Source organism: Mercenaria mercenaria, chromosome 17 (genome assembly GCF_021730395.1).
Source record: "Mercenaria mercenaria strain notata chromosome 17, MADL_Memer_1, whole genome shotgun sequence".
In the NCBI taxonomy this organism is placed as follows: Eukaryota; Metazoa; Mollusca; class Bivalvia; order Venerida; family Veneridae; genus Mercenaria; species Mercenaria mercenaria.
Window position 1 is genome coordinate 6735707 of NC_069377.1, and position 109415 is coordinate 6845121.

Below are 109415 nucleotides of genomic sequence, written 5' to 3' on the forward strand. Positions count from 1 at the left end.
TTTTTTGAGGTTTGGGAAGTTATGGGAGAAGAGGGTCTTTACTATAATGATAGTGGACTTATCAAATTATATAAAACATGAAAAATGGTGTGATTATAATATCTGCATTTTTGTCTGGTGTATTTGAAACCCTGTTTGGCCAGTTTGGTACACATGTACTTAATATTTAATTAAAAGTTTTGTTTTTCCTGACCGTATATTTTGTGGAATTTTGGCCATATTGGTGTATCTGAGAACTGTTTTGCCAGTATAAATTATCTCTATCTCAATTTACATGTGTGATTATTAGCTCATCTGATTTTTTGAAAAAAAATGATGAGTTATTGTCATCACTTGAGCGGTTGTCGGCGTCGGCGTCGGCGTTGCCTGGTTAAGTTTTATGTTTAGGTCAGCTTTTCTCCTAAACTATCAAAGCTATTGCTTTGAAACTTGGAATACTTGTTCACCATCATAAGCTGACCCTGTATAGCAAGAAACATAACTCCATCTTGCTTTTTGCAAGATTTATGGCCCCTTTTGTACTTAGAAAATATCAGATTTCTTGGTTAAGTTTTATGTTTAGGTCAACTTTTCTCCTAAACTATCAAAGCTTTTGCTTTGAAACTTGGAATACTTGTTCACCATCATAAGCAGACCCTGTACATCAAGAAACATAACTCCATCTTGCTTTTTGCAAGAATTATTGCCCCTTTTGGACTTAGAAAATCAGTTTTCTTGGTTAAGTTTTATGTTTAGGTCAGCTTTTATCCTAAACTATCAAAGCTATTCCTTTAAAACTTGCAACACTTGTTCACCATCATAAGCTGACCCTGTACAGCAAGAAACATAACTCCATCCTGCTTTTTGCAAGATTTATGGCCCCTTTTGGACTTAGAAAATATCAGATTTCTTGGTTAAGTTTTATGTTTAGGTCAACTTTTTCTCTTAAACTATCAAAGCTATTCCTTTAAAACTTGCAACACTTGTTCACCATCATAAGCTGACCCTGTACAGCAAGAAACATAACTCCATCCTCCTTTTTGCAAGATTTATGGCCCCTTTTGGACTTAGAAAATATCAGATTTCTTGGTTAAGTTTTATGTTTAAGTCAACTTTTTCTCTTAAACTATCAAAGCTATTGCTTTAAAACTTGCAACTCTTGTTCACCATCATAAGCTGACCCTGTACAGCAAGCAACATAACTCCATCCTGCTTTTTGCAATAATTATTGCCCCTTTTGGACTTAGAAAAATCATTTTCTTGGTTGAATATTATGTTTAAGTCAACTTTTCTCATAAACTATCAAAGCTATTGCTTTAAAACTTGCAACAGTTTTTCACCATCATAAGTGGACACTGTACATCAAGAAACATAACTCTATCCTGCTTTTTGCAAGAGTGATGGCCCTTTTTAGACTTAGAAAATCATGGGTAGGACAATATTTCTATTATACAAAAAAAATCAGATGAGCGTCAGCACCCGCAAGGCGGTGCTCTTGTTGTAACTTTGTACAATTATACCATAATGAAACTTTACATTTGGCAGAAAAATGATTTTTTCATGACAGTGAAACACTGTTCTCAAAGCAAGGTTTACTCCTACATTGAATGTGGTCCCTGTTGGCTTTCCTTATATTTTCTCCATTTGGTTTGCTTGAAAGATTGAATAACTCAAGCATTTTGCTGATCTCCTTGAGGTTTCAAGAGACTGGCATTTTGCTGATCTCCTTGAAGTTTCAAGAGACTGGCGTTTTGCTGATCTTGAAGTTTCAAGAGACTGGCGTTTTGCTGATCTGGAAGTTTCAAGAGACTGGCATTTTGCTGATCTCCTTGAAGTTTCAAGAGACTGGCGTTTTGCTGATCTCCATGAAGTTTCAAGAGACTGGCGTTTTGCTGATCTCCATGAAGTTTCTGGCATTTTGCTGATCTCCATGAAGTTTCAAGAGACTGGCATTTTGCTGTGTTCAATAGTGATTTCAGAAATTAAACCCAGGAAGAAACTCATTTAATTACAGTGTTCTGTAAGGGCCATCATTGTTACATTTTTTCACCCTGTAGATTGGTTAGGGCAACAATTCGATAAGATGCGATGGCATGATGATATGACGCTGAAAATGCAAAAAACATGATGTAAATATGTAATGTCAATATGGCACTTTCGTGACATTTTCACGTACATTATCACACTATTTACCTAAGGGCGATATAATGATGTGAAAGTGCTATGCAAACACTGTACTATCATACTTCTGTTACATGACCTCGCGATTTAAGAGTCGATAGTACAATGTAAAAACATGATGCTAAAGAGCGATATTAGCATCATACTTTCTTCATTTTGCTCATGTCGAGAGGATGATAGTGTGATATTTCCATGTGAAAACACAAAGCGAAAGTGCAATATAATGACTGTGTTTTAGCATTGTGTTATGGCGTTTTCACGTCATATTATTGTGCCAATGCAAGGCAAGAGTTCTTTGATTTTTCATTTCTTAGCATTCTTCTGCCAAAGTCTCATGAATTTCATGCGAAAAAAAAAGAATTTGCAGACATTTTCAAATGTACTGACCTAAAGATATATGAGCCGCTCCATTAGAAAACCAACATAGTGGCTTTGCGACCAGCATGGATCCAGACCAGACTGCACAGATGTGCAGGCTGGTCTGGATCCATGCTGGTCGCAAATACACTGAGTTGGTTTTCTCATGGCGCGGCTCATATATTGATACATAAGTTAGTTATTAATGAAATGAGTTTATTGAAATATTGTGAGTACATTCTTTGGTAAGGTTTTAGCCTTTACCCTGCTAAATTTCTGAAACAGACTGGTCCATTATTCAGTTTCAGTCGTACCACTTATTATTCACAGACGTGTTCACTGAACATTTACTGACTGAATAGCTAACAGTTCAGACATCCATGCAGGCTGACCTTGGTCTGCACTGTTGGCAAAGGCAGAATTATTTGCCGCCAGCAGGCTAAAGGTTAAAACAGAATGGTTATCATTTTAACAGCATTGTTACATAAATTGTATTGTGGACTTTACATGTATATTGAATATTATTAGATATTATAGTGCTTTTTAGATTATATTGTTACATGTTAAAAAAACTCCTGTTTTACATGTATATAGTTTTGGTTTAGTAATGCTTTATTTTTAGTTTACTGTTAAATGATACATTTTTTGCCGTTTCACTCATTGTGCTGTCATTTTTGGAAATTTCAGATTTGAATTATACATGTATATTTTATTAGAATTTTTCAGTAAGATAAAAAATATTGTTCTTATTGAATAATACTGCTAAATGAATTGCTTGCTTGTACCATTATTATATGTGTGTGTGTAGGTTTTTTTGTAATTTTTTTTTTTTCATAAAATGTTATGAATAATGAGAGCTTACCAGAATGGACAAATTTTCTTTCAGACAAACTGGGTGAGTTAAAGGCGTACACTGGAGCCTCTGTATATAACATGGGTGAAATTTTTCCAAATCATAAAATTTCTTCAAACTTTTGAAATTGAAGGACAATCATCTAAGAAACAAAGATATGCAATAAAAGTGATAGGTCACTGGTATTGAAAAAGAGTTATCTGCCCTTGAAAACGACATTTTTGGGGGAAATTTTCTATTTCGCTGGCCATGTTCCGAGTCATTTCAATTCTGCTGGCAGAAATTTTCATTTAATTAGCATTATAGCATTATATACAAAATATTTACAGCTTTGTAGAGACAGACATGATTTTACCTTTAGATTTATTAAAAATATATTTTTAACATATCATAAATTGATCAAAATTTATATGGTTTTACATAAAGACTGCATCTACAGGAAGTCAAATTTCACCTGCTTTGATAGATAATAATATGCACATATTTTTAACATTTAGCCTGTTGGCGGCAAATGTGCCTTTGCGACCAGTGCAGACCAAGATCAGCCTGCAGATCTGTACAGGTTGATCACGGTCTGCACTGTTCACTATTCAGTCAGTAAATTTTTAGTGAACATCCCTTTGAATAATAAGTGGTACTGCCCAATGTGAATGATAGACCAGTTCATTATAGAAATTTAGCAGGGTAAGGGTTAAGGCGCATTATATTGAAGCTTAAGTTGAACTTATTAACTTCTGGTTAAGCTTAATTGTTCCGGAGATGATGCTGGACAATCTTTATGTTCTAGAGTTAATATCTGTAACTTAACCTTTACCCTGCTAAATTTCTAAAATGGACTTGTCCATCATTCAATTTCGATCGTACCACTTATTATTATAGATGTGTTCACTGAACATTTACTGATTAAATAGCAAACAGTGCAGACCATGGTCAGACTGCATCGATGTGCAGGCTGATCTTGGTCTGCACTGGTTGCAAAGGCAAAATCATTTGCCGCCAACAGGCTTCAGGTTAAGTTGGTTTCTTACTGGGTAACTTAATGCAGATTTTGTTTAGAATTATAAATGATCTTTTCCTCATTTAGGAAATTCACATCAATTATCAAAATTGATTACTTAACTTTCTTAAGTCTGGAAGACTCCTGGGCCTGCCAAGATTCACACTTAGGAATTGGAGAGGCCTAGCACTCTTTTAAGTGCTAATGTTTACATTAAGTTTTGTTAAGGTTGAAAACTTGCCATATAGTTCTTATTGTTTGGGAAGGGCCTATAGTACTTTTACAGTTTCCCTATAGTTTAGTTAATGCTAGAAACTCGCCATATGACTCTTAGTGTTGTTTGACCCAAAAAATAAATATTTGAGGATAGTATTAAATGACTATTGTGTAATGATTCTTTTCCATTTACTTGTGTATAAATTGTTGGCAAATGCATCATGTTTCCATATGATTGTTTTGTGTTAATATTTGTAAAAGACTAAAATAGGAAGTTGTATAGTAAACTTTGTCATTGAAATGGCATACTTCTATTTGTGAGGTGTGTGCTTTGTATTATAAGAATGTTTGGGACCAAGTAACTTACTGAAATGTAACTGATATTTCCCAGTGGAACTGCTTATACCGGTATGTATACTGTGAAATCTGCGTTATTGATTTTGTACTTATTTCAGACAATGTTGTGGATATCAATAAACAACATTTAACACCAGTGAATAATAAAAATCCTGTTTATTGAGGTAGTTCTGCATGATATTTTATTTTTCTATAATGTAGAATTTGATTCAATTCAAAACTTCAAAACAGGGTTGAGGGGCTGAAACCTTAACCGCTAGACCACTGCTCCCCGTTATACATTCTCCCGTTGGTTGCCATGAATTCATTTCCGTATGCAGAGTCCAGGCTTTATTTACGGTTATCCAGATATATAAAGTTGCACTATCACTTTCTCACATTTGGTTTATCAAACATACAGAACTTCCTTAAGTTAAATTGAAATTACAGAAATATTCCACAGTTCAGAACAGCAACTTTGGCCCAAACTAAGAATTGTTTTTTCCCCACAAATTTGAACAATTTCACAGTATACTACAAGTTGGAGTGAATGACATCATTTGAGCCACACCATGAGAAAATCATTCTATGTTTAAAAGTTGTAATCCACAAAATTCATCCATGCAGTTTGGTCAGGATCCATGCTGTTTGCTAACAGTTTCTCTAATTGCAATAGGCTTTAAATGCGAACAGCATGGATCCTGACCAGACTGCCTGGATGCGCAGGCTGGTCTGGATCCATGCTGGTCGCAAATGCACTATATTGGTTTTCTCACAGCGTGGCTCATTTTAAAAAATGTTGTGCCATACAATGACTTCTACCCGGTTACTTAATGTAGGTATACATATACTATTTGTTTAAACAAAAATGCACATGACTTCAGTTATGTTTAACTTTGCATGTGATTGTGTATTCTGTAAGGAATGTGCATTTAAAGCATTTTCTTTGTTGTTTTAACTGTCAAGTAATATTAAAAACTTAATTAAGATTGCATTTAGGTGCACCAGTTTTGTAATTAATCATATATTAAAATTTTGACCTGTCAGAACTATGGAAATAAGTTACAAGTAAATTTGTGAAATGCTTTTAATTCTGAATTTTTGTAAAAAAAAAAAGAATTAAGAAAGATTTAAGAAATAAAGAATTTGTTTTATATGCACATAATTTAGATAAATGTTTTAAAAAGTATCTTAAAGTAAATTGCAAGTGATTTGCTAGTTGCTTTATTTTAACAATAATTTACTTTTACAGGCTATTATTAGCCATTTTATTTAAAAAAAAAAAAATCACTGTTTTCTGATATATGAAATATTCCCCATTTTACTGGCTTTTTACTTTTAGATTTGGAAGTATGTAATTTATCGATTCCATGGCAAGTTTTTGTCAAGATTTTATTAAATTTTAAGACAAATTCAGAATTGAATATTGTGAATCATTTAATTTCGAGGTTGTTTTTTTTTGGTCAAAATTTCTGTTGTGTGGGGATATGAATTTTGTGGATTACAACTTTTAAACATAGAATGAATAGGAACATTCATTGTTCATTGGGATAAAACTTCATGGATTTTTTTTTCAACCACAAAATTCACAAAAAAATATCCGCCACGAATGTTACTAATTTCACAGTACGGTAATTTAGAAGGGAAATTATGAACTAGTAATTTGTCTTTAAGGTACATATTCCATTTATATTGTGCACATGTTTTGATAGGGCATGTAACATAGGTAAGCTTCTGTGATTCTGTTGGTATGTATATTATTATGTTAGACGCTTTTTTTGTTAATTATTGATACATAATTGAAGCATTCTTTTGTTCATTAGATTGTTATAGTAAAATGTGTACGACTTTTGTGGCATATTTTTATCAGAATTATTTTATAAATTCTTCCATATCATGAGAATTGTTATTTCATTTATTATCATCATTAATATTAGAATTCTTACTCGCAAGAAATCTTTATATCAGAGTTAACCATCACTCATTACTTTTACTGTTGAAGGTTTTGGGAGTGTATGCTTTAGAAACGTTTGTGTTGTAAAGTGTCTTTATATTGATAAAGATAGATGTTCAGAGACCTTTATACATATGGAATATGTTCACTGTAGATGATTTTTTGTTTCACTGAATGGTAAAAAAAAGTCGGGGGGAATACTGAGTATTTGTCATTACTGGAGAAAATGGGTCTGAGCAAACATTATACATTTTGAAAGGAGAGATAGAGCTTATATCTACAATAGGGTGAAGGTTACTTCATGGCTTTTGATTGGGTAGTTTTTGTCCAGTAGTTATAACCATCTTTTTCTGATTCATTTAATAGCTCACCAGAGTGCAAGGTACTCAAGATGGGTCATTTTGATGGCCATATATCTGTCCTAAGTGAAATGTCATTGGCTGTCTTACTGTTTATACTGAAACTTATTAAGTAAAGTTGATGGACAAATACAATACAACTGTCTTGAATCAAAAACTAGGAAATAAGGTTAGACAATAGATAAATCTTGTAAACACCCTAGAGGACAGATTTTCAAATTTTATGAAACTTGGCCAAAATCTTCATAAAATATTGGTCAAGTTGGAAATGACACTTCTTGGGGGATCAGGTCACTAGGTCAACTGATACAAAAGCTTGTTAGTACTGATATAGGTGACACTATTTACCTGATCTGCATCAAATGTTATTCGTATATTTTTTGTCTCTATCAAATCTGGTCAAGTTTGAAATGAGGTGACCTTGGGTCAAAAATGAGGTATATAGCACCACTACTTATACAGTTTTAGAACCTGCGTTTTCTACCTGATCTGTATTGAACCTGACCAGAATGTTTATAAAAGTTAAAAACTAGGTCAGTAGGTCAATGATTAGAAAGACATGATTGCACATCAGGGGTCACAGTTTTTACCTGAGCCACCTGAAACTTGGTCATACATTTTCATCCTTTTTAAGTCCAGCTCTGCTGAAAAACTTAAGGTGAAATGAGCGAAACTGGGTCCTTATGACTAACCCTTGGTATTTCTGGTATCAGCATGTTGCTGTCCAAGGGGAGCAACTCTGTCTCCATTTTGGAGGGCCAAAATACTTGAACTGAGTTTTTCTACTGCCTTATGCTACTTGTATATTTAGATGCTTGTCATTTATATAACACATTAAAAAATAAAGTAAAATATAACACCAGTCTGCAAAGCATAGATTTGAAAATTACCTCCCCTTATATATTATTTTAGTACATGTTAAGAGAATAAATGTCACATATGATCTATATGTAATATGCTGATTATCATATGTTATCATTTCTTGATCTGTATTCATTTTGAACTGAAAAAATGGGCTGTGTGTTATAGTATAATTTCATTAATTGTCATCATGGTAGATGTAGTAAAATTGATACATTTCAACCCATTCTTCAAACATCTTGCATTTTACTTTTATCGAAAATAAAGAAAACTAAATAGTGAAAAATGTGTTGTTTTTCGTAGATTACTAGTACTTTGCTCACCTTGTGACTTAAAATAACCAGTCATGTGTTTTATTTGGAGTCAATTATAACAACATTCGAAAGCTCCAGTGCCTACATGCAAGTGGGTTTGCAACAATAAACACTCATACAGAAAACCAGGTAAAAAGAATATGCATGCATTGCACTTTTGTATATATACTTGTTTACTTTTCCAAGTGGACCCTTCTTATACGCCACTTTTGAAAAAATGGACGTATTATGTGATGGCACATGCATCTGTCCCCCATAATTCATGTTAGGAGCAGAACTATTAAGCATTAAAGGTATTTACTTAGCATATAGGTGGTAAATGACGATGTGCAGAGCGTTTAAAACGACACTGTAGGTCAATGGTCAAGGTCACAAATTGAGCTAAATGGTCAAAACTGTCCATTATACTTTGTGTCCATAGTATAACTAAAAATAACCATGCAAGGTACTGACTTCAAACTTGGCATGTAGGTAGTTGGCAATTAGACGATGTGTAGAGTACAAGAACAGGGTCTATAGGTCAAAGGTAAAGATTACAAAATGAGCTCAAAGTACAAAAAAAAGTTACATTAAGCACTTCCAAGATGTAATTACGAGATGTAACGACATGTACAAAACACCCTATTTCCCGCCCCACCATCACCCCCTTTCCCCCACCCAAACACTGCCATTTATTACCTAGTCATTTTTATTCTTCATTAAGTTACAATGGTACCGAAAATTGTCGTTGCATTAATTCTTTTTTTATTTAGTTCAGTATTTCCAATCTTATTCGGTCATAATATTTACATCACATTTATACTTGTATATAGTAAAAAGGTTATTACCTTTGCATCGGAAAATATGCACTCGTTTTCAATGAATAGGGAAGATTCAATGTTGGCGTAAATGTGTGGCATGTTCCAACAGGTAGAAAATTATGCAGAAAGTAGAAACTGATTGTTTATATCGTCCAAATCCTGGCAAATGTGTGTTCTGTGTGATCTAACTAACATTTCTGTTTGTGTATGATTTACGAACGGAAAAATAATTTGTATGGAGATTATAAACAGACAACTTAAATGTTTAATTGTTCTGCATGAGTAGATAAGAATAAGAGATATTTGTGCAAGTCATGGATGTGCCAGGACGTAAAGCTTCTAATTTAGAAGATTCAATGTTAAAAGGTTCTGCAGAGGATTTCGACCACAAATGTGATCCTTGTCTCACAGATGATCAACATGTTGAAGCTCATGGATTTTGTTTGGACTGTCATGAATATCTTTGCAAAAATTGCTTTAAGTTTCACCAGAGGACCAAAGCTCTTAAGCATCATGTGCTGCTGGACAAAGATAGTATGACGAAGGTGGGAATTTCAACCGCTGTTTCAACTTCAGAGGTTTTCACAGAAAGATGTTCAACTCATAAAAACGAAGTCATCAAATTTTACTGTCCGACACATGAGGCGCTAGGCTGTACTGACTGCATTACAATGGATCATAGGGCATGTAAAATTGACTACATTCCTGATAAGTGTGCTGGTATTGGAGACAGTGTGGAATATAGGGACATCCTTAAGAAACTAGACCAGACAATAACAGTTGCACATGATGTTAAGAAAAGAGCGGAAGTCAGAGACAAAGAGATAGACGCACAGTATGAAAATGTTACCGAGAATATAGCTAAATTTCGCAAAGAAATAAATGATCGCTTAGACCAACTTCAAACGAAAGTAAATGAGATGACTAATAAAAGGAGATCCAAAGACAAACACGCAGTTAAGATGGTTCTCGAAAAATGCATTAACATTTCATCTGATGTTAAGACATTTCAGACTAGTCTGCAAAATAGCAAGTCAACAAATCAGAATGGACAACTATACATCACCATTAAACAAGCTAAATCGGAGCTTAAATCAGACGCACTTGAACTGATTGAGCAGTCGTTAGGCGAAGTTAATGTACAGTTCGAATTTGAACGAGGTAAACAACTTGAAAAGATGCTCTTTAAAAGAAGATATTTTTGGAGAGTTAAGATTCACAGCAAACGCTCCAAGAAAAGTGGAACAGTCAAAATGCCTGGTACCCATAGATGACATAAATGTTAGAACAGAGTCCGATAAAGCTTTTTTCAAATGTAATGTTATAGGATGTGCCGCTTTAAGCTCTAACAAGATTGTACTCATTGATCGCGCCCACAACCAGAAGCTGAAAGTGGTGGATACAGAAAGAAAAATTGTAGTGGATGAAAAATTGCTTGACCCAACACCCTCGGGAATCGCTGCGCTATACAATAATCTCATTGCAGCGATCGTACCAGAGCATAGAGAAATTTTGATTTTGACAACATCTCCGAAGTTATCATTCGTTCGCAAGATAAAACTGAAGAAACAATGTCAGAAAATAACTTTTTGCCAAGATCGTCTGTATGTTCTTTGACATGACCCAGATTGTATACTTACATTAGATATCCACGGTAAAGTGCTGAATGAAATAGATCTTAAAAAAGAGGGGTTTGAAGACAAGACATGCATTGCATATAGTAAGAATTCTGATCTTATATACATTAGTTTCTCTCGTAGCAGCAATATTATTGGTGTCACATCGAATGGGGAAATATCTGCCGCGTATCAGGACAGTAACCTAAAAGGACCGCAAGGAATTGTAGTACTGGATGATGGATCATTGCTGGTGTGTACCAACTCATTTCACACAATTCATCGTATCACGGGAGACTTAAAGGAATGTCACACGTTGGATGTAGATGTAAAACAAACATATTCTATCTGTTACAATAACCAACAAAAGAAAGTCTATACAGGCTCGTTCAGCAATGATCTGTTGAAGGTATTCAGTCTGAAGTAATACACCGATTTGCCAAGGAACCAGCGTTATTCTATATGGTTCCGATCCCGCCGATTTTTCTGACTTTTTTATTCACCAAAGGTGACTACCGAAAGATACGACCTTGGATCCTGAAATTTGCCCCCAACAATAAAGGAAAGTAGAATTAAGCTTTCAAATAACACATAAAGTGAGACTTTGCTTTGATATTTAAGTTGCTCTAGCAGTATCAACGTTTAACATTGATTTGCTTTCCATGTCAGCAATCGCAATGTTAACAAGTGGTGGACGGATAGCACAGTGGTTTGCACACTGGCCTTCCAATCCTGAGGTCGGGGTTCGATCCCCGGCAGCTACTCGGGAATTTTCAGAAACGCTTTTCATGCGTTTCTCACCCAACTAGAGGTGTACTGGTCAGGAACCCAGGCAATCCTTGCGTGTATTAGTGCTATACACTGGGCACGTTAAAGAACCAGGCTGTCTATTCGCAACGAGCTGAGTTAGACGGACAAACCTGTTTTCTGATCTGTCTATCGTGGGGGGCTTTGTCTCACTCTGTCCCTCTGGTCAGATCGCTCTGTGGCTGCATTTGAACTATGTAAAGCGCCTTTGAACGTGAAATTGATCATGAAAAGGGCGCTATATAAATCTGGTATAATAATAATAATAATAGATATTTTAAGCTATATTATAAAACACACTACTAATACTTTCGTGCTAGTAGTACTTATAGTAGTATTTATAATAATATAAATAAAGTAAGAAAATCTATTGTGTGCGTGTTTGTTTGTTTGTCTCCCTCTCGCACGAGTTTGAAAAACGGGACTTACTAGGTTTTCCCAGTTAACGGGCTGGGCGGCAGTTGAAATCCGTGTCCTCTCAATAACTGTATATTTCTCAAAACAAAACTTAACCCACACAAAGTGTTATTTCTATAAAATCTAGGTCAATTTGATAGGCAGTTCGAACCAGTATCACCAGAGTTAATGCCGTTGTCTCAGTTGAAATTGCCAAAATTGACAGTGTCCTCCAGATAACTAGAATCTAGGTCAATTTGATAGACAGTTCGAACTAGTATCACCAGAGTAATTGCCATTGAATCACTCGGTTGGAATTGCCAAAATTGTCAGTTTCTGCCTGACAACTAGAACAATATCTTTGATGTCAATCATACTTATACCGAAGATGCATTATTATAAAATCTAGATCAAGTTAGATAACCAGCCAGTTCGGGGTATTTCCTCTAGGATTATGGCCCTTGACTTAGGTAAAATTACAAGAAAAAAAAAGTCAACGGTTGCCCAATAACAACTATATGTTTTCTGAACTAAACCAAACGTATACAAAGTTTGTATTTCTTTAGAAATTAGGTCAAGGATGATACCAAGTCACTTTGGACCAGTATCTCTAGATGTGAATAGGTCAAAATATCTAAGTTGGCTGTGTCCGCTCGATAACTGGCCTATTTTCTTTGATTTCAACAATACTTATACGGAAGATGTATATGACGTTACGCTCATTGTTGGCGTACATTAGCGTAACTGACGTTATCATCGTTTTTAGCCGTTTAGACGTTAAAGGGATTACTTAAGGTGGTTGGACTACAGTTTTCATAAATCATGTCGTTTCGATATTTAAGGAAATATTTGATATAGATGTACTATATAATATTTATTCAATATAATTATTTATCAGACACTGAATTATATTGCGGTGTTCAGATACAATAGACATATGTTTATAGGCAGCATAACAAAAATATCTCGGCTGAGTTTGATAACTAGAGACTTACCCTTAACACTCTTTACTCAGTGGAAACAACCTGTTGATAGAATGTGAATTGGTGAGTGAACAACTCCCGTTCTCAGTGAAATACTATACTCACTGAATACCTTGTTTATTTTGAATTTCATGGCCATGAGGAAAATATGTAATTATATCTATGTTCATCTACCTGGCACAATCGGACAAAGATTGACGATAATGAGCTATTAGTGTTTAATGATTCCGGGTTTTATTGTCAATTTGCACTGCAAAAATTAGAATTGTCAGGATGTTTTTATTTCCGCTATATATGCCCTACAGTAGGTAATAAGATGATTTAAATCATCTGGTATCTTCTTGCCTGGCATTAGATACATTAATGTCTTTGCAGTAAAATAAGTCACCTATTCTAAGCTTCGATCCGAGCCTTAAAACAATAAAATTCAATCACAATTCCCAATATTCATAGAAAAAAGAGAATTGTCTGACATGGAAATTGAACAGGCTATTAATAACATGTAGTATGTACTTTAGAACATTCAGTATACTAATATAAACATTGAATTCCGGAAAAGGCCGTACTAAATGGGCGCGTATTCACAGTAAACACTTTAGAAAGAAACATTTCAAACTGTACACATGATTGTTTGATGCATTTGCAAAGCTGGCGAATGTGTGATTTGAGATAAACATAACATTTTCCTGTTTGTGTATATTTTCACTAAAAATATTCATATTTAATAAGACAACTTTTGATTCTCAATAGATAGATATTTATAGTCATCGAATAAAATTTGTTTACATCTTTGAAATTGAAGGCATTTGTACTTAAAATAATCGGGAACAGTTGTCTCCCTTTGAAAATGAATGCCATATGTAAAGAAATAATGATAAACAATTGCTGAAAACTGTGTTCCACCTTGTTATGCGAAATTTCACCACTCGCACGCTATTGCAAATGCATCAAAACGAACATGTGTAACTGTTCTTTGAAAATGGTGAGTTTTTGAAGCCGTTTAACTGTCCGGAAGTGGAGCCCCTTTAGGCAGCCCTTTTCCGGAATTCAATGTTTATATCAGTATACTGACACTTGTTTCGTAAAGTAATATACATGTTTTACATGCTGTTCAATTTTCATGTCAAACAACTCTTTCTTTCTATGATTTGGTGATGTTTGATTTTTGTTTCTCAAGGCCTCCATCGAAACCTTAAATGTGTGGCGCGTTTTCAACAGGTAAAACATATTCAGGAAGTAGAAAGATTTAACTGAAACTGATTGTCTATATCCATGATATCGTCTAAATCCTGGCAAATGTGTGTTCTGGATGATATAACTAACATTTCTGTTTGTGTATGATTTTCAAACGGGAAAAGAATATGTATGGAGATTATAATAAGACAACATAAATTTTTGATTGATCTGCATGAGTAGATAAGAGATATTTGCACTAGTCATGGCTGTACCGGGACGTAAAACTTCTGATTTAGCAGATTCAATGTTGAAAGGTTCAGGAGAGGATTTCGATCACAAATGTGATCCTTGCTTGACAGATGATCAACATGTTGAAGCTCATGGATTTTGTGTGAACTGTCATGAATATCTTTGCAGAAATTGCTTCAAGTTTCATCAGAGAACTAAAGCTCTAAAGCATCATGAGCTGTTGGACAAAGTTAGTATGGCGAAGAAGGGAGTGTCGACCGCTGTTTCAACTACTGAGGTTTTCACAGAAAGATGTATGACACATGAAAACGAAGTCATCAAGTTTTTCTGTCCTACACATGAGGCGCTTGGCTGTACTGACTGCATAACCATGGATCATAGAGCGTGTAAGATTGACTACATACCCGATAAATGTGCAGATATCGGGGACAGTGAAGAATACAGAGACATTATGAAGAAACTGGACCGAAAAGTAAAAGAGGCAGAGGATGTTAGGAATAAAGCAGAAGTCAGAGAGAAAGAGATAGATGCTCAGTATCAAAGTGTTCTGAATGATATAGCTAAATTTCGTAAAGAAATAAATGATCGTTTAGACCAACTTCAAACCAAAATTACTGAAGTCGCTAATAAAAGGAAATCCCAAGACAAACAGATAGTTAAGGAAGCCGTCGATACATGCACTAACATTTCATCTGATGTTAAGAAACTTCAGACCAGTCTGCAAGATAGCAAGTCGTCAAATCAAAATGGGCAACTATATATTACCATTAAGCGAGCGAAATCGAAGATTAAATCGGATGAAATTAAAATGATGGAGCAGTCTTTAGAGAAAGTTAATGTGCAATACAAATATGAAAAATGTAGAGATCTAGAGAAGATGCTGTCTAAACCAGACGGATTTGGAAAACTGAGCTTTACAGCAAATATAGCTTCTCCAAAGAAAGAGGAGTCTTCAAAAAGTCTAACATTTATAGATGAAATAAATGTAAAAGCAAAGTCGGATAAAACTTTTTTCAAATGCGACGTGTCAGGATGTGCTGCTCTTAGCTCCAACAAAATTGTTCTGATTGATGGTACCAACAACAATAAACTTAAGGTTGTGGATACAGACAGTAAAGCTATTGTCCAAGAAAAAGTAATTGACCCTCCACCCTCAGGGATTGCTGCACTCCCTCATGACCAAATCGCAGTGACCGTGCAAGGTACCAGAGAAATTTTGATGATGACAACAGCTCATAAAATTGCAACTGTCCGCAGGATTAAAGTAAAGGAGCGGTGCCGAGATGTAACTTACTGCCAGGACCGTCTTTATGTCCTTTGCACAGATCCAAACTGTATTCTTACAGTAGATATGCAAGGTAAAGTTGTGGACACAATACCTTTGGAAAATGAGGTCTTTCAAGGATTGGCACATATTATATGCAGTAAGAACGCCGAATTACTGTACGTCAGTGACTCTGGCAGCAATAGTATTGTAAGTGTCACGTTAAAAGGGCAAATAACTGCAATCTACCAAAACACGGAATTGTGTAGTCCGAAGGGGATGGTGATTTTGGATGACGGGTCATTACTGGTTTGTTGCTATATAAACCATACTATCCATCGTATCTCGGGAGATTTACACGAAGGTCAAAAGGTACAAGAAGATGTTAAAAACACATGTTCCATCTGTTACAATCGTGAACAACAAAAATTGTATATAACCTCGATTAACAGTAACCTGTTGAAGGTATTTATTCTGAAATAATGCACTTCTTGGCTACGCTGTCGCCAATGTAACAGTAACCTGTTGGAAGTATTCAGACATTTATTGGCTACGCTGTCAGCAAACGCTTTAAGTGTGTAAGCCACCCATTGTACAGTTGGGTGGACATTCAAGTTAACTATTATCCGAGTAAAAACAGAGAAAGAAGCTAGTGAAAAATACACGTACATATGTATACATCCACATATAAACTGCGAATATATCTTAAAATGACATTTTTTTATTTATCCAAGTATAATACATGTAACGTTGTTCTTATTTTATCCTGTACTGATCCGGACATCCTGTGTAGGAATTATCACACTTGAAAGAAAACTAGCTTCTAATGTCGTACATCATTGTGAAACTCCACTACATTCATATTTTCATGTGCCTTTATAGAACTGAGGAAATTTTGCTACAGATTGTGCAATATGGGTCTTTGTGGCTGAGTGGTTAAGGTTGGTGATTTTGAATTCATGTCGATGCTAGGAGGCCGGGCTTGAGGGGTGTTGCACATTTCAACATGACCGTGGCGACTATTTAGGCAACCGAGGCATTTTCCTCGGTATTTTTTTTTTTTACCTCGGCCATAAATTTTGGTCTCCGTCTTTCGGTTTGACTCAACTGTATGAATTACCAGGATTTCCGGTAGAATTTGATCTCGGTTTAGTAACTATGTCTTCAATTCTCATTTTCGAATAGGTTTGTTATATAAAATAGCGTAAATACACGGTACGATGTTACAACTGTGTGAATTTCAATATCCTACTTCAGTTGGTGAGCGCATTTCAGATCTCTTAATGCAAGTGGTCCTTAAATAGACGTGGTCTCTCAAGCCAGTTTGACTGTATTTAGAATTTAGAATCCGTTTATGGCACTAAAGATTACCTTCCACCCTACTCTCCATCCCCTTTTCTTTAATGAAGTTTATTAGTACAGTGAGGGATTAAACATTTCTGTTGCATACGCATGTATTAGAAACTCTAGGATACGGTCAAAATTTATGTACATAAATATGTAATTGAGATCTGCCTAGCCATAATCAGGCCTAGAAAATATTACACAATTGTCATTCATATAATAACAGTTACTGCAGAGACGAATTTTATTTCACTAAAATGTTCACCAGGCAAATGTAAATGATATCATACATGTTTCTATAAATTATCAACAAATGTTTTTACCACTATTACAATAAACGGATGTCAGGTTAACATATTTTGATATCATTTCATGATTCAGACAAGCAAGTAAATAAATTTTAGTAATCTTCAAAAGATTTTCCGGATTAATACAGAATCAAGTTTTGCAGACAAAAAAATGTTACTCATTAAGTTACACTTGCATCGTAATCTAAACAAGCTAAATGCAAAAAATATTTACAATACTGCGGACAAATGATTTTAAAATGCATGAAGCGTAATGTAAGTATTTATGCCGTTTTAGTTGCTGGGATCACATTACTTGGTAATATGGGCATAAGTTGCAGTGTCATTAAATTTGTAAAATAAAAAGGTATCGAATAACTGACACAGAGAGAAGCCTAATACTGCAAATGTAATGAATTAATGGAAGTTTAACTTTTCTGATATGAAATTCAAAAGATTGCCGGAAGACAGCGTTTTGCAGAAATGGGAGACGCTTTTAGCTACTTTTATACCACGGAACAAGTTTCAAATCAAAATTCTTCGATGGAAATTATAGACTTAAACTACTCAAATTTGAATTTTAAACAAACAATAGCAAAACACTTTCAGTCAGATGTGTTGAATTCAATTATGACTTTTTGTTACACTGTATTGTTTAAGAGTGTACAATTATTTTATACGAGTACAAAATTGTAAATTTATCATACTAGAAAAAGTATATACGCGTATTGCACTTCAGGTTTTAGGCCAAAACAGGCCAAATGTTTCTCATATACTATATTTCGATAAGACAGTTCTATTTTCATACTGTTGCCGTCATTTCAGTGCGTGTCACAGATTATTACATAATGTAATATTTGTGTATGTTTTAGTCTCCTGTATTTGTAAATATGCATTACTTTATTGTTGAAGGGTTTGGGGGTGTATGTTTTTGTAATGTTTCTGTTGTAAAGTGTTTTTACATTGATAAAGCTAGCTGCTTTTCAGAGACCTTAACATATATGAAATATGCTTTTTTGTTTTACTGTAAAATATCGGGGGAATACTGAGCATTTGTCATTACAGGAGAAAATGTGCCCGACATGATACATTTATTTTGAAAGGAAGATAGGGCTTATTAGGTGAAGGTTATTTCATGTCCAGTAGTTATAACCATCTTTTTCTGGTTCAGTTTAGCTCACCAGAGCGCAAGGTACTCGAGATAAGTCATTTTGATGGCCATATGTCTGTCCTAAGTGAAATGCCATTGACATTCTTACTGTTTATACTGAAACTTATTAAGTAAGGGCGATGGACAAGTTCAATACAATTGTCTTGAACCAAAACCTAGGAAATTTAGTCAGATCATAGATAAATCTTGTGAACACCCTAAAGGACAGATTTTCCTATTCAATTTACATGAAACTTGGCCAGAATCTTCTTTAAATTTTGGTCAAGTTGGAAATGACACTTCTGGGATGACAAATCAGGTCACTAGGTCAACTGATACAAAAGCTTGTTAGTACTGATATAGGCAACACTATTTACCTGATCTACATCAAATGTTATTGGTATATTAGTTGTCTCTATCAAATCTGGTCAAGTTTGAAATAGGGTGACCTTGGGTCAAAAAATGAGGTATATAGCACCACTACTTACACAGTTATAGAAGCTGCATATTCTACCTGGTCTATATTGAACCTGAAATGTTAAAAACTATGTCAATAGGTCAGTGATTAGAAAGACTATGATTGCACACCAGTGGTCGCAATTTTTTACCTGATCCCCCTGGAACTTGGCCATACATTTTCATCCTTTTTAAGTATAGCTCTGCTGTAAAACTTCAGGTTAGGTGAGCGAAACTCTGCCTTTATGACTAACTTGTCTATTCTATTAGTATTTATGGTAGGTCAGCATGTTGTTGTTCAAGGGGAACAACTCTGTCTCCATTTATGTGAGCTGGGTTTTTCTACTGCCTTACGCTGCTTGTATATTTAGATTCTTGCAATTTATATAACGTATTAAACAAAGTAATATATGTCATTAAATATCAGTCTGCAAAGCATAGGTTTGAAAATTACTTCCCCGTATGTATCATTTTAGTACATGTTAAGAGAATATATGTCGCATATGATCTATAATATGTAATATGCTGATTATCATATGTAATAGTTTCGTGTTGAACTGAAAAATGGGCTGTATGTTATAGTGTCATTTCATTGATTGGTAGTAAAATTGATACATTTCAACCCATTCTTCAAACATCTGCATTTTACTTTTATCGAAAATAGTGACAAATGTGTTGTTTTTCATAGATTACTATGGTTTGCAGGTCATGTGCATAATTTGATATCAGTTGTAACAGTAAGCTCAAGTGCGTACCTGCAGTTAGATTTGCAATAATAACCAGACAGAAAGAATTTGCTTGCATTAATTATAGCTTTGTATATATATATTTGTACTTGTTTACTTTTCCAATAAGACCCATTCATCTAGACCCATTCATCTTTTTAAAGTATAGATAAGCAATCTCAAAGACATGTTGAATCTTTGTTGCAACCAGCCATTAGCTAAGTACAAATACATAAGATATATATCTACTGAGCCACGCACTGCACATCCAAAATACTTTTTTTTCAGAGTTTCAAAGTTTATTTGAAATTCAAGGCCCATGAGGGCGTCTGACATACAAGACAATAAAAAATATAACACAGATACAAAAATGGCAAAACATAGTACACTGCAATGTATCTAACAAGTGAATAATGAGAAAATACGTGATGAATGAGATAATACATACTACATAATGTACATGCATTCTAACATTATGTTTTTGAAAAAAAAAAAGAAAGCTTCAACAGCGTATCGATCCTTCCTGTCACTATTCATTAGCATAGAAAACTTAATAGAATTTGGGTGCTGAAAATAAAACTTAGCCAAACATTTTCTTCTGAAGACTTTAAAGTGTGTGCAAATAAATAGATAATGGAATTCATCACCCAAAAGAATTGAATTACAAAGCTGACAGTGCCTTAATTAACTGGGAATTACCTTTTACAATAGGTAACTTATGGTTAGTTCACCTGAATCTGAAAAAAAAAATACAATGGCAAGATCAGTAGGAAGAATTCTGAAGTAATTTTAAATGCAAAGTTTTGTTTATCCATTCTATAGTTTAGACATTTAACGTTGGGCCATGTCATTACCCCCAGAAACACTTAACTACCCTAAAAAACATAATGTGAAACACTTTAGCTACTTAATAAAATACCACAATGCTTGTCATACAAGACAGAATCAGGGGCGTACCTGGATGATTTTGAACTGTACACCAGATATGAGCAGCATTGCTACGAACCAAAACAGGGATGCTGCTAGGGTGGGGTAGGTCAGGGAGTGAGTCTCCATCTCCCGGCGGATTGGGTTTTTGGGCCTCCCCTTGAAAATGTTGAACAAATTTCGGCAAGTCTTAGAGATGCGTTCTCTTGCTATATACCTGCCTTAATAGGCCTATATTTTGTTTGTCACATTTGCACTGCATATTACAAAGATAATCATTTAAATTCATAGTTGATCACTCTCTCATGCTTACTGACAGGGTTTGTGACAGTGTCTAAAATTGCAACTGGAGCAGCCCCGGATATTTTGAGGAATATAACCATCTTTCGTATAGAGTCCTATGTAACATTACCCTGGAAAGTGTGTGCTTCAATAGCTCTATCGCTCTGGCACGATACTTGACCCGTACTAGTATTCATTAATAATTTCATCTAGATTTTAAAATGTTTAATATCTGTTTCACAGATCTTTCCTTGAATTACTTCGCTACAACGATAAATAACAAAAGGAATTATACCAGGCTTAGAACGTTGAAAAATCAGAGTTCTTTGAATTGCTCTATACAATACACTCCAGGACACAACAACTTTAAATCAACAGTAACAGTAGATATTTAGTTATGTTTTAAAATGTTGGGTCACTGAAACACTGCACGTCACTCTATGACATATTTTATTGTGCAACTGCCAAGACCCGTGCAGGCATATTGTGTATCGCCAAGAGGACCCAACATTGTGTATCGTCAAAGGGACCTAACAATGTGTCTGTTAGGGTAACTGCATCTAAACTCTTCCCTAATCCCAGCTGCTACACATGTGAACAAATCGCATATTCGAGCCGTGTGCAAAGCTGTTGTTATCATTATTTATTTATTTGTTTATTTAATATCCTCTTTAATGTGACGATTGCATAGGCAACACTCACACATTAAGGATGTACTAGATTTTTGTTGTTATCATTTTTGAAATCTTCGTCAATGTTTAATTTAATGCATGCCTTCTGCATCCGTATTTTAACAGGTTTTTGATAAATGTATCTACCCACACATTGCAAATATTTCACGTTTTCTCAGACACGCGAAACTTATTTTGTTTTTCTAGTTAACGTAAACAACATCTAATACTGGCAAATGCAATTTCAAACTGCTTAAATTGCTAAATGGTATTTCGGTATCCAGATTTGGATATAGATTTAATTGCAACCATTACAAATTTTTCAGTATCATGTCAAGAGTGTTATATTTAGCATACATTTTTTCTTACTCGAGACATTGGCTTGTCATTTTTGCTCTCAAGCTGCTCTCTTGATTTATCAATAAAATACATGTCATTTGAAACTTTAACTGCAGAATGAGACGGATGTTCTGTTTTTGTGCAAACAATTTTTCCGACATGCCCAAATTGAGCACATCGAGGTTCAAGGTTTGTAGAAAACAAGCGCTCGGTCATTGCCATAGAAACTTGCATGCACAATAGACTTGTCGGGTATAACGACGCACCGAAACAAATTTAGGTCATATGGGAACTTTCTAGCTTTGATGGTGGAGGAGGACCCCAGGTGCCCCTCCGTGCATTATTTCCTCGCGGCCGGCCACCTAGATAAAACTATCGACCTCCCGTAAGCCAGCTGGATGGCTTCCTTACATGATATGCATAATAGAATATCATTTTCATTCATTTCATTTTATTGGCATATTCAGCAAAATAGTTTGCCTTTGGCCATTTACAAATGCATACAAGAATGGCAAAGACAACAATCATATATACAAGTACAGCAAAACACATACAGTATTATCATATCAAATATCATAAGAAACAGTCATAGCATCCAGGATAGTTTTACGTAATTCAAAAGCTTCCTTAACAAATTTCGAGACATTACATAACACCTTTTTATTTCTGGTTGACATCAAATTATTGAATTTGTTTACGGAAGGCCACAATATGTGGCCTAGATATGTTTTACGTATATCTGCATACCTATTGCAACACAGAAGAAAATGATATTCCTATTCCGTAACATTTGCATTACATAATTTACAAACTCTTTCAGTTCTATTAATTCTTCTAAATCTACCTACTTCAATTTCTAATGTATGTGAAGATAATCTTAAACAGGTAAAATGTTTTCTAAGTGCATCATTGTCAATCTTGTCTAAATAGTTCTCATAACAAAACAAGGTTTTAAAGTTTCTGTAATAGTCTAATTTAGGACAGTCATTCAATGAGCTATACCAATCTTGAACGTATTGATCCAACAAGCGTTGTTTTATTAAAGGGAAGTAATTTATGTTTTTGTCAAAATTATACAATATATTTGAAAAACCAAGGTGTTCAATAATAGACTTAATACGCTTAGCCCAGCAAGTACCAGTTATACTATTGCATTGATCAGCATACATGTTATATAATTGAGAGTTCCCATTTTTCAGTATTTTCAGCCAAAATTTTAATGATCTTTCTTTTGCTATCACAGATAATGGAAACCTACCCAGTTCACCATATACAGCACTGGTAGGTGTTTGAGTTCGAACCCCTAATATATACTTACAAAATCTTATATGAATTCTGTCTATTTCAGTATAGTTGTAAACACCCCATACCTCGGATCCATATAACAATATAGGTGAAATCATAGAGTCAAATAATTGAAGCTTTGTTTTAACAGTTAGTTTTACACGGTCGAAAAGCGATAATAAACTATTATATGCTCTGAGAGCTTGGTCAGATAAAGTTTTAACAGCTGACAGCAAGTTTCCAGTTTACGAAAACTTAACACCTAGATAAACAAAATTGTCAACAATATATCTTAGAGTGTTGCGACGCGACTTGGAGATTGTGGCAAAATGATTCCCTTAAGCGGTGCGCTATATCTAAAACATCCAATTAGTATACATGTATATTGAATATGAATCATTGGCTAGACTTTTTATACTACTATATATATATAATGTGTTTAGATATGCATGCATTTTGTCTTTTTTTTAACATATTGCATGGTATTTTTAATTGTATGTTTGCATAAACTATATGTTCATATTTTCAAATGTAAAATTCGGATCTAGTATAGCTTTGAGATATGGTCTGTAGCTTGTATCCGCTTGTATTTTTGTATGTTCGAAACCCCGCACGAGGTGTCTGTTTTTTAATAAGAATTCACGGCTTTATCCAGGTACCAGTTCATGTCTAAAGTATGTCCAAAGGAAGCACCCGGTGTCTTCCTCCCAACATTAAACAATGGTTCTTTTAAGACTTTAACCTTTAGCCTGCTGGCGGCAAGTGAATTTGCCTTTGCGACCAGTGCAGACCCAGATCAGGCTGTACATCTGTGCAGGCTGATCATGGTCTTCACTGTTCACTATTCCGTCAGTAATATTGAGTGAATACCCCTTTGAATAATAACTGGTATTGCCCAAATTAATGATGGACCAGTCCATTTTAGAAATTTAGCAGTGTAAACACGAACTTGTAAAATATTGCAAGTTTACTTCAATTGATCATCTTATACTATATATTCTAAACGTTTCAGGGTTTACCTGCATATTTTCCCATGGCAATAATATACTTGTTTTTACTTTCATTGTTCGGATGTTTCTACTTAAGTTTGCCACTTGGGCATTTTGGTTCTTGTGAGACATATCTATGCGAAATTTCTAGAAAACTTTAACCAAGGGATGCCTAATATATACACATGTGTAATCAAGATCATATGACATGGTTGGGAAAACCTTTTCAAGTACGATATTTGAAATAATGAATACAATTTTACCGATAATAGTTGTTATGATCATTTGATCCAAGTTTCATGGAAATCCTTCTAGGGATTTAGGAGTAGTGACCTTGACCTTGAGGCGACATGGCTGACTCATGAGTTCTGCATATTGTCTTGATAAGTTGATTATTTGACCCAAATTTCATGAAAATCCTTCATGGGTTTAGGAGATACAGAGCGGACACAAAATGGAAGCTCAAAACTTTGACCCTGAGTTGTGACCTTGACTTCGAGCAGACATGGCTGACTCATATCAGCACATCGTCTTGATAAGGTTATCATTTGACCCAAGTTTCATGCAAATCCTTCAAGTGGTTTAAGCTATATGGAGCAGACACGATTGATGCGAACGGAAACCATTCCTATAACCCCACCACAAGTGGTTGGGGATTATACAAGAGGGTAATGATGACCATATATCGCTCACCTGTTAAACTTGGCCTTGGAATCAAGATAAACATTCTGTTAAAAAAGTTTCATGAAGATAGTATCATAAATATGGCCTCTAGAGTGACCACAATAGTTTCCTTTGATTTGAGTGGTGACCTAGTTTGTTGCCCCACATGGCCCAGTTTCAAACTTGGCCTAGGACTCATTTAGATAAACATTCTTACCAAGTTTCATGAAGACAGGGTTATAAATATGCCCTCTAAAGTGATAACAAGATTTTCCTTTGATTGAGCGGGTGATCTAGTGTTTGACCCTACATGACCCAGTTTCGAACTTGGCCTAGGAATCATCAAGATAAACATTCTGACCAAGTTTCATGAAGATATGATCATAAATGTGGCCTCTAGGGTGTCAACAAGCTTTCCTTTGATTTGACCTGCATGGAGACCTAGTTTTTGACCCCACATAACCCAGTTTCGAACTTGAGATCATCAAGATAAACATTCTGTGCAAGTTTGTGTCAAATCAAAGCATAAATGAAACCTCTATATGGCTGAAAGGGCCAAAATAGTAAATGTTGCACCTTTAAGAGGCAGTAACTCTAGTACCCATGATGGAACCTAGCCAGTTTTTGTGACTTAAGTTGTGTGTAAGTGTGGTTAAATTCAAATGTAAAATGTCACTTCTATCAAGGTAAAAATCAACAAATTTTGCCTCTTTCTGGGGTCAATTAGGGGCCATAACTCCGGAACCTATGATTGGATCTGATGGTTTCATCAGGGAATCCAAGATCTATTGTTGTTTAAGATATCTTGCAAGTTTGTTTCAAATCAAACCATAAATGTAGTCTCTAAAGGCTGCAAAAGCCAAAATAGCAAATTTTGGCCCTTTAAGGGACCATAACTCTGGAACCCATGATGGGATCTGGCAAGTTTTCAAAAGGAACTGAGATATTATGCCAATACAAGTTGTGTGCAAGTTTGATTAAAATCAATTGCAAAATAGCAAATTTTGGCCCTTAAAAGTGTCATAACTCTGGAGCCCATGATGGGACGTGACAGGTGAGCTAAAACTGGATAAGGTCATCACAAGCCCTCTGGTGTATTGTATTAATTAAACAGTACTTAATAATTTGCAAGATCCATCAGCTGCAACACAACTCTGACTGATAAGAAACTGATCTAAAGAAAAATATATTAGACAGCCAATCAGACAAACATTATTTGCTGGACCAGTCACACACTGCAAACCTAAAGAACATTATACTCTCCAAACTTTGGATACATGACATAGACAACAAAATATTGCAGGCAAACAGTATATTTATATTTTATACTTAAATATTTCACAATAGTAATATGATATGAGGAAAACTTTTAACTTCTTCTAGGAAACTAGTCTTTTTATGTCATCTTTCTAACTATCATAACATAAATAAATCCAGGAAAACGTTTTCAGTACTTCTGCGAAATACATTTGGTTACATCATAATTCCAGGTATCAGAACAAAAATAGTTTGCAGTCAATAGTGTATATTCACATCAAGGGCATTTATTTTTAAGTAAGAAGGAAGTAACTCATTTTAAATCAATAAAATGAATAGAAAAAAGTCTAACCATGTATATAATTATGGGCCTTGGCTAATATACCACGCAAAGTACAAAATGTGACCAAGAAAAGACAAAATGTTAACAAAAAGGTAAAAACAAACAAAAAAATGTCATAATAAGACACAATATTCGGCATAGGGCATATACTGGCCACATTCACACGGGGGAGGAAGTGTTACACGAAGGACGCTGTTCTTCTCATACCCTGTTATGTTTTCTTCTGAAAACTGTTACGGAGACCTGTAAAACACTACAGAGTTCTTCTGATATCTGTATGACAAAACAAGGAATCGGTCGACAAAATGGTAATTATTTAGCCTATATTTAAAAGGAGAGAATGGGGTGTAAAACTAAAGTTTGATGATCAAGGTTGCCTAATGTTTGTGCTATGTGTCAGAAAAAACTGTTTAGTCTAATAATCAGCACCACTTCTTTGAAATCAAGACATTTTGAGTAAAATATCAAAATCGTTTGCTTATTCATACATATTATTGTACTCATTCACGTTCAGTATTCAGCGCATTAAAAATTATATGCATTCTGTAAGATGTTATTCACAATACCAATTAAGTTATATCGCAGTATTTACGCCAGTCACATTTAAATTCACCAAAAACTTTCAGGATGAATATTTACAACATGAGCAACTGCTCCAGACGGTGTCAGGAATTTTTTTTGTGGCAGTATTTACATCTGACTGTCGCATCCTGAAAAAAAGACAATTATCTAAAGCTTTACCTAGCATATTGGCCTTTTCAACCTACCACATATTATCTCAACGTAAAGGTCATAATATGAATATGCATCACAAGACAAGCAATTGAATCGCATGAGATGACAACAGCAGTCATACATAGTGATGCAAATAAACCACTTCAGAAAAAAAAACAGCTTCTGCAAATTCAGCATTTAGAGATTCCCTAAATTAAAGATAAATGATTTGATTTTAATTCAGGATCAATCAAAACGGAATCCACTAAACCGCTGTTCACGAACATTGGCACATTCTGACCAAGTTTCATAAAGATAAGGTAATAAATGTGGCCTCAAGAGTGTTAACAAGCTTTTCCTTTGATTTGAGTGGGTGACCTAGTGTTTGACCCCACATGACTCAGTTTCGAACTTGGCCTAAGAATCATCAAAATAAACATTCTTACCAAGTTTCAAGAAGATAGGATCATAAATTTGGCCTGTAGAGAATTAACAAATTTTTCCTTTGATTTGAGCAGGTGACCTAGTTTTTGACACCACATGGCCCAGTTTCGAACTGGTCTGGAATCATCAAGATAAACATTATGACCAAGTTTCATGGAGATAGGGTCATAAATGTGGCCTAAAAAGTGTTAAGAAGTTTTTCATTTTATTTGAGCAGGTGACCTTGCTTTTGACCCGACATGACTTAGTTTCGAACTTGGCCTAGTGATCATCAAGATAAATATCCTGTGTAAGTTTACATCCAATTAAAGCTTAAATGAAACCTCTATAAGGCTGAAAGGGCCAAAATAGAAGGATTTGCCCCTTTCAGGGACAGTAACTCTAGAACCAATGATGCAATCTAGCCGGTTTTCAAAAGAAATCGAGGTCGGTGACTTAAGTTGTTTGTAGGTGTGGTTAAAATTAGATGTAAAATGCCACTCCAATCATGTTCACAAGGTAAAACGTAACTAATTTTGGCTCTTTCAGAGGTCAATTAAGGGCCGGAACCTTTGATTGGATCTGATCGATTCATCTTGGAATCCAAGATATGCGGTTGTTTAAGACAATTTGCAAGTTTGTATCAAATCAAACCATAAATGAAGTCTATATGGCTGCAAAAGCCGAAATAGCAAATTTTGGCCATCTAAATGGCCATAACTCTTGAATATAAGATGGGATCTGGCCAGTTTTCGAAAGGAACCGAGATATTATGCCAATACAAGTTGTGAGCAAGTTTGATTAAAATCATGTTCACAAGCAAAAATAGGAAATCTTGCAACCATATAGATACTTCCTGTTTCCATACCTTTTGTTTTTATTTCGATGTAAATGAGATGTGAAACCAAAATTTGTAGTCCTGTTTGGCGCCACATAACCTATACTGTGTAAAACCCAAATAAATTAAATTAGATCATTCATGTAAGGTTTGATTTGATACAAACTTGCAAAATATGTTTAACAACAACAGATCTTGGATTCCATGATGAATCCGGAATATCCAATCATAGGTTCCGGAGTTACGACCTCTGATTGACCCCTGAAAGAGCCAAAATTTGTTAATTTTACCTTGTGAACACAATAGAAGTGACACACATATATTCGATTTTACCCACACTTACACACAACTTAAGTCACAATAATATCTCGGTTCCTTTTGAAAACCAGCTAGATTCAATCATGGGTTTTAGAGTTACTGCCCCTGAAAGGGGCAAAAATTTCTATAGTGGTCCTTTAAGCTATATAGAGGTTTCATTTATGCTTTGATTTGATACAAACTTACACAGAATGTTTATCTTGATGATCTGGAGGCGAAGTTCGATATTAGGTCATGTGGGTAAAAAACTAGGTCACCAGGTTAAATCAAAGGAAAAGCTTGTTAACACCCTAGAGGCCACATTTATGACCATATCTTGATAAAACTTGGTCTGAATTTCATCTTGATGATTCCAAGGCCAGTTTGAAACTGGATCATGTAGGGTCAAAAACTAGGTCACCCTCTCAAATCAAAGGAAGTGCTTGTTAACACTCTGGAGGCCATACTTCTGACCCTATCTTCATGAAACTTGGTCAGTGTTTATCTTGATGATTCCTATGCCAAGTTTAAAATTGGGTGATATGGGCTCAAAAACTAGGTCACCCAGTCAAATGAAAGGAAAAGCTTGTCAACACTCTTGAGGCCACATTTATGACCATAACTTCATGAAACTTGGTCAAAATGTTCATCTTGATGATTTATAGGCCAAGTTCGAAACTGGATTATGTGGGGTCAAAAACTAGGTCACCTGCTTAAATCAAAGGAACTGCTTGTTAACATTCTAGAGGCTCTACCTTTGACCCTATTTTCATGAAACTAAGTAAGAATGTTTATCTTGATGATTCCTTTACCAGGTCCAAAACTAGGTCATGTGGGATTAAAAACTAGGTCACCACTCAAATCAAAGGAACAGGTTGTTAACACTGTGGAGGCCACATTTATGACCCTGTCTTCAAGAAACTTTGTCAGAAAGTTTATCTTGATGATTCCAAGGCCAAGTTTAACAGATGAGCAGTATAGGGTCCTCATGACCCTCTTGTTTGGAGAAGTTTTTCTTGCCGAGTCCTGATAAATTTTCTGACTCTGACGTTATATTTTCTATGGTATCTTGAGAATGAGGATTGTTTTGTTACATGTAGCTGAGAATACAGTGTTTCTAGCTTACCTATATTAATATCATTTCTAAATTCATTTTCGAGGTTACTGTTCCATGGCGATTTATTGATTTGAAAGTTTTCATTACTATTTTTTCCGCGATCAATTTAATATCTACCTCTACAGTGTTAACAACCTGAAGTCTACAGTAACTGTGTCCGTCCAAAAAAAAAGTGCATCGGTTTTAATAATTTCAAAATTTGTTACATATCCAACACAATCCGCTGTGGCAAGACATAAATGAAATTTCAGATCAGTATCTTTATTAGTTACGGAGATATACCTATTTTAATTTGAAATAAAGGGAGGTAATTTGAGATAAAATCAGTCCATAGTTATCTACCCTGATTGTCTCAGTCCAACTAATGACAATAATGAAATTTCAAATAAGTCCTATAAGTACTTACTGATATAAATCCATTCTGATTACAATCAGGGGAGGTAAGCAGATATAAAATAACTCTGGAACGTACAGTTGGATCTGATTCATCATGGAATCTAAGATTTATTGTTGTTGAAAATATTTTGGAAGTCTGTATCAAATAAAACCTTAAATGAAGTCTCTATATGGCTGCAAAAGCCAAAATAGCCAATTTTGGACCTTTAAGGGGCCATAACTCTATAACCCATGAAGGAATCTGGCCAGTTCAAGCAAGGAACCAAGATCTTGTGGTGATACAAGTTTTGTGCAAGTTTAGTTAAAATAAATCATAAATGAAGCTGCTATTGTGCAGACAAGGTCAAAAAAGCTAATTCTGGCCCTTTCAGGGGCCATAACTCTGGAATCCATAATGAAATCTGGCCAGTTCAAGAAAGGAACCAAGATCCTATGGTGATACAAGTTGTGTGCAAGTTTGGTAAAAATCAAATCATAAATAAAGCTGCTATTATGCAGACAAGGTCAAAATAGTTAATTTTGGCCCTTTTAGGGGCCATAACTCTGGAACCCATAATGGGATCTAGCCAGTTCAAGAAAGGAACCAAGATCTTATGGTGATACAAGTTGTGTGCAAGTTTGGTTAAAATAAAATCATAAATGAAACCACTATCCTGCTGACAAGAAATTGTTGACGTACGCACGGACAGACGACGGACGAAGGGTGATCACAAAAGCTCACCTTGTCACTATGTGACAGGTGAGCTAAAAATCGGGATAGTTTAACCTTTATTTTGAGACCACTTACATTAAGACAACCAAGTTTGATCGAGTTTCCCTGCTGTCCTAATTACCTTCATCTGGATTCAAATAGGGTGTTGATGCTCTAGGTGAATCAATGATTACTTAATTTTTATGATTCACTACCATTGAATAAAAACTCTACATATATTTAAAACCTTATATATTACTTGGACTAACCTTATATATTACCTGGACTTTATGGGTACATTTTATATTTTAAAACTGGGTACATTTTGACGTTTTGGGTACATTCTGACCTAACTAAGTGGTTACATTTTGGTCTTTTTGGGTATATTTTGACTTTACCGTTTGGGTACATTTTGGCTTGGGTACGTTTTGACCACAATCTTTTTGAATCATTTGTCCCGCACCGAAATGCCGAAAGCACTCGAGTTCCAATCAATTCATGTTGATGTTAGGCAGCCGGGCTTGAGGGTTGCTGCACATTTCAATGCCTCTCATGACCAGACTCGAATAGAGTCTGTTGTTAAATGTATTTTGCTTGGTTGCGTCCTGGTTCCAAAGAATCTTTCAGATTTATTTAACTATCACACCCACAATTTTAAAGTGCCGTAAAGGTCCCCCGTGCTTGCTTGGACTATTTCCAGGTCCTTCAGGATAATAAAGTCCGCTCATACATTAGAATAACAGTATTCTGCTAAAGCCGGTGCTAATGTCTGAGAGGTGTTGACTCGCAACTAATGAATGCTCATTCAAATCACATTCAAATGGACCATCTATTTATTTGATACTCACATTTGTTAATGGAAACAAATTTCTAAATGAATTCAAAATTGGTGAAATATGTTTTTCCTGTCTCTACAAAGTTTCAAGATGGAACGGCAGACGGGTTCAAAATCATTTAAAAAAAATCCAACCGCATTTCAAAAGAAACTATGATTCAAGCATTGCTTGTGCAGCAGTTATTTGAAAAAAAAAGGAATAAAACCTACCTTTAGTACTGTACGTACTATTATGTGGTCTGAAAACCGTATTGTTGAACGAAAGCAGCAAGTATAGTTCAGAGTAACTCCCAAACTCTTAAACAAGGAGCTGCGTTCAATAAACGCTTGATGCCCCCGGTGGCATCCTTGTCGATAGATTCTGCACCTAAGTTCAAAACGAGGTCAAGGTCAAGGTCAAACTGAGGTCAGGTGATGTTTGAAGATGTGGAATGGTCACAGGTTACATCTGTATTAGTATCAATTCATTCTTGTAAGGGGTATTGATGCTAGACGAAACGGTCCCATTTGGTTAACCAAGAGATGGCCCATATAAAGCAGCCTAAGTCGAAAATGAGGTCAAGGTCAAGGTCAAACTGAAGTCAGGTGATGTCTGAAGATGAGGAATGGTCACAGGTTACATCTGCGTTAGTATCAAGTCATTCTAGTAAGGAGTATTGATGCTAGACGAAACAGTCCCATTTGGTTAACCTCGTACTGACGAACGGACAGGACAATCACTATATGCCTCCCGCATCAGTAGATGCTGGGGGCATAAAAAACAAGAGCTGTCACAGGAGACAGCGTGCTCGACTATTTCGATGCTGGATAGTGAAACTGGGCACATCTGAGGAAACTAGAGCTGTCACTGCAGTGTTTAATGACTCCAATTGTGGATGAAGATATTTTACAATAGCCGGAGTCTATGTCAAAAATATCAACTTAAAGTAATAAGAGAGGTAAAGATAAAATGTATCAAAACACTATATAAGTACATATCCTAAGCAAAAAGGGGCATAATTCATTAAATATTGGTGCCAGATTTAGCAGCTTGTGTCATATAGTGTTGGTGATGATGTTGAATAACTATTTTAAGTCTGAATCAAATCCATTCAGTAATAACAGAGACAGAGTGAAAGTGCATCAAAACTTTAACCTAAAATTCTAAGTAAAAAGGGGAAATAATTCATGAAAAATTGGTCCCAGAGTTATGCACATTGTGTCATATGATAAGGGTAATGATGCTGAACAATTGTTTAAGTTTGAATCAAATCCATTCAGTAATAACAGAGATAGAGTGAAAGTGCATAAAACTTTAACCTGAAATTCTAAGTAAAAAGGGGGAATAATTAATGAAAAGTTGGTGCCAGAGTTATGCACCTTGCATCATTTGGTGTGGGTGATGATGTTGAACAACTATTTTAAGTTTGAAACAAATCCATTCAGTAATAACAGAGACAGAGTGAAAGTGCATCAAAACTTTAACCTGAAATTCTAAGTAAAAAGGGGGAATAATTAATGAAAAGTTGGTGCCAGAGTTATGCACCTTGCATCATTTGGTGTGGGTGATGATGTTGAACAACTATTTTAAGTTTGAATCAAATCCATTCAGTAATAACAGAGACAGAGTGAAAGTGCATCAAAACTTTAACCTGAAATTCTAAGTAAAAAGGGGGAATAATTAATGAAAAGTTGGTGCCAGAGTTATGCACCTTGCGTCATATGGTGTGGGTGATGATGTTGAACAACTATTTTAAGTTTGAATCAAATCCATTCAGTTATAACAGAGACAGAGTGAAAGTGCATCAAAACTTTAACCTAAAATTCTAAGTAAAAAGGGGAAATAATTCATGAAAAATTGGTCCCAGAGTTATGCACCTTGTGTCATATGATAAGGGTAATGATGTTGAACAATTGTTTAAGTTTGAATCAGATCCATTCAGTAATAACAGAGATAGAGTGAAAGTGCATAAAACTTTAACCTGTAAAAAGGGAAATAATTCATGAAAAATTGTGCCAGAGTTAGGCATCTTGTGTCATATGATGTGGGTGATGATGCTGAACAAATATTTCAAGTTTGAATCAAATCCATTCAGTAATAACAGAGGTAGAGTGAAAGTGCACCAAAACTTTAACCTGAAATTCTAAGTAAAAAGGGGGAATAATTCATGAAAAAATCGTGCCAGAGTTATGCACCTTGTGTCATATGATGTGGGTGATGATGCTGAACAACTATTTTAAGTTTGATTCAAATCCATTCAGTAATAAAAGAGATAGAGTGAAAGTGCATCAAAACTTTAACCTGAAAATCTAAGTGAAAAGGGGGGATAATTCATGAAATATTGATGCCAGAGTTATGGCCCTTAAGTCAGATGATGTGGATGATGATGAGGAAGAAGTATTTCAAGTTTGAATCAAATCCATCAAGTAATTACAGAGATAAGTTGAAAAAAGAGAAAGTGCACCAAAACTTAACCAAGGTGGGGACACGAAAAGACGCCGACGCCGACACCGGAGCGAGTAGGATTGCTCTCCTTATACTTCGTATAGTCAAGCTAACAAAACAACATATAACTTAATGAAATTTCTTACGCATATTAGTGCACTTGGAAAGAAATACAATACGAGGATTGGAGAAGTGGGGAGGGGGTAGGGGGTAGGGGGAAAAAGTGGGGTATTGTCTCTCTTGTTATAGTTATTTGTTTTAACATCGAGATGTTGTTGTTGTTGTTATACAGAATCAAGCAATACATCTCAAAATCCGGTGGCATACGTTAAAAGAATGCTTCTTTACGAAAACTGGAACTTATCTGGGTACATAGTTACTTCTGTATTCTGCACCAAAGGATGGACTTGAGGCAAGATTTGGTTATCCTAGGTCAACTTCGAGGACTGCCTGATAACTTCTGGGAAACTTGCTTTAGTAATTTATAAATTATGTTGAAACCTGGTTAATAAACATACCGTATAACGTTATGGGTAATATTTTAAATTGGAAACTCTTTCAGTTAGTATGCCATTGGAATATCAAGACACCTTTTTTTGATTCTGCAAACTATAGATTCTTGCGCTTTGATCGAAAAGCATAGAAGTTTTAAGTTACAGAAGTTTATATTCAGCCTCTAACAACTGCATTGCAGCTGCAGACACTTTGGGCCAGTATCCCATCCTCTTCACTGCCCCTGCTAACTGTCAGCTAGTATACTTTAGTATTTTTAAGCGAATGTATATGAGCATATGTCACTATCATTGGATAGAGTAAGACAGTAAAGTGCTTTTTTTGTAACAAAATATGTTTTACAACTGTCATCTATGCTCAGGTTCATTTAAAAGAAATGCTAAAAGATATTGACCAGTAGTTGGCAGGAGCCACATGTTAGTGTATCAACCCTTACCATGCTAAATTTCTATAATGAACTTGTCCATCTTCCACTTTGGACGGTACCATTAACTGTTTAAAGGGGTGCTTACCAAAAAGGTACTGGCTGAATAGCGAACAGAGCAGATCATGATCAGACTGCATGGATGTGCATGCTGATCATGATCTGCACTGGTCACAAAGGCAGAACCAATCGTGTCGGCAGCACGGTAAGGAATAACCTCACAAAACAGGGCCATGCTGAATGGCTATATGCGTGATAACTCAGTGATAAGAAACTTTACTGTATGTTTTTAATTTGGCAAGTTACCAACATCAAGGCAAAAGAAACTGAAACAAAAACAGTTGTTCAAAATTTAATTGGCTAGTTTGTGAACATGCACAAATAAAATAATTCGTATTACGTAAAAATAAAACTTTGGAAGACACAGCTTAACGAGATCACATTCATCAACTCATAACATAACTAGAACATTTCATTCAACTTTACACATGACAAATATAACTTTTCCATACAGAGACAAATCATTGTGTAAAATCGTTTAAAACTACTTAAAGCAATATCATTTAAATTAAAGCAAATCTGATTCACAATGTAGAACTTGTACATATCAACTCAAAGGCAAAGTAAAACCAACATGCATAACGTTTTCAGTCCAGAGTCATTGTAGCAAACTGGAATAAAAACAAGGGGACACAACCTTAAAAACTTAATTACATAAAAAAAAAATAACTTACTCTTCCAATCTACAAAATTTAATTCATTTCAGTTTCAAATCTGTAAATGTTTAAACTTTTTCTCAACAAATCTAGACCAGTATTCATTAGAAAAGAAATACATGGGGGTCTGCATTTGAAACTGTTTTGCGGCCAGGCAGTAACACCAAGCAACACAATTTTGAGAAAGCTGTTCCCCAACTTCAATCTTGTTTAACACAACTCAATTAAAACAATACAATTTACAAAAAAAAAAAAATAACATGACTCTATGTACATGTATTTAGAAAGGACTTCACAAAACCTCTTTAAGAGAAAAATAACAACTTTATCATTGTTTGGACATAAATAATACAAGAAATGTTGAATAGAACAGGGTTATGATACTTGTTCATACTTGTGCAAGTATGCATAAGTTTTAGGGAAGTTATTTGGAATCAAAATTGATAACATTGCAAATTTAACTAAATTCAGACGTAAACCATTAAACTATATAGATATCAACTAAAAAAGAATGTGGTCATCTTCTATTCAATAACACTGATCTTATATGAAGTTCGACTTTTGTAGCCATAAGCCTTCCCCAGTTATAAAACAGGAATTGTTTTTCAGTCTAAAGGTTACTGTGACCTTGACCTTTAAACTACTGACTCCCATCAACTGACCCCAGGCAATCATCCTATGAAGACTAAACAATGTAGTCCGAAGTGTTCCCTAGTTACTCAGCAGAAAACAAATTGTCTATAGACGGACTGACGAACCTACATTGACAGAACAATATAACCCCTTTTATTTGAAAGAGGTCATAATAACAAAGCTGAAAATTTTACAATAATTTTCAGCATTAATCAATGTAGCTTTAATGTAAAAAGTATATATACAAGAAAATGTAAAAGCAAACTATGAAATATTGCACAAATTCAGAACACCTTTGCATTTATATTAGTTTGCAAACTATGCTATTTGTTATTCACTACCTTGCATTTAACCTATAACAAATTATCATAGCTGACAATTTCATGTATTTGAAATGATGTCACTTGGAAATATATGCCATTGTTCTGTACAATAAAGCCATGCAAAATCTATACTGTATTTAGCTGCTTTCAAGGCCAAATATATGCACTGAATTTCATGTAAGTACAATATTAGTGAATGGTTCTATAGTTGTATTGATATATGGGACTTTTTACCGAAGTGAAAACAGTCAATAAGGATATAAAGCTTAATTTCTTATACTCAAAATAGAAAAATATTACTAACATTACAATCATTATTGCAAATGCAAGCAATTCATTGGAATAGTAAAATACATAACTGCTACATTAAAAAAAAATTAACAGTATTATTCTGTAGTATCAAGTGCTTTTACTCTTTTGTTTTTCAAAATTCTTGAATCTAAGCTTATTTAAAAGCATCTGAGCTAATTTAAAAGTACATTAAATCTTGCATCTGACCTAATTTGAAAGCAAGTTAAATCTTGCATCAGAGCTTATTCAAAGCAACTTAAATCTTGCATATGACCTTACTTAAAAGTAAGTCAAATCTTGCATCTGAGCTAATTTAAAAGTAAGTTAAATCTTGCATATGACCTAACTAAAAAATAACTCAAATCTTGCATCTGAGCTAATTTAAAAGTAAGTTAAATCTTGCATATGACCTAACTAAAAAGTAACCCAAATCTTGCATATGACCTTACTTAAAAGTAAGTTAAATCTTGCATAATTTTATGAGCTAATTTAAAAGTAAGTTAAAAGACAAAATGAGCAAATCTTGGTGAACATCATTATCTATCTTGAAATTAAAGCAATACATATCATGTATCAAATCGAGGGTTCAACGCAATAAGGGCGTATCTACATATAATAATCATATGTAGATACGCCCTTATTGCGTTGAACACTCGAAATGTGAAATTTGGCAGTGTTGATCTGTCAACAGAGATTAGGAAAACTAGGATCAACTGCAGCAGCCTTTCTTTTTCGGTTCATCCTCAAGACGGAAGGATTTCTCTATCTCTTTGTCTTCTTTCTCCTTTAATACCCTGAAAATAGAAAAGTGACTCTTAAAATACCTAGAGGTTAGAATAGAGGTTGCGGATTTTAGAAAACCCTGTGACTGTCCATCTTTGAAATGCCCCGAGGTAAGAAAAAAGGCTCTCTGCTTTAGAATATCCTAAGGTTATTAATCTTAAAATATCCTGAACTTAGAAAAACTTACAATGATACTACATATTAAGATGAAGATTCATCAAGTGGTTCATGAGGAATAGTTTAAAGGTTCTTCTACTGTTAACAGCTAAATGGGGTCAAGTCCCCAAATAGAAAAAAAAAACAACAAAAAACTGAGAGAGGACTTTACAATGATGCTACAGACCAAGTCTGGTGTAATTCTGACCAGTACTTTCAGAGGAGAAGATGATTAAGTGCAAATATTGACAACAGAAACCTTATACATGAAAATCCTCCTATACTAAAAGCTCCCCCTAAACCCTTCGCTAACCTATGGTTTAGGTGAGCAGAAAAGAGGCTGTCGATCTAAGTGGACTTTAAAATAACTTGAGGGGTTGTTCAGCAAAGAAAAAAGACGAAACAAATTTTATGATCGACAAAAACTGGTAGCTTAAAGGCGTATGCTAGAATTCCCTGTATATAAGATGGGTGAAAATTTTCCCAATAACAGAATTTCTTTAAACTTTGGATATTGAAGGACAATCATCTAAGAAACAAAAATATGCAATAAAAATCATAGGTCACCGGTATTGAAAAAGAGTTATCTGCCCTTGAAAACGTCATTTTTGGGGGAAATGCCGTTTTCAAGGGCAGATAACTCTTTTTTGATAGCGGTGACCTATGATTTTTATTGCATTTTTTTGTTTCTTAGATGATTGTCCTTCAATATCCAAAGTTTGAAGAAATTCTGTTATTGGAAAAATTTTCGCACCAAATTCTAGCATACGTCCTTAAGGAATTTCACTTCTGTAAAAAAACATTTGTATTTATATCAGCTATATCAGTCAATCTCAAATATTCCTGTGCAAGATCCTTCCCTTACTTTTGATTTAGTAATAATCACTATTAAAATAGAACAAGAGCTCGTAGAGCACGAAATGGCCCCTTTGATGCATTTATTCATTGCACAAGGAACTGAAATTATTTGCTCACTGTAAACAAAAGTTCTACTGTTCTGGTTCAATATGACCTTGACCTTTGACCTACTGACCTCAAAATCAACAGGGGTCATCTGCTGGTCATGATTAACCTGTCTAATAAGTTTCTTGATCCTACGCTCAAGCATTCTCAAGTTATCGTCCAGAAAGGGTTTAACTGTTACAGATCATTGTGACCTTGACATTTGGCCTACTGATTTCAAAATCTATAGGTGTCATCTACAGGTCATGAACAACCTCCCTATCCAGTTTCGTGATCCTAGGACCAAGCATTCTCAAGTAATTGTCTGAAAACGGTTTTACTGTTCTGGGTCACTGTAACCTTGACCTTTGACCTACTGACCTCAAAATCAATAGGGGTCATCTGCTGGTCATGATTAACCTCTCTATCAACTCTAATGATCCTTGACCCAAGCGTTTTTGAATTATCGTCCGGAAACTGTTTAACTGTTCCTGGCCAATGTGACCTTGAACTTTGACCTACTGACCTCAAAATCAATAGGTGTCATCTGCTGGTCATGACCAACCTCCCTATCAATTTTCATGATCCTAGGCCTGAGCATTCTTGAGTTATCATCCGGAAACCGTTTAACTGTTCTGTGTCACTGTGACCTTGACCTTTGACATACTGATCTCAATATCAATAGGGGTTATCTGCTGGTGATGACCAACCTCCCTATCAACTTTCATGATCCTAGGCCCAAGCGTTCTTGAGTTATCATCTGGAAATGGATTGGTCTACATTCCCCCCAAATGACCAACATCTGCAAAACAATATACCCCTCCTTCTTCAAAGTGGGGCATAAAAAGTGGAACTCCACAGGTCGCTCAACAAGACAAAAATGAAAATGTTGCAGGCTCGGTTTGATTGCATGAGTCTGTTCAGGGACAGCAGTGGAAATGCATGCTACCATCCACACCCTCTAGCCCCGGGTTGAGCAGAACTCAACATTTACACATGTTACAAGTACCGAAACAATTTAGAGAGATCCGCAGATACCTTTTTTCAGGAAAAAACTTTTACTTTGATAAATAGAGATTTAAATAAATATGAATCCGACTGACAGCCTCAGGACCTCAAATTTATTTTGACATTGAAATCACAGTATGTACAATTTGTCATAAATGGAGTGAAATCCACAGAACTCTGATGGAACCTGAATAAGCCCTCATTTCAAAATACTGTAAAAGCAGAAACGTTCATGAGGGTTTAACTTTCGCTATATTTGCGAGGCCTTACATTTGCAAAATTAATCCTCACATAAATATTTATCATTAGTATAATTTAAACTAAAATAGAATACTATTTTAACAATTTCCCGAATATCAAACCTTGCAAACATTCTCAAAATTTCAAATTCGTAAACTTTTGACCCTGCAAAAATATGTGCTTCTACAGTAGGAGAGTTTGAGATATCGAATTTTTACTGTATGTATAAAAGAATACCTTGCAAGGGCTTCCATTGCATTGTTAACATTTTCCCCACTAAGAGCGCTTGTCTCATAAAACAATGTACCATATTCCTAAAAAAAACATGATAAAGAAAATATTTGTACGCTGTAGTAACTACTATTAATCAACGTGTAAATACATGAACAAGAGAAAAACAGATGAAAATTTATGTTTCTTTTTTTGGGGTTTAGAGATAAGCCAACACAATTTAGGTCATATGGAGACTTTTCCAACTTTGATGGTGGAGTAAGACCCCAGGTGCCCATCCGAGCATTGTTTGGGGCATGGGTGCATATCTGGGTAGAACCACAGACTTCCTGTGAGCCAGCTGGATGGCTTCTTCACATGGAGAATTCTACACCCCAAGCAAGGTTTCCAAAAATTAACCCTTAACCTGCTAAATTTCTATAATGAACTTGTCCATCTTCCAATTTGGACTACCATTAACTGTTATAAGGGGTGTTTACTAAAAATTACTGACCGAATAGCGCAAATCATGATCAGACTGCATGGATGTGCAGGCTGATCATGATCTACACTGGCCGCAAAGGCAGAATCAATCTTGTCCAGCATGGTAAGGGTGAACAACATGAAAAGATAAGACATCAAAAACTCTGACCTTGAATTTCAGTGCAGACTTTTTTTTACTTATTCTTGGTTGTCTTGAAGCTCAGCAATAAGTTAAGTTTGATCAAATTTATATCACTTCTCTAACCGCATTATTCAGGTAAAATGTGAAATAAAATCACACAGAAAAATCAAATAAAGTATAATTTTCTGTCTGAGAAATTTCAACTAAGCAATGGCTTAAACATATGTTAATTTTTGAATTAAAAAAATATGAAATATTTAAACATAACTTAATTCTAACCTTCAGAAATGACTTATAAATCCACTTACATCAGCCAGTCGAGATCCATCTTTCATTTTGACAGCTTTTGTATCATCATCTTCTGGTAGATCGTTTTTGTTGCCTAGCAACACAAGAACCGCATCATCACTTGCACCATCCTGTTATAGTCAAATTTAATTGAATAATTTCTCCTTTGATTTACAGCCAGGAATAGGGTGAAAATAACACATTTGCTGCGAACTTACACATCTGTATGTTAACACAGGTATTATGCTAAAGCTGTACTATGCCCATTTTTCATATTTGAAAATGATGAGCAGTTACTATACAGCATCTATGTTAACACAAAATAAACATGTTTGTGTGTATAAACAGTACTTCTATTGTGTATAAGGTTCATAACAGTACATGTTTTATCAATGTGTAACTAGTCACAATATGAATTTAACTGACAGGTTTTTTAAACAAATTACTTACTGTCACTGTGCAGTCATATTGTATTTGGTCATATAACCTTCAGGTAAGGATGAAGGGAATTGGGAGGGACGTGTTTGGGTATTGGGTGTAAAGACACTTCAAACTTGCCAAGAAACAAAAGATAAAAGAAACTGGAAGATGTGTGCTTGTTTGTGCATGTGCGGGTTTGAGGGGGGGTGGGGGGAGGGGTAGTAAATGCCAAACAAAACCCCATACCCAGATGTACAACTTCATATGCTGAACAATTTTCCTAGATTAAGTTTTACAAACGACTTCAGGTCAAATACTTTTGGAGATACATATGACACAAACTTTTAGGTTCTTTATATTTATTAAGGGTCATAGGGTCATAACTCTGATCTAACATGCTAACTGAAATCACAAACAAAACCCTGATGCACAACTTCAAGTGCTGGCTAACACCCATACATTCATGACTCAGATCAAATAATTTCTGAGACTGCAACAAAAAACAAGACCTTTTAGGCCATTTATGCATACTTTTGACTAGGTCAATGACCAAACCTCTGGTGTAACTAAGTGAAATCCCAAACAAAACCCTGGGTATGTAACTTCACACACTGAGTAACAAGATGTTTGGCAACTCTTGGTCAAATACTTTTTGAGAAATGCACAACACAAATTTGGACAAATTCAGCAAAATTTCATTCACTATTAGTGTTGTTTTAAAATAACTTGACCAATAAAGTACATTCTTCTCTGAGACTGTATACCTGAACACTGGTCATCCAGTTTCTCACATTGGTAAAGGACGTTTCCGAGGTAACATCGTACATCACCACAACTCCATCTGCTTTTCTGAAGTACTGTTTGGTTATACTACGGAACCTGAAGAAGAAAAATAGTGTACTGCAAAACAAAAATAACGTTTGTTAAATGTTTACAAGTACTTAATCATATAGCTGACTTGCAAAAATAATCTATTTACAATGTGCTAATAACAAATGTCAAACTTGTCAAGATATAAGTCATATCCTGAAGGTTTGTGACTCTATATATCTTAACCCTATTTTTTAGTTTCCAAACCCTATTTTATAGTCTCAAAGCCATTTCATAACCTTCTGTATAATATTCAAAGTTAACAATTTAGACTCTGAGTAATAATGCTAAATATTTCAGTTTCCAAATGGAATAATATTCCCCAAAACACTAAAGATGCTAGCATTGTTAGGATTTTCTATAGACTCTTTTGACACCTGTCTATATATATTACCAAAATAAGGCCATCATGGCATGTGCTTAACAAGAGCTGTCAGTTGACAGCGCGCTCGACTATTCTCCAAACCCTATTTTATAGTCTCAAAGCCATTTCATAACCTTCTGTATAATATTCAAAGTTAACAATTTAGACTCTGAGTAATAATGCTAAATATTTCAGTTTCCAAATGGAATAATATTCCCCAAAACACTAAAGATGCTAGCATTGTTAGGATTTTCTATAGACTCTTTTGACACCTGTCTATATATATTACCAAAATAAGGCCATCATGGCATGTGCTTAACAAGAGCTGTCAGTTGACAGCGCGCTCGACTATTCTTAGTGCTTGATAGTATAATATAAGCTGTGAGTAAAACTTTAACATTACAATAAGCATATTCTAAGTCGAAAAGGGGCCATAATTCAGTCAAAATGCTTGATAGAGTTGTCTGCTCCTGTTTACAGACTGGGGTCATGATGGTAAACAAGTATGCAAAATATGAAAGCAATATCTCAATGGACTTTGAAAATATTTGGGGTGGTACACAAACTTTAACATTTATTCTAAGTCGAAAAGGGGCCATAATTCAGTCAAAATGCTTGAAAGAGTTGCCTCCTCCTTTTTACAGACTGGGGTCATGATGGTAAACAAGTATGCAGAATATGAAAGCAATATCTCAATGGACTTTGAAAATATTTGGGGTGGTACGCAAACTTTAACATTTATTCTAAGTCGAAAAAGGGCCATAATTCAGTGAAAATGCTTGATAGAGTTGCCTCCTCCTTTTTACAGACTGGGGTCATGATGGTAAACAAGTATGCAAAATATGAAAGCAATATCTCAATGGACTTTGAAAATATTTGGGGTGGTACGCAAACTTTAACACTTGTGTGACGCTCACGCTAACTTTGAATAGTCGAGCTAAAAATGTGCTTACATGAAAATCATATCTTCAGAGATATTAACTCAGATCTAATCTGTTTGCAAAAAATAAATCCTATTTTGGAGAGTTACTAGGCACCCCTCTATATCAAAGTACCAATGTATCTATTTTAGGATTTTAGTTAAGACTTTAATTTGGCAAACTTTAAGAACATGGATAAATCTATAACAGAGGGAGTTTTCTAACACAGAATTCAAATGAATGGCGAGGCACAACTTTATAAACTTACCTTTCTTGACCAGCTGTATCCCATAACTGTAAAACAATGATCTGATTCTCGATTGGCAGGTTCTTTATTTGAAAATCTACACCTGTAAGGGGATACAAGTACAAAATTATTGAAAGTACCATATTACCCGAGATCAATTCCAGTTTATGTTCAGCTATGAAATGAATCTTTTTTTTAGCATCAAAATCATTTGCTTACAATAAGTTATCTTCTTTGTCATATACATCAATGCATCTTTGGTATAAAGTACTAGGTGCAGCACATCATAAAACACCTTTAGATGCAAGGTTCCCATGTCATAGGAGTCTTCCAAACTGTGCACAGTTTCTATTTTGTAAACTTCTGAGCATGGTCCAAGGTTACAAAATTATGTCTGGAGACCAGTCTTATCACTCTAGCATTAGACTGGTTGTTCCTATGGACAAATTTGAAATAAACCAATTGCAAAGCGGCATTCAGAGACTGGTTTCAATATTCAAATTTATAATCTCTAACCAGAATGATATTCCACTGCCATAAATCAGTTGTTTTCTTTCTTTGCAACCACTGTTCAACTCTTTATTTAAACGGACTTATACAAATAATACATATCTTACCAATAGTGGCTGCATATGATGCCTTGAAATAGCTTTTACAGAATCTATGTATAAAGCTGGATTTTCCGACACCCGAGTCGCCGACAAACACAACTTTGAACACTCTCTGTAGTGGTGTAGACTCGGTACCAGTCTGTAATACAGATTATGTGATAGGAAAGGATCAATTTACTGTCTCTAACAACAGTCACTGGTAAAATGAAACACCTCAATCGTTGTGCAAGAATTCTTAGAAGAGATTCACATAATATTATGGAGGTTTATCATAATATTTCATATTGGATGAGCAAATATTTTGGGAAATGCTGTTATACATCTTGCTCTTAGACATGTCATGTGACAATGATAATCTGAACTGGTTTCACAATATCCAGCAAAACAAAAATTTCTTTATTTCATTATCATATCATAATATTATCACGCTTTTGGAACTATACCTGTTTTTAGTATGTCAAGGTAAAAATGATTTATTTGTCAAAAGGTAGACTGGAATCATCTCGCTAATGCTCCTATTTTACAAGTATAAAATGAACTGTAAATTTTGATAATCGTTAAAACTAGTCATCAGGTATAACAAATTAGTTTTTTATATAAATTTTAAAATATACCTCACCTGTATTCCAGAATCTGTAAGTTCATCTGCACCGACCGGCTGCACTCTTTGGGAGTTTGGAGAAAATGAACTTGGACTACTGTAACAAATATTGATCAAGCAGTGAAATACCGTACATGTAGTGGATACATGCTTGAAAATTCTTTAAATCTCTGTTTACATCTCTATGCAAATGAATGCTAAGATTTAAAAGACATAACAAATTACTTCTAGCTCTGAATAATTTATTCTTGAGTATACTGTTATTAATGTTAAACATCAAGAACTCATAAAACGCTCTGTGCAAGATTAGAAAACTGACTCACTTGTTTTTTAAGGTAGTGTAAAATGCACTGTGAATTTTTAGAAGTCTGACCCACTTTTGTCTTTTTAAGGTGAAATATAATGCTCCGTGAAATTTTATTTGTCAAAATCTTGATAGAATTCACTAAAGGAAATTAAATATTTTACCTATCATCTACTTTTTATCAAAGCTAGGAGTAACCACTTATTCCAAAAGATTTTACTGCATTTTAATGTATAAACTTCTATATATTAGTGTCATATGCCACCTTAAAGGATAAACATTAAGAAAATCCAGACTACAATTATCAATTTTCCTAAAAAAATTGTTTTCATTTAATTCTGTTATTTCTATAAATAAGTTTCTTAACATTATACTGCTAAGTCAAAGTTATAATCTGTGAATCTTTTATGGAAAAAAAAGGTCTTCATTTCTGAATCTTTACTCTTTGCCACCTTACAAAAACAGAACTTATTAAAATTAAAATCAACACACTTTACAACAAACAAAATGAAAGGAAAAATATATATAATGTAAATTTTACACCCACTGTCTAGAGAGCATCAAGCAAGTGTACTAACAAGCATGCAAGCATTCTGGGATTATTGCAGGATAGCTGTAAGCTTTAAATGTTAAACATATTTCTTGTCTGAAAAACTGCAGCAGCATGTGACTCATATATAAAACATATTTCGGACAAGAATTACATATCACATTTAAAAAATATTAAATAAAGCCTAAAGTGTCTCATTCACAAATGTAGTTAAATCATTCAATATTCTGAAAAAACGCAAACTTTCAAAATACTAACTGGTACCATATACTGTAAAACCTCAATGATTGTTACCATATACTATAAAACCTCAATGACTGGTACAACATACTGTAAAACTGCATTGACTGGTACCATATACCGTAAAACTTCAATCACTGGTACCAAATACTGTAAAACCTCATTGACTGGTACCATATATTGTAAAATCTTATTGACTGGTACCACATACTGTTAATCTGCATTGACTGGTACCATATACAATAAAACTTCCATGATTGGTACCATATACTATAACACCTCAATGACTGGTACCATATACTGTAAAACCTCATTGACTGGTACAACATACTGTAAAACTGCATTGACTGGTACCATATACCATAAAACCTCATTGATTGGTACCATATACTGTAAAACCCAAATCTCATTGACTGGTACCATATACCGTAAAACCCAAATGACTGGTACCATATACCATAAAAACCTCATTGATTGGTATCATATACTATAAAACCTCAATGACTGGTACCATACACTCTAAAACCTCAATGACTGGTACCATATACTATAAAACCTCAATGACTGGTATCATATACTGTAAAACCTCATTGATTGGTACCATATACTATAAAACCTCAATGACTGGTACCATATACCATAAACCCTCAATGACTGGTACCATATACCATAAAACCTCATTATTGGTACCAGATACTATAAAACCTCAATGACTGGTACCATATACCATAAAATCTCAATGACTGGAACCATATACCATAATATAAATTATTTCTTTAAAATAATTTCATTTATTCCTCGAGACTTAAAATGTTTGTTAGTTGCTAAGGATTCGGGATTAATCGGCCTTTATTATTCAGTTGAACTGGTTCTCGTTTTATCAATACAGTACTGATGTGCATGTTCAGCGAGCCGAGAACACAGCCAGTTGTTCGATATAAAAGCAAAAAGCCCGTGCAGATTTCTCACATTGCGTCTGAAAGGGCGAATAGACCGTTATTATACACTGACTGACAGAATCTACTGTTCTTCTTCATGTCGTTCAGTAAAGATAAACTTACCCTCCCGCCACACCCCTAAAGTTGCTAATGCAGTAATTTTTTATGGTTAACTTAGTTTTTGGTGAAAGACCTGACATTTTGGAGAAATTTGTGTCAGATTTGCTGCGTTTTGTATACTTTCAGGGTACCGATTTCTTATATGGCATTTATTGAAGATGTCAGTGAGCTGTTAGTGCAACGTACACTGTGAAGTCTCCGATATCCCAATTATAATCATACTCAAAGAAGTTACGAATGAATGTTCTGTGATAGAAGCCAAGTCGAAGGAACTTCAAAGTACCGTAGATACTTCCTGGAAATTAACTTTTGGATAGTTCCCGATTTATGGAATTCAGGTGTATTGTGTTGATAAATAACAGCATTCGTTAGAATGTTTTTAACTGGAACTGTGTGCTTTTTTAGGACATCGGAAATTAAATCAATGTTTAAGACATTTTCTGTAAAAGAATATATGGGAAAAGAAATTACATGAACTTGTGTATTACTTTAGCTTAGGTATTTTCATTTATATCTTAGCTTCTAGATAAAAGATAAGGCTCACTGGCAGTTATTTCTGTGTTATGTAATTTTTATGAATCGGTAATTATACCTTAAATGTTAGGACTGTCGCTCAAATAATGTTGAATTGAGGGGATCAGGCGAGATATCGAGTTAATTAGATTACTAAACAATAACCGGTTGGGTGTTTGTTTTGTGGCGATTTATACGGTTGATGCCGAACTAGAGATATATCTATGCGTTTGGTGTGATGAATTTTATTCGGAACAGTTCAGTGTAATTAGCGTTGTCATCTGTCAGTTATGGACACGGTCCGCTCAGTTTGGTGAAACTATGTTTGCCTTTATCGGGCCTATCACAAGGGCATTATTGTCTTAAACAGTGCACCAAAGGTTGTTCATTGCAAAAGATGCACCTTGCTATTTAAGGTTGGTTGACCTGAAGTTGCTTCGGGTCACTAGGATTTCGTCCTTATAGTACTGGCGAGTCCTAGATTGCATTGCGTTGCGTTGCTTGCTTGTGAAGTGGTTGTAGTGCACCACTATAGGTCTGGTGATGCCTAGGTTGCTTTGCTTTTTTGCGTAGTGAAGCTTCTATAGTGAATAATTACAGTATTGGCGAAACCTAGGTTGTGTCTGTAATGTATCACTATGGTACTGGTGAGGCCCAAGTTGCATTCCGTTGTCCATAGTGCTTCACTATAGTGTTGGTAATGCCTATGTTGCGTTGTTTCTTGTGATATGAAGTGTCTGTAATGCATCACAATGGTACTGGTGAGGCCCAGGTTGCATTCCGTTGTCTGTAATGCTTCACTATAATGTTGTGTGGTGCCTATGTTGCGTTGCTTCTTGCAAGGTGAAGTGTGTCTGGGGTGTATCAGTTGGTGTCTTGTGTGGTAGGCCCGGTCAGTCCGTATTTTGGTTTTACTAGCTGAAGAATTGGGCTGTCTCAAGAATATTTAACGGGTGCTGTTTTCGTGGACAATAATGCCAATATTGCGTTCTTGTTTTAGCACAGACATATATCAGACAGCTTTCTAGCACCGAGTGTTTGGTAGCAGCTCTTGACTTGCTTCGTGGCATCGTTTTGGTGCGGAGCCGTGGTGAGCTGAGGTCTGCTGTCATACATTCGGGTGTGGTCCGTGTGCTGGGTGCCGTCTGCGGTTTTTAGGGGTCATCGCATCGCGTGTTGTCTCATGCTTGCGCCTGGTCTCCTCTCGCTTGAAGATAGAGCGGCCAAAAACATGCCAACTTAACTTTTCAATGTTTTCTCAGATCTATTGATGCATTTACCTTAGCAGATGTAGAATATATTAATTTAGAAATCAAGTATTTTAAGTCATTTGTTCGTCATAATGTGTTATATGATCTTAAAATATTTAACAGTATAACAATGAGATAAATAAAAGACAAAGAATGGTACATGTTCTTATTTTATGTCGAGTAATATGGAATAAAACCTCATTGACGAGTACCAGATAATATAAAACCTCAATGACTGGTACCATATACTGTAAAACCTCATTGATTGCTACCATAAAACCTAAATGACCCATACCATATACCATAAAACCTCACTGACTGCATGGTACCATATACTGTAAAACCTCATTGACTGGTACCATATACTATAAAACCTCAATGATTGTTACCATATACCATAAAACCTCAATGACTGGTACCATATACTATAAAACCTCAATGATTGGTACCATATACCATAAAACCTCAATGATTGGTACCATACACCATAAAACCTCAATGACTGGTACCATATACCATAAAACCTCAATGACTGGTACCATATACCATAAAACCTCAATGACTGGTACCATATACCATAAAACCTCAATGACTGGTACCATATACCATACAACCTCAATGACCCATACCATATACCTCAATGACTGGTACCATATACCATACAACCTCAATGACTGGTACCATATACCATAAAACCTCAATGACTGGTACCATATACCATACAACTTCAATGACCCATACCATATACCTCAATGACTGGTACCATATACCATACAACCTCAATGACCCATACCATATACCATAAAACCTCAATGACTGGTACCATATACACTAAAACCTCAATGACTGGTACCATATACCGTAAAACCCCTATGACTGGAACCATATACCATCAAACCTCATTGGCTGGTACCATATACCATCAAACCTCACTGACTGGTACCACATACTGTTAAACTGCATTGACTGGTATCATATACCATAAAACCTCAATGACTGGTACCATATACCATAAAACCTCAATGACCCATACCATATACCATAAAACCTCAATGACTGGTACCATATACCATAAAACCTCAATGACTGGTACCATATACCATACAACCTCAATGACTGGTACCATATACCATACAACCTCAATGACTGGTACCATATACCATACAACCTCAATGACCCATACCATAAAACCTCAATGATTGGTACAATATACCATAAAACCTCAATGACTGGTACCATATACCATAAAACCTCAATGACTGGTACCATATACCATAGAACTTCAATGACCCATACCATATACCATGAAACCTCAATGATTGGTACCATATACAATAAAACCTCAATGACTGGTACCATATACCATGAAACCTCAATGATTGGTACCATATACCATAAAACCTCAATGACCCATACCATAAAACCTCATTGACTCATACCATATACTATAAAAACCACAATGACTGGTACCATATACACTAAAACCTCAATGACTGGTACCATATACCGTAAAACCCCAATGACTGGAACCATATACCATCAAACCTCATTGACTGGTACCATATACTGTTAAACCTCACTGACTAGTACCACATACTGTAAAAATGCATTGACTGGTACCATATACCATTAAACCTCATTGACTGGTACCATATACTGTAAAATCTCACTATACAGTATCATATACTGTAAAACTCCAATGACTGGTACCATTCACTGTAAAAACTCACTGACTGGTACCATATACCGTAAAACCCCAATGACTGGTACCATATACTGGAAAACCTCACTGACTGGTACAACCTACTGTAAAACTGCATTGACTGGTACCACCTACTGTAAAACTGCATTGACTGGTATCACATACCATAAAACCTCAATGACCTGTATCATATACCATAAAACCCCAATGACTGGAACCATATACCATCAAACCTCATTGACTGGTACCATATACTGTTAAACCTCACTGACTAGTACCACATACTGTAAAACTGCATTGACTGGTACCATATACCATTAAACCTCATTGACTGGTACCATATACTTTAAAAGCTCACTATACAGTATCATATACTGTAAAACTCCAATGACTGGTACCATTCACTGTAAAACCTCACTGACTGGTACCATATACACTAAAACCCCAATGGCTGGTACCATATACTGGAAAACCTCACTGACTGGTACAACCTACTGTAAAACTGCATTGACTGGTACCACCTACTGTAAAACTGCATTGACTGGTACCACATACCATAAAACCTCAATGACCCGTATCATATACCATAAAACCTCAATGACTGGTACCATATACCATAAAACCTCAATGACTGGTACCATATACCAATAAACCTCAATGACCCGTACCATATATCATAAAACCTCAATGACTGGTACCATATACGAATAAACCTGAATGACCCGTATCATATACCGTAAAACCTCATTGACTGGTATCATATACTATAAAACCTCAATGACTGGTACCATATACACTAAAACCTCAATGACTGGTACCATATACCGTAAAACCCCTATGACTGGAACCATATACCATCAAACCTCATTGACTGGTACCATATACCATCAATCCTCACTGACTGATACCACAAACTGTTAAACTGCATTGACTGGTATCATATACCATAAAACCTCAATGACTGGTACCATATACCATAAAACCTCAATGACCCGTACCATATACCATAAAACCTCAATGACTGGTACCATGTACCAATAAACCTGAATGACCCGTATCATATACCATGAAACCTCATTGACTGGTATCATATACTATAAAACCTCAATGACTGGTACCATATACACTAAAACCTCATTGACTGGTACCATATACAGTAAAACCCCTATGACTGGAACCATATACCATCAAACCTCATTGACTAGTACCATATACCATCAAACCTCACAGACTTGTACCACATACTGTTAAACTGCATTGACTGGTACCATATACCATAAAACCTCATTGACTGGTACCATATACCGTAAAACCCCAATGACTGGAACCTTATACCATAAAAGCTCATTGACTGGTACCATATACTGTAAAACCTCACTGACTGGTACCACTTACTGTAAAACTGCATTGACTGGTATCATATACCATAAAACATCAATGACTGGTATCATATACCATTAAACCTCAATGACCTGTACCATATACCATAAAACCTCATTGACTGGTACTATATATTATAAAACCTCACTTACTGGTACCATATACTGTAAAACCCCCAAAACTAGTACCATATACATAAAACCTCATTGACTGGTACTATATACTGTAAAACCTCATTGACTGGTATGATATACTGTAAAACCCTAAAGACTGGTACCATACACTGTAAAACCTCACTGAAAGGTACCATATACCGTAAAACCCCAATGACTGGTACCATATACCATAAAATCCCAATTACTGGTACCATATACCATATAAGCTCATTGTCTGGTACCATATACTGTAAAACCTCATTGACTGGTTCCATATACAGTAAAACCTAGAATACCGTAGCACCAATGGCTTGAGTACCAGGGTTGACTTGAGCAAGTCATTTGGTTCTCCGCTGTTTTTTCTTATATTTTCTGTATTAAAATGGCTCAAAACCATAGACGACTGGAACATTTTGCTCAATCCCTTTTGATGTTTTACGAAAAACAATATGTCAGTATATAATGCTTAAATACACTTTCAGTGAATGAAAGAGTTCATCAAATGGTAAACTGAAATAAAAATATCTCAACTTGTAACAATACAGTAGAAAGAGAACTCTATGATGTAACATGACAACATGCTACTGAATGATGGAATAATGTGCAATGCAAGGTACAATTTTTACCCAAAGCTTTTACAAAGTAATGAAACAAGAGCTGTCAGTTGACAGCGCACTCAACTATTCTCAGTACTTGATAGTATAATATAAGCTATGAGTAAAACTTTAACATTACAGTAAGCATATTCTAAGTCAAAAAGGGGCCATAATTCAGTCAAAATGCTTGACAGAGTTGTCTGCTCCTGTTTACAGAATGGGGTCATGATGGTAAACAAGTATGCAAAATATGAAAGCAATATCTCAATGGACTTTGAAAATATTTGGGGTGGTACGCAAACTTTAACATTACAATAAGCATATTCTAAGTCGAAAAGGGGCCATAATTCAGTCAAAATGCTTGACAGAGTTGTCTGCTCCTGTTTAAAGATTGGGGTCATGATAGTAAACAAATATGCAAAATATGAAAGCAATATCTCAATGGACTTCGAAAATATTTGGGGTGGTAAGCAAACTTTAACATTTGTGTGACGCTCACGCTAACGCTCACACCGACGCCGGGGCGAGTAGGATAGCTCCCCTATTCTTCAAATAGTCGAGCTAAAAATGGTCAAAAGGGATTATTATCCTACATGAGTAACAGAAAAAATGTTTCTGTGATGTCCATCTTTACTTTCTGTGTAACAGGATAAAACTAAGTAAGTTTCTGAGATGTTCATCTTTACTTTCTGTGTAAAAGAAAAAAACTAAGTATGTTCCTGGGGTGTTCATCTTTACTATCTGAGTTGTTTCTGGGGTGTTCATCTTTACTGTCTATGTAACAGAAAAAACTAAGAATGTTTCTGAGGTGTTCGTCTTTACTTTCTGTGTAACAGAAAAAACTAAGTATGCTTCTGAGGTGTTCGTCTTTACTTCCTGTGTAACAGAAAAAACTATGTATGTTCCTGGGGTGTTCATCTTTACTATCTGAGTAAAAGAAAAAAAAAAAGTTTGTTTCTAGGGTGTTCATATTCACTGGTGTTCATCTTTACTGTCTATGTAACAGAAAAAACTAAGTATGTTTCTGAGGTGTTCGTCTTTAATTTCTGTGTAACAGAAAAAAATATGTATATTCCTGGGGTGTTCATCTTTACTATCTGAGTAAAAGAAAAAAAAACTAAGTTTGTTTCTGGGGTGTTCATCTTCACTGGTGTTCGTCTTTACTGCCTATGTAATAGAAAAAACTAAGTATGTTTCTGAGGTGTTCATCTTTCTGGTGTGTTCATCTTTCCTATCTGTGCAACAGGAAAGAACTAAGTATGTTTCTGGGGTGTTCATCTTTCCTATCTGTGCAACAGGAAAAAACTAAGTATGTTTCTGAGATGTTCATCTTTACTATCTGTGTAACAGAAAAAAATTGATTATCTTTCTGTGGTGTTCATCTTTACTATCTGTGTAACAGAAAAAAAAAGTATGTTTCTGGGGTGTTCATCTTTACTATCTGTGTAACAGAAAAAAATCTAAGTATGTTTCTGGGGTGTTCATCTTTACTATCTGTGTAACAGAAAAAACTAAGTATGTTTCGTGGTGTTCATCTTTACTATCTGTGTAACAGAAGAAAAACTAAGTATGTTTCTGTGGTGTTCATCTTTACTATCTGTGTAACAGAAAAAAAAACTAAGTTTCTAGGGTGTTCATCTTTACAATCTGAGTTACAGAAAAAAACTAAGTATGTTGTGGTGTTCAACTTTACTACCTGTGTACAAGAAAAAACAATCTAAGTACATTTATGTTTCTGGGGTGTCCATCTTTACTATCTGTGTAACAGAAAAAAAAACTAAGTATGTTTCTGAGATGTTCATCTATACTATCTGTAAAAGTAAGTATGTTTTCAGGGGTATTCATCTTTACTACCTCTGTAACAGAAAAGAATCTAAGTATGTTTCTGGGGTGTTCATCTTTACTATCTTTGAAACAGAAAAAACTAAGTACGTTTCTGAGATGTTCATCTATACAATCTGTGTAACAAAAAAAACTAAAGTATCTATCTGTGGTGTTCATCTTTACAATCTGTATAACAGAAAAAACTAAGTATGTTTCTGGGGTGTTCAACATTACTACCTGTGTAATAGAAAAAAACTAAGTATTTATTTGGGATGTTTATCCTAAGTGTTTGAGTAACAGAAAAAAACTAAATATGTTTCAGTGTCTGTAAGCACAAGGCTTTAGTCCGCTTTTTGTGAATTTAACCTCCAAGTGAAGTGAATATTCACCTTTACGATTCAATACTGCACCTTTTCTGACGTCATTTGTCCATCACCTATGATATTTAGGAACTCAAATAAAGAATTTCATGCATTTCACGAAATAAATAAAACAAGAGCTGTCACTAATGGTGACAAATGCCCCCGCAGCACCTTGACCTTTGACCTGGTGACCCCAAAGTCAGTAGGGGTGGTGTACTCAATAAGTACTATCAGCATGTCAAGTTTGAAGGCTCTGGGTGAAGTGGTTCGCATGTAAAGTGCCTTCATGCAAAAAGTTAACATTGGCTCCTGTGACCATGACCTTTGACCTGGTGACCCCAAAGTCAGTAGGGGTGGTGTACTCATAAAGTACTATCAGCAGGTAAAGTTTGAAGGTCCTGGGTGAAGTGGTTCGCGAGTAAAGTGCCTTCATGCAAAATGTTAATGTTGGCCCCTGTGACCTTGACCTTTGACCTGGTTACTCCAAAGTCAGTAGGAGTGGTGTACTCAATAAGTACTATCAGCACGTGAAGTTTGAAGGTCCTGGGTGCAGTGGTTCGCGAGTAAAGTGCCTTCATGCAAAAAGTTAATGTTGGCCCCTGTGACCTTGACCTTTGACCTGGTGACCCCAAAGTCAGTAGGGGTGGTGTACTCAATAAGTACTATCACCACGTGAAGTTTGAAGGTCCTGGGTGCAGTAGTTTGCGAGTAAAGTGCCTTCATGCAAAAAGTTAACGTTGGCCCCTGTGACCTTGACCTTTGACCTGGTGATCTCAAAGTCAGTAGGAGTAGTGTACTCAATAAGTACTATCAGCATGTGAAGTTTGAAGGTCCTGGGTGCAATGGTTCGCGAGTAAAGTGCCTTCATGCAAAAAGTTAACGTTGGCCCCTGTGACCTTGACCTTTGACCTGGTGACCCAAAAGTCAGTAGGGGTGGTTTACTCAATAAGTACTATCAGCATGTGAAGTTTGAAGGTCCTGGGTACAGTGGTTTGCGAGTAAAGTGCCTTCATGCAAAACGTTAACGTTGTGACTAACGAACTTACTAACTAACTAACGAACGAATGAACGAAGAACAAACGGACGGACAGTTGAAAAATAATATGCCTCCCTTCGGGGGCATAAAAATATCATTTACCTTGTCCCTATTTGAGCTGTGCCATGAGAAAACCAACATAATGGCTTTGCAACCAGCATGGATCCAGACCAGCCTGCACATCCACACAGTCTGGTCAGGATCCATGCTGTTCGCTAACGGTTTCTCTAATTTGAAAGCGAATGTGCAGGCTGGTCTGGATCCATGCTGGTCGCAAAGCCACTATGTTGGTTTTCTCATGGCGTGGCTAATTTCATATTTCAAATCCCATCTCTCCCCAACTTAATGTGCAACAAATTCAGTACAAATAAAGATCAATCATATATTGTCACCTGCATGCATTTATACCAAATACCCTAAAAAACCCAAATGTTGTCTATAAATGTAACCTGGGTGCAGGTCTAGCAAAACTTGCAACAGCAGCAGTAGCATAAGCAATTTGGTCAAGCTTTGGTTGCACCGTGGCACTTTCACCATATCTAGGCGGTTCTACGGAACTATATCTAGATACTAGTAGTTCCTCTGGCGCTGCTGTGGACCTTTCACTATTTTTAACATACTCTTTTTGTGTCACCGTTGATGTTTCACCATATCTAAGCGGTTCTGTGGAACTATATCTAGATACTAGTAGTTCCTCTGGTACTGCTGTGGACCTTTCACTATTTCTAACATGCTCTTTTTGTGGCACCATGGCGTTTTCACCATATCTAGGAGGTTCTGTGGAACTATATTTAGATAGTTCCTTTGTTGCTGCTGTAGACCTTTCACTATTTTTAACAGGCTCTGTAGAACTAAATTTATAATGTTCTTTTGTACTTGTTAATTAAGCTAACTGGCAACAGAAGTAAACAGTTTCAGGAGTGAAGGGAGGTAATTTCACCAAATAAGGAATGGCAGTTATCTCACAACAGTTATCTTCTCTTTATCTTTGCCATAAATTTGTTATATTTGCTAGACATAAAATATCTTGCAGTTTAGCAAAAATATGAGTTCATTTGATATATAAACTAGAGCTGCTTTTCAGAAAAGTGCATGTCTCCCACAACTGCTTAATCATCTGAATAGTAGTATACGAGTCAATCATGCAGACCTCAACTGCCTTATCAGACTTTCAGTGCTTTGATTATCAAAAAACAAGTTTCAAGGGCGAAAAATTCCGAAATGCCTGGGCCGATTTGGCTAGTTATCCAACTTGGCCGAGGACTTATAGTCAAACACATTTTGTTCAAGTTTGGTGAAGACCTGATAAGAAATGTTCAACTTAGAGTGTGGACAAGATTTGTGACAGGCACACAAACAGACACACAGACAGGAGTAAATCAATACGTCTCCAACACAGTGTGTGGTCGGAGACATAATAAGTATAAAAGCAAGCATCTATATAAATAGGCATCGTGTGTGTATGACATGTGTTAACACATAAATGCATACAGATTACACAGCAATCAACATAACAGCAACTTGCAAGACATACACAGGCTGATGCAGACAAAGGTGTGTTAAAATTCACACTGAACACAAGCACATATAAAATGAACTAACTAGCAAAACTTGACACAAGAGCCGCACCATGAGAGAACCAACAAAGTGCATTTGTGACCAGCATGGATCCAGACCAGCCTGCGCATCCAAGCAGTCTGGTCAGAATCCATGCTGTTCACTTTCAAAGCCTATTGCTATTAGAGAAATCATTAGCGAGCAGCATGGATCCTGACCAGACTGCGCGGATGTGCAGGCTGGTCTGGATCCATGCTTGTCGCATATGCACTATGCTGCTTTTCTCATGGTGCAGCTCAGTGAAAAATTCTGAAGAATAATTACATCTGCTTTGGTTCTAAAACATTAGGTCCCATCTGCAAGAACAAATTGAAACAGCTCTGCTAGCTACTCAAAATCACCATGTAGAAGTTGTATAATAAATTACTGACACCCTTAGTTAGATATAGTTAAGAGGTTTAGATGTTGAAATTTTATATTTGTTAATATTATAGTTAAGCAGTACATCTTTTGTCAATTTTAAGCAGTTAAATATACATTCTTAAGCACAGTTTGATTTTAAACCAGGAAATTCATACATGTGCTTAAATAATGGCGTTTAGAAGAACCTCAACAAATTGTTTCAATTTAACTATATCCACTAGATACACTTTTTGACAGGAAAATGTGAAAATCTTACATAAAATCTTATAGAAATTCCTCTGATTAAGTTTGGGAGTATAATATCTCCTGTTCAAAATTGATGTTAGATACAAATAAATTATATATCTGACAGATGAATATATTTCTGAGAAAGACGCAAGGTTATATCATCCAAGTTAGGAAACCAGTCAAAAAGCTCCAAACTTTGATCGGTTGTTTCTAAGCACAAATTTTTAAATTGTCCAATGGCAACCATGCATTCGTAGACTGGTTTCCAAACTTAGTTTTATAACCTTCAAGATGAAACAAAATCATCATCTCACCTTCCATCTACACTGTCAAGGCCACTATCTGCTGCGTCTGCTGGTTTTCCCATTCTCTGTTGCCATGGTGATTGTGGAACTGTTCTACTGTGGTGAATACTATCTACGCTATGATGTATAAATGCAGGTGCTTGTCCATCTATGTAAATGTCGTCGTCACATTCAATTCCGTCGTCAATGTCCGTCAGTCCGCCCGATTCGTCTTTCTCTACGCCTTCTTCTGTGATAGACTCTGAGCATGAAGATAGTTTTGGAATTCTGAAACATCATAATCACATTTTTGCCATACTTTTGTTCTCAGCAATTGATCTGTACATACTATAAAACAAACAAATACACCTTTTCAAAACATTTTCTATCAAAGTGACGTTACTTAAAGTTGCTTTAATCATATCAAACAAAATAAAAAGATGAATGCGCAACACAGTACTAGCAGAAAAATTCAGTGAACAACAATAAGAGGTACCTATACTAGTTCTTTTCAACAAAAAGCATGATCTAAGCTAATTTATATCTATACATATCTAATCTCCTAGGAAATTAATTCTAGAAAGTTTTACCAAAAAAAACAACAAAAACAAGAGATCACAGAGTGATCTTGGCGCCCACCAATGTGCCATTTTTGAGTGTTCCAAATTTCAAGACTTATTGACTAGCTCAAGGTCAAATTTCATTTCCGTACATAACACAAATCTATGCATGTGGTCCAAATTTGAAGCCTGTACCTTCAAAAATGTGAAAGTAGGTCACTAGGTCAATGTCAAGGTCAAAGTTTGTTTCGGTACACAAAACTATGCATGTGGTCCTAAATTTGAAGCCTGTAGCTACAGAAATGTGGAAGTAGGTCACTAGGTCAATCTTAAGGTCAAAGTTCATTTCGGTACACAAAACTATGCAAGTGGTCCAAATTTGAAGGCTGTAGCTTGAGAAATGTAAAAGTAGGTCACTAGGTCAAAATCCAGGTCAAATTTTACTTTGGAATACAAAACTATGCATGTGGTCCAAATTTGAAGCCTGTACCTTCAAAAATGTGAAAGTAGGTCACTAAGTCAATGTAAAGGTCAAAGTTTGTTTCGGTACACAAAACTATGCAAGTGGTCCAAATTTGAAGGCTGCAGCTTGAGAAATGTAAAAGTAGGTCACTAGGTCAAAATCAAGGTCAAATTTTATTTCGGAATACAAAACTATGCATGTGATCCAAATTTGAAGCCTGTACCTTAAAAATGTGAAAGTAGGTCATTAGGTCAATGTAAAGGTCAAAGGTCATTTCAGTACATTTAACTATGCAAGTGGTCCAAATCTGAAGGCTGTAGCTTGAGAAATGTAAAAGTAGGTCACTAGGTCAAAATCAAGGTCAAATTTTATTTCAGAATACAAAACTATGCATGTGGTCCAAATTTGAAGCCTGTACCTTCAAAAATGTGAAAGTAGGTCACTAGGTCAATGTCAAGGTCAAAGTTTTTTCGGTACACAAAACTATGCATGTAGTCCAAATTTGAAGGCTGTAGCTTGAGAAATGTGAAAGTAGGTCACTAGGTCAAAATCAATGTCAAATTTCATTTTGAAACTCAAAACTATGCATATGGTCCAAATTTGATGCCTGTACCTTCAAATATGTGAAAGTAGGTCACTAGGTCAAAATAAAGGTCAAAGTTTTTTCCAGTGCACAAAATTATGCATGTGGTCCAAATTTGAAGGCTGTAGCTACAGAAATGTGAAAGTAGGTCACTAGGTCAAAATCAAGGTCAACTCATGTCAAGGTTCATCTTGCCACTCAAAACTAGAACTGTCACAGGAGTGACTCATACCCCCACCATACGGTCTTGTCACAGAAGAATGGCAACCATAAGAAATCTTAAAAATACTTAGTCTTTGGAGTACTTCATCCTGGGCTTCCACATGTAAGTAATACTAGTATAATACTAGTATAGTAATACTAGTAAATATATTAAATCTCTAATATTAGAGATACACTAAAAGTGAATACAAAAAAGTGTCTTACCGACCCATGTTACCACAGGAAAATGTATTTACTTTTTACATAGGACTTATAATAAAAAAGTTAGAAAAATACCTAAAATATTGAAAATCTAAAAATAGGATTTCTAAAAATAGACTAATTCCTGGAATTTAAGGGGAAGAAACTCCATACAAAAGTTAAAAAAAGGTTACTTCCCTTTGGCTTTAAGCCAATCAGAATGAGATATAGTGAAAATACATCAAAATTAACCTTAAATTCTAGGTAAAAGGGGACACAATTCAAGAAAAATTAGTGTCAGAGTTATGCACCTTGTGTCACATGATGTGGGTGATGAGGTGGAACATCTATTTTAAGACTGAATCAAATCCATTCAGTAGTAACTGAGATATAGTGAAAATACATAAAAATTAACCTTAAATTCTAAGTAAAAAGGGGCATAATTCATGAAAACTTGGTGTCAGAGTTATGCACTTTGTGTCACATGATGTGGGTGATGAGGTGGAACATCTATTTTAAGTTTGAATCAAATCCATTTTGTAATAACTGAGATATAGTGAAAATACATCAAAATCAACCTTAAATTTAAAGTAAAAGGGGACATAACTCATAAAAAATTTATGTCAGAGTTAAGCACCTTATGTCACATGATGTAGGTCATGAGGTGGAACAACTATTTTAAGTTTGAATCAAATCCATTTAGTAATAACTGAGATATAGTGAAAATACAACAAAATTAACCTTAAATTCTAAGTAAAAGGGGACATAATTCATGAAAACTTGGTGTCAGAGTTATGCACCTTGTGTCACATAATGTGGGCACATGATGTGGGTGATGAGGTGGAACATCTATTTTAAGTTTGAATCAAATCCATTCAGTAGTAACTGAGATATAGTGAAAATACATCAAAATCAACCTTAAATTCTAAGTAAAAAGGGGCATAATTCATAAAAAAAAATTGGTGTCAGAGTTATGCACCTTGTGTCACATGATGTGGGTGATGAGGTGGAACATCTGTTTTAAGTTTGAATCAAATCCATTTAGTAATAACTGAGATAGAGTGAAAATACAGCAAAATTAACCCTAAATTCTAAGTAAAAGGGGACATAATTCATGAAAACTTGGTGTCAAGAGTTATGCACCTTGTGTCACATGATGTGGGTGATAAGGTGGAACATGTATTTTAAGTCTGAATCAAATCCATTTGGTAATAACTGAGATAATAGATTTCGGGACGGGACGGGACGGGACGCGACAAAACTGACTCCTATATACCCCCCTCAAACATGTTTGGTGGGGGTATAAATATACATGTGGTCCAAGTTTGAATGTTGCAGTTACTGACAAGAACATTTTAAAAGCTTTTCCCTATATAAGTCTATATGAACCCTGTGACCCCCGGGGCGGGGCCATATTTAACCCTAGGAGGATAATTTGAACAAACTTGGTAGAGAACCACTAGATGATGCTACCTTACAAGTATCAAAGCCCTAGGCTTTGTGGTTTGGACAAGAAGATTTTCAAAGTTTTTCCCTATATAAGTCCATGTAAACCATATGACCCCCAGGGCGGGGCCATATTTGACCCTAGGGGTATAATTTGAACAATCTTAGTTGAAGACCACTAGATGATGTCACATACAAAATATCAAAGCCCTAGGCCCTGTGGTTTTGGACAAGAGGTTATTCAAAATTTTTCCCTATATAAGTCTGTATAAACCATGTGACCCCCAGGGCGGGGCCATATTTGACCCCAGAGAAATAATTTGAATCATCTTGGTAGAGGACCACTAGATGATGCTTCATACCAAATATCAAAGCCCTAGGCTCTGTGGTTTTGGACAAGAAGGTTTTCAAAGTTTTTCCCTATATAAATCTATATAAATTATAGAAATAAACAAAGGGCCATAACTCATTCATAAATTGTTGAACCAGTCTGATTTTCAGGGGGACACAACTAGGGTACCAATACATCATTCTGACAAAGTTTGGTCAAAATCCCCCCAGTAGTTTCTGAGGAGATGCGATAACGAGAAATTGTTAACGGACGGACGGACCACGGACGCAGAGTGATTTTAATAGCCTACCATCTGATGATGGTGGGCTAAAAACAAGAGCTGTCTCCAGAGGATGTCACATGCCCCCGACAGCACTTTGAATGAATAGTTATGGCCGATGTTAGAGTTTAGGACCTTTGACTTACGAAGCTGGGTCTTGCGCGTGACACATTGTCTTACTGTGTCACACATTCATGCATAGTTATTTTAAAATCCATGCATGAATGACAAAGATATGGACCGGACATGCCCATCAATGCACTATCATGAAAAATGACCTTTAATGTCTAAGTGTGACCTTGAACTTTGAGCTACGGACCTGGGTCTTGCGTGTGACACGTCGTCTTACTGTGGTACACATTCATGCCAAGTTATTTGAAAATCCATCCATCGATGACAAAAATATGGACCGGACACGCCCATCAATGCACTATCCTTTAACGTCTAAGTGTGACCTTGACCTTTGAGCTATGAACCTGGGTCTTGCGCACGACACGTCGTCTTACTGTGGTACACATTCATGCCAAGTTATTTGAAAATCCATCCATCGATGACAAAGATATGGGCCGGACACGCCTATCAATGCACTATCCTTTAACGTCTAAGTGTGACCTTGATCCTTGAGCTACGGACCTGGGTCTTGCGCGCGACATGTCGTCTTACTGTGATACATATTTATGCCAAGTTATTTGAAAATCCATCCATCGATGACAAAGATATGGACCGGACACGTCCATCAATGCACTATCCTTTAATGTCTAAGTGTGACCTTGACCTTTGAGCTACGGACCTGGGTCTTGCGCGCGACACGTCGTCTTACTGTTGTACACATTCAGGCCAAGTTATTTGAAAATCCATCCATCAATGACAAAGATATGGACCGGACACGAAAATTGCGGACAGACCGACAGACTGACAGACAGACAGACAGTTCAAAAACTATATGCCTCCCTTTGGGGACATAAAAATCACAAACAAGGTAGCTACTGGTGCCAGTTTTTACAACTTTGGTATAATGTGGCCAGGGAGTGAACCCATGACCTCCCACACTTGAAGTTGGCACTCTACCACAAGGCTACTGAGGCTGTCATGTCTTCATAACTGCTAACAAGCAAGACTATCATATGTCTTAGCATCATTTTGTTCAAATAAAAAAAAAAAAAAAAAAACAAAAAAAAAAACATGTCTATTTTATAAATACTACTGTCCTACTACTGAAGTGTTGATATAAAATGCTAACCTTTTTGTATTGAAATATTTTCCGAGTGTTGACCCCTGCCTCTCAAGGTTGCCACGCCTCGGGCTTTCCCTCCGTGTGCTTGGTTCCTCCATCTATATATAAATAAATAACAACATAATTATTCTTTGTATTCATGATTCTAATTAAAAAAAAAATGTAATGTTATTGCTGTTACAGTTTAGTACAGGTATTTCAATACAGTCTAGAGCTGTGTATACCGGTAATTCATCATAAAGTAATTTACGAAATTACGAATATAAAACATAAATTATCAATATTCGTGGGGAAAGTTTTCCTGGATTTCATGGTTGCAAGAAATTTCCAGAATATTTCCATTCATTATATCTTTAAACATTGAATTCCATCAATTTATATACCCACTAAGTGACAGTTTTAGCCGAAACCCAGTCACTTATTTCATGTCCATGAAATAAAAAGAATTACAGACTGAGTATGTTCTGTTATTCTGTAATTAACACAATTATTGTTATAATATATGTTGGAAACAGTTAAATTATAAAATTAGACAATGACTGTTTTCCAGAATTTGTGTTCATGTAAAGAAAATGACTGTTTCCCTGCATATGTGTTCATAAAGATAATGACTATTTTCATGAATGTGTATTCATATAAGACACTGAGTTTTCTAGAACAGGTGTTCATATAAATTACTGTTTTCTAGAATGTGTGTTCATTTAAAGAAAATGATTGTTTCCTGCATATGTGTTCATAAAGATAATGACTATTTTCATGAATGTGTATTCATATAAGCACACTGACTTTTCTAGAACAGGTGCTCATATAAATTACTGTTTTCCAGAATGTCTGTTTATATATTTAAAAGAATGTTCATATAAAGAAAATGACTGTTTTCCAGAATGTATGTTCATATAAAGAAAATGACTTTTCCTGCATATGTGTTCATATAAAGAAAATGACTGTTTCCTGCATATGTGTTCATATAAAGAAAATGTGTTTTCCTGGATATGTGTTCATATAAAGAAAATTACTTTTCCTGCATATGTGTTCATATAAAGGTAATGACTATTTTCATGAATTGTGTTCATATTAAGACACTGAGTTTTCTAGATGTCTAGAACAGGTGTTCATATAAATTACTGTTTTCAAAATGTATGTTCATATAAGACAATGACTATTTTCCAGAATGTGTGTTCATATAAAGACACTTGCAAACATTTCATAATATCTTCATGCCTGTTTCCATATACACAATCTACACAGCAAACAATTATAAACTTTGGCCTAATTAAAAATCATTTGAAGGGAACAAGGTTTAGGTTTGAAAAAGCAACTATAACTCTACTTTAACAAGCATTTTCAAAACAATAGTTAGCACTATAACATAAAAGAATTAATTAAATAAGGCTATGTATATTCATTCTTAGTTTCCCAGACCTACTTCTGCTTTTTTTCTTACTATATCTGAATGTTCTATCATTTCAGATAAAAAGTGCTGCCAACTTTCAACAAATAAGGTCTGAGAAACTAACACTGAAATTTTAGCCTATGGTTAACAATATACAACTAAACCAGATGGTAGCTTTAATTCCATTTATATAACATAGAAGGTTTATCGGCATCTGTATTTGTAAACTAATAAACTGGTATTTCAAGTAATTTTGAGTCAAGAAAGAACTGTACAAATCGTGTTTTGATGTTGCTTTGTGTCAACAACATTTCAGAGACTTTTAAGTGACAAAGGCAAAAGACAAAATAAAAATTTATATATTTTTTTAAACAAAACAGCTTATGGTACTCATTAATCAACAAACTGCTCCTTTTTGAGAATTAAAACAAAAAAATTAAGATATAGTTGCATAAATGGAATTAAATCTTGAACATATCAGGGTAACATTTGTGTGAGTTAGGAATAAACAGTTTATTATATACCTCTTGTTCCAAACTTGTGTTATGGAAGGATGTGTCCTAATACAATCAAAATAGTACATTGTTGTTTAGCATATTACTGTATATTTCACATTAATATGGTATATCAGTATAATTGAGGGCATAGAATGTATCTGCCTTCTTAGCATAGATTCAGACAGTATATTTTTGTGCCCCCCCCCCACACACACACACTTAATCCAATAGAGACAGCACAGATCTACGGGGTCACAAGACTGATCTCATATGGTACTACTTTTCTTTAAATTTTTGGATGCATCTATCCACAAAATATAGTTATAAGAAGTAAAATTCATGATTCTTATTCATAGGAAACTACTTTTGTATTTTTTTCAGCAGCAGCAATTCACAAACTCCAAATCCAAAAAGTAAAATTCATGATATTTATTTATAGTGAATATTTTTTTTTAAATTTTGAGGTTGTATCAATCCCCTATTCACAGGGAACTACTTTTGTATATTTTGAGGTATGATCAATCCACAAAATCCAAAGGAATGGTGCACAGTGACCTACAGAACACAGTGCTGCCTCACAGTAAGATAACATCATAGATATACGAAATGATTCCTAACCCTGTCACAGACAGACCAGTCCTGGAACTGTTAACCCTGACCACTATAAAGCAAAGAAGCTACTTAAAATTATTTTTGCAGTTTCTGGTTTGACAAAACTGGGAATCTAATGCAACCTCTCTTACGTGACACTCTATTACATTAACCACTGTGTTGATGCCTGGCCTTTCACTGACAAGATTCTCAGTTGAATATCCTCCTTCTTTCTTAACTGTTTTCTTTTTTTTTATTCATAGTTTCATTAACCTTTATCCTGCTATATTTCTAAAATGGACTGGTCCATCATTCAATTTGGGCAGTACCACTTATTATTCAAAAGGGTGTTCACTGAAAACTTAATGAGTGCAGACCATCCGTGCAGGCTGATCTTGGTCTGCACTGGTTGCAAAGGCAAAATAGGCTAAAGGTTAATTTACATCACTACCTCACCAGACATTTTTTTCTTCTCAACAAAATATGTTGCAAAACACATGATTGTATAAATGAACAAAATAGGTAAATCAGACACAAGGCCATGCTGTGATGATATCCCTTTACAATACACATCTTTTTTTATTGAAGATAATAGATAAAGATGTGGCAAACTGTTCAGTAAGAAGAAATCCTGAATGTATTTGTACACTTTTTTTCGCCATGTAGCTTACATCTGCCGAATAGATTTAATTACATTGATCAATATTTGTATTGCCTTTCTGTTAATCAAGAAACAGGATACATTGTATATAATACAAACAGAACTATGATAAAATAAGGAATACAGTCAAACTACGTTAACTCGACCTCGAATAATTCGTACACTATCCTTCTCTCAGACACGTCGTCAGGTCCCAGAAAAATCCCTTATAGAATTTTGTTTGATAACTCGAACAACCAATCACTCAAACAAATTTTGCTGGTATCGTCGAGTTCAAGTTAATGAAATTCGACTGTATGTCTTTCTGAAGTAGTAAGATACTTTATGTTTTACAAATAATCTTTCGATGAAGAAGTATAGAAATTACTTTGTGACAATAATGACTATATCACTGTTACACCTGCTGACAACCAAACTGACAAAATTCTTATCATGAGAAACAATGACAATTCTATCATCATCAAGGGAAAAAATGTTGACAACAGAAGTGACAAAGACAAATTGATGTCTATGGCACTGGTTATAAAACTGACAAAAGCAGTGGCACTTGTCACAATGCTGCCATCAGCAGTGACAAAATGCTATTAACGGCATTTGTGACAATGCTGTCATCAGCAGTGAAAAAATGCTGTCAATGGCACTTATGGCAATGCTGCCATCAGCAGTGACAAAGTGCTGTCAATGGCACTTGTGGCAATGCTGCCATCAGCAGTGACAAAGTGCTGTCAATGGCACTTGTGACAATGCTGCCATCAGCACTGACAAAGTGCTGTCAATGGCACTTGTGGCAACACTGCCATCAGCACTGACAAAATGCTATCAATGACACTTGTGGCAAGGCTGCCATCAGCAGTGACAAAATGCTGTCAATGGCACTTATGGCAATGCTGCCATCAGCAGTGACAAAATGCTGTCAATGGCACTTGTGACAATGTTGCCATCAGTAGTGACAAAATGCAACAAATACCATTTGTCATAATGTTGACAACAGCAACGGCAAATTGGTGAGACCAGCATTGATCAAATGCTGACACTAATATAGATACCAATCTACATGATGACAGCAACAGTGGCAGAACATTTTCAATTGTGACCACAGCACTTATAAACAGAATTTGACAACACCTATAACAGGCCTGACAACACTGATTTTTGCCATCATTTGAAACACTGCTATTGTTAGTACTTAAACAAGAGGGCCATGATGGCCCTATATCGCTCACCTGAGTAGAGTTGCTTACTTGAACAAGATCTAGGCCTTCTGGTTTATTTTTAGCAAATTTATGAAGATTTCCCTATGTACAATCAAGTAACCCTGGGGCTGGGTAAATTTGACCCTGCGTGGGGGGAGGGGGGGTCAAGATTTGAACAATTTTTGTAGAGGTCCACTAGGCAATGCTACATGTCAAATATCTAAGCTCTAGGCCTTCTGGTTTTTTTTATAGAAAATTTTAAAGATTTTTCTATGTACAATCAAGTAACCCCACGGGGCGGAGCCAATTTAACCCCAGGGGTCATGATTTGAAATTTTTTTGTAGAAGTCTACTAGGCAATGCTTCATGTCAAATATCTAAGATCTAGGCCTTCTGGTTTATTTTTAGAAAATTTTTGAAGATTTTCATATGTAAAATCAAGTGACCCCTGGGGCAGGGTCAATTTTGACCAAGGGGGTCATTATTTGAACAAAGGTTGTAGAGGTCCACTAGGCCATGCTACATGTGAAATATCTAAGCTCTAGGCTTTCTGGTTTATTTTTAGAAATTTTTTGAAGATTTTCATATGTAAAATCAAGTGACCCCTAGGGCGGGGTCAATTTTGACCCCGGGGTCATGATTTGAACAAATTTCGTAGAGGTCCACTTGGCAATGCTACACGTCAAATATCTAAGCTCTAGGCTTTCTGGTTTATTTTTAGAATTTTTTTTGAAGATTTTCCTATGTAAAATCAAGTGACCCCTGGGGCGGGGTCAATTTTGACCCCCGGGTCATGATTTGAACAACTTTAGTAGAGGTCCGCTAGGCAATGCCACATGTCAAATATCAAAGCTCCAGGGCTTATGCTTTTTGAGAAGAAGATTTTTTAAGATTTTCCTATGTACAATCAAGTAACCCCTGAGGCGGGGTCAATTTTGACCCCGGGGTCATGATTTGAACAAACTTGGAAGAAGTCCATTAGGCAATACTTCACACCATATATCTAAGCTCTAGGGCTTTTGGTTTTTGAGAAGAAGATTTTTTAAGATTTTCCTATGTAAAATCAAGTGACCCCTGGGGCGGGGTCAATTTTGACCCTGGGGGTCATGATTTAAACAAATTTTGTAGAGGTCCACTAGGCAATGCTACATGTCAAATATCTAAGCTCTAGGCCTTCTAGTTTATTTTTAGAAATTTTTTAAAGATTTTCATATGTAAAATCAAGTGACCCCTGGGGCGGGGTCAATTTTAACCCCAGGGTCATGACTTGAACAACTTTAGTAGAGGTCCACTAGGCAATGCTACATGTCAAATATCTAAGCTCTAGGGCTTCTGGTTTTTGAGAAGAAGATTTTTTAAGATTTTCCTATGTAAAATCAAGTGACCCCTGGGGCGGGGTCAATTTTGACCCCGGGGTCATGATTTGAACAAAACTGGTAGAGGTCCACTAGGCAATGCTTCACACCAAATATCTAAGCTCTAGGGCTTCTGGTTTTTGAGAAGAAGACTTTTTAAGTTTTTCCTTTCGGTTGCCATGGCAACCAGAATTCTGCATGGAATTCAATTCTTTGAACAATTTTTAAAGAAGACCATCCAAGGAACATCCCTCAGAAGTTTCATCAAAATTGGCCTGTTGGTTTAGGAGGAGATGTTGTTTAAAGGAAAGTGTGGACGGACGGACGGACGGATGGACGGACGCCGGACGGTGAGCGATCACAATACCTCACCCTGAGCACTTTGTGCTCAGGTGAGCTAAAAAACCTTTGACAATAAATGGGAAACTGATGTCAGTTTTCTAGCCTACAGATATGCTGCTGTAAAGCAAAGAAATGTGTTTCCTTTGAAGTGACTAATATATATTCAAAACAAAGAAAGTGGGCATCAAAATTTATGACACAGGCTACTGAGCTATGAGTAACAACTATGAAAATGTTGAAATATCAAGTATGTAATTATGACTACATGTATATCAAATATGTTGAAATATCAAGTATATAATTATGACTACATATATAATTTCATTATGAGAAAAGGTGAAAAGATATAAAACGTATACTTAAGAGTGCAATGCATTACCTTCTTACTTACAGAAAAGTGCATACAGCAATATATGAGCCGTGCCATGGGAAAACCAACATAGTGGCTTTGTGACCAGCATGGATCCAGACCAGCCTGCGCATCCGCGCAGTCTGGTCAGGATCCATGCTGTTCACTTTCATTGTCTATTGGAATTAGAGAAATCATTAGCGAACAGCATGGATCCTGACCAGACTGCGCGGATGCGCAGGCTGGTCTGGATCCTTGCTGGTCGCAAAGCCACTATGTTGGTTTTCCCATGGCACGGCTCATATATGTAATAGAGAGCGATACAAAGCGTGTGGATACTATCAAGCATGTAAGATAATTTACCCGCCTTAAGTCAGCTTCATCTTTCTCATCCTGAAGTTTTCTGTTCATGTTTCTGAAATTAAAATGTGTTTCATAGTGAAAGGTATAATACAAAATCTATCATAACATCTTTGAATATAAGAAAGTTGAAGATTTGCAACAATTTCAAATTGTTTATGAAACTAAGACAGCTTCATGTCTAAAACAGACTACAATCAAACCTCCATTAAGCAGCCAGTCAGAATGACAGATCCTGGCTGCTTAAGACAGATGACTGCTAGACAAGTTGTAATTTGAACAAAATGTCTATGTGGGAAGTAAACAAACTGGCTGCATAAGACAAGTGGTTGCTTACTACTGATGGTGAACAAGAAAAGTTGAAATTAGAACAGAATGCCAATGTGGGAAGTTAGCTGATTGGTTGCTTATAGCAAGTGGCTGTTTCAAACTGGTGGCTGCTATGGTTTATCTCCAGATCTATGTAAACATTTTCAAAATTTCAAATTTTCAATGAAGGGAGTAATTTTCAAGGATTTTTGGCTGTTTCAATCCTTGAAATCAAATCCCAATAAACAAGAAGTAGTTAAAAGTTTATTTACTTTAGCATATCCAGCTGTTTGACTAGGGTCTCTCTTTCTACAGCTATGCCCTCAGACAACTGTATAGCAGCCCTGAAAAATAGGGAAATGTATATTATTGTGATAAAAATATCAATATCCTTAGTCCACTGGAAACCAGGCAACCTATCTATGTGTGAAAAAATAACATTTCTAACAAAAAACTAGATGCACGGAAGTCTGAAGCAGTACAACAGTTGCAATGCAAGCCATTTAGTTATTACACATTATAAAAAACAAAACATCAGTGTGGAATAGAAAAGTAGAAAACTGCAGTATAAATGCTTCATATTTCATCAAGTTGAAATGTAAAGGTATACACATGTAGAAAAAAACATTATAAGACTATTATTACTTTGCTCTTTCTCTTTTATCATCTTTCTGTTGTTGTTGTAGCTGGCTGATGTAAGATTGTGACTCCTCCAGCCTGCTCTGTGACTTCATCAACATGTCTTCCAGTTCATCCTTATCCTGCAATAATAAATGAGCCACGCCATGAGAAAACCAACATAGTGGCTTTGCGAACAAGCATGGATCCAGACCAGCCTGCACATCTGTGCAGTCTGGTCAGGATCCATGCTGTTCACTTTCAAAGTCTATTGCAATCAGAGAAACCATTAGCGAACAACATGGATCCTGACCAGACTGCACGGATGCAAAGGCTTGTCTGGATCCATGCTGGTCACAAAGCCACTATGTTGGTTTTCTCATGGTGCGGCTCAAATACAGAAGGCGAGGCAGCATCAGAAAACTTATCCTATATCCTTTAGACATGGGCTTACAAAAGCATCTTAACCTTGAGCCTGCTAAATATCTAAAATGGACTATAACATCGTTCAATTAGGGCAATACCATTTATTATTCAAAGGGGTGTTCACTAAAAATTTATTGACTGAATAACGAACAGTGCAGACCATGTTCAGACTGCAGGCTGATCTTGGTTAGCACTGGTCGCAAAGGCATAATCACTTGCAGCCAGCAGGCTAAAGATTAAGTTGCAATGACTGTGAGGTGAATTTTTCAATGAAATTACCTCCTCTGATTAAAGAAAATAATTTACATGTGAAATAATTTCAAAAACAATGGCTTCCAATCTGCATAAAAATGGTTAATCTCTGAAAATATGGGTTAATATCTAAAAATTAAGCAAACAGTCTTATACAGTTTAGTAGATCACAATTACTTACAAAAGATATATGTCGATTTACAATTGTAAAAAGTTTCATTAAAATCTACATGATAGAAAAATTTCCAGTTGCTAAAATGTCATCAAAATTATAAATTTCCCAAAACAGATCTCATGAAAAATATGACCTCTAGAGAGGTCACAAGGTTTTTTCATCATTTGACCTACTGACCTACTTTTTGATGACACATGACCCACTTTCGAACTTGACCTAGACATCATCAAGATGAACATTCAGACCACTTTTTATGAAGATCCATTCACAAGTATGGCTTCTAGAGAGGTCACAAGGTTTTTCTATTTTTAGACCTACTGACCTAGTTTTTGACGGCACGTGAACCAGTTTCAAATTTGACCTAGATATCATCAAGATGAACATTCAGACCAACTTTCATACAGATCCCATGAAAAATATGGCCTTTAGAGAGGTCACAAGGTTTTTCTATTATTTGACCTACTGACCTAGTTTTTTAAAGGCACGTGAACCAGTTTCACACTTGACCTAGATATCATCAAGGTGAACATTCTGACCAATTTTAATGAAGATCTTGTGAAATATATGGCCTCTAGAGAGGTCACAAGGTTTTTCTATTTTTAGACCTACTGACCTAATTTTTGACCGCACGTGACCCAGTTTCAAACTTGACCTAGATATCATCAAGGTGAACATTCTGACCAACTTTCATAAAGATCCCATGAAAAATGTGACCTCTAGAGTGGTCACAAGCAAAAGTTTACGCACGCACGCACGGACGGATGACGGAAGCTGCGCGATCACAGGTGAGGTGAGCTAATAAAAAGTAAAACATTTGGTGTCATACCTTTGCAAGTTTCTCATTTTCTATTTTGGTCTCTGTTTCTATAGTGTTCAAATACCCTAACTTCTCCTCCATCTGAAATAGATAAATTTTAGAGGTACTTTTCAATTCTTTCAAGTTTTCTTTATTTTAACACGCTCATTTTAATGACCAAACAAGGTCATAAGCATTTACCTTAGATATAAAAGTACATCTATATTTGCCTTTTTTGGCCAAGTTTTCAGCTTTTACCAGTAATGGAGGAGTAAGATCTAAGGTGACCCTCCTATTCCAGGCATGGGCTGTCACCTTCTGTAAGCCTCAGTTAACATGTTTCTCCAATGACTTTTGACATCTGTCTAGACTTGTCATAAGGCGTAAAAAAAAAATTGTTTGTTTCCGGTATCCCGACCTACCCTAAATTTTTGGCCCGACCCTACTGGTTCGAGTCGTAAATTCGGCCACTTTTTGCGGTTTTTCATAAATATTTCTTTCTTTATACGATTGATTTGTACAAAATTTCTACCATATGTGCTTTAATACAAGCAACATTGATTGTTATCATTAACGGCCGTTTACAGTATGGTAAACAATATAACCCCGCTTAAAATAACGGACAGGTTTAACCTCCACATTTCACCTTCTAGAGGTTGTAAATATTCGGCCACTTTTTAAACACAAAGTTGGTTATATTTTCAACATTGTCTTGGAAATAAATCGATGCTACAGCCAAATTGTTCTTTTTTCAACAAACTGCAATCATTTTTCAATAGCATACCTCATGGGAAATATTTGCCACCAGAGATTTTAAAAGCGTCTGTCATCCTTCTAACACCAGCATGACGTAGTTTAATTTTTACGTCACTGTTTCTCACACATTCTAGCAGAAAACTGCTGTTCTTGTCACTTTTCGGAGGTGTTTTAACAGGAAATTAAAGAGATTCTCGCGCTTGCGTGCTGTTATAACACCTTTTTATATATGCGCGTTCCGTGACAAAGCATAAACGTTTTACGGCCCCGAAAAAGATAATTCAAAAGGATATGACGTCAACGTGAAAAAAAAACAACGTAGACATGGAAATTTATTGACCTCGAGGGATAATATGTTCGATTTCTTGGTAATAACGCGTTTTATGCTAGTAAGCGCATGTTCTTTTCGTGTTATAAAGTTTAGATCTGAATTAATCCTTGCCGGGTCTCAGCAGAAACGAGTGCGTGCGATGACGTCACGCGACCCGCCAGACAAAATATTTGCTACTTAGAGTACACAACTTTAGGGAATGACAATTTTTTCTATAGTCACCTCAACTTGTTGTTTTTTTTTGCCGACTTTGTTGCTAACGCAAGTGCTTATGATGACACATATGCGTCCTCAAGCATCTGGCTCGAAAAAATGCTTAAAAGTGGGTGGCCGAATATTTACGACCTGGCCGAATTTACGACTCGAACCAGTAAATGTTTTTATGGCCTTAGAGAATAATTTTTTCAACTTTTTGACAAAAAGTTGCAAAACTGCACTTTTCATGCTTTAAACCTGGTAAGTGATGTTAGAAATCAACTTACTGATGCTCTAAAGGCATAACCCCCCTATTTCTATTCATTTTTTGACACAAAAATAATTTCCGAAAAGTCTCCCTTAATAAAAACAAGAGGACCATGATGGTCCTGAATCGCTCACCTCTTCCCACATGACCCAGTTTTGAGTATGACGTCGTTTTTTCTATTATTTGACATAGTGACCTAGTTTTTGAGCTCATGTGACTCAGTTTTGAACTTGACCTAGATATTATCAAGATAAAAATTCTGACCAATTTTCAAGAAGATCCATTGAAAAATATGGTCTCTAGAGAGGTCACAAGGTTTTTCTATTATTTAACCTATTGACCTAGTTTTCGAAGGTACGTGACCCTGTGTTGAATTTTACCTAGATATCATCAAGGTGAACATTCTCACTAATTTTCATGAAGATCTCATGAAAAATATGGCCTCTGAGAGGTCACAAGGTTTTTCTATTTTTATACCTACTGGCCAAGTTTTTGACCGCACATGACCCAATTTCGAAACTGACCTAGATATCATCAAGGTGAACATTCAGATCAATTTTCATGAAGATCCATTGAAAAATATGGCCTCTAGAGAGGTCAAAAGATTTTAATAATTTCAGACCTACTGACCTAGTTTTTGACCGCACGTGACCCAGTTTCAAACTTGACCTAGATATCATCAAGATGAAGATTCAGACCAACTTTCATACAGATCCCATGAAAAGTATGGCCTCTAGAGAGGTCACAAGGTTTTTTTATTATTTGACCTACTGACCTAGTTTTTTAAGGCAAGTGACCCAGTTTCAAACCTGACCTAGATATCATCAAGGTGAACATTCTGACCAATTTTTATGGAGATCCATTCACAAGTATGGCCTCTAGAGAGGTCAAAAGGTTTTTCTATTTATAGACCTACTGACCTAGTTTTTGACCACACATGACCCTGTTTCGAACTTGACCTAGATATCATCAAGATGAACATTCAGACCAACTTTCATACAGATCCCATGAAAAATATGGCCTTTAGAGAGGTCACAAGGTTTTTCTATTATTTGACCTACTGACCTAGTTTTTGAAGGCACATGACCCACTTTCGAAACTGACCTAGATATCATCAAGATGAACATTCAGATCAACTTTCATACAGATCCCATGAAAAAATATGGCCTCTAGAGAGGTCACAAGGTTTTTCTATTATTTGACCTACTGACCTATTTTTGAAGGCACGTGACCCACTTTCGAACCTGACCTAGATATCATCAAGGTGAACACTCTGACCAATTTTCATGAAGATCTCATGAAATATATGGCCTCTAGAGAGGTCACAAGGTTTTTCTATTTTTAGACCTACTGACCTAGTTTTTGACCGCACGTGACCCAATTTCGAACTTGACCTAGATATCATCAAGATGAACATTCAGACCAACTTTCATACAGATCCCATGAAAAATGTGGCCTTTAGAGAGGTCACAAGGTTTTTCTATTATTTGACCTACTGACCTAGTTTTTCATGGCACGTGACCCAGTTTCGAATTTGACCTAGATATCATCAAGATGAACGTTCTGACCAATTTTCATGAAGATCTTGTGAAATATATGGCCTCTAGAGAGGTCACAAGGTTTTTCTATTTTTAGACCTACTGACCTAGTTTTTGAGGGCACGTGACCCAGTTTCGAACTTGACCTAGATATCATCAAGGTGAACATTCTGACCAATTTTCATGAAGATCTTGTGAAATATATGGCCTCTAGAGAGGTCACAAGGTTTTTCTATTTTTAGACCTACTGACCTAGTTTTTGACGGCACGTGACCCAGTTTCGAACCTGACCTAGATATCATCAAGGTGAACATTCTGACCAATTTTCATGAAGATCTTGTGAAATATTTGGCCTCTAGAGAGGTCACAAGGTTTTTCTATTTTTAGACCTACTGACCTAGTTTTGGAAGGCACGTGACCCAATTTCGAACTTGACCTAGATATCATCAAGATGAACATTCTGACCAACTTTCATAAAGATCCCATGAAAAATATGACCTCTAGAGTGGTCACAAGCAAAAGTTTACGGACGGACGGACGGACGCACGGACGGACGCACGACGGACGACGGACACCGCGCGATCACAAAAGCTCACCTTGTCACTTTGTGACAGGTGAGCTAAAAAAAAAAATCCCCAAAAAAATAAATTTTCCTACCTACCTACCCTAATTTTTTGGAGCATGTTACCGGAAACAAAGAATTTTTTTTTAGGCCTTAGCAATGGATATAACATACAGAAACTGATGACAAAATAAAATAGCAGTGAGATAACAAATGCACTGCCTATGAGTGCCATCGCTCATCTGCATGTAAGAAAAGAGTAACAGTTCAGAATTTCTAAGTACAAAAATTGCCATGATTTTGACAAAATGCATATCAGAGTTATGGGCCTTGGCCTACATAGTCTTTTAATGATGATAAACAAGTATGAAAAGTTTCAAAGCTGTAGTTTTTACAGTTTTTGAGAAAAGGTGGACCTAAACAAAACTTTTAACTGACACCGATGCTGACGATCAAGTGACGACAATACCTCGTAAATTTTTTTCAAAAATCAGACAGTCTTTTGTAACCTGGTTAGTTCATTTTATCTCTTATCAAAAACATTAACAATAGAGTGTATAATTTATCTTTCACATTGCTTTCTTTTGGATTTATGTACACAAGTACAAATGTACAGTGCAAATAAGCACTGGCTACTATCAAACAAGCAAATTTAGTAAATAAATATTCTCTGCTGAATCGGTTGTTTTTTGTGAATGAAGGGACCACATTTTGAAAGATATTTGATTTCCAGATATAACAAGAGCTGTCCGTAAGACAGCCAAGCTTGACTATTCGAAATATTGTCCCAGAAGCAGGAAAATATTACCCAAAAAGGTTAAATATCGAAAGAGTTTTAAGTTCAAAAGGGGACATAATTTGACCAAAATGCATATCAGAGTTATGAGACTTGCTGCTATCAACTAGTTTTAAAACCCCGAAGGCACACGTGAAGTTTCAATTCAATATCTGTATTAGTTCTGGAGATAGTAACTTGCATATAAAACATTAACCAGAATATTCTAAGTCCAAAAGGGGGCATAATTTGCCCAAAATACATGTCAGAGTTATGGGACTTGACCCAGTGCGTTTGGTAATTGATCTAGAAAAAGAAAAAATAAGTTTCAAATCTATATGCCTTTTAGTAATAGCTGTATGTACTTGCACGCAAAACTTTAACCAGGATTTTCTAAGTCCAAAGGGGGCATAATTTGGCCAAAATGAAGGTCAGAGTTATGGGACTTGATGTTATCAACTAGTTTTATAACCCCGAAGACACAATCATGTGAAGTTTCAATTCAGTATCTACATTAGTTTTGGAGATAGTAACTTGCATGTAAAACTTTAACCAGAATTTTCTAAGTCCAAAAGGGGGCATATTTTGCTCAAAATACATGTCAGAGTTATGGGACTTGACCCAGTGAGGTTGGTAGTTGACCTAGACAAAAAAAAATAAGTTTCAAATCTATATGCCTTTTAGTAATAGCTGTATGTACTTGCACGCAAAACTTTAACCAGAATTTTCTAAGTCCAAAAGGGGGCATAATTTGGCCAAAATGAAGATCAGAGTTATGGGACTTGCTGCTATCAACTAGTTTTATAACCCCAAAGACACATGTGAAGTTTCAATTCAATATCTGCATTAGTTTTGGAGATAGTAACTTGCATGTAAAACTTTAACCAGAATTTTCCAGAAGAGTCCAAAAGTGGGCAAAATTTCTCAAAATACATGTCAGAGTTATGGAACTTGACCCAGTGAGGTTGGTAATTGACCTAGAAAAAGAAAAAATAAGTTTCAAAGCTATATGCCTTTAATGATAGCTGTATGTACTTGCATGCAAAAACTTAACCAAGGTGTGACGCCGACACCAACGCCGACGCCAGGGTGAGTAGAATAGCTAGACTATTCTTTGAATAGTCGAGCTAACAAGAGCTGTCACTATTGGTGACAAATGCCCCTGAAGTAGGCCCAAGAATGCCACAGTTGTATTCACAAAAAATCACGTATCTTTTTGTGACCTTGACCAAGAGGCCTTGGTCATAATTGTGACACATCTTCTCAATATGGTTAACATTTGTGTCAAATTATTTTCAAATCCCTTGATAAATGGCAGAGTTATGGACCAGACAAGAAACACCTTTGACTTCTAAGTGTGACCTTGACCTTGGAGCTAGGGGTCTGGGTCTTGCACATGACACCTCATCTCATTATAGGGAACATTTATGCCAAGTAATTTCAAAATCCCTTCATCAATGGCAGAGTAATCGACCGGACAAGAAACAGACCATGTTAACCTTTGACCTCTAAGTGTGACCTTGACCTTGGAGCTAGGGGTCTGGGTCTTGCGCATGACATGTCATCTCATTATGGTAAACATTTATGCCAAATTCTTTCAAAATCCCTTCACAGATGGCAGAGTTATGGACCGGACACAAAACAGACCATGTTAACCTTTGACCTCTAAGTGTGACCTTGACCTTGGAGCTAGGGGTCTGGGTCTTGCGCATGACACTTCGTCTCATTATGGTGAACATTTATGCCAAGCTATTTAAAAATCCCTTTATGGATGGAAGAGTTACAGCCCGGACAAGAATTTACCCGACGCACGGACGGACACTGCAATTTTAATATGCCCACCTTCAGGGGCATAAAAAAGTTATGTATACTAGGACTTTACTGTACCATGGTTTGTTGGTTTCTATTTTTTTCACCAAGTCAATGTGAAAAACTTCGCCCTATAGTGATCTAAATTTATTTAAAGCTTCATGAATATCCATCAATAGGTTACTTTGTTTTGCGGGAATTTATGAATTTTAGAACAATCTAAGGGCCATAACTGTCCAGTAATTTAGGAGATCAGGATGAAAGATGTGTATGCAACACCGCTCTAGTGATCTATATTTCTTTTAAACTCCTTGAAGATCCGTCAGTGGATTACTTTGTTATGTGGGGGTTTATGGATAGTAAAATAATTAAAGGGCACTGGTTACTGAAGTGATCCTGATGAAAGTTGCAGGAGCACTTCCACCCCTTATAGTGATCTACATCTGTGTGAAGTTTAATAAACAGGTTACCCACACCCTATTTTTCACCCAATAAAGTGGAAAACTGCTTTTTCAAAAGATATAATGATAAAAGCCAGTAGAGGTCATGTGCTGATCAGTAAGTATGTAAAGTATGGTGTTTCTAACTAAAAGACTTTTTGAATTTTAAGCCTTTTCATTTTTTTCCCACCAAATCAAGGGGAAAATATCTGCTTCTACTGGGTCAAGAGGAATAGTACTGTATGTGAGCAAAGGCCATATACTAAGGGAAGTTCTGTGATGTTTGGTGATTCTCGGCAACCTAAGGTTGTTTTTCTTTTAAAATATATGCATTTTCAATTTTGGACAGATGGAAACACGGATGCATTCACAGATATCTCTCCGCCTTATGCAGGAGATATCAAAAATAAAGTTATATGCAATAAAAATATTCTTTTTTAGGTTTTCAAGGAACTGTAAACATTTGAATATATTATGCACTTGTTTTACGATTTTGTCATTTTCACAACATTGCAATGTACACCAAAATAGAGCTTCATATATTTTTTCCAAGTTTAATAGCACTTAAATATTACCAAAAGCGGACATTTTGTCAGCTGTCTGGCGTTTTATTATTTGCACCTCCTATTGAAGAGTGCTTTCGGCTGGGTCTAAATGCAGGTACGATACCAAACATATGGTGATATATAGTAAATTTGGTTTTAATTTGTGTATTTTCTTTTTTAATTGTTAAAATTTAATTAATCATTTAAGTGGCAATGTATCCAAGATGTCGGTAAACTGTCTTACAATGAATAAAACTGGTATCACTTTACTGTAAAAATACTGATTTCAACAAACCTCAGCATGCTTCGCCATGAGTTCCTGTAACTGTTTGTCCTTCTCATAAATCTCATTTTCCATTGCCTCCCTTAGCTGACGTTCTTTGGCTTTCTCCTACAATAAATTCAGTAAATTTAATGTTAGCTGGGTTTTAAACCTTTTTATTATTCTTGTCCTCTCTAGCAGTAACAGACCCTATCCATATACAGACTGTCCATATTCAGACTCTTTTCTTTCCATAAATAGACTGTGTTCTATCCATAAACTAGATGTGTGTCAATAGGACACAGAAGCCCCCCACTCCTGTCACTGTACATGGTTTTATAACATGCTATATAACAATTCCCTAATGTTTTATAACTTTAAGTCAAATACTTTTCGACATACATGTGACAGAAACTTATGTATCAAATTTATGCAAATTTTTGAAAATCATGGGCTGTAACTCTGGTCTGGCTGATAAAAACTCAGAATAAAATCCGAGGTGCACAACTTTACATGCTGAATTATATTCCTATGATGTTTCATGGCCCTATGTCATATACTTTTTGAGATATGTGTGACACAACTTTTATATTTTATGCACAGTTTTTGACTAAGTCAAGGGCCGTAACCTTGGTCTGACTGATTGATATCTTTAACAAAACCCCAGATGCACAACTTCACAAGCCGAATAATATTCCTATTATGTTTCATAATACTAGATCAGATACTTTTTGAGATACATACGACACAAACTTAAGCCTTTTTTATGCATATTTTTTACTAAGTCAAGGGCCATAACTCTGGTCTGACTGTGTGAGATCTACTATCAAACTACTGGTGCACTGCTTTACGTGCTGAATAACAATCCTGTGAGGTCTGATGACTCTGGGTCAAATACTTTTTGAGATATGAATGACATCATAGTTTACGTTTTGAGATATGAATGACATCATAGTTTATCACAAGAGCTGTCGGATGACAGCGTGCTCGACTATTCGAAGAATTGATTGAAGAATGGGGTCAAAATATTTCCATAGATTTTCAGACAAAAGAAAAAAATGGATTAAACAAAAATTTTTCCTGTATTTGTGGATTTCGATTAGTCTTGCACTAAGTGGCAATGTGTGACCATGATGGCAAATATGTTATTAAGTTATATGTTAGGCAAACACAGACTTGTATGAAAAGTTTAACTAATTTCCAAGTCCAAAAAGGGTCATAATTCAGTCAAAATAGTTGACAGAGTTATGTACACTTGCCTACAGATGGAAATCATGTTGATATACTAGAGTTAACAGTTTCAAAGCCACAGTTCAAATATTTTGACAAAAATGTCAAAGTCCAAAAAGGGCCATAATTCAGCCAAAATAGTTGTCAAGAGTTATGTACTCTTGCCTGCAGATGGAAATCATAATGATAAACAAGTGTTTAAAGTTTAAAAGCCATATGTCAAATAGTCTTGACAAACATGGACATATATGAAAACAGAACCAATTTCCAAGTTCAAAAAGGGCCATAATTCAGCCAAAAAAGATGACAGAGTTATGTACTCTTGCCTATTGATAGAGACTATAATACTGAACAAGATATAAAAGTTTCAAAGCCATATGTCAAACACTTTACACAAAATATAAACTGGTACGAAAAACTTAACCAAGACTTCTAAGTCAGAACGGGCCATAATTCAGCCAAAATGCTTGATGGAGTTATGTACTCTTGCCTACAACTGGATATGGTGATGGTAAACAAGTGTTAAAAGTTTCAAAGCTTTATCTCAAAAGACTTTGTCAAAATGTAGACTGGTACTAAAAACTTAACCAAGATTTCTAAGTAAAAAAGGGGCAATAATTCAACCAAAATGCTTGATGGAGTTATGTACTCTTGCCTACAACTGGACATGATGATGGTAAACAAGTGTTGAAAGTTTCAAAGCTTTATCTCAAAAGACTTTGCCAAAATATGAACTGGTACGAAAAACTTAACCAAGATTTCTAAGTCAAAAGGGGCCATAATTCAGTCAAAATGCTTGACAGAGTTATATACTCTTGCCTATAACTGGACATGGTGATGGTAAACAAGTGTTGAAAGTTTCAAAGCTTTATCTCAAAAGACTTTGTCAAAATGTGGACTGGTACAAACAAGAGCTGTCGGATGACAGCGCGCTCGACTATTCGAAGAATTGATTGAAGAATGGGGTCAAAATATTTCCATAGATTTTCAGACTAAACAAAAAAATGGATTAAACAAAAAATGTTCCTGTATTTGTGGATTTCGATTAGTCTTGCACTAAATGGCAATGTGTGACCATGATGGCAAATATGTTAAGTTATATGTTAGGCAAAACATGGACTTATATGAAAAATTTAACTTATTTCCAAGTCCAAAAGGGGCCATAATTCAGTCAAAATAGTTGACAGAGTTATGTACTCTTGCCTACAGATGGAAATCATGTTGATAAACTAGTGTTAAAAGTTTCAAAGCCACAGTTCAAATAGTTTTGACAAAACACTGACTTGTAGGAAAAACTGAACAAATTTGAAAGTCCAAAAAGGGCCATAATTCAGTCAAAATAGTTGTCAGAGTTATGTACTCTTGCCTAGAGATGGAAATCATAATGATTTAAAAAAGTGTTAAAGTTTAAAAGACATATGTCAAATAGTCTTGACAAACATGGACATATACAAAACAGAACCAGTTTCCAAGTTCAAAAAGGGCCATAATTCAGCCAAAAAAGAGGAGAGAGTTACGTACTCTTGCCTATTGATAGAGACTATTATACTGAACAAGATATAAAAGTTTCAAAGCCATATGTCAAACACTTTACACAAAATATGAACTGGTACGAAAAACTTAACCAAGATTTCTAAGTCAAAAGGGGCCATAATTCAGTCAAAATGCTTGACAGAGTTATGTACTCTTGCCTATAACTGGACATGGTGATGGTAAACAAGTGTTGAAAGTTTCAAAGCTTTATCTCAAAAGACTTTGTCAAAATATGAACTGGTACGAAAAACTTAACCAAGATTTCTAAGTCAAAAGGGGCCATAATTCAGTCAAAATGCTTGACAGAGTTATGTACTCTTGCCTATAACTGGACATGATGATGGTAAACAAGTGTTGAAAGTTTCAAAGCTTTATCTCAAAAGACTTTGTCAAAATGTGGACTGGTACGAAAAACTTAACCAGGGTGTGACGCCGACGCCGACGCCGACGCCGACGCCGACGCCGACGCCGTGGTGAGTAGGATAGCTCTACTTATTCTTCGAATAGTCGAGCTAAAAACTTAACCAGGGTGTGACGCCGACGCCGACGCCGACGCCGTGGTGAGTAGGATAGCTCTACTTATTCTTCGAATAGTCGAGCTAAAAATAGTCACATATTTTGGTCATCCTGAAATTACATGATGTCCACTGACCAAATGTTTGTTTATTTTGTTTCTCTAACCCAGCAACACTCTAACTACAAGACTTCCAAAATTTTACATTACCTTTCTACTAGTGTTACTTAACCCCTACCCTGCTGAATTTCTATAATGAACTTGTCCATCTTCTATTTGGATAGAACCATTAACTGTTAAAAGGGGTGCATACCAAAATGATACTGACTGAATGGAGAACAGTGCAGATCTTGATCAGACTGCATGGATGTGCAGTCTGACCAAGATCTGCACTGGTTGCAAAGGCAGAATCAATTGTGTCCAGCATGATAAGGATTAAAGTTTTGGCAACCTTGAAAAAAAAAGAACAACATGAGAAATGGTTAGAACCAAAAACTCTTTTAAAGCAGCAGCTGATTTCAGTACTTCAGAAATATTAATATTTTTTATACCTCATTTAGAATTTTTTCTTTCTCCTGTTTAATCTGAACCTCCATTTCCTCATACAGTTTCCTTACTTCCTCGTCGTGTGCTGTTGTCCTGCTGAAAAGATCAGAAAATAATGGCACCTAATAGATCTAGTGCAGCTATAGTTAATTCATGTAATATGCCAATAACATAAATACATCATTTCTAATGCCAGCATTTCAGCAAGCATTGTGAATGGAATAACTAACAAAAGTTCCAATGCTAATTCACCATTAAAAACTATCAATATTAGATATGGTAGGGCTTGATATCCCGAAAATATTGACCCAAGTGTCAATAAAAAATGTTATAATAAACTGGGGTAAAAATTTTGAATCTCTCTATTAATTAGCACAGACATTGACATAAGATATAACATCAAAGAAAATTTTTTAAAAAATCAAAATCGGTTTTAAATGTCTGTTTTTTGTTTTTGTTTTGTTTTGGGTTTAACAGTATTTCAGTCATGTAACGCCGGACAGTTAACCTAACCAGTGTTCCTGGATTCTGTACCAGTACAAACCTGTTCTCCGCAAGTAACTGCCAACTTCCCCACATGAATCAGAGGTGGAGGACTAATGATTTCAGATACAATGTCATTTTAAATATCAAATAGTCACAGAGAACATATGCCCAGCCCGCGAATTGAACTCAAGACCCGCAATCCGTAGACCAACGCTCTACCTAATGAGCTAAGAGGGCGGGCATTTTTAAATGTTTGTAAAATTCATGTAGAGTGAAAAACTTTTACTCCACTCTATTCAATTTCTTTGTATTTACTTACTTAGATATTTTGTAAAATCTGTGATTCTACACATAAATTTATACTTACAATGATGAATTTTTGTTTAAATGTATACCATAGATTACCTGCACAATCCTAATCCAGAAAAAATTCTCTCAGTAACACTTTTATTTTAACTACATACAACTAAAACTGTGAACAGTAATGTCCTCAAAATTCAATCAGTTTTCATTTTAATATGTTTCAGTCAATTAACTATTCAATCTATGAGATGAATTCTTTGAAGTTTATAATATTTTTATGGTAGTTACATACAGCAGAGTTCACGCCCTTTTATTAACTTTATTTCCTACTTCATGTACAACTAATGTCAGCGTAATTACGCGTAACTTTCAATTCATCATATCAATGAAGTTCACTTTATTGCCTTGTATGGAAATACTTCAACTTAAATGTTTGTTTGTTTTGGGTTTACCGCCATTTTTCAACAGTATTTCAGTTAACCCTTACCCTGCTAAACTACAATGAACTTGTCCATCTTTCAATCTGACAGTACCATTAAATGTTAATAGGGGTACTTACTAAAACAATACTGACTGAATGGCGAACAGTGCAGATCATGATCATGTGCAGGCTGATCATGATCTACACTGGTCGCAAAGGCAGAATCATGTCCAGCATGATAAGGGTTAAGTAACAACAAGTTGTTAAACTATTCAGTGTTCCTGGATTCTGTGCTAGTACTAACATATTCTCTCTGCAAGTAACTAACACCTTCTCCACATAAATCAGAGTGGAGGATGAACAATTTCAGACAATCAATGAAAACAAAACCTTCCCCTGGATTGAACTCACAAGCCCAAAATCCATAGACCTTAAAATGTTGATGAAAATGGAGCCAAGGGAATATTAAATTTTTTAAAATCTTCTAACTGATAATTGTTTGATTTGCTGATAATATGTAAATGTACCCCTTCAAGTAAACTTGGTTACCCTGCTAAATTTCTAAAAAAGACTGGTTCATCATTCAATTTGGGCAGTACCATTTATTGTTCAAAGGGGTGTTGACTGAAAATTTACTGACTTGAATAGCGAACAGTGCAGACCATGATCAGCCTGCATGGATGTGCATGCTGGTCTTGGTCTGCAGTGGTCACAAAGGCAGAATCACATGCCACCAGCAGGCTAAAATTTAATTTAATGATAAATCTCAAACAAAAAATGTAGGCAATCGTTATTATACATGCATTTCTTCATGCATTTCTTTTTGTAAAACTACAAAATGTAACATTCAATAATTTCTTTATATTGCTAATACATCGTATCTGGAATCTAAAATTAAAGTACATTAAGACAAAAAACCAAACTGAAATATATAGTTGCCCCCAATCTTATAAATACCAACATGATTCGGTTTTTTTTGTGCTTTTCATGAATGTCAAATATCTATATATGTCACATCAACAGATAACAAATGATATAAACTAAACTCACCAGTGGAAGTAAAAAGGTTATCCTACTATAAATTGACATTTATAAAATACATGTACAAAGGGATGTCAAATAAATCATGAGAGTTAAGACAGTTCAAATTTCAAAATTATGTAAATATAGTTAAGATATTATCTTTCACAATGACATTAAAGGAAAATCTTATAAGGGCTGGGATGGGTAAGTTGAAGGTTTTTTGTTAAATTTCAACATATATTTTAAACTTTCATCTCTAGGAATACAGTAAAACCTGCCTTATCTGGAACCCTTCAGGACTGCAGGTCATCACATCGCCATTATACATTGCTTTTGGTTATATAGGTACCATTTAAAATTTTGATGCACATTTTTACTGACCCTCCCATCGGACATCACTTCAAAGTACAGCAATAGCCATTTATCAAGGTATTGACATGCAAACAAATTTAAGTCGGTGACATTTTAAATATCTTGTGCACATATCAACACAGGTATTTCCCCTGTAGATAACATGTACAAGACTGTTCATTAATCAAATCAAAGGAAATGCAATAAAATGCATGTCACAGGTGCAGCAAATATATGAGCTGCACCATGAGAAAACCAACATAGTGCATATGCGACCAGCATGGCTCCAGACCAGCCTGCTCATCCGCGCAGTCTGGTCAGGTTTCAAGCTGTTCCCTTTCAAAGCCTATTGCAATTAGAGAAACCTTTAGCGAACAGCATGGATCCCGACCAGACTGCGCGGATGCGCAGGCTGGTCTGGATCCATGCTGGTCGCAAATGCACTATGTTGGTTTTCTCATGGTGCGGCTCATATTGCAATGTCTCAAGCATATCAGTACACCGTGAAATCATTAATTTTTTCTTTGAGGACAAATTTTTGTGAATTTTCTGGCAGCTAGCATAGATTCATAAAATAAAATCCCAATAAACTGGTAAAATCCCACTTCATTTTATCTAAAAATTCATATTGTCCTGAAACTGCTATTTTTGTAAAAGTCAGGAAATTAAGTTCTCACTAAATTAAACAACTTCACAGTATTAAAATGCGAGGAAAAATGTAGGCAATTAGTCATCAAAAAGATTATTCCTCTCTCCAGGGGATCCAATTACAACTACCTTATTTACCTTGTGCTATAAAGCACTTTGTTCTGATAAAAATCACGATATAAACCATTTCCTGAAGTATAGACCCTGTTTTCAAAATGTGGCAACTATTAGATATTATTGTATTTATTAATTCTTTGATATTTTCTACTTTCATTTAGACTGATGGGTACAAAATTTTGTGGTTTTTCCCAGAATGGCTTTAGCTGTTTTGCTGGGATTAGCAATCACGGATATTCACTTAGCAACACAAAAGAATGTGAACTTAGCCTATTCATTTGGATAATTACTTAGCAACACAAAAGAATGTGAACTTAGCCTATTCATTTGGATATTCACTTAGCAACACAAAAGAATGTGAACTTAGCCTATTCATTTGGGATTTAATTTCTTGTAAAATACAACCATGAAACCTACAAAAATTAGTCCTCCACGAATGATAATGATTTTACAGTAGCACAATTAAACTTTAATGACTTACCTTCTCAATGCTCCTTCGAGTGTATCAAAGTCCACTTTAGATTTCTTTATTTCATTAGACACACGGTAGACAAAGTCCTCAAAGTGAGTAGCCATATCAGGGTCATCCCTCTTCAGCCGGCACCACAGACCTTGTATAGTCGACTCGCTGGAATAAATTTGTTCTATATACATTCTATTTCAATTTTTTGGAGTGCAGAAACGGACTGCTGCTTATTCATATTAACATATCTGTTCTCTTTTAAATCCTTTTTTCATTACATTTTAAAACTCAAGTTGAATGACAAACAGGTGACAAGCTAAGACCCTTGCAATACACCCTGTATATCGTGAATATATCCATATATCTTTTCCTTTTGCAGCATCCAAGCTATTTTCCTTCTTGGTTTAAATAACAAACTCAGATCTACCGGCTTTTTTTAAATCTTTGAGCTGACAGATTGACTAAATCATTTAATCTTGAAATATTGCATTGGTGTGATCTTAAATTACATCGTGAGTTGAACCGAACAATACGCCTTCCCCCCACCCCCTTTCCCATTTCTTTTTCCTGTCTATATAGAAAGCTTACTCATCAAAGAGATTGGTTGCGCCAACATTTTTCATCATTTGTTTGAACGTCTGTTCCTCCTCAGCAGGGTCTATATCGTGTTCGTCCGTGTAAGTTTTACTCATCTCCATATCTGCTGGCTGCTCTGTGCTTTTTATACCAAGAAAACTGCCTGAAATGCAGATATCATGTGAATAAAATACTATGAAACCACCACTTGGTAGACTGAATTTGTATGTTGTATAGTGGGTGTGTTTCTGAAGAGGTTACTGTATACTGTAAAATCACTGATTTTCATACAGTAAATACTTTTCATGGATTTCGTCATTGAGCCAATCCCCGAAATGAAATCCCATGGAATAAGTAAAATTTATAGTCACTTTATTCAAAATTTGAAATCCAGAAATTAAAACCTCATTTTTACTAAATCAACAGAATTACCTTCCCACAAAACTGAATTATTTTACGGTAATTATCAAATTATTTTACGGTTATTATCAAATTATCATTATCTACATGCGAGAACTGATATTTTGGGACTTTGTGGTTTTGTCAGCTCAAGAAATGACATCCTAAAAAGACAATCTTTCATTTTAACTTGTCATCCACAAATCTACATCCCCACAAAACTGCCTTGTTAGCCAAACCTCAAAATTCTATTACAAGCCAAACCTCAAAATCAACTGACATAACAACAATATTGATTTTTTTCCCCTATTATTTAACTGACTTTGTTCCCACAAAACTAAAAGCCTCAAAATATATACAGCAATCAACTACTGTAATTAAAATATATAAGTGGAAAGAAAATAACTGTCTCAGTATGGAACAATTTGCTACTAAGAGGCATTTAGTTTACAAAATAGAGCACTTCTTTCAATTTTGCATATCAACAGGCATAAAAGGGAGGTAATAAAATAAAATGGATTCAACAGTACTTACTACAATGTTTATCAAATATTTAATCATATGACAGATATATGGGATAACAGTTCTAAAAATATCAGGGTAGAGATAATACAAAAGTAGTTAATATCATATACGTTTAAAACATAAAAGGGAATAATTGTAATAGTTTATGTTTCATGGTATTCTCAAAAAGTGAGTTATATTTTTTTAACCTCATGCTCATGGCCAAAAAAACAAGAGCACCGCCTTGCGGGAGCTGACCCTTATCTGATTTTTTTTGTATAATAGAAAAATTGTCCTACCCTTGATTTTCTAAGTCCAAAAAGGGCCATAATTCTTGCAAAAAGCAGGATGGAGTTATGTTTCTTGATGTAAATAGTCAGCTTATGATGGTGAACAACTGTTGCAAGTTTCAAAGCAATAGCTTGAATAGATTAGAAGAAAAGCTGACCTAAACATAAAACTTAACCAATAAATCTGATATTTTCTAAGTCCAAAAGGGGCCATAAGTCTTGCAAAAAGCAAGACAGAGTTATGTTTCGTGCTGTACATGGTTGATGGTGAACAAGTGTTGCAAGTTTCAAAGCAATAGCTTTGATAGTTTATGAGAAAAGCTAACTTAAACATATTACTCAACCATGAAAACTGATTTTCTATGTCCAAAAGGGGCAATAATTATTGAAAAAAGCAGGATGGAGTTATGTTTCTTGATGTACAGGGTCAGCTTATGATGATGAACAAGTGTTGCAAGTTTCAAAGCAATAACTTTGATAGTTATGAGAAAAGCTGACTAAAACATATTACTCAACCAAGAAAACTGATTTTCTAAGTCCAAAAGGGGCAATAATTATTTAAAAAAAGCAGGATGGAGTTAAGTTTCTTGATGAACAGGGTCAGCTTATGATGGTGAACAAGTGTTGCAAGTTTCAAAGCAATAGCTTTGATAGTTCAAGAGAAAAAGTTGACCTAAACATAAAACTTAACCAAGAAATCTGATATTTTCTAAGTCCAAAAGGGGCCATTAATCTTGCAAAAAGCAGGATGGAGTTATGTTTCTTGCTTTACTGAGTCAGCTTATGATGATGAACAAGTGTTGCAAGTTTCAAAGCAATAGCGTTGATAGTTTAGGAGAAAAGCTGACCTAAACATAAAACTTAACCAGGCAACGCCGAAGCCGACGCCGATGAAGTGATGACAATAACTCATTATTGTTTTCAATAAATCAGATGAGCTAAAAATGACTGTAGGAGTGTGCAAAAGTTTTCTCTCATGACCAGAAAAGAGATTAATGGTAAACTCAGCGAAAAAAATATTTTTTTCGCAGCTTACATTTGATAGAATTTTCTATGAACAAAGAGATATTCTACCAATGTCTACGCTAATTTGTTCTTCATTATTATCGGTCTGTACAAAACTGTAGTGATTTGAGTCTTCAGAGTAAACAGGTACTTGGTTAGCTCAGTTCGTGGAGCACCTGACTTGCAAGCAGAGGTTTATGGGTTTGAGTCGTACACTGGGTAGATGTTTTCTCCTCAAAAAATAAAACTATGACAATGAAGTTAACAAGAAAGATACGGGCTAAGGTGGTTATGTATTGCATGCAGTATTTTCTGGGATATACTCTGTTTGAAGCTGAACAGTCAAGGTTCAGCCATCAAAATTGAGGTGGAGCTCATGACTTGCAAGCAAGAGGTGGTGGCTTCCAGTCCTATAATGGACCTCGAAAATTCAAGAACAGGTAGAGTACCCATATAGCTGTATTTCTATCCAACTTACTGCACACATCTGATTAGCTATTAACAGGCTGGTAACATTGCCTGATCGGGCTTACGACATAAAAAGTAATACTTCTTGAAAAATAATGAAGATATTTCATTCAAACTTGGTCCATTTATTAAGCATAACATATGATGCTTATCAAGATAGAAATAACTTTTTGCCTTCAGTTTTGTTAGAATTACTTCCCTTTTTCAGATTTTTATGATGCATAATTTTTGAAGTCCAAAAAAAATTATGTTTTAAGGTTTCGATGGAGGCCTTGAGAAACAAAAATCAAACAACACCAAATCATAGAAAGAAAGAGTTGTTTGACATGAAAATTGAACAGCATGTAAAACATGTATATTACTTTAAGAAACAAGTGTCAGTATACTGATATAAACATTGAATTCCGGAAAAGGGCTGCCTAAAGGGGCTCCACTTCCGGACAGTTAAACGCCTTTAAAAACTCACCATTTTCAAAGAACAGTTACACATGTTCGTTTTGATGCATTTGCAATAGCGTGCGAGTGGTGAAATTTCGCATAACAAGGTGGAACACAGTTTTCAGCAATTGTTTATCTTTATTTCTTTACAAATGGCATTCATTTTCAAAGGGAGACAACTGTTCCCGATTATTTTAAGTACAAATGGCATTCATTTTCAAAGGGAAACAACTTTTTCCGATTATTTTAAGTAATCTTTGAGAAAAAGTTGTCTCCCTTTGAAAATGAATGCCATTTGTAAAGAAGAAAAGATAAACAATTGCTGAAAACTATGTTCCACCTTGTTACGTGAAATTTCACCACTCGCACGCTATTGCAAATGCATCAAAACAAACATGTGTAACAGTTCTTTGAAAATGGTGAGTTTTTAAAGGCGTTTAACTGTCCGGAAGTGGAGCCCCTTTAGGCAGCCCTTTTCCGGAATTCAATGTTTATATCAGTATACTGACACTTGTTTCGTAAAGTAATATACATGTTTTACATGCTGTTTAATTTTCATGTCAAACAACTCTTTCTTTCTATGATTTGGTGTTGTTTGATTTTTCTTTCTCAAGGCCTCCATCGAAACCTTAATGCGATGTTTAAAATAGAAAAGGTTCTATGGCTTTCTATTGCTCCAAACTTTTGCACCAATACCTTTATTCTATATATTTAGGGTAAATACTTTGTTTCTAGTGCAGATGTATGAGCAATTTTTTTAGAACTAACATTTCTCTATAATGTTTTAAGTGAAAGCACAGTAAAATGTATACATTCATGTACTAGCACAATAATTTAGAGCATCAGAAAGCCATTGAACCCTTTTTTGTTTTAAACTTAGCATTAGAACTTATTTTTTTGGACTTCAAAGATTATGCATCATAAAAATCTGAAAAAGGGACATTATTCTACCGAAACTGAAGGTAACCAACTTATCTTTATTCTAATTTGTATCATTTGTTATGCTTAATAAATGGACCAAGTTTGAAAGAAATATCTTCATTATTTTTCAAGAAGTATTACTTTTTATGTCGTAAGCCCAATCGGGCAATGTTACCAGCCTGATTAAGACCTTAGTCCAACCTAGTCAGAATGACTGACAGTAACAACTGGTTTGATGTAAGAAGTTAGCCTTGCTTATTTGGCTTATCAGGACGACTTACCTTATTATTTCATCCCTCTAACATTGGGACAGCGACAGTGTAAATCTATCACTCTGTTACAAAACATCCTATTATTTGGACTTTGCGAACATTAAATAATCTCTCAGAAATTGAGAAAAAGAAAATAGAAGTTTATAAGTACATTTAATAGATAATCACTAATCTGCTTATCACATAACAGCTACTGATACTTACTCATATAAAAATCCTGAAAAAGTCCTGAATTTGTACTGGCAATACTTCCACCAAGATCAAACCAGGTAGACATCAATTGTTTTATCTCAGCATAATTTATATCAAGTTTTAAATTTCACTTATTTAAAATTCAAGTGTTTTATCTAATATCAACAGTTTTAAAATCCTTTTATTTGAATATTTATCCAATACACTTGTCCACCTAGCATATATAATGAATTGAGTATATACTAGCTTTAGGCTATATTTAAATCATTCTTTCAACTCCAGTGAAACACTTCATTTACTCTCAGGCTATATATTAAAAATAACACAGTACATAGTATTAGACTTTTTAACTTTATTTTAATACTCTCAGGCTAAATACAGTCAAACCTGTGTTCAAATCACCTCTGAACAGAGACCACCTGGCTCTAAAGACCACATGCTTTGTTTCCCTTTTTAACATTTACAGTGTATTTTAACCTGTGAATAAAGACCACCTCCCGATAAAGACCACATTTTGGTTTTCCCAAGGGTGGTCTTTATAGACAGGTTTGACTGTATAACAATTATCTTAGCAAATGCCCGGTAAACTAGGCTATGTTTAAGTACCGTAATTCCATGTTTTAGTCCTCTAAATCCATTACTTTCTGGCTAAACATATAATCTGGATGCCAACAAGCCCACCCTTTGAGCCATAATTGTGACCTTGACCTTTGAGATAAGAGTCCGTCTTATTGAGTAAAACATTCATGTCAAATATGGATCAGGCTGGACAAAATCTGACATGACCTTTGACCTCAAACTGTGACTGTGACCTTGACCTTTGAGATAGGAACCTGGGATTTGTGCATTTTCACTCCGTCTCACTGACGTTAACATTCATGCCAAATATAAACAAGATTGCTCCATGCATGTCAAAGTTATGGTCCGAACAGACAAATCAAGACAGACGCTTGGACGCACGCACTGACGCACGCACAAACATACACCAAACAGCCATATGTCTTCACATCCGCAAGCGGACTCAACAAAAATCATAGCATATAACTTAGGTTATAATAAAATTATTCCACGTTTTAGTCCATTTTAATAAATCCTGCGAATCACTTCACTAACTCTCAGGCTAAATATGAAAAACGTTAGCATATAAAAATAATCTTTGGTAATTGTTTTATGTCCAACTTTAACACAAAATATATGGTGTAATATGCTAATATTTGTATAGAACTTGTAATATGTATACAACAAGATCAACTAAGTAATTGTACATACTTGAGACACAAAATACAACATACACAATTTGTACATAAGTGGTGTTAGATTAGTGGTTTTAGATAAGTGATATGAGTCAAGGGTTACTTAATAATGTTCAGGGTTATTGAACTGCAATAATTAAAGCATTTATTCAAACTAGTGAATATTTGTTAAAACCTGATGAAAGTGGTGCACATACCCGGATACCGGTAAGCAAATGGAAGGTTTTTCTTTTCAGTCTTAATATCCGTGAGAGATTTGTTTTCAATAAAAAAACAATTTTATTTTAAAATCTAAAGTTAACAACTAATATTTGAGGCCAAGCATGTTTAGTTCCTTTGGTCCTTTCACTATTTTCATCGTTTTACTGCTGTAACAGCAATGCTACGAACCAACAACAGCTATTTCAACTAATTCTATGATGGAAAGTGAAATGGGGCATACGAGGAGTGTTCGATATGAATTGTTTATTGTCCTCTAGCTCGATATCCACATGGGGCACAATAAAAACCAATACCTACCTGTATAGGGTTATTCAATACCTACACAACGGTGTATAAATGTACATGTTAGACTAAGTGTTAGACATAAAATTTGCCATTTGAATACACGCAATCATTGACCACTGTAGTAAAAATGGTTGGTAGAAGCGTCAACAAGAAAGATGAAATATGGGCTTACATTAAAGCTCGCTCAAAACTTGGTTGTTCTTTGAAGCAGCTGATGACTGAACTTTCTATTGCTTATGGACCTTCTTGTGTGTTTTATGACACAGTTCGGCGGTGGAAAAAGAAATTTGAGTCTGGTGTAGAGTCCATCAAAAATGCACCGAAATCAGGTAGGCCAAAATGTGCATCTCGTAAAGAAATCGTTTCCAAAATAAAGGAAATCATTGAAGGAGATGCCAGATTTACAGTTCGTGATATTGCACGAAAGGTAGGCATATCACTATCAACGGTTCACCTTATTTTGAAGAAGCATTGTAAAGTCAGAAATATTTCTGCTAGATGGATGCCACATCTGTTGACTGATGAGCAAAAGAGGCAACGAGTTAAAGTGGCCAAAAGCTGCTTCAAATGTTTCCAAAATATGACAAAAAGCAGTTTGCCAATGTCGTCACAAGTGATGAAACCTGGGTCCATTATTTTGAGCCCGTCAGAAAGGTTAGCAATAAGATCTGGGCCACTAAACACAGCAAACGCCCAATAATTGCCAAACGTTCTTTGAGTGCAAAGAAGGTTTTGTATGCAATCTTCTTCTCTGGTGAAGGAGTCGCAATAAAAGTGCCGGTGAAAAAGGGCAAAAGCATCACCGGAAAGTACTACAAAGATGTAGTACTGAAGAAACTGAAAAAGTATTATCAGAAACGATGCCCTGCCACTGGTTTTAAACATGTCCGTCTTCTACATGACAATGCCCCCGCTCATACCTCCGCAATAGTTACGGCGTTTTTGAAGAAAGAAAAAGTAACTGTTTTGCCTCACCCCCCGTATTCCCCAGACCTTGCCCCATGTGATTTCTTTTTGTTTCTGAAATTGAAATCATTCCTTGCTGGGCGGAAATACCAGTCCCGACAGGCACTTGGATCTGCCATTCATCAGTACCTTATTACTGTGCCCAAATCAGCGTACCGTGACGCCTTCAAGAAGTGGATACATTGGCTGAAACTTTGCATTTCTAGCCACGGGGAGTACTTCGAGGGCATGAAATGAGCCCTTTTGGGCTAACTTGAAATTTGAAGTCTCCAGATAGAAATAAGCAATTCATTTCGAACATCCCTCGTATCTGTCAGTAAAAACTAAGAAAACTGTTTGAAATTTTTTTTTATAATGGACCTACATATTAAAGCATTATGCTGTGTTTGAATACTTATACCATTTCTGTAATACTGTTAAGTAAAAGTTTCACTGATCGCGGCCGGGGAGGCCGCGATCATATTGAATAGGTAAAGTATATGCGTGCTGGGGAAAATATTTCATGATGGACCTGTAAATTCTTTACTTATGGGTGAAACAGGTCTCATAAGCGTAAATACGACTAGCTTCTACTGATTATAAAACATACCATACGATTTGTTGTGAATTAACTGTTGTTGTACTTTTAGTAGTTCAACCGCCACCCTTGTTTAAGAGCAACATTTAAAAAACACGTTTTTTTCATCCTCAAGTAATAAGTAAGTAGACTCGCCCAGTTTAATCAATAACCCACAATTGACTGACCCCTCTGGTACAGTATCTAGACGCATAATCTAACTCTATACATATAGAGCGCCTACTTCACCCGATTTACATTCGGAACATTTTCACGCGTTTCAGGCTTTATCATATGTTTAACGTGGGATTTTTGAACTGTCCAAAGATGTTGGAAATGTTTGTCTCATTGTTTATTTTTTTTTAATAAAAATGTTACTGCTTTCATTGTCTACCACTTTTTTTCCACCCTTGCCTGAAAAAACAGTAATGAGTTTGTACACTGTTCAGACAATTGTGCTCTGTTGAAATTTAACCAAACACAAGTTTACCTGCATAAACCAAAGAGCTATAAAAATAAATAGATCAGCAACTTGATAGGCATATAGAGCAAATCTTGCCAATATCACGTGATAACTGAATGAGATCTCGTTTACCGGAAGTGGCGCTTTCTCCACGCGCCATTTTGTATGCGAAAGCAATTATTCATCAGTAAATTAATTATCACCGTATGGCCACGCTTCTTTTATGGCAAGAAACGTGTACTTTATGACTTAAGACTATTTCACATTAAACTAATGTTGTTTTAGAAGCTAACATTTATTCTAAATGTAGTTTTAAAGGTACAAATTGTAACTCCATGCTCGCCGATGTTTGTTTTTACTAAGATAACGCCGATTCACGCTCTGACACGAGATCACGCGAGATTACAGCCAGTTGCCATTCTGTGTATTTTATAGTTCTTTGCATAAACAGAAAGCATGATATGTCACCATGCGCGGATCCAGAGGGGGTGGAGGACCGGGGCTCCGGACCCCCTCTGGAAAATCTTTAAAAAAGGAAAGAAAATGTTTTTCGAAAAAGGCAACATTAGGACTGCATGTAAAGTAAATGTGGCTGCTGCTACATACGACCCCGACATAATTCATATTATTTACCTAAAAGAAACTAAGAATTTTACCTTCAAGAAAGCTTGATTTTATCATTTTCCCAAATTTAACAGGTTAGTCCATAAAACTGTCCCAGAATGCAAAAAATGAAGTGCTAAATTTCAAAATTCCAAGGGGGGTGGGGCAGGGATCGACCCCCTCTGAGAAAATTGGCTGTGTCTGTGCATGGTCACTATACCTGTCCAGTACTGGACATTATGGTAAACGCTTCTTTCATGCACAAATGACAATTTCGCAACTTCTGTCCAGTTTGTACAAATTTCTGGCCGCGATAAACCATTTGACTTGTATATAACTTTGAACATGTTAACAAAGAATTAAACTATAAATTCTAACTAAAAAGGGGTGCAACTAATGTAATACTGATACCTGAGTTATGGACCTTGTCGTACACCATAGAAGGTAAGGTATAATTATATGATAAGGGTAACAATGAGGAACAAATATTTTACTAAGTCCCATTGTGATGCTGTTTTAATAATTACTTTTACTTCATTTTAATAAGGGGAGGTAACTTTAACAACCAATTAGGACAACCATAATATTCTCTCTATGTCAAACTCAGAAGTGAACAGACACTTGGACCATGCCAAACTATTATCCCTCCATTCTATCAGAGGACAACTAAATTCCTACATTTATCCCCTTGGAGCAAAAAGGTACCAAGTACTGAAGGATATGGTACCTGGCACATTTACAGATTAGCTGTAATTTATTCAGATAAAGTATATACCTAGGTCAAGGAACCAATGGGTAAAAAGCGTTTGAGTGGATTATATAATACACTTGATTTATCTAGACTGCCCTTATAAAAGGGAAATAGATTTATGATATTATCTTACCAGTCAGTTAAAGATAGAGGTAGTTAACTTAACCGAAAAATAACTGATGTATAGCCATATGTGAGGCTGTGAAAATCCAATAATGGAAAAATCCCATGTGAAAAACTGTCTGTCAAGAATCTATGTCTATGTAAAAATAAGTAAAACTAAAATAAACAAATGGAATCTGGTATTCTACAGTAATTTTCAAAATGTAATCCGAGCCTGGCACACACAGGTCAGGCAAGCACATACATGGAAATTGTGCAAAAAATGTCACTAAATTAAGAAACAATCTTTTTTAATTTAATACGCATGTCAATAACATATGAGGAATATTTTTAATTTTTGATTTAATTAATATTCCATCGGAATATTCCCATCAAATAAAAGTAATCATACATAATTACCAAAACCATCTGTGAATTCTTCTAAAGTCAGGAATCCATTTCCATCATCATCGAGGGAGTCGAAGACATGCTCCAGTTGCTCTGGTGACAAGGGCAGCTCACTCTGTAGGCGCTGCATGTCTCGTTTGGTTATAAAACCTTTCTCCTCTATATCACACACTTTGAAAAGCTCATGAGCTTTCTCTGTCATCAACTGTTGCATTTCTTCCTCTGATGGTCCCGACTCTGGCAGATCAAACGATTCGCGGCTGAGCATCGACATGGTAAAATTTTGTCTAAAATATATCAATTACCGATTACTGCGAAACCTTGAATACGAAGAATTCTACTGCAACTCTTAAATCACCAAAAGGAATTTGATGAGAAACTTGCAAAAAGTCAACACTTATCATTCAGTAAAAGAACAGAAGTTCCACATGCGGGCCTCTTTATCATCACTCAAACACAGATCCACAATTTCGATTCTTTGAACATTAGCGATTCATTACATTATCCGCAATGAATGTACAGCTCCTTTCCTCAATCCTGAAAAAATACAATAAAGACAAGTTAATTCATACAACAACAAAATAATGACTTTTAAAACAGTCTTTTTCCCCCCGTCTTATGACATTTACTTTGTTATAACCTTGCTTTAAGTATTTCTCCCCAAACTAAAAACATCTATTTCAAACAACAAAGCAATGTGCAATGAAATTCAACACCATCCTGTATCCTGCAATAATTGAAATATAATGATCATTTTGATAAAATACTGCATCTAAAATTATAAAACATGATCTCTTTAAACTTTATTCATACTTTTGCATACAAAATTATATCAAAGTGATATTTATATTCTCAATCAAAACATTACCAAAAAAAAATCCACATCCTGGATCTAAATTTAAGCCAAACAAAAAGTACTGTAATACAAAAAGATTAAATTATATAAAAAAAAAAAATCCTCTTACACACATATATAAATTTCTGTATATTCATTGAACATATGTTGCACAGTATTGTTTGTAGACTGTAACAGCAATATAACATTATTCTTTCCAATGTTTTAATCAAACAAACCCACCAGCAATAGACCAAGACAACAGCTGTGCGCATTGATTTCAGGTTGTTCATATTTCACATATCATTAAGTATCTGTGATATATATCTACATAATATATATATGTATGTAAAGTAACTTAGGCTATAGACAATTTTATACTTTTTAAATAGGGCATCTACTAATGTTTTATCTGTTACAAAAAAACAACAACAAAGTTTAACACCTAAGCATATTTTAACCATTATCACGCTAAACGCGATTGATTCTGCCTTTGCGACCAGTTTAGATCATGATCAGCCTGCACATCTGTGCAGTCTGATCATGATCTGCCATGTTCATCATTCAGCCAGTATCTTTTTTGGGGGCCTTCGTGGCCGAGTGGTTAAGGTCGCTGACTTCAAATCACTTGCCCCTCATCAATGTGGGTTCGAGCCTCACTCGGGGCGTTGCATTCTTCATGTGAGGAAGCTATCCAGCTGGCTTACGGAAGGTCGGTGGTTCTACCCAGGTGCCTGCTCATGATGAACTAATGCACGGAGGGGCACCTGGGGTCTTCCTCCACCATCAAAGCTGGAAAGTCGCCATATGACCTGAATTGTGTCGGAGCGACGTTAAACCCAACTAAATCAAAATCTTTTTGGTAAGCACCCCTTTTAAAAGTTGATGGTACTGTCCAAATTGAAAGATGGACAAGTTCATTATAGAAATTTAGCAGGGTTAGGGTTAATCTACAGAAATTCAAGATATGACTGAATAACAAGAAGCCATTTGCATGACACCTGTACCTTCTGACCTTTCATCTGTGTCATGACACACTGTATCAAGGGAGGTTACAATGATTATGTCATACTCATTTATCAACTATAAAATCATTGGAACCTGAAACGTCAATATTTTTCCATACTGACATTCAAATTTCATATCGGGTGCATGACGTCAATTGTGACGTCAGTTTCATACATTCCTTCGCGTTTAAAAGTTCTTTAACTACAATATTTTCAGTTTTACTCTGGCTAAAGAACAAATTATATCATTTATATAATAAATATAAGTGTAGTATGTGTATGTAAGAAAAAGATCATTAGAACTGCATCGAGAAATATGCCCTCAGTCTTTTGCGGAATGATATTGCGCTCCTAAAGTCGCGCAATATTTCCGCTGCAGAAATTGTGCAGATTTCTCTATACAAATCTAATAACCTATAATATATATGTTTGGTATAAAAATGAAAAACTTTCATTCTAAAATGTAATAGATGTGACTTAAACAAAAGTGAGGTAACTAAAGGGTGCTTCTAATGGAGTTAGGCGAGTATCCATTTAGCGGTTCATGAAAAGAATTTGTTTAAACGTTTTTTTTTCTATTTACAGCTTTGTTAGTGAAATCAGCATATTTGAATAAACTTGAAAATGTCAACAGAAAGTTGCTTTTAAAACAAGTTTAGTGAACACATACCTGGCAAATTGTCATTTTTTTTTTTTATCTGGCAGCCACTATGAAAGTGTAGTAATGGTGATAGAGAATTGTCAATCAAACAACACTACAGATCAGGTTTGGCTATTTTAGCTCCTGCCGATAAATTTGAAAAAAAAAAGTCAATTTAAATCTGGCCAAGTTTGATGAAGATCCATTAAATGGTACTTGCAAAGAAATGATGATGATGGACAGTAGATCATCCATCTGTACTAGGTAGTATATAGTCCTATTATTCCAAGTAACAACTTATCTAATCTTGTATTTATTTAGTGTAAGATAAATGCACAAAATCGGTATTAGTCATGTGCCCTAATTTACCCCAAGTTCAAATTATCCTGAAATTAAGTTTTATATACCTATTTAAAAGTTCATATTGCAACTTTGAAAAATCAACAGGGGTCATCTGCTGGTCCTGACCAACCTCCCTATCAACTTTCATGATCCTAGGCCCAAGCATTCTTGAGTTATAATCCCAGAAACCGTTCAACTATTCTGAGTCATTGTGATCTTGACCTCTGACCTTCTGATCTCAAAATCGATAGGGGTCAATAGCTGGACATGGCCAACCTCTCTATAAACTTTCATGACCCTAGGCCCAAGCGTTCTTGAGTTATAATCCGGAAACTGATTGGTCTGCATACTGACCGACCGACCAACATCTGCAAACAATAAACCCCTCCTTCTTCGAAGGGGGGGCATAAAAAGTGTGGAAAACAATTCCAATTTTCAAACAGATGATAGCTAACAAACCAATTGTCACACTGGTGGTAATAGCATGTTTTACAACTATAATATAATTTATTCTGAAAATTGAAATATACCAGAGATTTACATCCTAGTGTCATATGGCCTAAAACCTTTTTTTAATTGCATGCATATATATCCTGTATTTAATTTGTTAAGCAGACATAATATAAGTGAAATTTAACATTAAAGCTTGAGCACGCTTAATCCTGACACAGTTTTCGTTGCCAAACTTTAAATAAAATGAATTTCTTTTCTTGAAATCTGGTGATTTTTTTTGTTTGTTTGTATGTTAAAATCCAGTTCCTTCTATTAACCCTTACCCTGCTAAATTTCTATAATGAACTTGTCCATCTTTCAATTTGGACAGTACCATTAACTGTTAAAAGGGGTGCATACCAAAAAGATACTGAATAGCGAACAGTGCAGGTCATGATAAGACTGAATGGATGTGCAGGCTGATCATGATCTAGACTGGTCGCAAAGGCAGAATCAATCGAGTCCAGCATGGTAAGGGTTAAAATAAAACCTTACCTACTTAATAGAAATCATTTTGCAAGGAAAATACTTGACATTCATGAATACAAAATGTGCTTAATAATCAAATCAAAAGTTTCAAATTTAATTACTTTCTTTTTCTTTCTTTTTTTTTTTTAGATATTTACAAACAAAAATTCTTTACTGTTACAACAGAAACATACAAACAGAATTACATAACTATAATAAGATGAATACTGTAAAAACACTGAAATGCTACAGACTATACATTAAAGATGAATTGTAGATTTATTTTCACACTAAGGCAAAAAAAGAAAATCTCTCTTTTTTAAAAAAACCCCAACAAATCCTGGCATTAAAGCACATATTAGCCCGGCCTTACCTTGCTAAATTTCTATAATAAACTTGTCCACCTTCCAATTTGGACAGTATCATTAACTGTTAAAAGGGGTGCTTACCAACAAGATACTGGCTGAATAGTGAACAGTGCATGATCACGATCAGACTGCACAGATATGCAGGCTGATCATGATCTACAATGGTCACAAAGGCAGATTCAATTGTGTCCAGCGTGATAAGGAATAAATATTGTAGATTTATTTTCACACTAAGGTGAAAAAAGAAAATCTCGTTTTTTAAACAAAATTAATGACATTAAAGCATATATTAAAGTAATCAATATATTAGTCAGAAAAAAAACTTCATCACCAAAAGAAAAATCCGACACAATTATATATGCAACCCATACTTTAGTAAATGTTTTATGTACTAAAGACTATTTTATGTAAATATATTACACGAAATGTAAAAGTATTGACTTTACCATTTAAAGTTTGTTTGATATAATATCCAATTTCTCTTCGCCAGAGACACTCTACTTTTCAATAAGATTTCTATCGAAATAATGAGACAACCCCTTAGGCAAAGTGTAATAATTAGTCCTATACCATACCTACTCCCTCCCTCTTTGATCAAATCATTAATATATTGTTATAGGTCATCAAACAGTCATTTAATGACATTTTTTTTCACTTTCAACAAAACAGCCAGTCCAACTGTACTGTCCTCTGTTAAATATTTTGTGTATACTGAACAAAACAGTTAACCAGACATTCGTTATTTTGCAAATACCTTAAAGGCCCATAATGCCTTAAAATTTTTATCCTTACAACAGATGAAACAGCTTTCCAAGTAGATGTTATGTATACTTACATGGTTAGAAAAGCACTACTTTTAATATTGCACATGAATTGTTTTAGTTGGAGTCATAAAGGGAGGTAATAAAAATCAATAGATTCAAATCAAAACATTCTAAAATATTCAGCAATATTCAAACGTTTGACAAATGTTAAAGAAAGTAATTATCAGAAATAGGATTTAACAAGAAATTAATGTATTTTATGTTCATATTAAACAGAAAATGTGTCAGCCGCATTTTTAACAAAGGCATTATGAGTTTTTAAACATTCCTAAAAGTACCCATTTTGAAATTAAGCAACATTTAGATTAATATGTTGTTAATAATATATCAAGATTTCAAAAATATGGAGTCACAGAAATATATAATTTTATTCATTTTACTACTAAACCCCCATTTTTCATAAGTCACATTTTTTTTTTAGAAAACAGATGAGTAAAATTTATAAGAGTATTGAGGTGAAGACTTTGATTTTTTATCAGGAAAAAGTTCAATATACAAATATGAAATAATATCTTTTGATAAGGCATGACAACAACATTGTTTTGTTTTACTGTCAAATATTTTCGCTAGTTTTATAAGTTCAAAACATTTTAGTGTATTTTTGTATCATATTCAATGTGCCCATACCATGTCACTGACGTCACTTTTTTGGTCAACACGGCAAGCTAAATTGACAACAACTTTGTTGATTCGGAACTTCAGGGCAATGTAAGTTCTTTATTTCTTGATCAAATATGACTAAATATAGTGCTGGCTAAGGCAAAAATTGAATACTACACACACAAGTAAAAGGTTTTATGAATATACAAGCAGTTTTGGCCTGAAAACAGGAAAACTGTTTTCTTTTTAAAAAATTAGCATGGTAATACAGCAAGCAAGTGTCCCTTTTGACAGAAAAATGGGTCATTGTGGACACTAAGGGCTTACCAATTCATGAAAGCAGTTATCAAAATTAATCCATTCTGAAAATGTTAAAAAAGTAAGATTTCAGTGATTTTTTACATTTCTTTCAAAAATTCTACATACCAGCAAGGGCAGATTTGCAAAATGTATTTAGAATTGTGTTTTACCCATTACAAATTTACGTCATCACATTCTATTCACTTCCTTGTTTGTGATAAAGTCAAAACATTTAATTTCAAAAAAGAAGTTAAATGACCAATCATACTAAACAAATAATTATTAAAAATAATCTATCGAGCCTTCTCCAGGGGGCAAGTCCAGGGTTTTAGTGCAGGGGGTGGCAATGTCAATTCAAAGAGGTCCTGGGGCATGCCTCCACAGAAATATTTTTGCAAAAACACATCTGACATAGTTTGAGCAAAACTGAGGTCCATCCGAGAATACTTCAGACCACGTTTAGCTAAGGTCTTTTAAGGTGCCTGAGAAAAGCATGTTTAAAGTTTTTTTTTCTATTTTTTAAGCCTAGAAGTCCCCAAAGATGTCAAACAGAGCCATATGAAAACAATTGACAGAGGCCTTTACAACAATGCTACATAGCATGTATGATGAATTTGGGCAAAGGCCTTTCTAGTTTTAGTTTACTTGGCCAAGCAGAACCATGTAAACAAATCCAAGGCTGGCCCATACCAGGATCCTACAGACCAAGATTATCAAAGATCCATCACATGGGTCATGAATGAAGTTGTTTACATGTTTTTTGTTTTTTTTTGTAACTAGAGCTGAGAAAATAGTTATATACCTGAGTCAACCATGCACCAATAACTTAGAGTGCGGATACTTGCATCTTTATCAGCAATTTTCGGTTCAAGGGCTAGAAGTCCAAAGTGCCTGGGCCGATTTGGCTAGTTATAGAACTTGTCGAGGACTTATCAGGAAACACATTTTGTTCAAGTTTGGTGAAGATCGGATGAGAAATGTTCGACTTAAGAACGCGGACAAGATTTGTGATGGACACACACACACAGACAACAATAAATCAGTATTTCTCCCACACAACTACGTAGTGGGAGATATAATTATTTATAGCTCTGATGGCCCCTAGAATGAGCCAAGCAGAAGCATTCAAATAAATTTGAAAGAAGAACATAAATATATTACAAACTACTGGTAATTCTAAGGAAGATCCATCAAGTGGTTCATGAGAAAAAGTTGTTCAAAGGTTTTTTTCTACTTTTACCTGTTTCAGCCAAATGGGACCAAGCAAACCATTTTATAAAAAATTGAGTGAGGACCATACAAGGATGCTACAGACCAATTCTGGTGTGAATCCATCAAGTGGTTCATGAGAAGATGTTGTTTACAAGATTTTTCTATTTTTAGCTCTGTTGGTTAAGCAAGTTGAACCATTACATTAAAATTTAAGAGAGGGCCATGCAAGAATGGTTCAGACCAAGTCTAGTGTAATACTGACCAGTGGTTTCAGAAGAGAAGATGTTTAAGTAAAAATGTTGACACAGGATGATGGATGCAGGACTCCGGATAAACAGCTTATACTAATTTCTGGTAAGCTAGAAGTACAAGATTCCTTATTTAATTACACGAGAGTTTTATTTAATTTACTACATATAAAGCCAGAACATGTACTAAGTATACAATTACAACTGACATGAAATTGCTAGGTTTTAAGACCATCAAGTTTTAAACGAATATAAAAAATCAACTCGACTATGCACTAGAAATATACATTTTTGTAATTATTATGCTAATTTTTAAATATTCTTTCATTCTTAAATTTGTGGGAAAACTGACAAAAATATAATGAAATACTATCAATTTACCTTGAAGAAAATACAACAAAACATTTTTTTTCAGACTGGTTGAGGAGTAATAAAGAAGGAAGTTAAAACAGGTAAAACAATACATACATGAAAATACCACAGCAGTATTTAAATTTTTGTTTTTCAAATAATCAATACTGTGAAATAAAATATGAATATTCATGAGGACTAATTTTTCATGGATTTCATAGCTATGCAAAATGCATGAAATTAAACCCCAACAAACAAATAAATTCTCACTCATTTAATCTTAAAAACCAATGAATTCAATATCCCCATGAAATCTCTGTTTTGGCAAAAACCATGAAATTTCATGCCCATGAAAGTAAATAAATTTCACAGTGTGGTCTACAGGGGTTTACTGTGAAAAGAAAATTATCAAAAGACCACAGTGAGTAAAACAAAATATTGAATTCAGAATTTCATTTTACTGGAAATCTATGATCAAGTTGCTTTAACAGAAGTCACTGAAATGAATGTAAAATAATTAAGTTGTAAATTTCATTTGACTTTATAAAAACTTCTTACCTCAAATTCTGGTGGCTGTGAAAAAAAAGACTTGGCTATATTTGACAATCATTTGAGCTATAAAACAAACTGTACATTAATTCAAGTGCACTTGTGAAGTCCTAGACAAGCTATAATCTTGATAAAAACTTATCTTTAAAGTTTAATACTCCAATACTGATATGTAAAAGCTAGAGAAAAATCTGTTCTTTTCTCAGTGCGGGCTATAATCACAAAAAACACAACTATTGATATATTCTACAATTACCCGACTATTGTCATTCTGTTTAAAGAAAGAGGAAATGAAAATGTATATAATTTGTTTACATTATAAAGCACAATAAAATTAGTTTCGCTCTCTGGTTCACTGGATTTGTTTTGTTATATTATATAAGATATACCGACATAGTTATAATTTATTCGTAAGTTTATGCTGCATTGACAACTATGTTAATTATAGCAGACTGTTGTATTTAAATAGATACTAGAAGGAATAGAAAATTTGTTTTGTGTACTAAATCAGTAAGATCTTGCCCACAAACACAAAAGTCTCATTTCAACTGCCTGTGATATGTAAGTGCTGGCCTGACCAACGGGTGGACATGCTACTCCATGAAAACTAAGTGATTTTTAATAAAAAAAATTGTGAAAAAGTCCAGTACCAGACAAATTGTGAAACTTAGCGTCGTTCTTCTCAAAATTGTAAATTTATCCCCCTTAATTGTGAATTGTTTTAATACTTTGTGAATCAAAATGCTTAATGATTTAAATGCATTCTTTAATGATTTAAATGCTTTGTACCCGATTTGTACCCAAACGCACTATGAATTAACGTTCATGGGTCCACAATTTAGGATGACGAGCATAACAAATCATGATCAATCAGACGCTTTTCCTCACAAAAGTTGATAACAAACTTCTTTAAGGTTTTTCAATGCTTTTTTGTTTGTTTTTCTACTATTTTTAGAGATTTTCACACCAATTGTAAATGGGTCTGGCGGACTCAATTTGAAAATTATTGTGAAAGACCGTTTGCAAATGGGTCCGATATTCGGCACCACTTATTTAAGGAAAATACTCACTGAACTGTTTGTCTAGAATGCATTATGGAGCATTTTCCAGAATATCTAGAAAGAAAATAAGGTTTGAAAATGCCGCTTCTAAAAATTTTGTGCAACCTCTAACCTACAGTGCCTACAGGGACACCTGTTCAAATTACTGTAAACTTGGTATTTTTCAAGGTAATATTTTGCAATGTCATTAATAAACTTGTACATCTTATCAATGTTTTATGCTGTAGGACTTATTATATAAAGCACACTATATTCAAACCTACTCAAAATGTATTTGGACGATTTCATGAATACTGAAAGCCTCAAAACGAGGTATTCAAGACTGTTGCCACATGACATGAAAGAGGAACATTTCAATGTTTAATTGTTTACAGGACATGCTTTCAGCTGTTTTCCACATAAATTTCATAATGTGCACTAAAGTCTTACTTTATCTATCTTTAATCTTCATCTTTTATCTCTTGTCTCCATCTTTTAACTATCTATAGATCTTTTAGTTTTTGCTGAAAAAATACTGTTTTAATAATAATATATAAATGTGGGTACCGAGGCTTTGATTTGAAAATGAAAGCTGGCTTTAAATAATTTAGATCTCTTGCGGATGCACAAGTAAATAATTTATCAAAATAATTTCATTTAAAATATATTTAACCTATTAAGTTTTGATAAATGCACAAAAATCATCAAAAGATGAATGGTGGCTCCAGGCGACACCTTAGTGGGCTATCCTGGTGAAAAATAATATTGAAACTAGTTCGAATAATTAAATAGGCAGACATCTCAGGCTTTCAGATTACATCTTGCATGACTATCTGTGCGCTCAACTCAAGCGTGACCAGTACATTTTAAAAAAGTTTTCAGATTCTGTACTTGTCCGCTTTCCAAAAACAAATGGTAGTAATAAAATAAAGGGG

General features: G+C 35.3%; 3 protein-coding genes across 8 annotated transcripts; 2 read left to right on the top strand and 1 right to left on the bottom strand.

The window, feature by feature from the left end:
- Window positions 1-9521: 9521 nt before the first annotated feature.
- LOC128550195 (E3 ubiquitin-protein ligase TRIM71-like) lies at window positions 9522-11250 on the top strand. Its single transcript, XM_053528692.1, has 2 exons — window positions 9522-10368; window positions 10853-11250. Exons 1-2 carry the CDS (start codon window positions 9522-9524, stop codon window positions 11248-11250), a joined length of 1245 nt encoding a protein of 414 aa, XP_053384667.1.
- A 3197-nt stretch (window positions 11251-14447) lies between these two features.
- LOC123535978 (uncharacterized) lies at window positions 14448-16181 on the top strand. The gene has a single exon (XM_045318748.2). The coding sequence runs from the start codon at window positions 14448-14450 to the stop codon at window positions 16179-16181; it is 1734 nt and encodes a 577-aa protein (XP_045174683.2).
- Window positions 16182-35427: 19246 nt separating this feature from the next.
- On the bottom strand, window positions 35428-107708 carry LOC123535593 (EF-hand calcium-binding domain-containing protein 4B-like). 6 transcript variants are annotated; one of them, XM_045318297.2, is made up of 21 exons: window positions 107450-107708; window positions 99217-99741; window positions 89119-89269; window positions 88549-88695; window positions 84724-84814; window positions 80929-81024; window positions 73445-73516; window positions 71793-71908; window positions 71420-71491; window positions 70842-70893; window positions 66015-66050; window positions 64104-64195; window positions 58829-59086; window positions 56927-57157; window positions 45355-45433; window positions 44742-44874; window positions 44146-44227; window positions 42488-42602; window positions 41324-41434; window positions 40418-40494; window positions 35428-37845 (listed from the first exon to the last, which is right to left on the bottom strand). In XM_045318297.2, the coding sequence occupies exons 2-21, from the start codon at window positions 99476-99478 to the stop codon at window positions 37761-37763; spliced, it is 2358 nt and encodes a 785-aa protein (XP_045174232.2). In that variant the 5' UTR covers window positions 99479-99741; window positions 107450-107708; the 3' UTR covers window positions 35428-37760. The 6 variants fall into 6 exon arrangements, with proteins under 6 accessions (XP_045174232.2, XP_045174233.2, XP_053384863.1 ...); XM_045318298.2 differs by lacking the exon at window positions 107450-107708 and adding an exon at window positions 100170-100262; XM_053528888.1 differs by lacking the exon at window positions 107450-107708 and adding an exon at window positions 100174-100197.
- Between the last annotated feature and the right edge of the window lie 1707 nt (window positions 107709-109415).

Excerpts from the sequence above, each read along its gene's own strand:
- LOC128550195 (XM_053528692.1), top strand. The coding sequence starts at position 9,522 with ATGGATGTGCCAGGACGTAAAGCTTCTAATTTAGAAGATTCAATGTTA. Across the intron at positions 10,369-10,852 it reads ACAGTTCGAATTTGAACGAG|ATATCCACGGTAAAGTGCTG; the intron begins GTAAACAACTTG and ends TACTTACATTAG.
- LOC123535978 (XM_045318748.2), top strand. The coding sequence starts at position 14,448 with ATGGCTGTACCGGGACGTAAAACTTCTGATTTAGCAGATTCAATGTTG.
- LOC123535593 (XM_045318297.2), bottom strand. The coding sequence starts at position 99,478 with ATGTCGATGCTCAGCCGCGAATCGTTTGATCTGCCAGAGTCGGGACCA. Across the intron at positions 73,517-80,928 it reads TCATGGCGAAGCATGCTGAG|ATGGAGGAGAAGTTAGGGTA; the intron begins GTTTGTTGAAAT and ends TATCTATTTCAG. Across the intron at positions 57,158-58,828 it reads CTTGACAGTGTAGATGGAAG|TTCTACAGAGCCTGTTAAAA; the intron begins GTGAGATGATGA and ends TTATAAATTTAG.